Here is a 144,179-nt window from a genome sequence, read left to right on the forward strand (position 1 = left end):
TTATTAGCAGTTAATGGCCTTGCAGCTTCAATGCCTGGTTGCTTCCGGGGGGGGGGTGGGGGGTGAAACAGAGGAATTCCAAGCAGGAAACAATCGGGGCCAGGTAACACCTCCCAACAAAGGCTCTCCCAGGCAGGAAGCAACCAGGCACTGAAGCTGCTAGGCCATTAAATGCTAATAAAGGTAACCAACTGCAACATTCACACTTGCCTTGAGCAATGCTAATAAAGGTAACCAACTGCAACATTCACACTTGCCTCTGAGGATGTCTGCCATAGATATGGGTGAAACGTCAGGAGAAAATGCTTCTGTAACATGTCAATACAGCCCAGGAAAACTCACAGCAACCCAGTGATTCCAGCCATGAAAGCCTTAGACAATACATTTTTTGAAACTCCAGCTTTTGTGCCAACCAGACTCCTCGCCATCCAACCCCCACTGAGCCCAATGAGGAGGGTTTTCCCTCCATCCTGGTTTGAAATGGGATCTGCCATCTTCAATAGTAGTGAGTGATACATTTTTTTAAATGATTTTTATTAGAATATTAGAAAGTTACATCAAAAGAGGGGGAATATTTAAAAGAAGATAAAAAAGTAGGGAAAAAAGAAGTAAAAAAAAGAAAGAAAGAAAAGGGTTATCATCTACATCCCACCAACAGTTCAAAAAAAACAAAACACACACACAAGAAAAAACACAAGAAAAAAATAAAAATTGACTTCCATCTCATCCTCAGGTTTTTAGTCTCAATAAATTTTCCAGTTATTACAAAAACAAACATTTCCTCTTATTCTCTTCTTTCTTTCTCATATTCACCAAAGAGGGTCCAATCTGTCCTCTTTATTGATTTCCCGGTATTTTTCTTCAAGAAAAACGTTAGTTCGTCCATTTCTCTTATTTCTCTAATTTTCCCCAGCCATTCATCCATGGTTGGAGTATTGTCTTGTTTCCAAAATTTTGCTAAAGATATTCTCGCCACAGTCGTAAAATATGTAAATAACTTGTCCTCATTTTCATTTAGTTGTAATTCCAAATCTGTAAAACCTAATAAGTAATATTCTGGTTTCTTTTTAAACGCTCTCTTCAAAAAAAATTGTGTTTCCTCATGAACCATTGACCAATACTTCGATATTTCTTTACAGGTCCACCACATATGGTAAAAGGTACCAACCTGCTGACAACCTTTCCAACATTTATCGGAAGAATTTTTATACATAAGAGCCAATTTTTTAGGATTGGTATACCATCTGTGGAACATTTTTATCCAGTTTTCTTTTAAATCTGTCGCATAGACATATTTTAATTTTTTGTTCCACATCTGTTCCCACTCTCTAAATTGAATCAGTCTTCTTATATTCTCTGCCCATTTGATCATACATTATTTGACCTGTTCACATTCCGTTAGCAAAGTTAATAGTGTATTATAGATCATTGTAATTAATTTCTTTTTCATCTTCAGGATCTTATCCCATATTGTTTCTTTCCAGTCATAGAATCATAGAATCATAGAATCAAAGAGTTGGAAGAGACCTCATGGGCCATCCAGTCCAACCCCCTGCCAAGAAGCAGGAATATTGCATTCAAATCACCCCTGACAAATGGCCATCCAGCCTCTGCTTAAAAGCTTCCAAAGAAGGAGCCTCCACCACACTCCGGGGCAGAGAGTTCCACTGCTGAACGGCTCTCACAGTCAGGAAGTTCTTCCTAATGTTCAGATGGAATCTCCTCTCTTGTAGTTTGAAGCCATTGTTCCGCGTCCTAGTCTCCAAGGAAGCAGAAAACAAGCTTGCTCCCTCCTCCCTGTGGCTTCCTCTCACATATTTATACATGGCTATCATATCTCCTCTCAGCCTTCTCTTCTTCAGGCTAAACATGCCCAGTTCCCTAAGCCGCTCCTCATAGGGCTTGTTCTCCAGACCCTTGGTCATTTTAGTCGCCCTCCTCTGGACACATTCCAGCTTGTCAATATCTCTCTTGAATTGTGGTGCCCAGTCAAACCCTATTTTGTTATCTTGTTTATAATGCTCTTTCATCTGCAGATAATGTAACCATGTAATATTCGCATTTATTTCTTTTATTTGTTGGTAAGCCTTAATCTCAGTAGTGTTCCTTATTAAAATGTCTCTATATGTTGGCCACACTCTCCAGCCTAGTAATCTTCTTTGATGTGCCTCCACTGAGGATACATTTCTGAAACTCTTTCCAGCTTTTGTGCCAACCTGGCCCCTAGGGGACTTGCCCCTTCCTTACAGCTGTATAAAATCCCATATTATGGAGCACCTCAGCAACCGAGAGTCCAAAAGTGGCAGGCTAAAACTCAGAACCTCAATCAGTGGCTGAGACGAAATGAGAGACTCCCTCCTGGGCACACAGAAGACTGGGCGACTTGGAAGGCACTGAACAGGCTGCATTCTGGCACCATGAGATGCAGAGCCAACCTTACGAAATGGGGCTACAAAGTGGATTCCACGGCATGCGAGTGTGGAGAAGAGCAAACCACTGCCCACCTGCTGCAATGCACCCTGAGCCCTGCCAAATGCACCATGGAGGACCTTCTTGCAGCAACACCAGAGGCACTCCAAGTGGCCAGATACTGGTCAAAGGACATTTAGTCAATTACCAAACTCACAAATTTTGTATTTTGTCTGTTTGTTTGCTTTGTTTCATTAGAAATGTAATATAATCGACTGGTTGCCCTGACACGATAAATAAATAAATAGATAAACCCCGCTACCATCTCCTGAAGGACCCGGTGCGACTTACAAGAGGCCGAGCCCAAATACATTAGTAAAACACAACAATACAATAAAAAACTCATAAACGAAACAAAAACATTAACAATAACACTGCGGCACATTAAAACCTGTGGCAGGGCCAAATGTAATACTTAAAATCTTTAAAAGTGCTGGGCATGATCAGGTGAAATAGGATAGATATTTTAGGGATAGGTGGGGCGTGCAGGCAATTCTAGATCTCTAGTAAAGTGCATTTGGGACATATTGCTTGGAGTTTCCTTGTTCTGGGAAGACACACTGGAACAACCACGTTTTCAAGCTCCTTCTAAAGACTGCCAACGTTGGGGTATGTCCTTGGGGAGTGAGTTCCAGAGTCGAGGGGAACCATATTATGTGCCTTGATATTCTAAGTTATATGGCTGTGTGGCAGGGCTTCATAAGCAAGCATGCTGTGCATCACAGCCCTAAACTTGAGGAGCCTCGATTGCTTTTCAGGGTTGTGTAGAACAGAGAACTGTTAGGTGTTGTGTTACCAAGTTGAGACATGCCGCATTATCACGGGGTGCCTGTGCCCTACACCACTGGAGAAATTACACTGCTTAGCCGGTATTGCACCACCTGACATCCGCCGGGAAGTAGCAGCCAATAGTGAAAGGACCAAGGCAGAGACATCTCAAGCTCATCACCTGTTTGGGTATCAGCCAGCACGTCAACGACTTAAATCTAGACATAGTTTTCTAAGATCTACAGAGACACTCGCTGGAACACCTCAGCAAGTGAGAGTCCAAAAGTGGCAGCACCTCAACCAATAGCTGATACCAAATGAGAGACTCCCCCCTGGGCACACAGAAGACTGGGCAACTTGGAAGGCAACTTGGAATTCTAAGTTATATGGCTGCACGGCAGGGCTTCATAAGCAAACATGCAGTGCATCACAGCCCTAAGCTTGAGGAGGCTGTATTGCTTTTCAGGGTTGTGTAGAACAGAGAACTATTAGGAGTTGTGTTACCAAGTTGTGTCACAAACAAACTCAAGTGTGGACAGCACTGAACCCTCTTCAGCTTTCCATCCAGCAATCCTATATTTTCCTTTAATGGAAGTTATGGGCAAACTTGGGCCCTTCTTTCAGGTGTTTTGGACTTCAACTCCCACCATTCCTTTCCTTTTCCCCCTCACAATCTAAACTTTTCCTCCTTCGACATCCACACCTCCAAAATGTGCTCCCTTTGGCCCAGTTTTCCTCAGGCTTTCCAATTTCACCTATTTAATATTTCCTCCCCAAATGTATATTCCTCTCCCACCTCCACTGGCTGCCAATTATCTTCCGAGCACAATTCAAAGTGCTGGTGTTAACCTATAAAGCCCTGAACAACTCCGGCCCTGTTTACCTCTCCGAACGTATTCTCCCCTATGAACCATCAAGATTATTAAGATCGTCTGGAGAGGCCCTGCTCTCGGTCCTGCCGGCCTCACAAGCGCATCTGGTGGGGATGAGGGACAGGGCCTTCTCGGTGGTGGCCCCACGACTCTGGAACTCTCTCCCACCAGAGATCAGAACTGCCCCTTCTATCCTGATATTTAGGAATAGAATCATAGAATCAAAGAGTTGGAAGAGACCTCATGGGCCATCCAGTCCAACCCCATTCTGCCAAGAAGCAGGAATATTGCATTCAAATCACCCCTGACAGATGGCCATCCAGCCTCTGTTTAAAAGCCTCCAAAGAAGGAGCCTCCACCACACTCCGGGGCAGAGAGTTCCACTGCTGAACGGCTCTCACAGTCAGGAAGTTCTTCCTCATGTTCAGATGGAATGTCCTTTCTTGTAGTTTGAAGCCATTGCTCCGCATCCTAGTCTCCAAGGAAGCAGTAAACAAGCTTGCTCCTCCCTCCTCCCTGTGGCTTCCTCTCACATATTTATACATGGCTATCATATTTATTTATTCATTTATTTACGACATTTATATGCCGCCCTACTCACCCCGAAGGGGACTCAGAGCGGCTTACAAGGTATATATACATACAATATATTATTAACATAGTACAATATCAGTTTTAAATATTGCTATATTCCTCGTGTTCAGATGGAATCTCCTTTCTTGTAGTTTGAAGCCATTGTTCCATTGCGTCCTAGTCTCCAGGGAAGCAGAAAACAAGCTTGCTCCCTCCTCCCTGTGGCTTCCTCTCACATATTTATACATGGCTATCATATCTCCTCTCAGCCTTCTCTTCTTCAGGCTAAACATGCCCAGCTCCTTAAGCCGCTCCTCATAGGGCTTGTTCTCCAGACCCTTGATCATTTTAGTTTAGGAAACAGGCGAAGACGTGGTTATGGAGGCAGGCTTTCAATGAGTGAGACAACACCCTAAGATATGGATGGATGATGATGTGTAATCCATGTTAGTATGACGACTGACCACTGTAGTTTTGAATGTATTTGTTATTTTAATGTGTTATTGTAAAATGAACTATGATGTTTTACCGATTGTATGTGTTTTTATGGTTGGAAAGCGGTCTGAGTCCCTCAAAAGAGGTGAGAAGGTCGGTATAGAAAACTTTGAAATGAATAAATAAACACATTCAAGTTAGCCTCATTTTGCCTGGAGTTTGGTTCTTATTATTTACCTCACTTCCCCCACCTGCCTCCCTTCCCCCTCCCCCTCCCCCTCCGCGGCGGCGCGAGCGCCTTCCCCGCCCGCTGATTGGACGACGAAAGGCGCGCGCTTTTCTTGCCCTAACGGTCGTTTCGGGGCGCGTGCGTGGCTCCCCACTGCGCAGGCGCGCTCCTTATGGCTCGCTTGCGTTTGCTGCTTTCTCTCTCTCTTTTCAAAAGGCCTGTTTTCCCTTTGAAGTCTCCGCCGCTGGCGCGTGCGCAGAGCCCCCTACAGGCTCAGAGAGGAATAGCAGCGTTGGCAAAATATTTTGTTTTTAAAAAATCGAATACACGAATTAATAAAGGTTTTAAAAAGGCAGAGGAACGCTGGATAATGGAGAAAGGCAGGGACTTTCAGAAAAAAAATCTCTGTTTTTTTATTTTTGACCAACTCAATTTTCTTTTTTAAATTTTTTATCAATTTATTTTTTTTATTTAAGTAGACATACATTTGCAAGTGTTTGTTGCATGCAGTGCAATGCTTTCTATCTATTAAGGTTCTGTAATCATTTATCTGATAATATATTTCCATTAAGGGGTCACAGTCTGCTATCTAAATAATACATATAAAGATATCATAGAATCAAAGAGTTGGAAGAAACCTCCTGGGCCATCCAGTCCAACCCCATTCTGCCAAGAAGCAGGAATATTGCATTCAAATCACCCCTGACAGATGGCCATCCAGCCTCTGCTTAAAAGCCTCCAAAGAAGGAGCCTCCACCACACTCCGGGGCAGAGAGTTCCACTGCTGAACGGCTCTCACACTCAGGAAGTTCTTCCTCATGTTCAGGTAGAATCTCCTCTCTTGTAGTTTGAAGCCATTGTTCCGCGTCCCAGTCTCCAAGGAAGCAGAAAACAAGCTTGCTCCCTCCTCCTCCCTGTGGCTTCCTCTCACATATTTATACATGGCTATCATATCTCCTCTCAGCCTTCTCTTCTTCAGGCTAAACATGCCCAGCTCCTTAAGCCACTCCTCATAGGGCTTGTTCTCCAGACCCTTGATCATTTTAGTCGCCCTCCTCTGGACACATTCCAGCTTGTCAATATCTCTCTTGAATTGTGGTGCCCAGAAGTGGACACAATATTCCAGGGGTGGTCTAACCAAGGCAGAATACAGCATGGGGAGCATGACTTCCCTAGATCTAGACCAGTGTTTCTCAACCTGGGGGTCGGGACCCCTGGGGGGGGGGTCACAAGGGAGTGCCAGAGGGGTCACCAAAGACCATTAGAAAACATAGAATTTTCTCTTTGTCATGGGTGTTCTGTGTAGGAAGTTTGGTCCAATGCTATCATTGGTGGGGTTCAGAATGCTATTTCATTGTGGGTGAACTATGAATCCCAACCACCACAACTCCCAAATGGCAAGGTATTTTCTCCAAACTCTCCCAGTATTCACATTTGGGCATATTGAGTGAGCCAAATTTGATCCCGATCCATCACTGTTTGAGTCCACAGTGTTTTCTGGATTTAGGTGTACTACAACTCCAAAAGAAACATTAAGAAACATTAACAACCTCAGATATGCAGATGACACCACTCTGATGGCCGAAAGCGAGGAGGAGCTGAGGAGCCTTCTAATCAAGGTGAAAGAAGAAAGTGCAAAAGCCGGGTTGCAGCTAAACATCAAAAAAACCAAGATTATGGCAACAAGAATGACTGACAACTGGAAAATAGAGAGAGAAAATGTGGAGGCCGTGACAGACTTTGTATTTCTAGGCGCAAAGATGAGTGCAGATGCAGACTGTGGCCAGGAAATCAGAAGACGCTTCCTTCTTGGGAGGAGAGCAATGTCCAGTCTCGATAAAATAGTAAAGAGTAGAGACATCAGACTGGCAACCAAGATCCATTGCCTAGTCAAAGCCATGGTATTCCCTGTAGTCACCTATGGATGTGAGAGCTGGATCTTAGGGAAGGCTGAGCGAAGGAAGAGAGATGCTTTTGAGCTGTGGTGTTGGAGGAAAGTTCTGAGAGTGCCTTGGACTGCGAGAAGATCCAACCAGTCCATCCTCCAGGAAAGAAAGCCCGACTGCTCACTGGAGGGAAGGAGACTAGAGACAAAGTTGAAGTCCTTTGGCCACATCATGAGGAGACAGCAAAGCCTAGAGAAGACAATTATGCTGGGGAAAGTGGAAGGCAAAAGGAAGAGGGGCCGACCAAGGGCAAGATGGATGGATGGCATCCTTGAAGTGACTGGACTGACCTTGAAGGAGCTGGGGGTGGTGACGGCCGACAGGGAGCTCTGGCGTGGGCTGGTCCATGAGGTCACGAAGAGTCGGAGACAACTGAACGAATGAACAACAAACAACAACAACAACTCCAAAAACTCAAGGTCAGTGTCCACCTGACACTCCCAGTATTTCTCTTGGCCATGGGAATTCTGTGTGCCAAGTTTGATTCAATTTCATCATTGGTGGAGTTCAGAAGGCTCTTTGATTTTAGGTGAACTATAAATTCCAGCAACTACAACATTCCCAAATGACAAAATCAATCCCCCCCCCCAACCAGTTTTCAAATTTGGGCGTATTAGGTATTTGTCCCAAATTTGGTCCAGTGAATGAAAATACATCCTGCATATTAGATATTTATATTACTATTCATAACAGTAGCAAAATTTTAAAAAGTAGCAATGAAAATAACGTTATGGTTGGGGGTCACCACAATGTGAGGACCTGTACTAAGGGGTCACGGCATTAGGAAGGTTGAGAACCACTGGTCTAGAGGCATTCTCTCCTGAAGTTTCACCTGCATCTATGGCAAGCATCCTCAGAGGTAGTGAGGTCTGTTGGAACTAGGAAAAAGGGTTTATATATCTGTGGAATGACCAGGGTGGGACAAAGGACTCTTGTCTGCTGGAGTTAGGTGTGAATGTTTCAACTGACCACCTTGATTAGCATATAATGGGCTGACAGTGCCTGGATCAAACTTTTGTTCAGAGGTGATTAGATGCCCTTGTTTGTTTCCTCTCTGTTGTTTTGCTGTTGCAATTTTAGACTTTTTTAAATACTGGTAGCCAGATATTGTTCATTTTAATGGTTTCCTCCTTTCTGTTGAAATTGTTCACATGCTTGTGTATTTTAATGGCTTCTCTATGTAAATGAACAATCTGGCTACCAGTATTAAAAAAGTCTAAAATCACAACAGCACAACAACAGAGAGGAAACAAAGAAGGACATCCAATCACCTCTTAACAAAAGTTTGCTCCAGGCACTGTCAGCCCATTATATGCTAATCAAGGCGGTCAGTTGAAACATTCACACCTAGCTCCAGCAGACAAGAGTCCTTTGTCTCACCCTGGTCCTTCTACAGATATATAAACCCTTTTGCCTAGTTCAACAGACCTCACTACCTCTGAGGATGCTTGCCATAGATGCAGGCGAAACGTCAGGGGAGAATGCCTCTAGACCATGACCAAATAGCCCGGAAAAACCTACAACAACCCAGTGATTCTGGCCATGAAAGCAATTCGATACAATACAATACAAGCAATTCGACAATACATAGCAATAATAATTTAAAAATTTCGTACAGTGGCCATTATTTCTCATGCTAGTAAGGTCATGTTCAAGATCCTGCAAGGAAGACTCCAGCAAGACATGGAGAGAGAGTTGCCAGATGGACAAGCTGGGTTTAGAAAAGGCAGAGGAACGAGAAACCAAATTGCCAATACTTACTTACTTAGGCGATCCCTGAGTAGGATAATCTTCCAGTAGGTGACTGTGAAGCCCAATTCTTGATCTGCATCTTCTCCCGCAGTGAGGGCATTGGTTTCCAGGTGGAAGGTGGTCCCGGTCGGGGTTGGCTTGACGTGCCTTCCTCTTGGCACATTTCTTTTGCTCCCCATTCGTGCCTCTTCAAATTCTGCAGCACTGCTGGTCACAGCTGACCTCCAGCTGGAGCGCTCACGGGTCAGGGCTTCCCAGTTCTCAGTGTCCATGCCAGAGTTTTTAAGGTTGGCTTTGAGCCCATCTTTCAATCTCTTTTCCTGTCCACCAACATTCCGTTTTCCATTCTTGAGTTCAGAGTAGAGCAACTGCTTTGGGAGATGGTGGTCGGGCATCTGGACAACGTGGCCGGTCCAGTGGAGTTGATGGCGGAGGACCATTGCTTCAGTGCTGGTGGTCTTTGCTTCTTCCAGCACACTGACGTTTGTCCGCCTGTCTTCCCAAGAGATTTGCAGGATTTTCCGGAGGCAGCACTGATGGAATCGTTCCAGGAGTTGGATGTGATGCCTGTAGACAGTCCACGTTTCACAGGCATATAGCAGGGTTGGGAGGACAATAGCTTTATAGACAAGAACCTTGGTATCCCTACGGCTGTCCCAGTCCTCAAACACTCTCTGCTTCATTCGGAAAAATGCTGCACTCGCCGAGCTCAGGCGGTGTTGCATTTTGGTGTTTCCAGGTGGAAGGCGGTCCCGGTCGGGGTCAGCTTGATGCACATTCCTCTTGGCACATTTCTCTCTTTTGCCCTCCATTCGTGCCTCTTCAAATTCTGCAACACTGCTGGTCACAGCTGACCTCCAGCTGGAGTGCTCAAGGGCCAGGGCTTCCCAGTTCTCAGTGTCCATGCCAGAGTTTTTAAGGTTGGCTTTGAGCCCATCTTTCAATCTCTTTCAATCTCTTTTCCTGTCCACCAACATTCCGTTTTCCATTCTTGAGTTGGGAATAGAGCAACTGCTTTTGAGACGGTGGTCGGGCATCCGGATAACGTGGCCAGTCCAGCGGAGTTGATGGCAGAGGACCATTGCTTCAATGCTGGTGGTCTTTGCTTCTTCCAGCACGCTGACATTTGTCCGCTTGTCTTCCCAAGAGATTTGCAGGATTTTCCGGAGGTAGCGCTGATGGAATCGTTCCAGGAGTTCCATGTGACGTCTGTAGACAGTCCACGTTTCGCAGGCATACAGCAGGGTTGGGAGGACAATAGATTTATAAACAAGCACCTTGGTATCCCTACGGATGTCCCAGTCCTCAAACACACTCTGCTTCATTTGGGATGGATGGTATCCTTGAAGTGACTGGATTGCTCTTGAAGGAGCTGGAAGTGGTGATGGCCGACAGGGAGCTCTGGCCTGGGTTGGTCCAGGAGGTCACGAAGAGTTGGAAGGGACTGAACGAATAAACAACAACAACAAAAATACAGGAATGGGAAGAATTGAGCAAACCCTACCAGGATTAAGGAAATCACCTGCAACAGCAGGATCTTAATCTCTGCGATGGTTCATCAAGGGAGATGCGTTCGGACAGGTAAATTGGGCTGGGGCAGTTTAGTGCTTCATAGGCCAAAGCCGGCCCTTTGAATTGTGCTCAGTAGTTTTCGAGATACATAAGTGGATTGATCTATATTTTAAATGTTAAAATCATAGAATCACAGAGTTGGAAGAGACCACATGGGCCATCTAGTCCAACCCCCTGCCATGCAAAAAAACCCCAAAAACACACAATTGGTTGAAAAAAAAAACATTGTATACAAAATAGTTGACTTGATGTCTTTATTTATCTATTTCCTATGTTGCTTTCCATGGCTCCTGTGGCAACAAACAAATAAAAACAGTTAAAACAATGCAAAGATGGAAACACATTAAAATACTCTTTAAAAGCCGTCTAAAACAATCCTGAAGTACAATTCTTAAAGAGAGCAATTTGAAACATTAAAAGCGATGGGGAACAGATACAATATACCCACAACAGATACATACACCAGTTAGGTACAAAATACGTAAGCAAAATATAAACAAAATATATTTTGTTTAAGTACTTTGTTTACATTGGTGTATGTATCTATTTGGGTATTTTGTACTTGTTCCTCCAAGTTTTTAAATGTTTGAAATTATTCTGCTTATGAATATATCTGTTTCTGAGTTTGATATTTTATTTTATAACTAAAATGTGTGTTTATTTATATTGTGTATTCATAGAATCATAGAATCCTAGAGTTGGAAGAGACCTGGTGGGCCATCCAGTCCACACACACCCCGCCCCCCTCCAAGAAGCAGGAAAATCACATTCAAAGCACTCTCGACAGATGGCCATCCAGCCTCTGTTTCAAAGCCTCCGAAGGAGGAGCTTCCACCACATTCCGGGGCAGAGAGTTCCACTGCTGAACAGATCTCATAGTTAGGAAGTTCTTCCTAATGTTCACGTGGAATGTCCTTTCTTTGCTGTAGGTTGAAGCCATTGTTCCATTGCGTCCTAGTCTCCAGGACATCAGAAAGGAAGCCTGCTCCCTCCTCCCTATGACTTCCCCTCACATCTTGATACATGGCCCTCATCATGTCTCCTCTCAGCCTTCTCTTCTTCAAGACTTGTAGGGTCGCATCTTACAACAGGAAGGAGGGATCAAAAGACCACTTGTACATTACACTGTTTTAGCTTTGGTCTGAGAGCTCAAAAATCATTTGTGATCTTTTGAAAAGTATGCCTAGCAGTATCATTGCTTCCTATATGAATCAGCATGGAAGGTGGAGGGTGATGGGGCTTGAGAAGCTGGTGAGCCTCTGAGTGACATGGTGTATTTTTGCCCCCGGGAAGCATCATATTTCTCAAACTATCCCATTCAGTTTGGAAATGATTGCTTCCGGTCCTCTAAGGAGGGAGTCGCCTAGTACCAAGACCTGTTTCCTTTGAGGTTTGAGAGGGTCTCTTTTGTGCAAGGTAGTGTGTAGGTCCCCTGAAAAATGTCCCTGTTGAGGTGGATTGTGTAGGTGTAAACTGTTGGCCTCCTCCTCTTCGACATCCCTGGTGAATTCATCAAGGATAATCCATTGAGATGCATCCAAGAGCCTCTCATTCTCCTGCATGTGTTCCTGTTGTGCCTGATTTACAATCCCAGTAATGGTAAAAGGTTTTCCCCACACTCTTCCAACTCTATGATTATGGGATTCTATATGAAGTCACAAATGTGAAAACCCTTTCCCTGGGAAATACCTAATTGTTTTCCAAACACAGTTCCAGAATGTCATACATTTTACTCTCAACTAATCACAAAGAAAAGATATAGGGTGGCTAGAAGGAAATAGTTGTCCTTTCACATTTGCACATTCCATTTTTGTGGATTTGGTTATTCATAGATTTGAATAATATGCTCTCTCTGAGAATCTTTAGTTCTCCAATTGACCATTGCCTTGCACTCGAGGACATAGTGGTTCATAGAGAGAACACTTCTATAGGCATTTGTGGATCTATATCAGGCATGGGCCAACTTCATCCCTCCAGGTGTTTTGGACTTCAATTCCCACAATTCCTAACATCCTACCGGCTGTTAGGAATTGTGGGAGTTAAAGTCCAAAACATCTGGAGGGCTGAGGTTGGCTCATGCCTGATCTATATGGTCATCATCCAGTACAAAGTGAGCAGAATCATCCTAGAGGATTCTAGAGATTCCCTGAGATGTGTTCTATCAAATTAAAAACAATGTTTTTATTGTATTGTCGAAGGTTTTCATGGCCGGAATCACTGGGTTGTAGTTTTTTTCGGGCTGTATGGCCATGTCTAGAGGCATTCTCTCCTGACATTTTGCCTGCATCTATGGCAAGCATCCTCAGAGGTTGAGAGGTCTGTTGGAACTAGGAAAAGGGGTTTATATATCTGTGGAACAACCAGGGTGGGACAAAGGGCTCTTGTCTGCTGGATCTAGGTGTGAATGTTTCAACTGACCACCTTGATTCGCATACAATGGCCTGACAGTGCCTGGAGCAAACTTTTGTTGAGAGGAATTAGATGTCCATTAAAATACACAAGCATGTGGACAATTTCAACAGAAAGGAGGAAACCATGAAAATGGACAAAATCTGGCTACCAGTATTAAAAAAAAACTCTAAAATTGCAACAGCACAACAACAGAGAGGAAGCAGGCAGGGACATCTAATTACCTCTCAACAAAAGTTTGCTCCAGGCACAGTCAGCCCATTGTATGCTAATCAAGGTGGTCAGTTGAAACATTCACACCTAGCTCCAGCAGACAAGAGTCCTTTGTCTCACCCTGGTCATTCCACAGATATATAAACCCTTTTTCCTAGTTCCAACAGACCTCATTACCTCTGAGGATGCTTACCATAGATGCAGGCGAAACGTCAGGAGAGAATGCCTCTAGACCATGGCCATACAGCCCGAAAAACCTACAACAACCCAATGTTTTTATCACTTTTGCAGGGGTCCTGTACCCTAACACCAGCAAATATGGAAGGCTGACTATATTCCAGTTTGAAAAACAGATGTGCATCTATTGTAAAATATAAAGTTCTGCACTGTACCCTTATCCCTAGCAATCTTTTTTGCCCAAGCCACAGACTGAGCAGAATGATGTAGAGCACCAATCCCAAGAGAGAGCCTGTATTTACAACTTTTTGCTGCAATCACCAATAGTTAATTCACAGCAGCAAGGAGGAGTTACCTTTATCAGAGGGTTTTGGAGGTGCAGCCGAGATTTAATTTACCTTAGCTGGAAATGCAAAGCACCTTTAATTGGGTTTTTAATTACTATCAACAAAGAGTAAGGAACAAGGAAGAAAAAATCTGCGAGATAACTAGTTTTTAAGTTTTCAAGGTCAATAGAGAACGTAGTCAAGGCAAACCAGATGTTTTCTCCCACTCCTAACATATGCCAGAGCCAAGTTCCAACAACTCTTGTTGAAACTGAAACAAACTTAGAATTAAATAATTCTCCGCAGGAACGTGTTATGACTTCTAGAAGTCAGCCCAGTTCACCTCTTTCTACCTAACGACAGGGCTGGCCCTGGCACCTGATTTATTATCCATATCCTCCGTTTCAGAGATGCTGGAGCAACGTCAGTCTTTTTGGCATTTTCTCCATAGCATGCTTTTCCCTTAATGGGAGTAAGTCGGTGCAGATGTTACATTTCCTCATGTAGTTTCTTCATCCTGGCAGAGCCTCTCCTCTTCGACTCATTGATGGCCGGGACCCAAATAACATTGTCATTATTTCTGCCTGTGTGAAAGGAATTTGGACTCCTCTTTCTGGAGCAGAGTTTTCCATTCCATGGGGCCAGCTATTTTTGAAACCTGGGCAAGCTTTTTTTTAAAAAAGCAGATTGTAATTTAGCAGTGATGCTTGCTGTTTGAGAGAAATGAATGTTTATATGTAAACAATCTTCTTCCAAGTTAACAATAAATCTTTGGACTCTCTCAAAATAGCGCCTTGATTCTAAAGTAAAGGTTGCCAAAATAATGTGTTCAGTTAGGTTTTTCAAGATCAATTGACCCAATGGAAGACATCCTGTCCATATTTGTCAGAAAATACTTTACTTACTCAGGTGATCCCTCGTCCCAGTGTGATGGCCTTCCAAGTTGGTGGATACGTAGGTGACTGTGGAGCCCTATTCTCGACCCGTATGTTCTTCCACAGTGAGGGCATCAGTTTCCAGGTGTAAGGCAGTTCTAGTCAGGGTTTGCTTGACGTGCCATCCTCTTGACACATTTCTCCCTTTTGACCTCCATTCATGCCTCTTCAAATTCTGCAGCACTGCTGGACACAGCTGACCTCCAGTTAGAGTGCTCAAGGGCCAGGGCTATGCCATAGTTTTTAAGGTTGGCTTTAAGCCCATCTTTAAATATCTTTTCCTTTCTTCCAATATTCCATTTTCCATTCTTGAGTTGGAAGTATACTAACTGATCAGGCATTTGGGCAATGTGGCATTCAGTCCAGCGGAGTTGATGATGTAGGAGCATCGCTTCAGTGCTGGTGGTCTTTGCATCTTCCAGCACACTGACATTTCTCCGCTTGTCCTCCCAAGAGATTTGTGGAATTTTTCGAAGGTAATGTTGATGGTATCTTTCCAGGCGTTGCATGTGACGTCTGTAGACAGTCCACGTTTCACAGGCGTATAACAGGGTTGGGAGGACAATAGCTTTATTAACAAGTATTTTGGTCTCCCTACGGATGTCCTGATCCCCAAACACTCTCTGCTTCATTCGGGAAAATGCTGCGCTTGCAGAGCTCAGGCTGTGTTTTATTTCCATGTCAATGTTGACTTTTGTGGAAAGGTGGCTGCCAAGGCAGCAGAAAAGACCAACATTTTCTAATGTTACACCATTAAGCTGTATTCTTGTATTCTAGGGACCTCATCACACTAGAGAATGAATCCACTTTAAGTCCATTTGTTGCCTCCTGCAGAATTCTGGGGTTTGTAGTTTAGGGAGGAGATTTTAACAGTCTCACTAAACTACAAGCCCCAGAATTCTGCAGGAGACAGAAACCAGATTTAAATTGGATTCATTCTCTAGTGTGATGAAGTAGGAAGTGCTATAGGCTCTGTTTCAGAAGAGGGCACAGGCAAAACCAGCTCTGTGTTTTCCCTGCTTAAGAAAGCTCTATAAAATTTGTGAAGTCTCCATAAGTCAACAGGTGACTTAGAGGTACATTGAAGAACAGCACATAGATCAAACAATGAAACAGAAAGGTGAAACAAAAGGACAGAATGGCCCCACTAATCACTTCAAACAAGCATTCATGCCACTTCCCTTCCAATAGGGATAATGTTGTTTTAGATTGTTTTGAAATTGACTTTGCAGCTGTATGAAGGGTGTTCCTTAAAGATTTCCCCTGACCCCCTTCCTGTGGACTGAGAGCACTGGAACTTGCCACAGTTCTAAGTCCTTCTCTCCACTGGTGCCACCTAGGGACACACACTTCTCCCATATTTTAAAGCACCTCGCTTGTAGAACTCGACAGGTTGCCCCAAAAGCCACATTGTGACTTTGGAAATCAGAGTCTCATCATCTGAAAAATGCTTGTCCTTCAAAAATAACTTCATTGTTGGAAAGAGGTGGAAGTCCGATGGTGTGCGGTCGGGTGAATAGGGGAGATGAGGTGGAATTGCAAAGCCACAGGACATATTTCTTCCATTTGGGCAACATGTGAGTTGTGGAGTGGTGCATTGTCTTGCAGAAGGCAAATACCTTTGGTGAGCATGCAACATTGTCTCTTGGTTTGGATGGCCTCTCGCAATTACCACAGCAGTGAAACCTGGTCTGCCCCAGTGATCATGGTCCCCTTTGCTAGGAAATCCATCAATCCTACTTCATGCTGGTCCCAAAATACTGTGAGCATGACCTTGCTTGCCGAGAGTTGGGGTCGTGCCTTCTTTGGAGGTGATGAGTCATGATACTTCCATTGCATTGACTGGACTTTAATCTCAGGATCAGTGATAGACCCAGCTTTCACCCTGCATGATCAATCTGTTGAAAAGGTCCTCCTGGTTTCCATGGCACATCATTATCAAGAGAGCCTGAGAGCATTCAATTCCTGCTTCCGGAAAGGTGTGAGCAGCCATGGGACCCCGCGAGTGGATGCCTTATGCATGTGAAGATGGTCTTGGGTTATTTCTTTCTATGGAACCCACACTCATCTTGACATTTTGGGCTAGGTGGCGAATGGTCATGTGGCGATTTCCCAAAATGGCAACCTCCACTTGCTGGATGGTGTGTTGATCAATAACAGAGTGGGGTCGTCCTGGAACTGGAGCTGTTTGCACCAAAGTCCAACCACATTTGAACTGACAATGCCAGTTCTTGACTCCATCATATGATGGGGAATCATCACCATCAACCTCTTTCTTTCCCATCGTGGTCTCTGTGAATCGCACATATGGTAATTTCTGTGCCTGTGCAGACATCATTGGAACCTTCTAGAGATCTTATCAAACATTTCTGGTGGCTAGCCCCACACACTCTCCCCTTATGAGTATATATAGCCAGTGGGAGGAAACATCTCCTGTGAAGTGAGGACTGCTCTGTATTCCACTGGGCCCAATATCAAACCTCACACCACTTTAGCACCTGTACAATCAAGACCGTTATCAGTTTTGATTTGTAAATTGGCACGTAGTCTATAGAGACTTATATCATTACACATCTATAATTTCAGCAGCCTGTGATAAATAGAAGTGGGTTAGGGGAAATCTTTAATGAATGCCCCTCGTACCTTGATATATACCTTTTCAGGATTTTAAATGTTTCTGTTGCACTCTGCAGTGCCCCAGCAGCATAGGTTTATTCTCCCTTACTTATATTAGCTTGCCCATAAGAAAGTCCCATTGTTCTCTGTGGAGCTTACTCTCCATTAAACGTGTTTTAAGATTTCGGTCTAAATCACTCACCTGAGTCTTGGCTGGACGTCATTCCATTCTTTATTATATATATATATATTGAAATAAATAGAATTATGTATTTGTCATAAATGACTAATTAGTACTGACTCATGCAATTATTTTGAATAATGTGTCCATAGTTATAACTCCCCCCCCCCCTCTCTTAGCCAATCAGACTCCTGTGGCGAGGGCTATTGTGAAGTGGGCTGATTAGAAAGGCTTTGCATTTATAACAAATGTATCCCTTCTTATTCTCGTCAAGCTCTCCCACTTGCCGAACGAATTGCAAGGTTGTCAACTGTACCTGGAACTAGTTTTCCAAGCAGGAAAGCATTTTGCTTCAGTTGCTTATTTTAGCCATATAATTAGAACTGAGTCATTTGTCTTCTGTCCATTCTCTGGCTAATTTTACAACTGCAGGTGGTATTATTTCCCACTATCAATCTGTTCCCTTTGATGATGTTTTTTGAGAGCATTCAGAGGAGCTGAGTTCTGAACAACTATTAGGCATAAGGATGCTGAGCACTAAAATGCAAAAAATTAAAAAAAATGCAATAATAAAATATCAGCTGTTTTTTTTACCTGCAGAGTATAAATTTCTCTGATTCTCCAAATAAAATTAACTACGTGTCTATGCCCATTTTCTTTCATCTTTCTCTTAATGCTCTTGCCTTTAAAATGAGACAGATGGCAAATTGGGGCATGGAGAAGGTTGTGGTTTCCAAAGGCTTGGAAACATTGCATTTTTGGGCACTCCATCTCCTAGGTGGCCTCACAACTCCAGGGGTTCTTTGAGGAAACTGATTATCTGGATCTTGCGCAGTATGGCTTGAGACCAGGACATGGAACTAAAACAGTCTTGATCTCCTTCGTGGATGTTCTACGCAGGGAACTTGACAGGGAGGAGTGTGTCCTATTGATTCTCTAGACAGTGGTATCCTTCTGGGATGCCTTATGGGAATGGGAGTTGGAGGCACTGGTTTGCAGTGGCTCTGGTCCTTCCTGGAGGGTCACTCTCAGAAGGTGTTGTTGGTGGACACCTGCTTGGCCCTACAGCCAATGTCTTTCAGTGTCCCGCAGGGCTCAGTATTGTCCTTCAATTTGTTTAAGAAGCTGCTGGGAGAGATTATCCGGATTTTTGGAGTTCAATGCCATCTGTACACAGATGATGTTCAACTCTATCACTCCTTTCCATCTGCTACTAAGGAGGCAGTTCAGGTCCTGAACTGGTGCTTGGCAGCTGTGATGGTCTGGATGAGGGCAAATAAATTGAACTTGAATCCAGACAAGATGGAGGTACTCCTGGTCATTCAAAAGGCCCAACAGAATATAGGGTTACAGCCTATGTTGGATGGAGTTACATCTCCCCTGAAGACATTCCTGGAGTCCTGGAGTTCTTCAGGACTCATCACTGAGTCTGGAACCCTAGGTCTTGGTGGTGGCCAGGGGAGCTTTCTCACGATTATAACTTGTATGCCAGTTATTTCTGTATCTTGTGAAGTCAGACTTGGCCACGGTAGTCTACACTCTGGTTACATCCCAAATAGACAACTGCAATGTGCTCTACACGTTGTTTGGAAGCTTCAAGCGGTCCACAGGGTAGCAGCCAGATTCCTCACTGGGGAAGCATACAGGGAGCATACAACCCCCCTGTTACATCAGCTCCACTGGTTGCCAGTCTGCTACCAATCAAAATTCAAAGTGCTGGCTTTAGCCTATAAATCCCACCTTGGAGGATCAAATCATTGGAGGAGGCCCTGCTCTCAGTCCCACCTCATTCGCAGTTGTGATTGTTGGGAACGAGAGACAGGGCCTTCACAATGGTGGCACCTCAACTGTGGAACTCCTTCCCCAGTGAAATTAGATCAGCCTTTTCCCTCCTGACCTTCAAGGGGGGGGGGGGGGGGAAACACCCTAAAAAGTAACTATAGGACCAAGCCTTTGGTCAGTAACTTTTGGTACAGTGCAGGTAGTGATTTTAAAACAATACAATGATGAATGGAACAGCCATGGATTATGATTTGGATTGCGTGATTTTAATGATGTTTTAATGTTTGGTGTTTTAATTGCCTCGGTTTTTATGTATTTGTTTATTTTATTGATGTGTATTTGTGTGGCATCAAATTGTTGCCTTTTGTAAGGCTGCTCTGAGTCCCCTTTGGGGTGAGAAAGGCAGGGTATCAATGTGGTAAATAAATAAATTAATAGGGAGCATCTACAGCAGCATTTCTCAACCTGGCTGACGGGACACTGGGGGTTTGCAAAGGGGGTGTCAGAAGGTCACCAAAGACCATAAAAAAACACAGTATTTTCTGTTGGTCATGGGGGTTCTGTGTGGGAAGTTTGACCCAATTCTATTGTTGGTGGGGTTCAGAATTCTCTTTGATTGCAGATGAACTATAAATCCCAGCAACTACAACTCCCAAATGTCAAGGTCTCTCTTCCCCACCAGTGTTAACATTTGGGCATATAGAGTATGTCTGCTAAGTTTGGTCCAGATCCATCATTGCTGGATCTGGACCTGGCCCTGGATCTGGAATCCACAGTGCTCTTTGGGTGTAGGTGAACTATAATTCCAAAATGCAAGGTCAATGCCCACCAAATCCTTCCAGTATTTTCTGTCGGTCATGGGAGTTCTGTGTACCAAGTTCTATCGTTGGTGGAGTTCAGAATGCTCTTTGGTTGCAGGTTAACTATAAATTCCATCAACTACAACTCCCAAATGACAAAATAAATCCCCTCCCCCACGAGTATTTAAATGTGGGTGTATTGGGTATTTGTGCCAAATTTAGTCAAATGAATGGAAATACATCCTGCATATCAAATATTTCCGTTACAATTAATAACAGTAGCAAAATTATAGTTATGAAGTAGCACCAATACAAGGGGTCACGGCATTAGGAAGGTTGAGAACCACTGATCTACACTATAAAATTCATGCATTTTTACACCACTTCATCTATCATGGCTCAATGCTATGGAAAGCTGGCAGCTCTAGTTTTACAAGCTTTCTATGCAAAAGAGTGCTAGTACTTCCTAAAATGACAACTCCCGTGATCCATTGCCTTGAGTCATGGCAATTAATTAATTAATTAATTAATTATTATTATTAACTTTATTTGTACCCCGCTAACATCTCCCCGAAGGACTCAGTGCGGCTTACAAAGGCCAAGGCCCTCAATAAAACAACAGCATAACAAATACAACAATAAAAACTCAAAAAAGCAAAACAATAAACATTAAAGCAATAAACAGTAAACATCAACAATAATATCATGACACAGTTAAAAACAAGGGGCCGGGCCAAATGCAATGAATAAAATTAAAAAGTGCTGGACATGACAGGTGAAATCTAAGGATTTTAGAGTAGGTGCGATGTGCAGACAATCTTAAATCTCGAATAAAGTGCGTTTGGGACATGATGCTGGGAGTTTCCTATTCTGGAAAGGCAATTAAAGTGGTGTCAAACTGCAGTAATTCTACATCGTGGATGCACCCATAGAATACACAAGTCAGCATCTCCATTGGTCACATTTGCTTGATTCTGGGAGTTACACCTAAAAGAAAAGCTAATGTTTCCAAGTGTTATTCTTCCCAGGAATATTTTCTAGGCATTTGATATCTTTTTCAACACACCAAACGTTTTTTTTTAAATTTTCCAGGTTTTTTTTCAGTCCTAAAGATCTTTTGTCTTTGGGTTTAATTCTTCAAAAGGATGGCTGTTGTACTGTTGCAACATTACTGAATAGTTGCAAAATTATATGACTGTATGGGCTTTTAAGACATTCCAATGTTGATTTGAAAAGCCTGAAATATCTCAGCCAAAAAAACCCAAGGAGACTCATAGCTTTTGTAGACTGTAGAGCAGAGGTAGGTAAGGCATACAATAATAACAATAAAGAAGGTGAAGGTTGAGAATTGGGGAAGGGGGGAGACGAGGGAACAGCAGTACATTTTCTACTGTGTGTCAGGTTTGAAGATTCTTGGAGTCAGTTCCTGGATATAGCATTCATGTCAGCTTTGTAATACTGGAAGCCAATATCTTGGCACTTCTCTTATGAAACACCCTGTCCAGCGAGCTCTGCCAAGAAACATGTTTGATTATTTTCTGGTGACAGGTAAGAGCTCACCTTTCTTACAGGTTTCTCTCATTGCTGATTGATTTTAGTTTATGATGGTGCAGCTCTTCTGATTCGATTCCTTGCTTGTTTTCACTGGATGATTTCCCAAAGCCAAAATATTAGCTTCCCACTTCCAAGGAAGTTTTGGGTCTGTATTTCTGCAAAGAAAGGCCACACTAACTTTACAAAGTGGAGTACTGGGGTGGTTCCAAAGTAGTTTTCAGAGACACGTGATTTTTCCATTCTGTTTGTGCATGCCTGTGTTCCAATAAGGACAAGAATGTGCAAGAACAAGCTTCTGCAAATTTCTTTAACAGGAGGAATAAAAATGAGTGCTCTTTCAAAATTTTAAAATTCAAATGAGCAGGAAAGAAAAACTGACAAATTTGGATATCCAGCCCATGGGCAAATGGTAGCATCTTTGCAGGTTCAGCTCTTTAACAAATCTATTTAGATTCCAATTTATTTAATCATGTTGGGAGTCAGTATATGGTATTGGTTTGGGGATTAGAATACTACCAGGGATTAAGTCACTGTTCAGCTGTGGAAACTAGTGTTGTGCATGAAATTCATTTCTATCGTTTCTTTCATTTCTTCTGGTTTTTTGGGAGCACAAAAATCTGCTCGACACAAAAACCTGCTTTTGTCTGTAGCCAAACTTGCCTCCTTGCCTTGGAAACACAATGTGTGTGGAGCATGCAGGCAGCCCTGGAGCTCGGTTGCACGTGCACTCTGGGCCTGCCTGCACACCCTGCCACACATACACTCTCTGAGAGTGTGTGTATGGCACAGTGTAGGCAGGCCCAGAGCTTGGTTTCAGGCACCCCTTACTCTAGAGTAAGAGGCACTTGGCTGCAGGCACTGGCGGATGGTGCATGCTTTCTGGGCCTACCTGCACACCATGCCACACACACTATCTCGTGAAGGAGAGAGTGTGTGTGGCGTGGCATGCAGGCAGGCCTGGAAAGCACGCACGCCTGCCATTGCCTCTTACTCTAGAGTAGAAATAGCATGTGCCAGGTTGCCTCCTTAAAGCACACTCTGGGAAGGCAAGCCAGTTGGTGGGAAGGTCCCCCACCCCCATAATGGTCTGATTTTTGGGGCCCCAAAAAACAAAAAAACAAATTATTTACCCTCCTGATTTCAGGAGGCTTCAAAAAATGGATAGGATCCCCCAACGAAAGCTGGGACATGAAATAGGACAAGGTTTACCCTAAAAGCACAACCCTAGTGGAAACCCACTTGAGTAAATCACATTATCTGGGAGAAAGGCAATGGCAAACATCCTCTGAAAAATGCTGTGATGGGGACTTCTTAGGACCACCAAGAGTTAGAAATAACTCAAACAATGCCTTCCAGTATTTTAGGCATAATAATGCTAAACTTCTCTCTTTTAAAACGTTATCTTGAATTATTACAGGAATTATCTTCAGTTGTATTCTGGCATGATGGCTGGCTTTTCACCTTTATTGTAATTTTTCTATATAGTGCTTCATAGCCTTTGCCACAATCTGCTCCTGGTCTTGTTTTTGCAAAGATAACGGAGAGCCAAGAGGATTCATCAGGAGAGTCACTGTTAAACTGAGATAGTCAGAAGGTGTGCAGTTGTGTTTTTCATGTAAGACTACACGTATTTGCATTAATTTCCCTACATTAATTGTATTCTACATATAATTTAAATTTGATGCTATCATTGACAGAATTATTTTTAAAATTAAGCATAACCAGAGTTAAAAGCTCCTCGGAGTATGCCCAAACTGAAATGCTTCATTCAGTCTTGACGTATTTACAGACCTACCATATTGCATACTTCTTGAAAATGGATATTTCTGAGATCAGTGAGGCTTATTCCTAAGGAACGCATAGAAGCGTACAACCTTAAGTAGGTCTACATAAAAGTAAATCCATTTGAGCATAGTAAAAGTGCATGCACTTCAACTTATAATGAGGAGTTTTGTCATGTTAATGTGCTTTTGGTGTTGTTGCAACTTGGGTGGCGTATAAGCTTCCTGTATAAAGGCATAACTGTGATGATGATTTCGGAATTAATTAACATGAACGTTGCTTCCGCTATATCCAGAGCCTTAGTTCTGCTTCTTGAGTTCTCAAATTGAATCTTTGCAGTTTATCCCTCGAGTTAGCTTTCACTTAAGGCAACGGTGGAAATACGCATCCAGGACAAACAACAGCATACCTTAATCACATGCTTGTCCCAGAAGACTTGATGACTGCCTTTAACACACACTTCTTCCTCTCCTCGGAGACGGAGTTGTAGAAAAACAACTGCAATATGAGTAAGAAGTTTTGTGTGTTTTCAGAAAAGAGGATTGTTCTCTGGCTCTCCAAACCATCCCGAGTGCTTTTAGTAATCTGGAGGCGCTCGATGCTTTTTCAGAAGAGGGATGCTCCCAGGAGTCAAAGGCCAGATGGTATGCTTTTATAGTGTTCTACACCACTTATAGGGAAATGGAAAAGAATGGCCAAAAAAAAAAGGATAAAGATATTCCATTACATCGCTTGAAATCCTGCAAGAAGAATTAAAACAATGACCTCACCATTTTTTTGAAGGCTCTCCCCATGCATCTGCTAGGAACAACCCTGCAGAAGAAATCTAAGACTCTGGTGGGCTTAGAGCACGCCAATATGGTATCCATTAACTAGAATATTGACATATTTGGGGCTCTTTCTGTTTTATTAAGGGAAAAAAACATATTAAAGAGAGGCAATAAGCTGCAGTCCTGGGGGAGAGAGGAATACGATACTTTGATTGAAAGGTATTCAGGACTTGTAAGAGTCCCACTTTACAGTGAAATATGAACAACGCTGTAAAAAAAGAGGAAAAGACGCTATACAACTAAGGCACAGTGTTCAGATTGAAGGCAAAGAGGTGTGACTGAACCTTCTGCTCCATGTCTTTTATGGGTCTAAGACCTAGACTTGTAGAGCTTTTGACAAAGTCGTGTTTAATATAACACTGAAGTTAGATGAGTAGACCTGGATAGAGTCTGCCAGCTTCCCAAGTCATGACAAGTGAACTCTTTCCATTGTCACATCTCCTGTATTATCCCAGTGCTAATACATGCCCATCCCATTCCACTTTCAAGTGTAAATCTTCAATGACCTGGCCATATTGTCCTGCTGGGATTTAAGGAGCGAAGAGTAAGAGGGACTAACACAAAGGATCAAGACAACAGGTTCTGCCGTTTTTGAAATGTTTGACATTTGAAAATATTGTTAGCGGCTGCCGGTGGAAGATTCTACTCCAGATATATTTAGATAGTGAGTGAGGAAGTTCTGCCACTTTCAAAGACCAATATGTCTTGACATCAAGCAACAGGACCACACCGCTAGCTTTTCATGGTTCAGAAGCTTCTCCATGCACAGTTGACCTGATGGTGTTGCAGAATGACAGATATCATTTGTAGGGAGGAGAGATAAAGTGTATGGGCCAGCTACCTTCATCTCCTATTTCTTCTACCACAATAATCAAACCCTTTGACTGTGGGTCTTTGTACCTACATTGATCTCTGATCTCGGGAACATCTCTTCCTGATACTTCCAAGGTGTAGTCCAGCCCAAAGTCAACCACTTTTAAGCCCAAATGTACCCATAGGAGAGACTTAAATGTAGATATGACTATCTTATCAAAATTGTTGAGTTAATGTGATGAAAAACCTTGGTCACACCAACTCCTGACTCACACATGTGTAGTCAAAGTGCATCAACACTAATTATTATTTATTTATTTATTTATTTATTTATTTATTTATATTCTGCCCACAGCAAACATTCAATGTCATTTTTGGATAGACAGGACAGAGACAGACAGAATAGAAAGGAGGTATGTTGCGTTGACGTCCAGCTTTTTTGGTGCCTTGGAGGTTGTGCTCGAATCCAGCCACAGGGGGTGGTGTTGCATCATCCTCTATTAGGAAGAGCCATCAGGACTTCCTCCTTTCTTTTAGTCGCCTGGCATTTTCTGATTTTTTCCTTTATGGTGTCATAAAATGCCTCACCCACTTGTTTTAGTGGTACCTAATTTCTCTACTTACAGCTCAAGCTGTTTTCAAACTGCTCACGTCGACCTGGGGCTTCGAACTGGCAACCTTTTGGTTGGTAGATCTTATAATTGCTGGTGATTTACTATCTGTGCTAAAGCCCAGCTCACAAGGACCTTCCTTTATTGGGATTTACAGATCTTTAGCACTGGGACTTTAGCTCAATCTAGAAGGCTATCAGAGCACTCCTAATAGGACCTGGTATGAAACCCTAGAGAGTTGTTCTTAGTATCCATTCCGTCACTTCCACCTCTTTGTGGAAATGGCAGAATAGTTACGGCAGTGCTCCCTATCGGCTGTGCCACCCCCAGCTCCTTCAAGGTCAAGCCAGTCACTTCAAGATACCATCTACACATCTTGCCCTTGGTTGGCAACAAATAAATAATAACAAATAAAACAAAACAAAATAATAACAAATATATATATAATTAATTTGTAGTTCTTATACACCTTCTGCAAATAACAATATTGTAATAATTGTGTGCATTAAATAATGTTTGTGTACACTGAGCCATTAGAAAGCAAAACTGTCACAACTTAAGATTCTGAAGCATTTTGGAATTCCAGATAAGAGATGTTGTGATTTACAAAGAACTCTAAAGCTTAGAGGGTCCCCCCCCCCATAGACTATATTTCTACATTTTTTTAAAATGACCATCATCCAAGAAACCCAAATTGAACATATTTTGGAAAAGGAGTTTTGAATCCATTTGAGATGCTTCAATTAATTTAGGTGACAAATGCCCCGGAAAAAAGAAGCCATCGATTCCATTATTACCTAACTGCCTTCCACTGAATTGCTTGATGTGTTTATAATAGAATAACTCTTTTTTGAAAAAAAGAAACATGTTCACCTCAAGGTGATAAAGAAATAAGATAGAGGCGGGCGAAAACAATTACTACAAGGACTCAAACAATCACATTTTACTGAGGGAAGATAAAAACCAAGGGCCCCAGAACTATTATGACTCTAATTGTCTACAGTTTGCCTGCTCTTGTAAAATAAACAGATCATAAAATGAGAGAATAAGTTTCAAACACACATGGAAGGTGGTTAGAGCAATTACAATATAGCCTGCCTGATTTACCAGAACTGCAGAGTATTATTATTTTCTACCAAGAGTCTGAGAAAAGGTATTAATTAACCTCGATTTAGAGAGAGATGCAAATCCACTGGAAATTTCTGGAAGGCTGATTTTGGAAGAGAGCTTTATTACCTATAAATCACTACTTATACATCAATGATAGTCCACTGGATTACTAATATTTTGTGCATGCGCAGACTTGCTTCCCAAAACATTCTCCAGATCTACTGACAGCTCATGCTTAAGCATCAAGATGAGATCTCATAAGTCCAGATGGAGGAAAGAAAATAAATCCAGGAACACTTTGCCTGGGCAAGAAGCAAAGACAGAGGATGCCCACAGAGGAGGTGATGTGCTAATCACGGTCTTTTACAAGTTTTGAGGTTTCCACTTTTTTATTTTTAATGTTTTCTGTCCACTTTTGCTCCCTGGTCATTTGGCACAGCAAGGAGGCACCAAACGGTGGCTCTTCTTCTCTAAAAGGCAGCCCAAGTAATTTATTTGTCACTGCTGTTCTCCTTGGCTGCATCATCATGTATATCAACTTACCCCTTCTTTGCACTAGGTATTCTATAATTCAGCTGCCACCTTGCTGTTTTTCAGGATGAGCATTCTTGGCTGCTGTGACTTATCTCGTTGAATGCTGCTTTTTGTACTGGGGGCACTTGATGACACCATAAAGTATTGCGCTGATTTAGCTCTAGTGAAGGACTGGGAAACCATGGGAAGATGGAGTGAAGGGACCTTAATTCTTCAGAAGAACCTCTCCAACATTATCTATCAATCAATCTATCTACAGCAGTGTTTCCCAACCTGTTGTCCGTTGACCATCAGAGGTTTGCAAGAATGAAATTATGGTCAGTGGCCTCACCATTGCTATACTGTTGCAACAAGAGCGAATGGTCTCACTGTCATGTATTATGTTCTGCAGTTGATGGTGGTTGGTGATGGAAGGGTTAATGTAAGTCTTAGTTCTAAAAGGTTGAGTAATCTGTAAGTAAGAGTTCATGGGTGAAAGCAATTAAGAGTGGAGGTATTCAAGAGATGGGTTGTAGTTGGGTGTTTCTGGATATAAGGAGCTAGCCTTGGGAGCAATGTTTGGGAGAAAAGTATTTGTCTTATCTTGGTGGTAGATGCTGCTGGTTTCCCCCTAGGCTTGGATTTTCAGTGTCCTGACCTATCTCCTGAACCTTTGGAATCCTGGAACCTTGAATATTGGACTGGCTTTTCACTGTGGTATAGACTCTTGATCCCTGGACTTTGTTTATTGAACTCTTGGCGTTTGACCACTGGACTGGACCTTTTGACTACGGAGTTATCTTGAACCTGCAACAGTGTTTGCTGTTTTTGATTTATATTCTGTGGCTGAGTGCAATCTTTATGTTTTATATTTTTGACTATTAAAACAGCTAGAAAGTAAGTGCTGTTTAATTAAATTGTTTTATACAAACTGGGTTTTTGTTTGGTTCATCTCTGCCTCTGTAAAGGCAGATCCCTGGCATCGTGACACTTGCAAAGCCCTCTTATAGCCCTGAGCCTTATTAAATATGGTTTTCTGTAAGTGAGCAGATGGTGACTACTGGATGGCATATGTTCTGTATCAGAAAATAGAGCTGATGTGGTCTACCCAATGCAGTTTTCTGAATTAGCACACCAAATAACCAAATCAAATCTATAGCTGACCAAAAACTGATTTGTAACCCTTTTGGTCCTAATGTTGGAGAGTTGTCCCTAGTCAAAGTGGTCCCTGGTCAAGTCATCCCTGCTCAAAGCGCTCTGTGGTGAAAGTGGTCCCTGTTCAAAGTGGTCCCTGATCATGTGGTCTGTGATCAAAAAAAGGTTGGGAAGCACTGATCTCCAGGCAGTCCCCAAATTATGGAGAATATCGGTTCTGTAGGCTTGTTCTTAAGCTGAAGTTGAAGTCAGAACAATTACAATTTTAAGGGTAAGTCTAGCCATATATATAGAAGAGAGAGAGAGAGAGCGCTTCGGATAGCAGAGGCAAGAGTTCACCCCTGTGAAGTTTGTTTTCCTATCTGTGTTCAGAAGATTTCACTTTACTTTCTGTCCCCATGATAATTGGATTTAAAAAAAAGGCTTGTTATAGAAACAAGGATTCGTGATAAACATTCAGTGGAGACACTTTTTCCCCATGATGACTCTTTCAGGAGTGAGTTTCCCTTCTGAAGGCTAGCTTTCTCACACTTCCTATTTTCTAATCCCCGTTTGTAACTATGAGTTGTTTAGAAGTCAGATGTTTGTAACTTAGGAACTGCCTGTATCTATTATCTCCAAATGGCTTCAAATGCCATCTAGAGCAGAGTATCCTAAACCTTCCCACTGGGTCTCCTTTTGGCACAAGAAATGTTTACATGAGCCTGGGTATGTATGTATGTGTGTATGGACAGATGGATAGATAGACATACAGACAGACAGATAGATAGAAAAATCAAGCATTTACTGAAAACAAATCAGACGTTGCAGGGGTTGCTAACATTCAGAATTCTTTGGCTAAAATCCTTTTTTTCTGAGTGTACAGTTGTCTAGGATTTTTCCATGGTTTGTTACAATTTTGCATCATTATATGCAATATAAACTGGAATCTTCTCTTTCCCAATTTAAAAGACAGTAAGTAATTGTTGCTGCCGAGCTACAGCACCCCTGCCCTAAAAGTATATAGACAAAGAAGACTTCAAGCAAGGAATACTTTAAAATATTTTCTACAGTTTCAGTTTTGAAAGTGGAAGAGGAAACAATGGGATCAGCTATTCTGGATCTGATCTGCTGGGATCAGATCCAAGTTCTCAAAGAATGCTCCACGATTATTGCCAGTGGTTCTGAAATTACTTCTGCTAGTTCCCTTAATACTCTTGGATGTAGTTCTGGCTCTGGAGACTTGAATTCATTTAGAGTAGCCAGAATAGGCAACCAAACCCCTGGCTATTGGAGATTTTTCCCCTTTGTCTTATGGGTCTTTCACCTTTGTCTCAACAGAACTGGACATTTAAGTTAATCAAGGAATTATCTGCATACCCATGCCATCACTTCCTCCAGTTTTGTGCCTCCCAGGGGGCATCTATGCAACAGACTGAACCTTTGACCAACCAACAGCTGTCCTTCTTCTCACCATGGAGATCTCCTCCTTCTGTCAGTGACATCAGAGAAACCTCCAGCCAATCCATGTGTGGATCCTAAGTGGCACAGTTTCTCAGCCAATCAGGAGGAGGCATGGGAAGTCTGAATAGCTATCGGAACTCCATAAAATGTCTTTAATTTTTCTGTGAATTTGTACTTGTACATATTGAAGTGCTTTGCTAGTACTTGCACCCCTTTAGGCCAAACTGTAATAAACCTCTATAGTTTGCCTTCAACCTGGAGTGCTTGTTCTCTGTCCTGCCTGATCCGGCTTAGTGGAAGCCCACCGGGCACGGACCTCCTTATCCATGGTTCTAGCTGAAACCACTATATTGCCACAGATGAAATAAAACAAATTATTTTGTTCCACCCCATTGTAATTATTTTGTAACTTGCAGCTATGATTAAACAACACTTTACAATAAAATAATTACCCTTTGTTTCTTGTATTAACAAGTTTTATAAAATAGCAGCTAAGTATGTATGTGTGAATGAGATGGAGTAGAGTCGATCTTATTAAAAACTTGCCATTTTTCATGAGTTGTTGCTGAACTTCCAGTCTTTGAGGCACCTACCTTGCATTTCTTGGGTTCTGAAACAACTGCTTCTCAGAAATGGGTTCTAGAATTGTGGAAAAAAATTAAAGGCTGAGAAATGTTTTTGTCTCTTAAAGATCTTAAAGGGATTAATAGGATCTAACCAAATTGCCTCTCCCAGACAATCCAAAAGAAGAAAATATTTATGAAGCTGACCATTCAGAGATGAGCCTTTCCAAGCCATAACTTCCTTATTTTAATTTGCTTTTTCCTTTTGATATATTTTGGAATATTTTCCTCATAATTATGATATGTTGGTGATTGCAAGGTGATATCCGTTAGGATACAGTATAACTGAACCTGCATGGCAGGGTGGCTTATGTGCTCAGCCAATTTAAGCTGCATTATATGAATCTACATTGGCTATGGGCCCTGGGAGGCCAGGACTCAACTTGAATAGGAAGCTGTCCATGAATAGAAAGTAATACTTAAAAAAGACTGTCAAAACCATTCCCGAATATTCCTTGTTCCATAAAACCCTATAAAATTAATGGGACGGGACATCCATAGGTCAACAAAAGGCTCCTTCTTTGGTGACTTTTAAGCAAAGGCTGGATGGTCATCTGTAGGGGGTGCTTTGAATGCAATTTCCCTGCTTCTTGGCAGAATATATGTAATTTCTTTATGCTTGTGGGTAAACAGTATTTCTTGCTGTTTCTTTGTCAGTCTTGATGTGGAGAGTGTCTGGTTTGCCCCCCCCCCCCCCCCCGCCCCCACGGCCTGGAACATACAACATATCATTGTGCTTCTTTAAGGGTCCCTTTCAAATCTATGATACTATATCTGTCTGTGTGTGACATTTTCTTGCCCTGATGAAGGGAGTTGGACTGGATGGCCTTAAGTATTTTCTGTTGGTCATGGGGGTTCTGTGTGGGAAGTTTGCCCCAATTCTGTCATTGGTAGGGTTCAGAATGCTCTTTGATTGTAGGTGAACTGTGAATCCCAGTGATTACAACTCCCAAATGTCAAGGTCTATTTTCCCCAAACTCCATCTGTGTTCATATTTGGGCATATTGAGTGCTTGTGCCAAGTTTAGTCCAGATCCATCATTGTTTGAATCCACAGTGTTCTCTGGATATAGGTGAACTACAACTCCCCAACTCAAGGTCAGTGCCCACCAAACCCTTCCAGTATTTTCTGTTGGCCATGGGAGTTCTGTGTGCCAAATTTGGTTCGATTCCATCGTTTGTGGAGTTCAGTAGGTGAACTATAAATTCCAGCAACTACAACTCTCAAATGACAAAATCACAAATTTTTTGAGTGATGGTCACTCCTTGTGTTGTGAGACATTTTGTTGCCAAATTTGGTGTGATTTCATTCATTGGTTCTGTTCTGTCACTGCTGGGTCTGTAATTAGTTGACTTTAAAAATAGGATGTGTAACCTTTGCCCAGCGGGAAGCCAGGGGCCTAAGGAGAAGTTCTCAGAGGTTTCCACTACAAAGAATCTTCAGATGGCTTGAGAAGTACAACAAAGTCTTTTATTAATGAACAATCAAACAGGAACTTCTCTTATCTTCAGCAAAGTTATGCAAATAATTCCAAGCTTTTAGGGAACTGGTGAATTCCTAAACTTGCCCACGAAGGACAGGCAACTATCTTCAATAACTTCTTCTTTATAGGAAAACCCCCTTTTCAACTTCTCCCAGGCTGACTGAAATCCAACCCTCACTGGTCTGGGCTCCGCTACCGGGCCGAACTGCTTCTCGGACGCCGAGTGGACCTACCAGCAAGGCAGTGGATGTTCTCCAGCTGGAGTTCTTTAGTCTTTAGGGCTGTTTCCTGGAAATTCCCAAAGCTGAGGAAATGCTTCCCTGAAGTTCCCTAGGAGTCTCTTAAAGCTGTTCTCCCCTGGATTGCTTAAAGGTTGAAGCTTTTGTACAGGGGAAGTTACACACATCCTATACATAAGCTAACCTGGCAGAGACTAACTAACAAAATGGCTCACTTCCCTTCCAAAGCCCAAAAAGGGGGCGGGACTAGGGAACCTAATGATAATTGACAAGCAATTGACCCAATAACTGCAAAGCAAGGAAAGCCATCTAACTGCAAAGGCATAGAACTTTAAAATACACGCAGTAATCAACAAATAGCAAGATAAGCTGGAGCTCCTGGTGCGGCTGTACCAGAACAGGTTCTTTAGTTTTTAAGGTACCGAAGTAATGAACGTGGAGGCATTACTTTTCATTCAACCCTCGTATGTATGCAGAGCTTGCAAAAACCCTAAAAATGACAGAAAGGCAGTAGGCCTTGGATATGTTCCATAGCTGCATAGGAAGAGAGCCATTTTGCAAATTTAGCTGTCACTTGACGTGTCTCTCTCCTCATGATTGTGGAAGGTACAGGAAGGGGCATCAGCCTTGGCTGCTTTAGTTCATCCTCAAAAGCAACCGTGACACCATTAAAAATACTGAGCATTTTAAAGCCCAGTAATAGCACTTCTGGACTATTGTGCCATTAGCAAAGGTTGAGCAGGCACCACATGCACTATTTAGAATAAGGAAAGAGTTAGAATTCAAGGTCAGCTGCCGGAGTAGCACATTCTACCTTGTTCCTGTTTCTGTGGTTAATATGCAACTCCTGCTTGGATTCACCAATTATTCGTATATATTCTTCCTGTAATAAAAAAGTGTTATAAGCAAACTCTCCAACTTCTCGCAGTGCTTGTGGAATCACCAGGGTCATCAAAATTATGCAATATTTAAGACAAGGTTAGACTTCCAATATTAAGCTTGCTATCTTTTTCTGAAGAAGCCAACAGCCATGCTGCCTATAAAAGTCCATCAAGGTGAACGGGAGGAATACAACAGAAGCTACTTTTCCGGGGAAGTCAAGTGAAGCAATGATAGTCTTTCCAGGCTTCATTGACTGCTGATGGCTGGTTGCTACTTTCTGCAGGGAATATTTACAGGTAACTTTTATTTGCGTGTTTGTTTTGTCTATAGAGCATTTGTACGCAACCCTTCAGCAAACAATATCATGGCTTAGTTTCCAACTGATGGCAAAGGTGACCTGTTGTGGCATTTTCTTTGCAAATTTTGTTCAGAGGAGGTTTGTGTGCTGGTACGGCTGTACCAGGAGCTCCAACTTTATTTTCTTTCTGTTATCTGTTTTGCAGTGATAGGACAGGGCTCTTGTCCATCTTAATTAAGCTTTGGTTCAGCCCCTTGTCCAGGCTTCTGGGAGGGAAAGGAGCCATTTTTTGGGCAGTCTAAGCTAAGCTATAGGACGTAGACCAGCTCGTCTCATAGAAAAGCTTCCTTTCTTAAGATCTTCCAGGGAAACTGAAGTCCAAGAAATTCTTAAGAGCTTCCAGGGAAAAAAGGAGCATCCAGGGGAAAAGGAATATCCAGGGAAACTGAAATTTACTGAACTCATTTTTTCCCATTTCCAGCAGACCTCACCTCTGAGAATGCTTGCCATAGATGCAGGTGAAACGTCAGGAGAAATGCCTCTAGAACATGGCCATGTAGCCCGAAAAAACCCACAAGAACTGAGTGATTCCAGCCATGAAAGCCTTCGACAATTACTGAACTCAGCTGAAATATCTTCAAGCCTCAGCTGGTAAGGTCTGCTCGATACCCAGACGCACTTGGATTCGGTAGTAACACCCACACCGATGAGGCATAGATAAAAGGCAGCCTGGGAGAGGTTAAAAGGGGTTTTTTCCTACAGAAAAGGTTCAGTTGATCAAAGTCAGGTGCCAGTCCATTGATGACTAGTCTAAGAAAGCCTTAAAGTGTTGTTTGAACCTTTGAAGATTTGTTGTTTGTTCCATAATAAAGACTTTGTTGTATCATTAAAGACTCTAAAGACTATCACTTCAGAAAAATCCCTGAGAACCTCTCTTTGAGGCCCCCTGGCTTCCCGTTGGGCTTAAAGTATATGTCCTATAGAAAAGACAGCTATTACAGGCCCAGCGTGCGACAGAACAGTTTGTCATTGCCTTCCTTTGAGGCTCAGAGAATCTGCCTTGCCCAAAGACATGAAGGGTGCACGTATAATGTCAAATTAATGCAGTTTGGCCCCAGTTTAAATGACATGTTTCAATGCTACGGACTCCTGGGATTTGTAATTGGGGGAAGCACCTGTATTTTTTGGCAGAGAATGCTAAAGATTTTGTCAGACTACAACTCCCATGATTCCATGGCATTGCACAAAGACAAAGTGAGGTCAAACTACATTAATTATGCAGTGCAGATGCACCCCAGTGCATTTCCATGGGCAAGTAAGTATCCGAATCCTCGATTTCAGTGTTATAGCCCATTGCTCAAGCCATTGCACCATACCGGCTCGCATAGCAGATTCTGGCCGCAGTTATGAGATAATTGGAGAGTTTTTCTTTATTAGTTTCCAAATCTATCTCTGATATTCCTAATAGGAAATATTCGGGCTTGAACTCAATCTTTGTTTCTGGTATCTTTTCAATTTTTTCATGGATTTTTCTCCAGTAAGATTTTGCAATTCCACGTGACCACCACATGTGGACGAAAGAGCCAGATTGTTTGTCACATTTCCAGCACAATCCACTTATGCTTGTATAGAATCTGGCCAGTTTTTGAGGTGTGATGTACCACCTGTACATCATCTTCATCCAGTTTTCTCTTAGGTCCATTGCATAGGTGTATCTTATTGTCTGTTCCAGTTTTTTCCCCAATTTTCAAGATTGATTGGGTGGCCTATATTCTCAGCCCACTTAATTATACAATCTTTAATCAATTCAGTCTCGGCGATGAAGCATTTTTAACCAGTTTTCTTTTAAGTCTGTAGCGTATGTGTAATTAAGTCTTTTTGACCAAATCATTAAAGCATTAAAGATTTTTAGTGTGGAGGGGACATATTGTCCTTCTTTGGTGTAAGCCAGTCACTTCAAGGATTGACATATCTCTGGTTGTTGTGATCCATTTAGTTTTCATGGCAAGAATACTATTGTTGGTTGCCATTACCTGGCGGCAGCCAGGTTGTTAACCGGGGCTCCTTACAGGGAGCGGTCAACCCTCCTGTTCAAGGAGCTCTACTGGCTGCCATTCATTTTCCGGACCCAATTCAAGGTGCAGGTTCTCACCTACAAAGCCCTGAATGGTTTGGGACCTGCCTACCTGCGTGACCGCATTTCCGTATACGAACCCACACAATCTCTTCGATCATCTGGAGAGGCCCTGCTCGTGCTCCCACCTGTATCACGAGCGCAATTGGTGGGGACGAGAGAGAGGGCCTTTTCTGTGGTGGCCCCTCGACTCTGGAACTCACTTCCTAAGGACATCAGGCTTGCCCCCACCTCTGGCAGTCTTTAGGAGGAGCTTGAAGACGTGGTTGTTCCAGTGTGCCTTCCCAGATTAATGATCCCATAGCACTCTGTCCTCCAAAGCACTTTATATTGTTTTAGGTCTGCTTGTATGTTTCCATCACTTTTTCGCCCATATCAAGAATTATTTTTTTAATTTTTTAATTACATTCAGCCTACCCATAGATTTTTTTTTTAAATAAATCTTTATTGAATTTTCACCATATACATGATTTAAAAGCCAGGGTTGAAACAGGGGAGAAAGGACAGATGGGGAAAGTTTGAAGGGAGGGGGTCTATGTAATGTGTGTGGGGGGGGGGAGGGTAATAGTGAGGGGAGTAGTAATAGTAAAGTGTAAGATTAAAAGAAGAGAAATACAGTCTGTAAAGAGATAAAAGAAATATGTCAAGGTAACTTCCAAGAATCTTCGAGGATGGTCTTCTCCTTTTCTTTCTTTATTGCAATTCTTTTCATTTCTTTAATTATTTCTCCTTATGGAGAACCTGTTTTGGCCTGTTTTGTTTGTCTTAGTCTTCTGCTGTCACGTTGTCAAGTCCGTTTATATCTTGGTGGTATGTTTTTGTAATTCTTTATAGGATTTCTTAAGCTAGCTTATATCCTTATTTGCTTCTCTCTTTATTTTATTATTTTAAATATTCAGCAAAATTTGACCAGTCGGTCTCTATCTCATCTATCCCTTTACTCCTTTGTAACAGGTGGCTTAGTCTGTCCATATTTCTTACTTCTAGGAGCTTTTTTTTCCAGTCTTCTGTCGTAGGCGTCTCTTTCCTTCTCCATAGCTTTGCATAGCAGATTCTCGCTGCAGTAGTGGCAAGAAATAACAATTTATCCTTGTTTCTTTCTAGTTTTCTTGTGGTGATTCCTAACAAGAATGTTTCCGGTTTTAATGAAATTTGAATCTTTAAGACTTTTTGTAATGTAAGATGTATTTCCTTCCAAAATTCCTTTGCTTTCTTGCACTGCCACCACATATGGTACAGTGTACCGTCCACTGTCTCGCACTTCCAACATTTCGGGTTCATGTTTTTATAGTATTTACTTAATTTGTATGGTGTCCTATACCATCTGTTAAATAACTTTATCCAATTTTCCTGCATGTCGTATGCTCTTAAATATTTTTTTCTTCCAGATTTCTTCCCATTCTTCCATGCCAATCGTTCTTCCAAAGTTTCTTGCCCAGTTCACCATACATCCTTTCACCACCTCCTCTTCGTTGCTCCATTTCAATAGTTCTCTGTATATCTTAGAGATTTTTTTCCTTTGAGTTTCCCAAATTCTGTCCCAGGTATTTTCTTTTGTTTCGAATCCTGTTTTTTTATCGTTCCTGAAATAGTCTTGAATCTGCTTATATTGAAGCCATGTTAAGTTTCTGTATGTTATTTTTAGGTCTGTTAGAGGTATCAAATTTATTTCTTTGTTTGTCTCGTTTATCAGTTCTTTATAATTTGGCCAATTAATCCATCCAATTTCTTTTCTTTGACATGACTCTAGGGGAGACACCCATTTTGGTGTCTTGTTATACATTCTTTTCTTATATTTGTTCCATACTTTTATGATGGCAGCTCTTAAAAATGATTGCCAATTTTTTTTTCTAATTTGGTTTTCTCGTACCATATGTACGCATGCCAACCCCTGCGTAAATCAAAGCTCTCTAAATTCAATATTTTTTCTTTTTTTAACTGTATCCAATCTGAGATCCAGGCAAGAGCACATGCTTCTGCATATATTGCCAAATTTGGCAGTGATAAACCCCCTCTTTCCTTATCATCTGTTAAATTTTTGAAGCTTATTCTAGATTTCTTCCCTTGCCAAATAAAATTCTTTATGTCTTTATTCCATTTGTTTATTTCTTTTTGGCTCCTGATTATTGGGAGGTTTTGAAATAAAAATAACATGCGGGGCAAGACATTCATTTTTATACAGGATATCCTTCCCAGGAGTGAAATCTTTAGGTGTTTCCAGTTGTCTAAATCTTGTTTTATTTCCTTCCATGTTTTCATATAGTTATTTTCTAATAATTTTGAATTTTTGGGTGCTATGGTGATTCCTAAATACTTTATTTTGGGCACTATTTTGATTTTCCATAGTTCCTTTATTTGCTCAATTTTCTTTTTAGTTAAATTTTTTGTTATTGCCTCAGTCTTTTCTAGATTTAGCTTGAATCCTGCTACCCTTCCAAATTCGTTAATCGTGTCCATCCATTTGTTTAGCGTTTTATTTGGTTCTTCAATAAAGCATATGATATCGTCTGCAAATGCGCGGAGCTTATACGAGTGACCACTTATCCTTGCTCCCTTTAGCTCTGGATCATCTCTAATGCTATTTAAAAGAATTTCCATACTTAAAATGAAAATTAGCGGGGACAGTGGGCACCCTTGTCTTGTGCCTTTTCTAATATCAATTTTTTGGGATTCTTGCCCATTCACTATAATTTTTGCATTCTGTGTTTTATATATTGCCTCGATCGAATTCCTAAAATAATATCCCATGTCCATCTCATTGATCAATAATTTGAAAAAATTCCAATTAATTCTGTCAAACGCTTTTTCCGCGTCGATAGCCAGAAACATTACTTCATTTTGTATTTTTTTGTCATAGTATTCGATTAAGTCTACCACTGTTCTGACATTTTCGCACTGATTTCTACCAGGTAGAAAACCTGTTTGTTCTTCTTTTATCCAATTTATCATACATTTTTTAAGCCTTTCTGCCAATATGTCACTGAATAATTTGTAGTCCAGGTTTAATAGGGATATCGGCCTATAATTTTCTATTTTCTCTTGATTTTTGTTTTGTTTCGGGATTACACATATGTTGGCATCTTTCCAGGTTGACGGGATTTCTTGTCTTTCTCGAATTTCATTCATAACTCTTTTTAAGTATGGCTTCAATTCTGTTTGTAGCTTCTTGTAAAAGATTGCCGTGTATCCGTCAGGTCCGGGGGCTTTGTTCATTTTCAATTTTTTTATTGCTATTTGCTTACAGATATCAATTCTGGTGCAAGAGATCCAAATGGCAACAGCAATGAAATTGAAAAGCGGGAAGGAGATTGTGGCACAATCACCTAAAAGTGGAAGAGATCTCAAAGAACTTAAAGAACCTAAGGATATAAAGGAAGCTAATAAAGACAAAGACAAAGACAAAGACAAGGACAAGGAAAAAGAAAACACCAACGGTACGAACATCAGAAAGGCATCTATAGGAGAAGACCCGAGATTGACAGAACTTCTGAAGGAAATAAAGGCCATAGGGAAAGAGTTAACGGAGATGAACGAAAAACAAGACGCCTATCAGAAGATAGCACAAGTACAAATGGCCGAACTGAAAAAGGAAATAAAGGAGGAACTGGGCGCGATGAGGAGAGACGCAGAGACAATGAAAGAAGAAATAAAGCAATTACAGACAAAGAATAAAGAAGAAGACGAAAGACACACCTTGACCCAGTCGAGATTGAAGTCACTAGAGAGGTTAAATCAAAAATTGACGACAAGACAAGACTTCTTGGAGACCCGGGAAACAGAGTACCAACTACGACTAAGAAACATAAAGGAAGAAGAGAACGAGGACATACGAGAGAAAACGACGGAGATTTTGGCAGAATTGCTGCAATGCACAACCCAATACATAGAGGAACAAACGGATAGAGTTTTTAGGGTGAACACCAACTTTGCAAGAAAAAACAAGACAGACCGAGACGTGATAGCTCAATTTACAAGAAAAGTGACCCGAGATGAAATTTTGAAAACAAGTAGTAAAAGAATAATATGCTACAAAGACAAACGAGTGGTGGTACTTAAAGAATACCCAGGCTCGGTCATCAATAACAGACGAAAATACTCCTTCCTGACGGAAGAGTTGAAAAAACGAGAAATCAGATTCCGATGGGAAAAAGACGAAGGCCTGATGGTGACGCACGAAGGACAAAGACATTGGGTAAAGACAGTGGAAAGGGCTAGGAGACTTTACAAAGAAATAACGAAAGGAGGTGAAGAGGAGCAGGAAGAAAATAGAGGACAGAAGAGAAAAGAAATAATAAGACAGAACACCATACTGATCAGAAGAGACACCCCTGACTTTGACCACCAAGATCAAGAAAGAAGGAACTCAAAAAGAGTGTCAGAACCCAGACTAGAGACGGACTCAGCAGACAAAGAAGAAGGAGAAGTTGAAGAAGATATACAAGGGATAAGAGAGTAACAAATAAAGAAGAAAGAAATCTTTTGTGTTTTTGGTATCCCCTAACCGACAAATGGACTTAAAAATTTACTGTAATAATATTAACGGTTTAAATTCGCCTAATAAAAGAAATAAAGTTTTTACCAATTTAATAAAAAGAAAGTGTCACGTAGTTGCTCTGCAAGAGACACATATTAATCACAAACATACTCCTCATTTAATAAACAAAAATTTAGGGAAAACCTATTATGCGTCCGCCAATGAAAAGAAAAGAGGGGTGGTTACATACATAAAAGAAAATATAGAGTCAGAACTGGCCTTTAAAGATTCTGATGGTCGAATATTAGGGGTCAAGATAATCTGGCAAAATTCTAAAATTTTAATCTGTAACGTGTACGCACCGAACGAAACAAAAGCAACATTCACAAAAACATTAAAAGAATACATATCAAAACAAGAATTCGACAAAATAATAATTCTAGGTGACTTCAACAGCGTTCTGGATGACAGGAAAGATAGATCGCTGGGTGATAAGCATACAAAAAATGGGGAAAAGAAAAAGGTAGGATTGATGCCAAAATCACTAAAGAACTTACTGAATGAAATGAACACAGAAGATGTCTGGAGGCAAAGAAATGAGGATGTCCAGGACTATACATACTTCTCGGCCAGGCATAAATCCTGGTCGAGGATAGATATGATATGGGCCTCATTATCTATCGTATCCAAAGTGAAGAAGATAATTATCCTTCCGAGGACAGACTCCGACCATTGCCCATTAGAAATGGTAATAAAAGGGGGGAATAAACAATGGCGATGGAAATTAGACGATTACCTACTTCTAAAAGAAGAAGATGTTGAAAGAAACAGAAGACTTATGAAAGAATATTTCGAAAATAACGACACAGAAGACATAAAAATCTTCACCTTATGGGAGGCAGGCAAAGCAGTTATGCGGGGCCACCTAATCCAACAAAAAGCATGGAGGAAAAAAGAAAAGATGCAAAAAATGAAGACAATACGAGAGAAAATCGAAAAAGAAGAGACGAACCTTAAAAGCGATCCAAAAAACAGAGAAACAATAAATAAATTAGCAAAATTACAAAAAGAAAGAGAACTGTTGGAACTAGAAGAGAAAGCAAAACAACTAAACTTTATAAAAGCAGAATATTTCCAAAGTGCAAACAAACCTGGGGCCTGGCTTGCAAGAAAACTGAGAAAGAAGAAGGAAAAAAGCTTCATAACAAAGATTAGAACGGAGGAAAAGATATATACAGACGAGACAGGAATAAAAAATCAATTTGAAAAATACTATAGAAGATTATACCGAGACGAACAAGTTAAAAATGAAGACATTATGAAGTATTTAGAGAAGAGAAAAATCCAGAAAATATCAGAAGAGGAGAGAGAAATATTAAATAAAGAAATATCAGAAAAAGAGATCAGCCTACCCATAGATTTTAAAGTGTGTTGTCCTACTGTTAATGCTTATGTTATTGTTTTATTGTTTTGTTTGATTTTAATTGCTTGCATTGTTGTTGTTATTGCTTGTATTGTTGTATTATGGGCTCGGCCTCATGTAAGCCGCACCAAGTCCCTTGGGAAGATGGTAGCGGGGTATAAATAAAGTTGATTGATTGATTGATTACCTTCCCCTGGGATCATATATAGTCTGACCTCTCTGCCATGACCTTCCTGTCTTGGGTGTCCCTTCAACGTCATCATCGAGGCGCTCAAGCTCCAGCACTGTGACAAGGCAACTATCTTTTGCAGGATCCTTTCCAAAGACATACCTGGATTATATCCTCTCACCGGGGACAGGTTAGGGAGAACACAGGGCATGTCCTGTCCCCCAAAGGACTCTCATTTTCCACGACTAAGTAGCTATTTCCTAGTCATTGCGAGCCATTTACCTATAATTTCCTTAACCAAAGAGGTACTTGTCTGGCTATTAAGGTAATTTCCCATCAGTCCTATTGGTTCCATCAGCTCCCTCCAATCCAAACTCCAACCTTCCTGCTTCATGCTTAGCAATCGACAGATATTAGGAACGCAGTTTCCATTTCCTCCCTCGAAAACTGACCCGTAAAAAGCTGTCCCTTTGGAATTGGTTTCATTCAGCCCCGGAAAGGCATAAGTGCAAAAGAGAACATTGGGAATGAGTGCAGAATCACATTTTCAATATGTTGGCATCTCAATACTATTTGGTGCGCATATTATTTGGAAGCAGCAGAATATCATTTTATCTCCTTTATGATAATAGAAAAATCTATAGGCAGAGGGTTTAAAAATGAAATGGCCCGTTTATGAGTTTCCTTCATTCCTGCTCCTCCTTTCACTATCAGATAATATTCCAGCTGGAAACAGAATTTATACCTTCTGAGAAACTCCGTTGGGAATAATTATTAATCACTGTGATTTCCTAATGTGCCATTTATATCTAGCTGCAATTTGTCCTTGGAGTTATCCAACAGAGCATGTTCCAGATTTCTTTGAATCCAGGGAATTATAAAATAAACAAAGGAAGATGTATTCATTCTAAATGCCTATAGCAAAATGCAGGAGGAACCCATACATATTTATGCTTGCTTTTTCTTTTATACACACGCAAACATAGGCACCAAATTATGAGGATGCATGTGTGTGCTTGTGGAGCCAATAAAGTCTGAAAGAAGACATTTGAATAGAAACCTTATGAAACATTAGGTTCTTGTGGGTTTTTTCGGGCTATAGAGCCATGTTCTAGAGGCATTTCTCCTGACGTTTCGCCTGCATCTATGGCAAGCATCCTCAGAGGTAGTGAGGTCTGTTGGAATTAGGACAATGGGTTTATATATCTGTGGAATGGCTGGGGTGGGGCAAAGAGCTCTTCCCTGCTGCAGTTAGGTGTGGATGTTTCAGCTGATCACCTTCATTAGCATTTGGAAGGTTGAGAACCACTGATCTAGAGAATGTTATGAAACATTCTCTAGATCAGTGGTTCTCAACCTTCCTAATGCTGCGACCCCTTAGTAAAGGTCCTCTCGTTTTGGTGACCCCCAACCATAACGTTATTTTCGTTGCTATTTCTTTAATTTTGCTACTGTTATGAATCGTAATATAAGGATCTGATATGCAGGATGCATTTTCATTCACTGGACCAAATTTGGCACAAATACCCAATACGCCCAAATTTGAATACTGGTGGGTTTGGGGAGGAAAGATTGATTTTGTCATTTGGGAGTTGTAGTTGCTGGGATTTATGGTTCACCTACAATCAAAGAGCATTCTGAACTCCACCAACGATGCAATTGGCCCACAGAACTCCCATGACCAACAGAAAATACTGGAAGGGCTTGGTCGGCATTGACCTTGATTTTTGGAGTTGTAGTTCACCTACATCCAGAGAGCACAGTGGACTCAAACAATGAAGCCCTAAACGGTTTTGGCTCAACTTACCTATCTGAACAAATAATAATAATAATAATAATAATAATAATAATAATAATATTCGCTGGAACTTATGTCACAAATACCACCTACCAGCAATAAAGAATTGGTGGGATCAAAAACCCACAATGGTCGTGGAAAATGAACATGCAAAAAATACTGTGGGACTTTTGAATCCAGACTGACAAAGTTTTGGAACGCAATACACCAGACATCACGAAAAAGTCTGGATTATTGATGTCACCATTCCAGGTGACAGTCGCATTGAGGAAAAACAACAGGAAAAACTCAACCGCTATCAAGACCTCAAAATCGAACTGCAAAGGCTCTGGCATAAACCAGTACAGGTGGTCCCAGCTATTTACATTACAATGCATAGCAGCAGCAAAATTACAGTTATGAAGTAGCAATGAAAATAATGTCATGGTTGGGGGTCACCACAACATGAGGAACTGTATGAAGGGGTCACGGCATTAAGATGGTTGAGAAACACTGAACTAGATCATCACAAATGAGATGGCAATGTCCAGTCTTCCCTTCAGCTCAGGCAAATGGCAATGGCAGCTGAATGTTTCTTCCTTGCTGTCTTTCAAGATCAGTGACACACGCCTGCATATTTTATTTTCGAATTTCAAAAGGCCCCATATTTCATTTCTCTGAAGGAAAGAGACTTACAGAATGCCTTGGACATCTTACAAGCCGATATCAATAAAAAATAAATGGCACCTGAATGCTGGTGAAATTCAAAACCATATGCTCAGGGATTTGCCCTGTTCGCTCATAATTAATTTTTTACAAATTGATTGCCTATTCTTTTTTTTTAATCCTCCAGTGCATTTGTGGTGTTTTTATTTCTTCAGCCCAAGTAAATAGCTTCAAGAATGTTGGCATTTGTGTGAGTTTTTTGAAATTAATTTCACGTAATGGAAAGGTATACTTTTACATATTATACCTCAATCTTCATAGAATCAGAGACTTGGAAGGTTCCCCAAGTGCCACCCAATCTAACCTAATTTCGCCATGCAGGAAGACACAATGAAAGCAGTCCTGACAGATGGCCACCTGATTAAAAACCTCCCATCTTTAATTGGCCTGTTTTGAACATATGTTTATGCATCTGTGTATTGTGTGGGAAAGGCAGGGAGAGGGAGTGAAAGTTCCCAAAGCATTTTATATATATGTTCCCATTTTATATCAGGAATCCCATTCCCTATCCCACTATATATAATGGGTCTTCAATAGCCACAGATTTTGATATCTAGAGGAGGGGTGGTTCCTAGATCTAAACCCTAGCACAGGCATGGGCAAACCTGAGCCCTCCAGGTGCTTTGGACTTCTACAATTCCTTCATTACGAGGACAACATCCATCAGTACGTGGATGACATACTCATAACACAGGCATGGGTAAACTTGGGCCCTCCAGGTGCTTTGGACGTCTACAATTCCTTCAATATGAAGACAACATCCATCAGTACATGGATGACATACTCATTTATTTATTTATTATTTATTTACAGCTTTTATATTCTCACCCCGCAGGGGACTCAGGGCGGATTACAGTGTACACATATATGGCAAACATTCAATGCCAATTTTTGACATACAAACATATACAGACATACACAGAGGCTATTTAACTTTTTTTCTGGCCTCCAGGGGAGCTGTCGCTTTCATCGTCCATCTGCGACGCTGATGAAGCACTTCTGCATTCCCCGCATGCTTCCCCGCTGGAATGCTTTGCTGGAGTCTTCTTTATGGCCTCATAAATCAGTTAATTTAGCCTCCCCACACTTTAAGGTGGTACCTAATTTTCCTACTTGACAGATGCAACTGTCTTTCGGGTTGCAAAGGTCGGCAACAGGCTACACACAATTGGTTGGAAACCCACTCCAACCCGGGCTGGCTTCGAACTCATGACCTTTTGGTCAGAGTGATCTTAATGCAGCTGACACTCAGCTGGCTGTGCCACAATCCCGGTGCTAGCACTCATAGCACAGGCATGGGCAAACTTGGGCCCTCCATGTGCTTTGGACTTTTACAATTCCTTCAGTATGAGGACAACATCATTCAGTACGTGGACGACATACTCATAACATAGGCATGAGCAAAATTGGGCCCTCCAGGTGCTTTGGACTCCAACTCCTACAATTCCTAACAGTCTCAGGCCCTTTCCTTTTCCCCCTCAGCTACTTAAGCGTGTGTTGTTTATTTTAACATGTATTACAGATTTTTTTTTCATGTCAGGAGCGAGTTGAGAAACTGCAAGTCACTTTTGGTGTGAAAGAATTGGCCACAGCTGAGGAGCCATCACTGAGAAGGCCCTGTATCTCGTCCCAACCAGTCACGCCTGCGAAAAAGTTGGGACCGAGAGTAGATGATCTTAAATGGTTTGAATAAGGGAAAATGGTTTCAGTGAGGGATTCAAGACACTAGGAGGCCAGGGTTGGAATCCTCACTTGGGCATGGAAACATGCTGAGGTTTTGTTTTTTGTGTCTGGAGCAACTTAAGAAATTGCAAGTCACTTCTGGTGTGAAAGAATTGGCCGTCTGCAAGTACGTTGTCCAAGGGACACCCGAATGTTTTGATGTTTTACCATCCTTGTGGGAGGCTTTTCTCATGTCCCTGCATGGGGAGCTGGAGCTGACAGAGGGAACTCATCCGCGCTTTCTCCAGATTCGAACCTCTCACCTATCGGTCTTCAGTCCTGTGGCACAAGGGTTTAACCCTATGTATTCCAGATGAAAATGTCTCACACTGTTAATACATGATATCCATGCACAGTTTGTTATGGATAGTCATACATTTTCCTATGAGAAAGGTAGCATTCAGCAGAGAAACTGAACTGTATTGGTCAGGCAGAGATTGCGTACGTTTGCGTGCAAGCATCTGCCTGGAGAAGAATTTGTGAAACCTCATCGCTTCCCTTTCTTTCTGCACATTCAAGCTCACTCCTTTTCTGCATTGTTAAGTATGTTTAATGCATTTGTACTGAAGGGTTTATAAGAGCAAATATACAAATAACTTTTATTCCTTGAATATTATTATGAGGCATGCATGCACTTGCGGGATAACGTAAAAGTGGATTTACAGTGCTTCCTTCTGCTTTTGAGATCTTTACACACATTGCTGGGATAATATGAAGAGACATTTCCCAAAAATGCAGCAAAAAAGCAAGGTTGGAATCTGGAAGGCAAAATTTTACCGCTAGTAACATTTGCCATTGTGATTGCCAATAGAAAAGTCAGAGCAGCTTATGACTCAACGTAGGACGTGACTACCATGGGAGCAGGGGCATAGATTTTGTTCTGTCATGCGCTGGGCCTGTAAATAATTGTCTTTAAAACAGGACGTGCAACCTTTGCCCAACGGGAAGCCAGGGGCCCCAAAGAGAAGTTCTCAGAGGTTTCCACTACAAAGAGTCTTCAGATGGCTTGAGAAGTACAACAAAGTCTTTTATTAATGAACAATCAAACAGAAACTTCTCTTGTCTTCAGTAAAGATAAACAAATGATTCCAGGCTTTAATGCAACTGGTGAATTCCTAATCTTGCCCACGAAGGACAGGCAACTGTCTTCAATAACTTCTTCTATAAAGGAAAATCCCCCTTTGTAACTTCTCCCAGGCTGACAGTAATCTAACCCTTACTGATGAGGGCTCTGCTACCTGGTCGAACTGCGTCTCGAATGCCGAGTGGACCTACCAGCAAGGTAGTAGATGTTCTCCAGCTGGAGTTCTTTAGTCTTTAGGGATGTTTTCCTGGAAATTCTTAAAAGTTGAAGCTTTTGTACAGGGGAAGTTTACACATGTCCTGTACATAGCTTTCCTTGCTGAGACTAACTAAAAATGGCTCCCTTCCCTTCCCAATTGCCCTGAGCAAGGGGCGGGACCAAAACTTAACGATGATGGACAGGTGACTTGCCCTATGACTGCAACCAAAGGAAGCCACCTATCTGCAGAATCCCTGAAACCCAGGGCTGCAAGCAAACATTAAATAAAAAGCAATAAAATTGGAGCTCCTGGTACAGCTGTACCAGAACAGATTCCATATTTGATATAACTGCGATATGAAACATGCATCAAAAGACAAAAGGCAGGATCCTCCCACCCTCCACTGCAAAACTACACAGTACAACTGACTGATTAGAATGTGGACTGTTCTGTTTATTGGCTTATCTGGCCTTTCTCTGGAAGCATCAGTTTGAAGTGCTGCAGGACAGATATCGAGTTTCTAAAAATGATCTTGTCTTGTGCTTCAAAACAAAATGAATTTGGAGGCCTTGTGGAAATGCATGCCAGCACAGTAATGCAAGAGCAGAACCAGAATTCTCCGTTTCTCTGGACCCATCTACACAATTTAGTTCAATGTGGGAATGGATCATTAGCCATCCAGTCCAACCCCCTGCCAAGAAGCAGGAATATTGCATTCAAAGCATCCCCAACAGATGGCCATCCAGCCTCTGTTTAAAAGCCTCCATAGAAGGAGCGTCCACCACACTCTGGGGCAGAGAGTTCCACTGCTGAACAGCTCTCACAGTCAGGAAGTTCTTTCTAATGTTCAGGTGGCACCTCCTTTCTTGTTTAGCACAGCTGGTATGTTTATTTATTTATTTAGGTAAAGGTTGTCCCCTGACATTAAGTCCAGTCATGTCTGACTCTGGGGTGTGATGCTCATCTCCATTTCTAAGCCGAAGAGCCGGCATTGTCCATAGACACCTCCAAGGTCATGTGGCCGGCATGACTGCATGGAGCGCCGTTATTTATTTATTTATTTATTTATTTATTTACAGTATTTGTATACTGCCCCTCTCAGCCTTCCGGCAACTCGAGGTGGTTTACAAGGCAAAATTCAATGCCACCAAAAACACAGTTACAATATAAAAACTTTAACACCAATAAAATCATAACAGCTGTTATTTATTTTATTTATCGTGTCAGTATCAACCAGACAATTGTATTACATTTTTAACAATTTTTAAACAAACAGACAAAACAGAGTTTGCAAGCTTGGTAGTTGATTAGATGACCTTTGACCAGTATCTGGCCACTTGGAGTGCCTCTGGTGTTGCTGCAAGAAGGTCCTCCATTGTGCATGTGGCAGGGCTCAGGTTGCATTGCAGCAGGTGGTCTGTGGTTTGCTCTTTTCCACACTCGTATGTTGTGGATTCCACTTTGTGGCCCCATTTCTGAAGGTTGGCTCTGCATCTCGTGGTGCCAGAGCGCAGTCTGTTCAGCGCCTTCCAAGTCACCCAGTCTTCTGTGTGCCCAGGGGGGAGTCTCTCATTTGTTATCAGCCACTGATTGAGGTTCTGGGTTTGAGCCTGCCACTTTTGGACTCTCGCTTGCTGGGGTGTTCCAGCAAGTGTCTCTTATAGCTGTAATAAAACATAATTCAATAAATACTCATAAATCAGCAACCAAAAGGGATGGGGCGAGGGCAAGGAAGGTGAAACAGGGTGCAGGGCGATGGTTCCCTACAACCCCTGCTGGACCAACTAGATTCACCACAATATGTGGCGAATCCAGTAGCTAATGTGATGAGTTTCTCAGAAACCACACAGCATCATGCAACAGAAATACAGGATGTTTGTAAATGCAAGGTTGGCACCTGGAGGCAATAGCATTCTGCATCTGCAGAGGTTGGTTGTCCAGGATACGCCAACCCCTTTGAGTTTGCTGTTGTTCATTGTTGACTGTAAACCCTCTCCGTTAAAAACGTGCTAAAAAGCAGTAACTTCCATGTGTTTCATCCTCATTTCTAGGAAGTGACATGGGGGCAAGTGACTAGGGAAGTCACAACTGTGAGAAGGAGAAGAGGAGGCTACTGAAAAAATGAAATGCAAAGATACAGAATGGGGGACAATGCCTGGCTTGAGAGCAGGACGTGTGAAAAAGATCTTGGAGTCCTCGTGGACAACAAGTTAAACATGAGCAAGGAATGTGATGTGGTGGCAAAAAAAGCCAATGTGATTTTGGCCTGCATCAATAGGAGCCTAGTGTCTAGATCCAGGGAAGTCATGCTACCCCTCTATTCTGCTTTGGTTAGACCACACCTGGAATATTGTGTCCAATTCTGGGCACCACAATTCAAGAGAGATATTGACAAGCTGTGTCCAGAGGAGGGTGACTAAAATGATCAGGGGTGTGGAGAACAAGCCCTATGAGGAGCGGCTTAAGGAGCTGGGCATGTTTAGCCTGAAGAAGAGAAGGCTGAGAGGAGACATGATGATAGCCATGTATAAATATGTGAGAAGAAGCCACAGGGAGGAGGGAGCAAGCATGTTTTCTGCTTCCTTGGAGACTAGGACACAATGGAACAATGGATTCAAACTACAAGAAAGAAGATTCCATCTGAACACGAGGAAGAACTTCCTGACTGTGAGAGCCATTCAGCAGTGGAACTCTCTGCCCCGGAGCGTGGTGGAGGCTCCTTCTTTGGAAGCTTTTAAACAGAGGCTGGATGGCCATCTGTGAGGGGTGATTTGAATGCAATATTCTTGCTTCTTGGCAGGGGGTTGGACTGGATGGCCCATGAGGTCTCTTCCAACTCTTTGATTCTATGATTCTATGATTCTAAGAGGAGGCCACTGAGGGCCTCTTTTGAACAGTCAATCCACATATCCTGCACGGGTTTGTGGGATTGGCTGCCACAGCATCACAGCATCCTTAACTCTGGTACGGCAGTGTGTGTTCTGGTGGGAAACCTTTGAAGTTCATCAATGCCATACCATTGCAAAGCCGCGTGACTACCCTTCATTTAGATCAGGGATAATAAAGTGTTGTTAGTCTTTTCAAGGTCAAACCACACTTCTTGCTACGAAAATATAAGAGAGAAGCACATTACTTTGTCAAGTTAATACAGTGTGATAGACTTTCTCAGGCAGCCCATCCAGAAAGACTGTAAACGTCTAATAGATTTAGGGAAACGGTTCCTCGGGGAACGTATTAGGAAGAAGCCATCAATGGATCAAATTGCTCACTGAGTATTACTTATTGGGGAACAGCATGGTTTTAAATGATTGCTCTCTTATCAAAAGCCTGGAGACAAATTGCATGCCTTGGATTAAACTTTACAAGAATGGGTCAATACTTTCTATTGGCGAATGTGTGATGCTTTCGGTGAGGTTGGGTTCCCGGCTCTCCTCCCTCCCCAAACAGCCGTGCGAGCGAGTCGTGTAATTTCAAATGCTGTAATTATGTCCCCGGGAACGTTTTTGCCAAATTATTTTCGAATTACTTAATATGCTGTTTATCCCCTGTCATTCTTTAGAGATGAAATTGGTCATATCTGCAAAGTCCCACTGCCGATTCCCTTTAACGACAAAGCCACTTTAATTGTAAAGCGTGTTTATGGGAGGCCTGGATTAATCAAACAACGCCAACCAAGTGTAAAGCATTTGTTCACATGTTTGCAGACCTATAAAATGCTTGTCTTTTATCGGTCTGCAAACATGTGCGCAAGTTTGTTTTTCTCCCACGAGTTGACTGATTAAATATATTTTGGACCTCATTCTCCATTTGCCGCTCGTCTAGACAGAGCAAGCGTAGCATCGTGGTTAAAAGGTTAAGGCAAAGTTCATGAAATTCCTGCTCCAGATCTCATCTCGTTATTGTCATGTCACTGTAAGGCTGAGTCTACAGAAGAGATGTGAACTCAATGTATACAATAGTTTTGAGAAAAGGAATCTCTAAATTGAAAGGACCTGCTAGCTTGAAATTCCAGAAAGAAAAGTCAGAGAATCGGGGCTTTCAGAGTTTGGTGATTCAGTACCTTGGACAGATCCCAGAAGCCACCATTTCTTAAGATAATAATAATATAATAAACCTTGTATTGTCGAAGGCTTTCATGGCTGGAATCACTAGGTTCTTGTGGGTTTTTTCGGGCTATAGAGCCATGTTCTAGAGGCATTTCTCCTGACGTTTCGCCTGCATCTATGGCAAGCATCCTCAGAGGTAGTGAGGTCTGTTGGAAATAGGAAAATGGGTTTATATATCTGTGGAATGGCTGGGGTGGGGTAAGGAGCCCTTCTCTGCTGGAGCTAGGTGTGAATGTTTCAACTGATCACCTTCATTAGCATTTGAAGGCCTGCCTGAGCCTGGGAAAATCTCTTGCTGGGAGGTGTTAATCTGTGCCTGGTTGTTTCCTCTCTGTTGTTTTGCTGTTGTATAGGGACCACCAAACGCAGCGCCCAGACATGCATCAAGGAACATGAAAGGCACTGCAGACTACTTCAACCAGAGAAGTCAGCCATAGCAGAGCACCTGATGAATCAGCCTGGACACAGCATATTATTTGAGAACACAGAAATGCTGGACCACACCAACAACCACCATGTCAGACTACACAGAGAAGCCATTGAAATCCACAAGCATGTGGACAATTTCAACAGAAAGGAGGAGACCATGAAAATGAACAAAATCTGGCTACCAGTATTAAAAAACTCTAAAATTATAACAGCAAAACAACAGAGAGGAAACAACCAGGTACAGATTAACACCTCCCAGCAAGAGATTTTCCCAGGCTCAGCCAGGCCTTCAAATGCTAATAAAGGTGGTCAGTTGAATCATTCACACCTAGCTCCAGCAGAGAAGAGCTCTTTGCCCCACCCCAGCCATTCCACAGATATATAAACCCATTGTCCTAATTCCAACAGACCTCACTACCTCTGAGGATGCTTGCCATAGATGCAGGCGAAACGTCAGGAGAAATGCCTCTAGAACATGGCTCTATAGCCCAAAAAAACCCACAAGAACCTAATAATAAACCTTTATTTATACCGCACTACCATCTCCCAAAGGACTCGGTGCGGCTTACAATAGGCCGAGACCCAATACAACAATAAAATACAACAACAATACAGCAGTAAATAAAAATCAAACAGTAAACATTAACAATAAACACGACACAATTAAAACCAATGTCAGGGCCAGATGTAAAGGTTAAAAATTTTAAAAACATGGGCATGACCGGGTAAAATGAATAGGTATTTTGGCGAATAGGCAGGGCATGCAGACAGACCTAGATCTCTAGTAAAGTGCATTTGGGACAAAGTGCTTGTGGTTTCCTATTCTGGGAAGGCACACTGAAACAGCCACATTTTCAGCTCCTCCTAAAGACTGCCAACGTCGGGGCCTGCCTGATATCCCTGGGGAGTGAGTTCCAGAGTCGAGGGGCCACCACAGAAAAGGCCCTGTCCCTTGTCCCTACCAATCGTGCTTGTGATGCAGGTGGGATCACGAGCAGGGCCTCCCCGGAAGATCGAAGAGATCATGTGGGTTCGTACACCGAAATGCGGTCACGTAGGTAGGCGGGTCCCAAACCATTTAGGGCTTTGTAGGTAAGCACCTGCACCTTGTATTGGGACCGGAAAATGAACGGCAGCCAATGGAGCTCCTTAAACAGGAGGGTTGACCTCTCCCTGTAAGGAGCACCAGTTAACAGTCTGGCCACCGCCCACTGAACCAGTTGGAATTTCCGGGCCGTTTTCAAGGGCAGCCCCACGTAGAGTGCATTACAGTAGTCTAACTGTAATTTACAATAGTTTCGTCCAACTGCTGGTAGTTCCTTGTAGGCTTGGGCCTGAATCACTGTTAATGAAAATATGTGTAGTTTTCGGTGGGCTTTTTTCGATAATATTCAAAAACACAGAAATTCTTTTTTCGTATCAGGAGTGATTTGAGAAATTGCAAGTCGCTTCTTGTGTGAGAGAATTGGCCGACTGCAAGGACGCTGTCCAGGGAACATCCGGATGTTTGATGTTTTACCATCCTTGTGGGAAGCTTCTCTCATGACCCCACATAGGGAGCTGGAGCTGGCAGAAGGAGCTCAACCTGCTCTCTCCAGAGTCCAACCACTGGCCTGTTGGTCAGAAATCCTGCCCACACAAGGGTTTAACCCATTGCGCCACTAAATGGGGAGGAGGGAGACAAAAGGCCCAGCAAAATGAATTCAGAGAGACTGACTTTTTCAGTTCTGAGAGGAAAGAGTCAAGTCCACAATATACCCGAGGCAGAGAATCTGTTGTTTCTTTTTCTCTCCTCGTGGAAGCAACCTCCATCCATTTTTTCTTGGAAAGTTCCCTTCTCCTCCAGAGAGGGCCCTGGGAACTCGCTTTCCCAGCAAACCTTGCATTGTTGTTGTTTATTTGGGCAACAGGTGAGTTGTGGAATGGTGCATTGTCTTGCAGAAGGCAGATACCTTTGGTGAGCATGCCACATTGTCTCTTGGTTTGGATGGCCTCCCGCAATTGCCACAGCAGTGAAGCCTAGTATGTCCCTGTGATCATGGTCCCCTTTGCTAGGAAATCCATCAATTCTACTCCGTTGTTGTTGCTGTTTATTCATTCAGTCGCTTCTGATTCTTCGTGACCTCATGGACCAGCCCACGCCAGAGCTCCCTGTCATCTGTCACCACCCCCAGCTCCTTCAAGGTCAAGCCAGTCACTTCAAGGATGCCATCCATCTTGCCCTTCGTCAGCCCCTCTTCCTTTTTCCTTCCATTTCCCCCAGCATCACTGTCTTCTCCAAGCTTTCCTGTCTTCTCCTGATGTGGCCAAAATACTTCATCTTTGCCTCTAATATCCATCCCTCCAGTGAGCAGTCGGGCTTTATTTCCTGAAGTATGGACTGGTTTGATCTTTTTGCAGTCCAAGGCACTCTCAGAATTTTCCTCCAACACCACAGTTCAAAAGCATTTCTCTTCCTTCGCTCAGTCTTCCTTATGGTCCAGCTCTCACATCCGTAGGTTACTACGGGGATTAACGTTAGTTTAACTATGTCGATCTCCATTGCCCTTGCATAGGGTGTCCATTGAAAAGTTTCTCTTGGAACATGATGAGAGTTGAATTTTTTCTTGTTAGGCAAGTGGGATTATTAACAAAAGACCCTCCACAAAAATGTACAGCAGAGTAATATATTAGCAGCAGTGTGACTCAGCATCAGCAGCCCAAAGTGATAAAAACTACAAAAACACAGAGACCAACGTTATCTCTTCCTTTGCTTTGTAGTAAAATAATATGGTTGGGCTATTTACAAGAACAAGGTGTTCCATAACACAAATAAAGTCCTTTATACTTCTTCTTTGATGCATTCTTGAAGGCTTTCATGGCCGGAATCACTGGGTTTTTGTAGGTTTTTCAAGCTGTATGGCCATGTTTTAGAAGTCCTCTGTAGACTTGTCCATAGCTGCATGGTATATAGTCGACTCCTGTAGAGGTGAGAGGATCCCTCTTGTCCTTTACTGAACGTAGCATTTGTTGGATTTTCTTACTGGGTCTGTAGATAGTTTGTAGGTTGTGTTTCCTCATCAGCTTCACAAAAGGCAGTGCCCAAACACAAATCAAGGAACATGAGAGGAGATTCCATCTGAACATTAGGAAGAACTTCCTGACTGTGAGAGCCGTTCAGCAGTGGAACTCTCTGCCCCGGAGTGTGGTGGAGGCTCCTTCTTTGGAAGCTTTTAAGCAGAGGCTGGATGGCCATTTGTCAGGGGTGATTTGAATGCAATATTCCTGCTTCTTGGCAGAATGGGGTTGGACTGGATGGCCCATGAGGTCTCTTCCAACTCTTTGATTCTATGATTCTATGATTCTATGAAAGGCACTGCAGATTCAGTCAACCAGAGAAGTCAGCCATAGCAGAGCACCTGATGAACCAACCTGGACACAGCATATTATCTGATTCGCAAAAGCGAATTAAGAGCTTAGTAGAGTCTACGTTAGAATCATGGAATCAAAGAGTTGGAAGAGACCTCATGGGCCATCCAGTCCAACCCCATTCTGCCAAGAAGCAGGAATATTGCATTCAAATCACCCCTGACAGATGGCCATCCAGCCTCTGTTTAAAAGCTTCCAAAGAAGGAGCCTCCACCACACTCCGGGCAGAGAGTTCCACTGCTGAACGGCTCTCACAGTCAGGAAGTTCTTCCTCATGTTCAGATGGAATCTCCTCTCTTGTAGTTTGAAGCCATTGTTCCATTGCGTCCTAGTCTCCAGGGAAGCAGAAAGGAAGCTTGCTCCCTCCTCCCTGTGGCTTCCTCTCACATATTTATACATGGCTATCATATCCCCTCTCAGCCTTCTCTTCTTCAGGCTAAACATGCCCAGCTCGTTAAGCCACTCCTCATAGGGCTTGTTATCATTTTAGTCGCTCTCCTCTGGACACATTCCAGCTTGTCTAAGGAGCCTAGCCCCCAGTGGCATAGCGGGTTGAACCGCTGAGCGGCAAACCTTGTTGACTGAAAGGTTGCAGGTTCAAATCCGGGGAGCGGCGTGAATTTCCGCTGTCAGCCCCAGATTCTGCCAACCTAGCAGTTTGAAAATATGCAAATATGAGTAGATCAATAGTTACCGCTCTGGTGGGAAGGTAATGGCACTCTATGCAGTCATGCTGGCCACATGACCTTGGAGAGGTCTATGGACAATGCTGGCTCTTCAGCTTAGAAATGGAGATGAGCACCAACCCCCAGAGTTGGACACAACTGGACTTAATGTCAGGCGAAAACCTACTAGAGTCTAAGTATTTGGTATTTCAGTATTTAATATTTGAGCCATAGCCTCTCACCTACAAGGTGAAAGTAATAAAAACAGAGCCACTCACCTTTTTACATAAACGTAGCCATAGCAGGCCTTAAAATCAACCTCTGTACATGGCATTCATTGACCTTGCAAAGGCATTCGACACAGTGAATCGCAGCGCTCTCTGGACCATCCTCCAAAAAATCGGGTGCCCAAACAAATTTGTGAACATCCTGCGGCTCCTCCATGATGACATGATGGCAACAGTCTTGGATAGCAATGGCTCCCAAAGTGACCCATTTAAGGTGGAATCAGGCATCAAACAGGGATGTGTTATTGCCCCAACTTTATTCTCCATCTTCATCACTATGATACTTCACCTTGTTGATGGGAAGCTTCCCGCCTGAGTGGAAATCCTCTATCGGACAGACGGCAAGCTATTTAACATCAACTGAAAGCCAAAACCAAGGTTACAACAATATCTGTTATAGACCTCCAGTATGCTGATGACAACGTGGTCTGTGCGCATTCAGAAGAAGATCTACAAGCCACTCTAAACACCTTCGCAGAAGCATACGAGAAGCTCGACCTGTCACTGAACATCGAGAAACCCAAAGTGCTGTTCCAGCAGTCATCACCCAACCCCTCTCCAATGTCAGCGATACAGCTTAATGACGTAACATTAGAAAATGTTGATCATTTTCGCTACCTTGGCAGCCACCTCTCCACCAAAGTCAACATCGACACTGAAATTCAACACTCCCTGAGCTCAGCGAGTGCAGCATTTTCCCGAATGAAGCAGAGAGTGTTTGAGGACCGGGACATCCATAGGGATACCAAGGTGCTTGTCTATAAAGCTATTGTCCTCCCAACCTTGCTATATGTTTGCAAAACGTGGACTGTCTACAGACGTCACATGCAACTCCTGGAACGATTCCATCAGTGCTGCCTCTGGAAAATCCTGCAAATCTTTTGGGAAGACAGGCGGACAAACATCAGCGTGCTAGAAGAAGCAAAGACCACCAGCACTGAAGCGATGGTCTTCCGCCATCAACTCCGCTGGACTGGCCACGTTGTCTGGATGCCCGACCACCGTCTCGCAAAGCAGTTGCTCTACTCCGAACTCAAGAATGGAAAACGGAATGTTGGTGGACAGGAAAAGAGATTTAAAAATGGGCTCAAAGTCAACCTTAAAAACTGTGGCATAGACACTGAGAACTGGGAAGCCCTGGCGTTTGAGCGCTCTAGCTGGAGGTCAGCTGTGACCAGCGGTGCTGCAGAATTTGAAGAGGCACGAATGGAGGGCAAAAGAGAGAAATGTGCCAAGAGGAAGGTGCATCAAGCAATCAGGACCACCTTCCACCTGGAAATCGATGCCCTCATTGCGGGAGAAGATGCAGGTCAAGAATAGGGCTCCACAGCCACCTACGAACCCACACCCAGGACACTGAACTTGGAGGACCATCATCCTCGGACTATGAGGGATCTCCTAAGTAAAAGTAAAGTAACTGCTTTTGAAATTTGTTGTTGTTGTTCATTTTCATCTTTATGCATGCCTCAGCTAAAAGGGTATTGTGTATTGTACTTTGTTAATCCCAAGCCATCCAAAATCTTCAACAACTCCAATGAACAAAGGCAGTGAGTGGAAAGGAAGCTTAATGCTGAAAAGACGGGTGAAGGCATTAGGTAAACAAACAGAGCATTGCACACTGTTGTCGTGTGTGTAAGGTGTGAACCGCGATCTACGGATCTCATTTGTCAGTAAATGGTTTCTGTATCAAATAAGCCGTTCCTTCTTATCTTTTGCTGGATGCTCATTTGCAAGACGTCTAGACAATTCCAGCACGGAGTAGACCTCTATAAGATATGCCAGCTTGATATTCTTTTTTGACCAGAAGATTGCAAAGACGCATCTCACAAATCAGATTGCAGTGCCACAAGGCCAATTCGTCATCACTAGAAGAAGCAGAGTGAATAGAAGCAGCCTTGCACTGAATCAGCGCATTGATTTATCCGCTCCAGCACTGTCCACTTTCAATGGCTGCAATTACCTTGTTCCCTTTAACTAGGAATTGATATTGATGATGATGATGATGATGAAGCAACAGCCGCAAAAAAATCAGTGTATATCTTTCTCGCAACACAAATATAAAATAATATGCAATAAAATCAGCACAGACAATAGTAGAAAACAAATCATGCAGTTGTTTATTCTCCGCAAGCTTATAAAAATGGGCATGTTTCAGTGTTGAATCAATTGGATCTCCCGTGAAAAAATGCCCGAGCGCAGTCTGTTCAGCACCTTCCAAGTCACCCAGTTTTCTGTGTGCCCAGGAGGGGAGTCTCTCATTTGGTATCAGCCATTGGTTGAGGTTCTGGGTTTGAGCCTGCCACTTTTGGACTCTCGCTTGCTGGGGTGTTCCAGCGAGTGTCTCTGTAGATCTTAGAAAACTATTTCTTGATTTAAGACAAGAAATACCACCTCACCCGCCTCATAGGAAACCTGCTACAAAACAGGAGCTTTTTTGTTGAGTTCCAGGGCCAGAGAAGCAGATGGCGGAAACAGAAGAAGGGCCTGCCTCAGGGAAACGTGCTTGCCCCATCCATGTTCAACATCTACACAAATGACCAGCCACTGCCAGAAGGGACAGAGCTTCATCTATGGTGATGATCGTGCCATTACTGCTCAAGCAGGGAGCTTTGAGATGGTTGAACAGAAGCTCTCCAAAGCTCTAGGTGCTCCTCCTGCCTATTACAGGGAAAACCAGCTGATCCCCAATCCATCTAAAACACAGACATGTGCCTTTCACCTTAAGAACAGACAAGCATCCCGAGCTCTGAGAAGGAATCCCACCAGAGCATTGCAGCGCACCCAAATACCTGGGAGTCACTTTGGTCTGTGCTCTTACCTACAAGAAGCACTGCCTGAATATCAAGCAAAAGGTGGGTGCTAGAAACAACATCATACGAAAGTTGACTGGCACAACCTGGGGATCACAACCAGACACAGTGAAGACATCTGCCCTTGCGCTATGCTACTCTGCTGCTGAGTATGCATGCCCACTGTGGAACACATCTCACCACACTAAAACAGTGGACGTGGCTCTTAATGAGACATGCCGCATTATCACGGGGTGTCTGCGCCCTACACCACTGGAGAAATTACACTGTTTAGCTGGTATTGCACCACCTGACATCCGCCGGGAAGTAGCAGCCAATAGTGAAAGGACCAAGGCAGTGACATCTCCAGCCCATTCCTTGTTTGGGTATCAGCCAGCACGCCAACGACTTAAATCAAGAAATAGTTTTCTTAGATCTACAGAGACACTCGCTGGAACACCTCAGCAAGTGAGAGTCCAAAAGTGGCAGGCTCAAACCCAGAACCTCAACCATCTTCCTGATGGATGTCAAGTGGTGATATACTGGCTAGAATTTAATTTCTTCAGTGGTGTGGGGCGTAAGCATCCTGTGATAATGTGCCATGTCTCATTAAAGTAGTGTTAAACTGTATTAATGCTGTGGTGTAGATGCACCCTTGGAGAGAGCAGCAGAGACAGAGTGAATGACCCGAAATCTACTTATTCCTTCTATTTCTTCAATGCTGGAAGGGGTTTTTAAGCCCCGTGAGGGTCTGAAGGTGTGCTGAAAATAGCAGTAAAGCAGCAGTAAAGAACGATATTGAATGAATGCATTGGCATGGAGCGGAGTTATTATTTGGAAGGGGTGTCTGTGATGAGAAAGAATGGGCTTGATCATGAAGGAAATTCACAGGTAGCAATTTTCAAGTAGGGATAAAATTAGCAGACGGAATCACTGGAAGCCTGCCATTAGTCGTGCCAGCGGTTTCTTTATTATTATTTTTAAGAAGAAGAAAAAACACTTTTCCTCCTTTTCCCCCCTTTTCATCACCATCACAGGCATCTCGCTAATACTAAACAGCAAGCATAGTTCTCCGAGTCCAGTTGGAACTCCTCCAAGCATTAAAATATTCCGTACCGCAAATGAATCAAGATTTTACTCACTCTCTCTCTCTCTCTCTCTTTCTCTCTCCACCCTTCCTTTACCCCTTTAAATCAGTAAATTATACGATTTGGACATAGTCTACATGAGCTGATTAATGAGTGGAATATATTTTGTTATTTTAAAAAAAGAAGTGGAATATTTGAACTGAGGTGAATGAAGAATTACAATATTTCTCTACGATTGCTTAGATCAAAAATACATAAGGTGTCATAAAGATTTTTTTTTTGCTTTGAAGCTTCTTCTGCATTCTTCTGCTTTATTTTTTTTCCTTCAGTGCTGCTCACTGAAAACATTTCTCATTTGTAACTCCTACCTGTTGGAAGCAGGTAGGAGTGATCAATTCAAATAGACCAGTGTTTCTCAACCTTCCTAATGCCTTGACCCCTTACTTTACTTACTTACTAACTTACTTACTTAGGCGACTCCTCGTTGTCCAAGTAAGATTGTCCTCCAAGTTCGATGTCCTGGCGGTGAGTCCGTAGGTGATTGTGGAGCCCTATTCTTGACCCGCATCTTCTGCCGCAGTGAGGGCATCGGTTTCCAGGTGGAAGGCGGTCCCGGTCAGAGTTGGCTTGATGTGTCTTCCTCTTGGCATATTTCTCTCTTTCGCCCTCCATTTGTGCCTCTTCAAATTCTACAGCACTGCTGGTCGCAGCTGGCCTCCAGCTGGAGAGCTCAAGGGTCAGGGCTTCCCAATGCCAGAGTTTTGTGTACAATTTACTTACTTACTTACTTACTTACTTAGGCAATCCCTTGTTGTCCAAGTAGGATAGTCTTCCAAGTTCGGTGTACTGGCGGTGGGTCCGTAGGTGACTGTGGAGCCCTACTCTTGACCGGCATGTTCTCCCACAGTGAGGGCATTGGTTTCCAGGTGGAAGGTGGTCCCGGTCGGGCTTCGCTTGACACGCCTTCCTCTTGGCACATTTCTCTCTTTCGCCTTCCATTCGTGCCTCTTCAAATTCTACAGCACTGCTGGTCATAGCTGACCTCCAGCTGGAGCGCTCAAGGGCCAAGGCTTCCCAGTTCTCAGTGTCTATGTCAGAGTATTTAAGGCTGGCTTTGAGCCCATCTTTAAATTTGTTTTCCTGCCCACCAACATTCAGTTTTCCGTTCCTGAGTTTAGAATAGAGCAACTGCTTTGACCCCTTAATACTGTTCCTCATGTTGTGGTGACCTCCAAACATAAAATTATTTTTGTTGCTACTTCATAACTGCCATTTTGCTACTGTTATGAATGATCTTGTAAATATCTGATATGAAGGATGTATTTCCATTCACTGGACTAAATTTGGCACAAATACCCAATATGCCCAAATTTGAATACTGGTGGGGTTGGGGGGGATGGAGTTTGTCATTCGAGAGCTGTAGTTGCTGAGTATTAATAGTTCTCCTACAATCATTCTGATCTCCACCCACGATGGAATTGAACCAAACTTGGCACACAGTACTTCCATGACCAACAGAAATTACTGGAAGGGTTTGTTGGGCATTGACCTTGAGTTTTGGAGTTGTGGTTCACCTATATCCAGAGAGCACTGTGGACTCAAAAACAATTATGGATCTTGACTAAACTTGGTACAAATAATATGCCCACATGTGAAGTTTGGGGAAAATAGACTTATACTAATTGTATTGTTTATTTTGCTTATTGCTTGTTGTTTTTACTATTGTTTGTTGTTTTATTATGTGTTGTTGGGCTTGGCCTCATATAAGCCACTCCGAGTCCCTTGGGGAGATGGTGGTGGGATATAAATAAAGTATTATTATTATTATTATTATTATTATTATTATTATTATTGACTTGATATTTGGGAGTTGTAGTTGCTGGGATTTATAGTTCACCTACAATCAAAGAATATTCTGAACCCCACCAATGATAGAATTGGGCTAAATTTCCCACACAGAACCCCCATGACCAACAGAAAATACTGTGTTTTCTGATGGTCTTTGGTAACCCCTCTGACACCCCCTCACAACCCCCCAGGGGTCCCAACCCCCAGGTTATGAAACTCTGCTCCAAGATAATCCGTTGTGTGATGAAACTTACTGTTTAATTTCTGTAGCTGGTCTTCCCAATAACAGGCACCTAATGTGCACCATTTGGGTGGGCATCCCCTTTGTAATATGTCTGCTGAGTTCCAAATCATAATTGCTTGGCAAAACCCATAATTCCTTGGACAAAATCCAGCCACAGATCAGTGTTTCTGATAGCCAAATGAGATGTAGTGCTAATTGTATTATTGCAATTAACTGTGGGGTTTTGAACACTGAAATTATAACAGAGGGTAGTGTGTGTGGTATGGATCAGGAATGTAAACACAGGGAGTTCAAGATGAGTTTTCTGCTGCTCAAGACACAGAACAATGGATTCAAATGGCACAAAGAGATTCCACTTAAATATTAGGAAGAACTTTCTAACAATCTGATCCTGAATGCATAAGCTTAACATCTTATATGGGAAGAGGCTCCTGGGAATGGAGGACGAGAGTATAACAAAGCAATGCATGATGGAGCAGTATAAGCAGGGAGGATGGGCACAATACTGGCAAGCCTTGCTCCTTCAGTACTTTGATGGGTCAACAAATACCCTAATGCATCTGGACAAGAAGGCGATTAGACACAAAATCTTTGAGAGGGACGCAGCTGACAACTTGCAGATTAGCAAACTGCAAGGTTTCTCTACCTGGTATCCTCGGCTAAAAAGTGACCAATATCGTCAACAATATCTTCAAGACCTAACGTCAGCGGTCCGGAAGAAAGCATTTACAGCCCTGCAATTCCAAACAATGTCATCAAACTGGCTAGAGGGAAGATACAGAGGGATCCCCCATGCCCAACGACTTTGCATTTGTGGCACAGGGGAAACAGAAGACCTAACACACTATTTGCTACGTTGCCCCTTGTACAATGACCCTAGGAAAAATCTCCTAGGATCACTCTTGGAAGAAAGGGCATCATGGCAACAATCTGCGGTGATCTGCGACTTGCTAGCAGATCATTCTAAAAATCTAACACTAAAGGTTGCCACATTCGCAATCGCAGCCCAAAAGATCAGAGCCAAAGTAGCAAAATCCATACTGGGGGTCAGAAATGGAAACGGTTTGGAATGACACAAAGCAGACACTGTCATTGTCATGTTTCTGCTTTCATAATTTTAAAGAACTTGTTTTAGTTTTAATTCTTGTTACATTTTAAGGTTTATATTGGAAAGTGTTTATAAAGTTAGTGTATTACTGATGTCATGGCCTATGGCTAGTACAATAAACCATTCATTCACAATCTGATCCTGGAATACACTACCTCAGAGCTTGGTGGGGTTTTATTCTCTGTATGTTTTTAAACAGAGGGTGGATGGTCATAGAATCAAAGAGTTGGAAGAGACCTCATGGGCCATCCAGTCCAACCCCATTCTACCAAGAAGCAGGAAAATAGTACTCAAAACACCCCTGACAGATGGTCATTCCACCCTATGCTTAAAGGCCTCCAAAGAGGGAGCCTCCATCACACTCCGGGCCAGAGAGTTCCACTGCTGAACAGCTCTCACAGTTAGGAAGTTCTTCCTAATGTTCAAGTGGAATCTCCTTTCTTTTCTGTAGTTTGAAGCCATTGTTCTGAGTCCTAGTCTCCAAGGCAGCAGAAAACAAGTTTGCTCCCTCCTCCCTATGACTTCCACGCACATATTTATACACGGCCTTCATCATGTCTCCTCTCAGTCTTCTCTTCTGCAGGCTAAACATGCTCAGCTCTTTCAGCTGCTCCTCATAGGGCTTGTTTTCCAGACCCTTGATCCTCTGAGTTGCCCTCCTCTAGACACATTCAAGGTTAGAGTCAACATCTCCTCTCAAATTATGGTTCCCAGAATTGGACACAGTGTGATTCCAGGTGTGGTCAGACCAAGGCAGAACAGAGGGGTGGCATGACTTCCCTGGATTTCGATGCTAGACTTCTCATCATAGGGCTTGTTCTCCAGACCCTTGATCCTTTGAGTTGCCTTTCTCTGGACACATTCCAGCTTGTTGACATCTCCCTTAAACTGCTGTACCCAGAATTGGAGACCACAATTGTGTGATTCTAAGTGTGGATTCCAAGTATTCTGACCAAGGCAGAATGGAGAGGTAGCATGACTTCCTTGGATCTAGACACTAGACTCCTATGTATGCAGGCCAAAATCCCATTGGCTTTGATTGTGATTTTAACTGCTAGCCTTCCGGTCAGCAAGTTCTGCAGTTTAGTGGTTTAACCCGCTGTGCTACCGCAACATGTCTACACTTTGCAAAATTCCTCATCAGCTGAAACAATCACTAGGTTCTTAGATTCTGAAGCTATAGATTCTCCTATAACTTCTCTGCATCTGATTCCTCTGATTCTGTGTTCTGATGAAAATAGCGCACCTCTCTTCAGAGATCTTCAGAGAAGGGAAACCTCCATCCCACAGAGAATATCTTCTCAATTTTGCTAAAAGCACACACCCTCCAAGTGTCCTGATTTGCCCCATTTTTGGACTGCTTTTAAAACTTTCCAGTTCTCTCTCCCACTTTCCTCTTTTGTCCTCAGCCTTCTTCAGTTTCTGGAAACTAAGCCTGATTCGCACTCAACAAGAAGAGGTCATTTCCCAGCGTCCTTAAGCAAAAACCAGCTCTTGCAGCTCCAATGTCATCTGCATTCTTCAGGCTTTGCAATTAAATAATCTATGGAGGATTGCCTTTGTTTTGCCGCTGTAATTTATCTATACTCTGTTTTGACTATCTATGACAAACAAAAAACGATTACTCTGTCAGATTACACTATATAACATGGTTTTTGTTCCTGAGTTATAAATGGCATTTCCTAATTGGTTCCATCATAATGTTTTTGGGGGACATCCTGCAGTATATTTTGGTATAGTTTTTCAACGAATATCTCCCTAAAGCAGAAATGGGTAAACCCAGAACCGGAGGCCAGATGTGGCCCCTTGGCCTCTTTTCTCAGGCCCTCCTCTCTCACACCAACCTATCCTTCCTTCCATCTCTCTTTCCTTCCTCCTTCCCTCACTGACTTCTTTCCTTGCCTCCCTCTTTTTCCCTCCCTCCCTCCCTCCTTCCCTTCCACCCTTTAATTCTTTCTTCCCCTTTTCCTCCCTCCTCCCCTCACTCTCTTCTTTCTTCCTTCCTTCCTCCCTCCCTCCCTCCCTCCCTCCCTCACTCTCTTTCTTCTTCCTTCCTTCCTTCCCTCCCTCCCTCCCTTTTGAGCTTCCTTCCTTTTCCCTTTTCCCATCTCTCCATTCCCTTACACTCTTCCTTCCATCCTTTCTTTATTTCCTTCCTTCCTCCCTTCCCCCCTCCTTCCCTCACTCTCTTTCTTCTTCCTTCCTCCCTTCCTTCCTTCCCTCCCTTTTGAGCTTCCTTCCTTTTTCCTTCCCCATCTCTCCATTCCCTTACACTCTTCCTTTCATCCTTTCCTTCTTTCCTTCCTTTTCCCTTCCCTCCATCCTCTCATTCTCTTCCACTCTTCCTTCCCTCCCTCCCTTCCTACCATTCCCTTTTGTGCTTCTTTCATTTTCCCTTCCCTCCATCCTTCCATTTCCTTCCACTCATCCTTCCTTCCACCCTTTCCTTTTGTGCTTCCTTCCTTTTCCCTTCCCTTCATCCTTCCATTTCTTTCCACTCTTCCTTCCATTTTTTCTTTCCATCCTTTCCTTGCTTCCTTGCTTCCTTCCTTCCTTTTGTGCTTCCTTCATTTTTCCTTCCCTCCATCCTTCCATTCCCTTCCACTCTTCCTTCCATCCTTTCATTCCACCCCTTCCTTCCTTCCCTTTTGTGCTTCCTTCCTTTTCCCTTCCCTTCATCCTTCCATTTCTTTCCACTCTTCCATTTTTTTCTTTCCATCCTTTCTTTCCTTCCTTCTCTTTTTCCTTTCTCCTTTCCTCCTGGGATATGTTTAGCTGGAAGAAGAGCCAATTGAGAGGGAACATGAGAACCACATTTCCAGATTTCAAAGGGTCTCCCATTGAGGAGGAGAAGGAGGGGGAAAACTGACTTTCTGCTGCTCTGGAGACCAGGGCACAAGGGAGCAATGGGTTCAAATGGCAGGGAAAGAGATTTGACTGACAATATTAGGAAGAACTTCCTGGAGAGAAGGCTTAGGCTGCCTGGGAGTGTAGTGGAGTCTCCTTCTCTGGAGGCTTTTCCATGGAGGCTGTCTATCGGGAGTGCTTTGGTTGTGCCTTCTTGCATGGATGGGGGGTTGGACTGGATGGCCCTTGGGGGTCTCTTACAGCTCAAGGATTCTATATCAGGAGTAGACAATACAGGGACTCACAACCTCTGACCTCAGACCTCACAACCTCTGAGGATGCTTGCCATAGATGCAGGCGAAACGTCAGGAGAAATGCCTCTAGACCATGGCTCTATAGCCCGAAATACCCACAAGAACCTAATACAGGGACTAATGGATAGACTTTTTCTCCCCCCTCCACCATCTCATCTTGACCAAGGCCAACCCTTTTGGGATCCAAATGTTTCCCATCTTTCTTCCTCCAGAAGAGAAGAGGAAGGGGAGGAAAGGGCAGGGAGGGGACTTGGGGGAGAACCTCCTCTCTCCTGGCCTGTCCACCCCACTCCAGCCCACCATGCAGCCACCAAGTTAGAAAGTTTGCCCATGCCTGAACCAGACCCTCAACCAATTCAACATAGTTTGTGGCTGCCACAAAAACAAAGTTTATGGAGTATGAGACCTACTTTCAAAGTAAGTACTGCACAATTGAACATGAAATAATACTTTCAAACCAAAAGCAGAAGATTTTTCAAATTTTGTTACACAGTGTTATTGAAACTCCAGAAGGATCGAAACATGGCCGTAGATGGTACATGGAACAGGTAGACATGGAAGCACATCTTTTGGTCTGGGCAGAAGACAAACATTGAGGAAAAAATGACAATTGGTAACTGTTGGAAGAAGACAATCCCTCTCCAATGCCAGAAATACAGCTTAATGGTGTAACATTAGAAAATGTTGACCATTTCTGCTACCTTGGCAGCCACCTCTCCAACAAAGTCAACATTGACACCGAAATACAACACTGCCTGAGCTCTGCGAGTGCAGCGTTTTTCCAAATGAAGCAGAGAGTGTTTGAGGATTGGGACATCCATAGGGAGAACAAGGTGCTTGTTTATAAAGCTATTGTCCTCTCAACTCTGCTATACCTCTGTGAGACGTGGACTGTCTACAGATGTCACAAGCAACTTCTGGAACGATTCCATCAGCGCAGCCTCCGGAAAATCCTGCAAATCTCTTGGGAAGACAAGTGGACAAACGTCAGCGTGTTAGAAGAAGCAAAGACCACCAGCATTGAAGCGATGGTCCTCCAACATCAACTCCGCTGGACCGGCCACGTTGTCCAGATGCCCGACCACCGTCTCCCAAAGCAGTTGCTCTACTTCGAACTTAAGAACAGAAAATGAAATGTTGGTGGACAGGAAAAGAGATTGAAAGATGGGCTCAAAGCCAACCTTAAAAACTCTGGCATTGACACTGAGAACTGGGAAGCCCTGGCCTTGAGCGTTCCAGCTGGAGATCAGCTGTGACAAGCAGTGCTGTAGAATTTGAAGAGGCACGAATGGAGGCTGAAAGAGAGAAACGTGACAAGAGAAAGGCACATCAAGCCAACCCCAACCAGGACCGCCTTCCACCTGGAAACCAATGCCCTCACTGCGGGAGAAGATGCAGGTCAAGAATAGGGCTCAACAGTCACCTACGGACCCACTGCACACTGACCCTGGAGGACCATCTTACTCGAACAATGAGGGATCGCCTAAGCAAGTAGTAAGTAAGTAAGGAAGCAGACACTTCAGAGTTTCTTGAGCATCAGCATAAGCTGGCGCGCCAAGCCACAGAGAGGAAGGGTTGGGCACATGGGTTTGCTTATCCTTCTAGTAACGAACATCACCTCCTCCAAATGTATTAAAGCAAGTTTCAGCAGCAGTGATCCTTTAAAAAAAATCTCACAGCCGCAACACAGACTGTGAAAAATCACATATCGCCATGTTTGTAAGTAATCACAATCCTTCATTTATTTACTGCGGGGGTTTTCTCTTGCACTCGCTTGCTTGGCTAGCATATATGCGTGTGTGTGTGCGTGTGCGAAATGTGACAGCTTGATTGTGATAGGGTTATGCCCTAGGGCTGATGTTGGGATGCTTCATATGAGACGGAGAGTGTGCGCACCCACACATCGTAAAACAAAACCCCAAACCAAACAAATGTAATTGCTAGAATCAAAACAGACTGTTTATCATGCTGTCTGTGTTTACTACTTCAAGAACACAATCCAACAGATTTGCAAAACGGCATAGAGTATGCTTGGAATGTTGTGACTGGAAAGGGATTTTTTTTTGGGAAGGGGAGTGAGAGGAAGGGATGGGTGGGAAGCATTGTACTTTTGAACAGATGGAGACAAGTCTTTGTTCAGCAGGGAGGGAACCATCTTGCCTTGAGCATTACGATCATTCTACCTACTCATATGTTTTAAATACAAATTCCCATTTAGAAAAGATGCCACAACGTACGTAGATATCAGTCCCAAGCCTATGTATCAACCTGCTTGATGACTTCTAGTGATTACATGAATTCCATAGGATTGTTCTGTGGGGTCCTGCAGGGTTCAAAGAGCTGACTTTCGCCTATAAAACCATAAATGGTTCTGGTCCAACTTACCTGTCCAAACATATAACCCTCTATGAACCAGTTCGTAGATTAAGATCTTCCAGGGAGGTCCTGTTCTCGACCCCACCAGCCTCACAAGTGCGGCTGGTGGGAACAAGGGGCAGGGCTTTCTCAGTGGTGGCTCCACAGCTGTGGAACTCCCTTCTGAGTGAGATCAGGTCAGTCCCCTCTCTCCTTACCTTTAGGAGACAGCTCAGGACCTGGCTGTGGAGCCAAGCATTCAGCCTATCATACGAATATTTAAAGTGAAAGTGAAAGTTGAAAGTGCAATGACCCTCGACTGTTTACCGACAATGGCTGTCTTTATGTGATATGAGATGTTGTTTTATGTGATGTGTTCAATAATGTTTAATGTTTTATAGGGGGAGGGGGAGTCAAATTTGATGTTTAATACTTTTTTTTTATCAATGGCATTGAATTGCTGCCAACACTGTGAACTGTCCTGAGTCCCTTTCGGGGTTATATAATAATAATAATAATAATAATAATAATAATAATAATAATAAAGAGTCCAACATGTGATCCAATACAACAGCCAGCAGAGTGATTTTCTCTGCTGTGGACTCATCTTGTTGTGTTTCAAATAATAATAATAATAATAATAATAATAATAATAATAATATATAGCCATGTATAAATATGTGAGAGGAAGCCACAGGGAGGAGAGAGCAAGCTTGTTTTCTGCTTCCTTGGAGACTAGGACACGGAACAATGGCTTCAAACTACAAGAGAGGAGATTCCATCTGAACATTAGGAAGAACTTCCTGACTGTGAGAGCCGTTCAGCAGTGGAACTCTCTGCCCTGGAGTGTGGTGGAGGCTCCTTCTTTGGAAGCTTTTAAGCAGAGGCTGGATGGCCATTTGTCAGGGGTGATTTGAATGCAATATTCCTGCTTCTTGGCAGAATGGGGTTGGACTGGATGGCCCATGAGGTCTCTTCCAACTCTTTGATTCTATGATTCTTTTTTTTAGGTGAGGAATACTTAAATGTGGTTCTGACAGTTCTTTATCCTGAAATACAACCTACAATACTAACTATTCATTGTCAGTCTCCCTTCCAAGTAGAAACCATGGTTGCCCTTCTTTAGCTTCTAACTTCGGACAGGATCTCATATAGGTTGGTGGACATTCATCAAAGAAGAAACCAGGGCTGACTCTGTTTATTTAAAGAAAAATGTGTGTAATGGTTAATCTTTGATGAATATTTCTAATTTATTTATTGCATGTATATACCATATTTCTCTCAGTGGGAAACTCAAGGTGACCAAGATTTGGAATGGCTATTGAGAAAAGTCATGGAAGCAAGTGAAAAAACTAGGTCACAGTTGAACATTAAGAAAAGAAAAATCATGACCACCGAGAATTTGCATCCTTGTAAAGTAAATGATGAAGGTATCAAAGGAGTTAAAAGTTTTTCTAGATCTTGGTGCAATCATAAATCAAAATGGAGGTGGCAGTCAGAAAATGATGACTTGAAAAAGTAGCTAAGAAATAACTAGATATGGTCCTCAAGTGTAAAGATATATAATTGAATATTGTCTATTGCATAATATTACTTTTTTGTAATATTATGGTTGTGAGAGTTTGGCAATGAAGAAAGCTATTTGGAAGAAAATCAGCCCATTGAAATACAGTAGTGGAAAATAGTTCTGGGGATAGAATGGACTTAGAGCAAATCCAGCCTGAACTCTCCATAGAAGTCAACATAACTAAACTGATTCTTGTAGTTTGGGCATATTATGAGAATGCACAACTCATTCAAAAAGTCTGTGACACTTGGTAAAGTGGAAGGCAGTAAGAAAAAAGGAAGACCGCATTACAGATGGACAGACTTAGGACTTCATCAGACGGGCCAGGGGAAAGAAGAGGGAGCCATCCTCCTTCATTCCCTACTGTTTTTCCCTGTCTTTTGGGATGGTGGCTTTCCATCCCATGTCATTTCCCATTCTTTCCCTGCATCCTCCTTATGTTTTCCAGTTGGGTGTTACCCAACTCCTCAAAAGGCACTCTGAATGCGAGACCGCCAGTTCACCCTGTCATCAGTAGGGCGATGTTCAAGTCTGGCAGACTCAAGGCTGTAGTTTCATTGACCAACAACCTCATCAAACACAATCTTCTCTGCATCTTCTCCCTGTTTCTCTACACTGCTGAAATGGAGCCCCATGGAGTCCCACCAGAAGCTGCCTTGCATCAAAACAAATGTGATGGGCTTCATGGGACTCATTTCGGCAATGTAAAGAAACAGGGGGAAGATGCAGAGAAGATTGCATTTGATGAGGTCGTTGGTCAATGAAACTACAGCCCTCAGTCTGCAAGATCTGAACACAACCCTACTGATGACAGGGTGATTTGGAGGTCTCTCATTCATGAAGTCACCATAAGTTGAAGTCAATAGTTACCAAATAATAATAATAACAACAACAACTGGAAAAGCTGACACAATATGAGGATTTAAAGATTGAACTGCAAAGACTCTGGCACAAACCAGTCAAGGTGGTCCCAGTGGTGATCGGCACACTGGGTGCAGTGCCTCAAGACCTTGGCCTGCACTTAAACACAATCAGCGCTGACAAAATTACCATCTGCCAGCTGCAGAAGGCTACCTTCCTTGAATCTGCACACATCATTTGCCAATACATCCTAGTCCTAGACACTTGGGAAGAGTCCGACGTGTGATCCCGTACAACAACCAGCAGAGTGTCTGCTGTAGACTCATCTTGTTGTGTTTCAAATAACAACAACAACAACAACAATAATAATAGCTTCAAGTGCAAAAGACAAAGAGGGAATACCGTAAAATACAATGCAGAGCAGAAGAGAAAACTGGCAAAAGAAGGCTCTCCATGGACAGTTCCTGGGAAAGATTGAGAGCAAAACAGACAAAGAAAAAACATGAATGTGGCTCACAAATAGAACTTTGAAAAAGGAGACAAAGGAGGGCCTGATTCTGGCAGCCCAAGAACAAGCCATTAGAACAAATGCCATCAAAGCCAGAATTGAAAAGTTGACGACAGATCCCAAATGTACACTCTACAAGGAAGCAGATGAAACAATAGATCACATCCTTAGCTGCTGCAAGAAGATTGAGCAGACAGACTACAAGCAGAGGCATAATACCGTTGCTCAGATGATTCATTGGAACTTGTGCCACAAATACCATCTGTCTGCGACAAAGAACTGATGGGATCACAAACCTGAAAAGCTTACAGAAAATAAACATGTTAAACTACTCTGGGATTTCCGGATTCAGACAGACAGAGTTTTGGAGCACAATACTCATGACCTCAGGATCATGTAAAAACAAAGTATGGATCGTCGATGTCACAATCCCAGGTGACAGCAGGATTGCAGAGAAACAACTGGAAAAGCTGACACAATATGAGGATTTAGAGATTGAACTACAAAGACTCTGGCACAAACCAGTCAAGGTGGTCCAGTGGTGATCGGCACACTGGGTGCAGTGCCTAAAGACCTTGGCCTGCACTTAAACGCAATCGGTGCTGACAAAATTACAATTTGTCAGCTGCAAAAGGAATCTGTACGCATTATTTGCCAATACATCACACAGTCCTAGACACTTGGGAAGTGTCCAACGTGTGATCCAATACAACGGCCAGCAGAGTGTCTGCTGTGGACTCATCTTGTGGTCTTTCAAATAATAATAATAATAATAATAATAATAATAATAATAATAATAGGATCACATGTCAGACACTTCCCATGTCTCTAGGACTGTGTAAAGTATCGGCGAATAATGCATGCGATCCAATACAACAGCCAGCAGAGTGATCTTGTCTGCTGTGGACTCATCTTGTTGTGTTGGAAATAATAATAATAATAATAATAATAATAATAATAATAATAGGATCACACGTCGGACACTTCCCATGTCTCTAGGACTGTGTGATGTATCGGCAAATAATGCATGTAATCCAATACAGCAGCCAGCAGAGTGATCTTGTCTGCTGTGGACCCATCTTGTTGTGTTTCAAATAATAATAATAATAATGAATCCCACTGGAGCATTGCAGCACACCCAAATACCTGGGAGTCACTCTGGACTGTGCTCTTACCTACAAGAAGCACTGCCTGAAAATCAAGCAAAAAGTGGGTGCTAGAAACAATATCATACGAAAGCTGACTGGCACAACCTGGGGATCACAACCAGGCACAGTGAAGACATCTGCCCTGGCGCTATGCTACTCTGCTGCTGAGTACGCATGCCCAGTGTGGAACACATCTCACCACGCTAAAACAGTGGATGTGGCTCTTAATGAGACATGCCGCATTATCACGGGGTGTCTACGCCCTACACCATGGGAGAAATTACACTGTCTAGCCTGTATCACACCACCTGACATCCGCTGGGGAGTAGCAGCCAATAGTGAAAGGATCAAGGCAGTGACATCTCCAGCCCATCCCTTGTTTGGGTATCAGCCAGCACACCAATGACTTAAATCAAGAAATAGTTTTCTAAGATCTACAGAGACACTTGCTGGAACACCTCAGCAAGCGAGAGTCCAAAAGTGGCAGGCTCAAACCCAGAACATGAGAGACTCCCCCCTGGGCACACAGAGGACAGGGTGACTTGGAAGGCACTGAACAGACTGCACTCTGTCACCACGAGATGCAGAGCCAACCTCAATAAATGAGGCCACAAAGTGGAATCCACAACATGTGAGTGTGGAGAAGAGCAAACTACAGACCACCTGCTGCAATGCACAATGGAGGAACTCCTTGCGGCAACACCAGAGGCACTCCAAGTGGCCAGATACTGGTCAAAGGACATTTAATCAACTACCAAGCTTGCAAATTTTGTGTTTTGTCTGTTTGTTTGTTTGTTTTTGTTAAAAATGTAATACAAATGTCTGGTTGCTGATGACACGATAAATAATAATAATAATAATAATAATAATCATCATCATCATCATCTGATCTCTCAGACAATTGAGAATGATAGGGTTTCTCTTCCCTGGAAAAAGGCAAGATATTAAATATATAAATAAATATGTGCACAAACTCGCCCGGAGGAGGTATCGTGAATTCTATGTGCGTGTTGCAAGCATCGCAACCTGGCCACCGTTCTGTCCTCTGTCCTTCTGATCAGGGTGTTGATGGGTAAAGAGAGAGAGAAGCCATGCCATATTGCCTGGTGGTCTTGGAGAAACGTACCAGTGGAAAGAAATCGCAATGACAGTTTTATTGATGACCTAAATGTCTACAGAAGTGAAAAGAGAAGGGTGGCTGTTCATCCTGCTCATGAGTCACGGGCAAAACACAGGCATCGCTTGCATTTGTGTTAACATGAACATCTGGTTGGAAAACTCTCTGGTCTGAACATCAGGCGTCCCACTTTATTTAGGACCAGATGACTTCATAACTAGGAGGGTGTGAAATGTGGGGGAGGGATGGGGGAGGAGGGCACGGGGAGGTGGTGTTAAGTAAGTCTGGGACTTGCGGAGCACTTCTTAAGTCCTGCCAACTTGAGAAGTTCATCAAAGAGCCTGAGTGAGGTAACAGTGACAGTGCACCTGCCTCTTTTAGCTGACACGGGAATAATTAATTTGCTGGAAAATGACTTCTATCACAAGTTAATTTATTTTGGCTGACAGTCACATACATTAGCAGCCATGCTAATGCCGCAGTCAAGATGAGATTTATTTGGATGAGTTTATTTATATCTTTGGGTGATATCACTACAAAAGAGATAGATGGTGAAGTGCCAGATGAGCACTTCCTGTCTGCTCCAGGTACGTATTTATTTAGGGGTGACGGTCTGTCTTTAATGGACCTTTAATGTGCCTTTCTCACAAAGTTTATATCTTGCAATAAATAGTTGAGTCAAAGGTGACCTTCGGCTCATGAGAGTTGTCTTGGGCTCAGAAAAGAGCTCTGGCTTATGGAAGGACAAACCCATGAGAGGGCATCGTCTGTTACAGTATGTGAAAATCATTTGGTGAGTGTGTTAACTGAAAAAATACGAAACATGAAGCTGATTGGTTGGGCAACGCCCAAGAGACTAGCTGAGCCTGGGAGTTTTGGCAACAGTTACATATTTAGGCTGTTAGCTGTGTAGGAGCTTATAGAGAGGGTTTTAGCTCCTGGGCTGCTGGAAGAGAGCCTTCCACGTGAACTCCTAAAGCAGTGTTTCTCAACTTGGGGGTCGGGACCCCTGGAGGGGTCACGAGGGGGTGTCAGAGGGGTCGCCAAACACCATCAGAAAACACAGTATTTTATTTATTTTATTTACTGTATTTGTATATCACCTTTCTCAGCCTTTCGGTCATGGGGTTTCTGTGTGGGAAGTTTGGCCCAATTCTATTGCTGGTGGGTTCAGAATGCTCTTTGATTGTAGATGAACTATAAATCCCAGGAATGACAGCTCCCAAATGACAAGGTCTATTTTCCCCAAACTACGCCAGTATTCACATTTGGACATATTGAGTATCTATGCCAAGTTTGGTCCTGATCCATCATTGTTTGAGTCCACAGTGCTCTCTGGATGTAGGTGAACTACAACTCCAAAACTCAAGGTCAATGTCCACCAAATCCTTACAGGGTTTTTTTTTTCTGTTGGTCATTGAAGTTCTGAGTGCTAAGTTTGGTTCAATTCCATTGTTGATGGAGTTCAGAATGTTCTTTGATTGTAAGTGAACTATAAATCCCAGCAATTATACCTCCCAAATGACAAAATCAACCCCCCCCCCCAACCCCACTAGTATTCAAACTCGAGTGTATTGGGTATTTGTGCCAAATTTGGTTCAGTCAATGAAAATACACCAGATATTTACATTACAATTGATAACAGTAACAAAACATAGTTATGAACTAGCAACGAAAATAATTTTATGTTTGGGGGGTCACCACAACATAAGGAACTGTATTAAGGGGTCGTGGCATTAGGAAAGTTGAGAAACACTGTCCTAAAGACCATTTGAATCTCTCTCAAAATGATATTCTGTGAGTCAATGCAACTGTTCACATGACTATATATATGTTGCTTTGCATTTTAAAGAGTGAACTTTCTGTTGGGTTGTTGTAGGTTTTTCAGGCTATATGGCCATGTTCTAGAAGCATTCTCTCCTGACATTTCACCTGCATCTATGGCAGGCATCAGAGGTTGTGAGGTCTGATCCGTAGGGATACTAAGGTGCTTGTTTATAAAGCTATTGTCCTCCCAACTCTGCTATATGCCTGCGAAATGTGGATTGTCTACAGATGTCACATGCAACTCCTGGAATGATACCATCAGCGCTGCCTCCGGAAAATCCTGCAAATCTCTTGGGAGGACAAGCAGACAAATGTCAGTGTGTTGGAAGAAGCAAAGACCACCAGCATTGAAGTGATGGTCCTCTGCTATCAACTCCGCTGGACCGGCCACATTGTCCGGATGCCTGACCATCATCTCCCAAAGCAGTTGCTCTACTCTGAACTCAAGAACAGAAAACGTAATGTTTGTGGGCAGGAAAAGAGATTTAAAGATCATCTGGAGAGGCCCTGCTCTCTATCCCGCCTTCATCACAAGTACGGTTGGCGGGGACAAGAGACAGGGCCTTCTCTGTGGTGGCCCCTCAGCTATGGAACGCCCTTCCTCAGGATATTAGATCAGCCCCTTCCCTTTTAACATTTCGAAAGCAGGTCAAGACGTGGCTCTTAGAGCAAGCATTTGCAGACACAATATAACAGACATGGAGAAAAAGGGAACGACTCGACGATGTTATTGCATAATGCTTTTAACTAGGAGACTCAAATTGATATATGTTTTTATTAATATTGATTGTTTTACTTGACTTTATACTCAAATTGATTGTTTTTAAATTGTATTTTATGTCTTTGATATTGACTGTAAACCGCTCCAAGTCGCCTGTGACACAGAGAACTGGGAAATCCTGGCCCTTGAGTGCTCCAGTTGGAGGTCAGCTGTGACCAGCAGTGCTGTAGAATTTGAAGAGGCACGAATGGAGGGTGAAAGAGAGAAACTTGCCAGGAGGAAGGCACGTCAAGCCAACCCCGACCAGGACCGCCTTCCACCTGGAAACCGATGCCCTCACTGCAGGAGAAGATGCAGGTCAAGAATAGGTCTCCACAGTCACCTACGGACCCAAGACTATCCTACTTGGACAACGAGGGATCGCCCAAGGAAGTAAGAAGTAAGTAATAACATAGAACTGAGGGCCTTGTAGGAGTATATGTGAATGATGTTGGCGGACTGAAATGCCAGTCATTCCTTGCTAGTTCAAGGTAATGGTGAGGAATATTGGGAGTTGCAGCCCAACAACACCTAGAGTAGTGGTTCTCAACCTGGAGTCTGGAAGACTCATTTTGCTGTGACAGAAGTGGGAAACATGCAGTCCATCTAGTGGTTCTCAACCTGGGGTCCCCAGATGTTATTGGCCTACAACTCCCAGAAATCCCAGCCAGTTTACCAGCCGTTAGGATTTCTGGGAGTTGAAGGCCAGAAACATCTGGGGACCCCAGGTTGAGAACCACTAGGGGAACTGCATGTGTCCCACTTCTGTCACAGCAAAATGAGTCTTCCAAACCAAGTCTCCAAATTCTCCATAAAGTCTAGCTAAGCTCTGAATCTTCCCAGGTGTTTTGGACTGCATCTCCATTAGTCCATTAAGACGGCACACTCATCTGGGTTGCCAACCCTTGTAAATGGACACATTGTTAGCAGACAAACCCCAGGAGATTTTTTTGTTTTTGAAGAAAAAAGGTTGGAAGGCTGCATGTTATCTACTGGTAAACAAAGCATCTTTTCCCTCTGTTGCGTAAATGGCTCAGGTTGATGTTTTCCATAACTCTCTGCAAGTGCCCTGTGTGTCCTTTCGGAGCATTTCTTCTGTCTCTGACTCTGCAGAGAGCTTCTGTTTGCTTTCATTCGTGCGCCTCCAGAGATTTGGATTCAGTATAAGTGAATTATGAAGTCAAGAGAAACAAACAAAAGGAAAAGGGGGGGGGGGGGGAGCACTTTCCAACTTCTTCTAAAGGCGGATTCTTGATTTACTGCAAGACATCATTGGTGTGGTTTGAAATGGGCATTCCCCCCACCCTCATCCCAAAACAAACAAAACCAGTCCACAGGCCACACTTTAACCTATGCTGGTTTATAAGAAGAGCTCGCCCCAGTCGAAGGAAATCAAGTCACTGCCACTGATCTAATCTAGTTTCTTCATGCGACGAAGGAGCCCTTCAACCGCCTGGCATCCTTCCCAGAGTCGGAAGCCTCAGGTCCTCTAATTAGGCCTGGATACATCACAGAAAGGGGAAACAACGACACACTGGCATATAAGTGATATATATATATATATATGTGGCATCTCATCCTTCACTTTCTCTTTACTGTCACTGGCATCCATCTTGACTTTGGGATGGATAATTATCCTGTGCTGTGGCATTCAAGTACAAGGCAAGGATTGCTCATTTCTTCATCCATATCCCAAACTTTTGACACTTGAAGCATTTGGTATCCTTGCTTGTCCTGGAATAAAATGAGAAGCAACACAAGGCAGAAGTCTTCCTCTCCTCCTCTTCCTCCTCTTCCTTTTCTTCTTCCTCACTACTTCCAGGGGTGTTTTGAAATTTTGCTCAATTATAATGAAACACAACAATGGAGTAAAGGTGGGGTGATTTCAGTTTCCAAAATACAAAGGATGTGGGGTTTTTACCTTCCCACTTAAAAAAAAATAATCCAGAGAGAAACTCTGAGCTTGAGATCCCCAAAAATCTGAGTAGATGACACTGAATTAACAAGACAAAGAAGGGGACTGATTATGAGGCAAGTACAGGCTGAGTTTCTGTGCTGGTAGGGCTGTACCAGGAGCTCCAATTTTATTTGCTTTGTATTAAATGTTTGCTTGCAGTCCAAGGTTTCAGGGACTCTGCAGATAGGTGGCTTCCTTTGGTTGCAGTCATAGGGCAAGTCTTCTGTCCATCATCATTAAGTTTTGGTCCCGCCTCTTGCTCAGGGCAATTGGGAAGGGAAGGGAGCCATTTGTAGTTAGTCTCAGTAAGGAAAGCTAATGTACAGGACGTGTGCAAGCTTCTCATGTACAAAAGCTTCAACCCTTAAGACTTTCCGGGGGGAAACAGTTTTAAGAGCATCCAAGACTTTCCGGGGGAGAACAGTCTTAAGAGCCTCCAAAGGTTCCAAAGATTTCCAGGGAAACAGCCCTAAAGACCAAAGAACTCCAGCTGGAGAACATCTAGCCTTTACTGGTAGGTCCACATGGTGTTCGAGAAGCAGTTCAACCTGGTAGCGGAGCCCACATCAGTAAGGGTTAGATTACAGTCAGCCTGGGAGAAGTTAAAAAGGGGACTTTCCTTTAAAGTAAAGAAGTAGTTATTGAAGACAGTTGCCTGTCCTTCGTGGGCAAGTTTAGGAAGCTACCAGTTTGCAGAATTATTATTATTATCATTATTATTATTATTATTATTATTACTTTATTTGTACCCCGCTAGCATCTCCCGAAGGACTCGATGCGGCTTACATAGGCCGGAGCCTCAAAACACAATACAACAATACAATACCTAAAGCAAATTAAAAACAGTTAAGCAGAATAAACAATAACAGTAACAATACATCGAGACACTATTAAAATTGGGCCGGCCAGAGTAGTGGGTACAGGATTAAAAGTGCTGATGTGGCAGGAGGAATATAGGATTATAAAATAAGTGCAGTGTGCGGTGTGCAGTGATCGTAGTTCTACTAAAGTGCTTTTGGGACTTGGTATTGAAGGTTCCTAATCTGAAAAGGCACATCGGAACAGCCAGGTTTTCAAATTTTTTTCTGAAGACTGCCAATGTAGGGGCCTGTCTAAGATCTTTTGGGAGGGCGTTCCAAAGTCGGGGGGCCACCACAGAAAAGGCCCTGTCTCACGTCCCCACCAAGTGTGCTTGCGATGCGGGCAGGATCACGAGCAGGGCCTCTCCAGATGACCGAAGTGAGCATGTGGGTTCGTAGACAGAGATGCGGTCACGCAGGTAGGGTGGTCCCAAACTGTTCAGGGCTTTGTAGGTAAGCACCTGCAACTTAAATTGGGCTCGGAAAATAAACGGCAGCCAGTGGAGCTCCAGAAAAGCCTGGAATCATTTGTTTATCTTTACTGAAGAAAAGAGAAGTTTCTGTTGGATTGTTCATTAATAAAATACTTTGTTATACTTCACAAGCCATCTAAAGATCATTTGTGGTGGAAAACCTCTGAGAACTTCTCTTTGGGGTCCCTGGTTTCCCGCTGGGCAAAGGTTGCACGTCCTGTTCTAAAAGAAATTCTTTACAGGCCCAGCGCACGACAGAACACATAGGTAAAGGTAAAGGTTGTCCCCTGACATTAAGTCCAGTCGTGTCTGACTCTGGGGGGGGGGGGGTGCTGTTCATCTCCATTTCTAAGCTGAAGAGTTGGCATTGTCCATATACACCTCCAAGGTCATGTGGCCGGCATGACTGCATGGAGCACCGTTATCTTCCCGTCGGAGTGGTACCTATTGATCTAATCACATTTGCATGGAATACTGTGTCCAATTTTGGGCACCACAATTAAAGGGAGATGTTGACAAGCTGGAATGTGTCCAGAGGAAGCCGGCTAAAATGATCAAGAGTCTGGAGAACAATCCCTATGAGGAGCGGCTAAAAGAGCTGGGCATGTTTAGCCTGAAGAAGAGAAGGCTGAGAGGAGACATGATGAGGGCCATGTATGAATATGTGAGAGGAAGTCATAGGGAGGAGGGAACAAGCTTGTTTTCTGCTGTCCTGGAGACTACCATGCAGAACCATGGCTTCAAACTACAGGAAAGAAAGGAGATTCTATCTGAAGATTAGGAAGAACTTCCTGACTGTGAGAACTGTTCAGCAGTGGAACTCTCTGCCCTGGCATGTGGTGGAGTCTCCTTCTTTGGAGGTTTTTCTTTGGAGGTTTTGGCCATCTGTTGGGGGTGCTTTGAACGTAATTGTCCTGCTTCTTGAAAGAATGGGGTTGGACTGGATGGCCCATGAGGTCTCTTCCAACTCTAGGATTCTATGACTCTACTACCCTGGTCTCTGGACCAGCAAAATGTCACTTTTCCTCCTCCTCCTCCTCCACTCCTTGAAGAGAGATATTGACAAGCTGGAATGAGTCCAGAGGAGGGCGACTAAAATGATCAAGAATCTGGAGAACTAGCCCTATGAGGAGTGGCTTAAAGAGCTGGGCATGTTTAGCCTGCAGAAGAGAAGGCTGAGAGGAGACATGTATGAATAAGTGAGAGGAAATAATAGGGAGGAGGGAGCAAGCTTGTTTTCTGCTGCCCTGGAGACTAGGACGCAGAACAATGGCTTCAAAGTACAAGAAAGGAGATTCCATCTGAAGATTGGGAAGAACCTCCTGACTGTGAGAGCTGTTCAACAGTGGAACTCTCTGCCCTGGAGTGTGGTGGAGGCTCCTTCTTTGGGGGTTTTTAAACAGAGGCTGGATGGTCATCTGTCGGGAGTACTTTGAATGCACCGGGATTGTGGCGCAGCTGGCTGAGTATCAGCTGCATTAAGATCACTCTGACCAAAAGGTCATGAGTTCGAAGCCAGCCGGGGCTGGAGTGGGCTTCCAACCAATTCTGTAGCCTGTTGTCGACCTTTACAACCCGAAAGACAGTTGCTTCTGTCAAGTAGGAAAATTAGGTACCACCTTGTGTGGGGAGGCTAAATTAACTAATGTATGAGGTCATAAAATAAGACTCAAGCAAAGCACTCCAGCAAAGCTTGCGGGGAATGCGGAAGTACTTCATCAGTCTCGCAGATGGATGATGAAAGCGACAGCTCCCCTGGCAGCCAGAAAAAGTTAAATAGCCTCTGTGTATGTCTGTATATGTTTGTATGTCAAAATTTGGCATTGAATGTTTGCCATATATATGTGTACACTGTAATCCACCCTGAGTCCCCTCAGAGAAGGGCGGAATATAAATGCTGTAAATAAATAAATAATAAATAAATAAATGCAGTTTTCTTGCTTCTTGGCAGAAAGGGGTTGGACTAGATGACCCAAGAGGTCTCTTCCAACTCAATGATTCTATGACTCTTTATGGCATCCACCTGAACTTTTTTGGATGGTTCCTTATTCTGTGTATCTGACATACTCCGTTTTGACATAACACTTCTATAGTCACTCTTTCATGAGATTTTGAAATGCGCATGAAAGTCAAAGTTTCCTTAGCTGAAGAATGTGATGCATTATGTGGCCACGCATGCCTGTTTCCAAAGGTGCCTTAACTGGAGTCGTCTCTTGATCGTGTTCAGATTTGCCCCTTCCCTTTGTTTACACCTTGTCTTTTGATTAGAGAGATTACAATGACATGGCTTTCCTCGTTCCCTGCTGTTATGCCCATTGTGTAAATAAACCAAGTGCTTTATGAAGGCCAACGGAAAGAGGATCTTGACTCCCAAATATGGCAAAATATAGAAGGTGTTGAAACTACCCCTTGAGCTACCCCTTGAGCCCTTAAGAGATCGTATTATTTCTGAAGAGCTAAATAAGTCTAATGACCGTGGGATGCTAGCCGTGTGTGAGCAACGGAGGGGACGAAAGAGGAATAAGGACGCTCCACTCTTTCTCCGAAGCTCCATTTTGTAAAACACACCTATGCATACACCACAACAACACCCTATTTCCCACAAGGGCTCTCTAAGTAGCAGCTGTCAGTGTCAAGGATGTTGTTTGTATCATGCAAATAGAAATAGTAATAATATCCATAATAAGGCTGGGGAATTTCCAGGCCGAGAGCTTTGGTGGGGAGCCTTCCGGACGGATCTAAATTAGCATCGCGCGGGCTTATTGCTCACTTCCAACAGAACAGCGAGTGATTTCTCAATGGCCTCCCTGAGATGGGATTGGTTTATTGGCAAGAATACGCAAATTCCCTGCGAGTCCCGGAAAATATATTGCGGTGTGTCAGGCAGGCCCTGGGCCTTTGTGTGTAGCAAGGGACCGAAAGGATTTTTTCCAAGCTCAAAATGATTAGAGCTTTATTAGTGCTCACAATCTGGCACACAATCCACAGCCTTATTCTTATTGTCATTTATCTCCTCTAATTTTCAGTGTCTAGATTTCTTTTCCTTTCTTTCTTGGTCCTTTTTTTTTTTAACCCTTGTTGACCTAATTCTTTTTCATTGGCTCTTTTAAAGCTTTTGCTAAGCTTGCAAGCTTATTTCCATCGCTCCCTTTCCTCCCCTTCTTCATTTTTGCCAACTCTGATTCTTTGAAAACAATGATACATAAGAAAAATATATGCATATAAAATGTGTGTGTGTGTGTGTGTGTGTGTGTGTGCTCACCAGAGGGTGATTCTCCCCAATGCTTCCTCTTCATCTTGGAAAGAAGTAACGAGCGGAGTGCCGCAAGGTTCTGTCCTGGGCCCAGTTCTCTTCAACATCATATTTATGGTTCTTGTGGGTTTTTTCGGGCTATAGAGCCATGTTCCAGAGGCATTTCTCCTGACGTTTCGCCTGCATCTATGGCAAGCATCCTCAGAGGTTGTGAGGTCTGACCTCACAACCTCTGAGGATGCTTGCCATAGATGCAGGCGAAACGTCAGGAGAAATGCCTCTAGAACATGGCTCTATAGCCCGAAAAAACCCACAAGAACCTAGTGATTCCAGCCATGAAAGCCTTCGACAATATTTATGACTTAGATGAAGGGTTAGAAGGCAGGATCATCAAGTTTGCAGACGACACCTTCCTAACGCCGCGACCCCTTCATATAGTTCCTCATGTTGTGATGACCACCGACCCTAAAATTATTTTCGTTGCTACTTCATAACTGGAATTTTGCTACTGTTATGAATCGTCATGTAAATATCTGATAGGCAGGATGTATTTTCATTCTCTGGACCTTGGGAGTTGTAGTTGCTGGGATTTATAGTTCACCTACAATCAAAGAACATTCTGAACTACACCAGAAATGGAATTGACCCAAACTTGGGTCAATTGACCAGCAAAAAATAATGAAAGGGTTAGGTGAGCATTGGCCTTGAGTTTGGGAGTTGTAGTTCACCTACATCCAGAGAACACTGTGGACTCAAACAATGATGGATCAGGACCAAACTTGGCATGGATACTCAATATGTCCAAATGTGAATACTGGCGTAGTTTGGGGAAAATAGACCTTGTCATTTGGGAGCTGTCATTCCTGGGATTTATAGTTCATCTACAATCAAAGAGCATTCTGAACCCACCAACAATAGAATTGGGCCAAACTTCCCACACAGAAACCCCGTCGGTGCAACTCAAGGAGAACGCCAATAGTCTTTCTGAGTGTCAAAGTAGTTTACTAAATTATCACCCCTTTTGTGGCAATTTTCAGGAAATTATCTTATATGCATGCCTCAGCCCCATGACCGAAAGGCTGAGAAAGGTGATATACAAATACAGTAAATATAATAAATAAAAAAGCACTGTGGACTCAAACAATGATGGATCTGGACTAAACTTGGCACAAATACTCAATATGCCGAAATGTGAACTCTGTTGGGAGTTTTCGGGAAAATAGACCTTGACATTTGGGAGTTGTAATTGCTGGGATTTATAGTTCACCTACAATCATTCTGAACCCCACCAACGATAGAATTGGGCCAGACTTCCCACACAGAACTCCCATGACCAGCAGAAAATACTGTGTATCCTGATGGTCTTTGGTGACCCCTCCAACACCCCATCGCGACCCCCTCAGGGGTCCCGACCCCCAGGTTGAGAAACACTGAATTAGATGAAGGGTTAGAAGGCATGAGCATCAAGTTTGCAGACGACACCAAATTGGGAGGGAGAGCCAATACTCCAGAGGACAGGAGCAGGATTCAAAACGATCTCAACAGATTAGAGAGATGAATGGCCAAAACTAACAAAATGAAGTTCAACAGGGACAAATGCAAGATACTCCACTTAGGCAGAAAAAACGAAATGCAAAGATACAGAATGGGGGACAATGCCTGGCTCGATAGTAGGACGTGTGAAAAAGATCTTGGAGTCCTCGTGGACAACAAGTTAAACATGAGCCAACAATGTGATATGGCGGCAAAATAAGCCAATGGGATTTTGGCCTGCATCAAGAGGAGCCTAGTATCTAGATCTAGGAAAGTAATGCTACCCCTCTATTCTACCTCTATTCCACCTTGGTTAGATCACACCTGGAATATTGTGTCCAATTCTGGGCACCACAATTGGAGAGAGATGTTGACAAGCTGGAATGTGTCCAGAGCAGGGCGACTAAAATGAACAAGGGTCTGGAGACCAAGCCCTATGAGGAGCGGCTTAAAGAGCTGGGCATGTTTAGCCTGAAGAAGAGAAGACTGAAAGGAGATATGATAGCCATGTATAAATATGTGAGAGGAGGTCACAGGGAGGAGGGAGCAAGCTTGTTTTCTGCTTCCCTGGAGATTAGGACGCAATTGAATAATGGCTTCAAACTACAAGAAAGGAGATTCCATCTGAACATGAGGAAGAACTTCCTGACTGTGAGAGCCATTCAGCAGTGGAACTCTCTGCCCAGGAGTGTGGGGGAGGCTCCTTCTTTGGAGGTTTTTAAACAGAGGCTGGATGGCCATCTGTCAGGGGTGATTTGAATGCAATATTCCTGCTTCTTGGCAGAATGGGGTTGGAATGAATGGCCCATGAGGCCTCTTCCAACTCTATGATTCTATGTTGTATCAGGAGCAAACCAAGGGTACAACTGTATTAAAAAAAACACAAAGTTTAGAAACTTGGCATTATATTAAATGTCCATTGATTAGTAGCCCTAAATGTTTCCAGCCCAGGTTACCTATTCAAATACATCTCTCTCTATGAACCTTCTAGGAATTTAACATCATCTGGGGAGGACCTGCTCTTGATCCCACCTGCCTCACAGGCATGTATGGCAGGGATGAGGGACAGGGCCTTCTCAGTGGTGTCCCCTTGGCTGTGGAACTCCCTTCCCAGGGATATTAGATTGGCCCCCTCCCTCCTGACCTTTTGGAAAAGAGTGAAAACCTGGCTCTTTGAGCAAGCGTTTGGAGCTTCAGCGTGATCAGTTAAACACAAGATTGTGAATATGAATAAAGAACAGCTCAGACAATGTAAACGGATGAGGAATTGGACTGGAAGACATTGTTATTTTATAGATTTTTTATAGTTTTTGATAGCTTCTATGTTTTTATATGGATTTTATGATGTGACTTAATTGCTTTAAACTGATATATGTATGTATGTGTGGCATCTAATTGTTGCCAGTCTGTTCGCCACCCTAAGTTGTCTTCGGGATGAAAAGGGCAGGATAAAAGTGATGTAAATAAATAAATAATAAATAATTGCTGGCCACTTGGAGTGCCTCTGGTGTTGCTATAAGAAGGTCCTCCATTGTGCATGTGGCAGAACTCAGGCTGCATTGTAACAGGTGGTCTGTGGTTTGCTCTTCTTCACACTCGCATGTTGTGGGCACCACTTTGTGGCTCAGTTTCTTAAGGATGGCTCTGCATCTCGTGGTGCAGAGCCAACCTTAAGAAGGTGCAGTCTGTTCAACACCTTTCAAGTCCCCCAATCTCTTTGTGTGCCAAGGAGGAAGTTTCTCATCCAGTCTCAGCCACTGATTGAGGTTCCGGTTTTCAGCCTGCCACTTTTGGACTCTGGCTTGCTGAGGTGTTCCTGCAAGTAACACCTCAGCAAGATCTCAGACAACTATTTCTTGATTTAAGGCATTGGTGTGCTGGCTGATATCCAAACAAGGGATGAGCCGGAGGTGTCACTGCCTTAGTCTTTTCATTATTGGCTGCTACTTCTTGGTGGATGTCAGGTGGTGCAATATCAGCTAAACAATGTAATTTCTCCAGTGGTATAGGGCGTAGCATCCTATGATAATGCGGCATGTATCATTAAGAGCCACATGCTCTGTTTTACCGTGGTGAGATGTGTTCCACACTGGGCATGTGTACTCAGCAGCAGAGTAGCATAGCGCAAGGGCAGATGTGTGTGTGTGTGTGTGTGTGTATCTATATAAATAAAAATGTTTGTTTATGGGATTAATATAACTCAAAAATCACTGGATGAATTGACTCCAAATTTGGACACAATACACCTCTCAGGCCAACAAGAGAACATCAATCATAAAAAACACTGAAAAACACAGCAGAATCATAGAATCAACTCATAGAATCAAAGAGTTGGAAGAGACCTCATGGGTCATCCAGTCCAACCCCCTGCCAAGAAGCAGGAATATTGCATTCAAATCACTCCTGACAGATGGCCATCCAGCCTCTGTTTAAAAGCTTCCAAAGTAGGAGCATCCACCACACTCTGGGGCAGAGAGTTCCACTGTTGAACGGCTCTCACAGTCAGGAAGTTCTTCCTCATGTTCAGGTGGAATCTCCTCTCTTGTAGTTTGAAGCCATTGTTCCGCGTCCTAGTCTCCAGGGGAGCAGAAAACAAGCTTGCTCCCTCCTCCCTGTGGCTTCCTCTCACATATTTATACATGGCTATCATATCTCCTCTCAGCCTTCTCTTCTTCAGGCTAAATTTGCACAGCTCCTTAAGCCGCTCCTCATAGGGCTTGTTCTCCAGACCCTTGATCATTTTAGTCACCCTCCTCTGGGTGAGACAAAGTGAAACTTAAAAAGCCAAAAAACAAAAACAAAAATTAAATTACAACACATGTGCAAAACCACAAATATATATGCAAACACACATATACACAAATATATACACATAGAAAACATATATACACAGACTTGGCCACAACAACTGGACCACAGCAACGCTTGGTAGGGGACAGCTTAGATATATATATATATGAATAAGAATACACAGCACACAAACACAAAATATACTTCCTCCAGGAAAGCTGGCTGATATTTCAAGCAGCATGTAGTAGCAACTAAGCACTTCATTGAGAAGGCATTATATCTGCTAATAGAAACACGCACCATGAATGAAAGGTGCCCTTTGATCTCCCGTGTGCATTGTCTGGTTTCTATTATGGATTTTCCTTTTTTGCAAAAGGCAGATCTACCTTTTACTTCCTTTCCCTAAAAATACCCTAGTCTTCTGTGAATAACACCAGTAATTCTCACTAGAAAGGAAACATCCCCCTTTGGGTTAATGCATGTGTAGGTACAGTTTGTCATCCTTTTGTATGTTTAGGATAATACCTGGTTTATATGGCTGAATACCCATCTTTTAAAGGAAGGTGCAACACTGATGTCATCTAAGCCGGAGCGCTTCCTAAATGGCCACAGTACACCGTGATTAATTTGCAGCCAGGGTATTATCTGAACACAATGACAACTGCACTGCTTAATTTGCAACAAATACACAATAGTGGGCAAAGTCCAGAAAACACTGGCAATCTACATTGTGGGTGGGAAAGTGTGGAGACCAAAAATCAAGCCAGGTGCATGCAAATACATGTCTGAGACAGCAAAGTAATCTCAGTGGCATTGTGGTTGTAGCTGTGAAGCCTTTGACACTAATTGGCTGAGCTGGAGAAGTGGCTCAGAATATGCAGTTGCTTAGGGAACTGAGCAAGTTGTAATCCAGTTCCTGAAAGGGAACTGGATTACAATCTGTGTTTGCAGAATCACATACCTACCAACATTTCATAAAGGAAAACCAGGACATGTGTGACCAAGCGACATTAGAATAAGGTCAAGATGGCAAGGATTATTACTAAGGAAGAACACACATGCGAGGATAAGGTCAAATTTAGACTAGGACTGTGGATGCAGAGGGTCCGTGCCCGGTGAGCATTTACACAAAGCCCGAACTTCCTGATTGAAGAAGACACTCACCAGTTGAAGACACCCACAGAGGTTTATTAGCAATCTGACCAGATAGGATGCAAGTATGGCTGATGCCAAAAATAAACAAGCATAACATGCATAATGTATTGTCGAAATACATTATGGACAAGAGGGATCCTCTCACCTCTGCAGGAGTCTACCGTATACCATGCAGCTGTGGACAAGTCTACATAGGGACCACCAAACGCAGCATTGCCCAGACACGAATGAAGGAACATGAAAGGCACTGTAGACTCCTTCAACCAGAGAAGTCAGCCATAGCAGAGCACCTGATGAACCAGCCTGGACACAGCATATTATTTGAGAACACAGAAATGCTGGACCACACCAACAACCACCATGTCAGACTACACAGAGAAGCCATTGAAATCCACAAGCATGTGGACAATTTCAACAGAAAGGAAGAGACCATGAAAATGAACAAAATCTGACTACCAGTATTAAAAAACTCTAAAATTACAACAGCAAAACAGCAGAGAGGAAACAACCAGGCACATCTTAACACCTCTCAACAAAAGATTCCCCCCAGGCACTTCCAAGCCATTGAATGCTAATCAAGGTGATCAGCTGAAACATTCACACCTAGCTCCAGCTGACAAGAGTTCTTTGTCCCAACCTGGTCATTCCACAGATATATAAACCCATTTTTCTTACTTCCAACAGACCTCACAACCTCTGAGGATGCTTGCCATAGATGCAGGCGAAACGTCAGGAGAAATGCCTCTAGAACATGGCTCTATAGCCCGAAAAAACCCACAAGAACCTAATAACATGCATAGCATGAGGTTTTATACAGTTGACAGCTATTCAAACTTCCTGCTCCATCCACTCCATTTCCTGATTGGTCAGTAGACAGACCAGCTGGAACTAGAGCTGGTACTCCAGTGACTTGCCACTTCCAGGCAGGGATTCCCTGACAGATGGGAAGTTATGATGGGGAAGTTGGCTATCAGCTGTTGGGGGGGGGGGGGGTGGCCCTCCTGGGAGGAGATGTACCCCAGAAAAGTTCAGGAAATGTAAATGAGTCCTCTATCTTTTATCGAGTTAAGTGAAAACTGTTTTTAAAATCTGAATCTGATTTGCACTGAAACAAGCTGAAAATGAAGAGGGAAAACAGGAGGAAGAGAAACTGGGACATTTTAAAAGTAGAGGATAAACTGGGACTGTTCCAGTGAAACCGGGACACTTGTTACATATGCAGGACAGGAAAGACTTTTGGGGATATAGGGGAAATATGGGCTGCATCTATACTGTAGAATGAATGCAGTTTGATAGTCCCATGGCTGAATGCTGTTGAAGAGAGATGTTGACAAGCTGGAATGTGTCCAGAGGGGGGTGACTAAAATGATCAAGAGTCTGGAGAACAAGCCCTATGAGGAGCGGCTTAAAGTGCTGGGCATATTATCCTGCAGCAGAGAAACATGATAGCACATATTTATACATGGCTATCACGTTTCCTCTCAGAGAAGACTGAGAGGAAACATGATAGCTAGCTGTGCCGTCGCGCCTGGGGGCTCAATAAAGGAGGGGTGGATATGGCATCTTTCCCCCAGGGGATTGCTTCTTGCCCTCCTTTAGGAAACTGGAACTCCCAAAAACCCAAAACGCTGTAAATAGCTCAAAATAAGTTTTATTTATCACAAAGTCATTTCTTCAAAGCAATGAGCTGGAAAACTTTAGAGGGGTGAAGGAAAACATACATTACAGTCTCAATTAGTCCTAGGTCCAAGGGATTTGAAGCTGAGAAGCCTCACCAAGTTTCCTCTTTCCTCAATGGCTGTGAATGCCGGAGCAAACCACAACCCCAGTTCAGATGGCCTATGTCTTGAAGATTCAGAATCTTCCTTTGGTTTTTTCTTTTATCTCTGAAGCGTATGTGTATTTTAGTTTTTTTCTCCAGATTCCCTCCCATTCCGACATTGTTATTGTGCGTCCTATCATCCTCGCCCATTTAACCATGACCTCCTTCACTTGTTCTTCTTCCGATGCCCATGATAGTAGTTGCTGGTATAATCCTTTAATCACTTTTCTATCTTTATTTAGCATCTTGTCCCATACTTTCTCTTTCGTTTCAAAACCTATTTTGTTGTCTTCCTTAAATTTCTCATTTACCTGCCAATATTGGAACCAGGTGAAGTTCGGTTCTGTTTGCCTTATTTCCTCTAGTGTTTTTAGTTTTGGCTCCTGGTTTGCAGCCTTCAGGAGTTGTTTGTATGTTAACCATTTGCCTCCTGCCGTTTCCCTTCTTTGGTCAGCCTCGTTCGGGGAGATCCATGTTGGTGTTTTCATATACCATCTCCCCTTGTATTTGTTCCATGTTCTTATTAAAGACGCCCTGATGGGGTGGTTGGAGAAGTTCTTTTCTTTTGTGGCTTTCTCTCCCCATAAATAGTTATGCCATCCTTTATTTAAATCCTCTCCTTCCAGTGTTAACATTTTGTCGTCTTTTAGTGTTGCCCACTCCCTCACCCATGCTAGCGCTGCTGCATCGTAATAAAGTTGGAGGTCTGGTAATCCCAGCCCTCCCCTTTTCGGGTCGTCGCACATATTCCTAAATTTTATTCTAGCCCGCTTGTTCTGCCATATAAATTTATTTAATTCTTTCTGCCATTTTGTTATTATGCTTTTTGTTTTTATTACAGGGATCATGCGGAATAGATATAAGATCTCCGCTAGGATATTCATTTTTGTTAGTGCGATTCTCCCCAGGAGGGAAAGTTCCAGCCTTTGCCATCTGCCCATCTTTTCCTTAATTTGTTTCCATCAAAATGTTCTATCTCTGGTACCAGACACCAGAAAAAATAGCGAAATACAGTAAAGGAAGATCTGACAAAAAGTGCTGGCGATGTGGAAAGAAATTGGGAACTTTTCTACACATGTGGTGGGACTGTAAGATCATAAGAAAATTCTGGAAGGAAGTACACCACAAGATAAAAGATATACTACAAATCAACTTGGAATTTAAACCGGAACACTTTTTGCTGAGCTTGAATGACCCAACCATGAACAAAAACGATGAAAAATTTTTGTTTTACCTCACCACGGCAGCGCGAATTAGTGTGGCCCGCCTATGGAAGAACAAAGAGACAGCAGACTTCAGTCAATGGATAAGCAAATCCATGGATATTAGGAACATGGACTTACTAACTCAGAAATTAAGGAAAAATGAACAGACAAGAGAATACACTGACTGGAGCAAACTCACAACCTTCTTAGAGAAACATAATGAGAAAAGGGAATAGAATACGAAAGAAGGAGAAAACCCAGAGAATAGTAATCGAACAAAAGAGTACCCGACCAACATAAAACCAAAAAGATCCACAAAGATAAAAGGAACGATACGCTTACACACCCTGGAAGTCAAAAGATCTATGTAACTGTTATATATATGTTTGTAAGTTTGTCATGTGTCAGTATACTTGTCTGGCAGGGATGTAGTATAATAGATTAGAGGGGGGAGGGTGGGAGGGGGGGGAGGGCCAAGAAAGAACTGCCCCCTACTATAAGACATACGAAGAGAGGGTAGAAGAAAGAAACTAACCAGACTTATGATTAGAGGGGAGCATGAGTGAAAGATCTATCAACAATGGCCTGCATAATAAGAGGGTAACCGTCTATATGTTACATGTACTGCACTGTTACAATGTATATGTTCGTATGTTACTATGTAGGAGCAACACTGCCCCATCCTTTTTTTTTAAGCTATAAACTAATAAAAACTATTTTTTTTAAAAAAAAAGAATCTTCCTTTGGTGCCAAAAGAACCGGCTTGAAGGCGCCTGGGTCTCCTCAATAATTGTCCAGGACGATCTGGACATAAAGCATGAGTCCCAGGGGTAAAAAACCTCAGAACTGGAGTTAAGAGGTAACTTAAATCAGGGTCCTTTAGAGTCAGGTCTCTTACTCACGTCCATATGGCAGGACCTCTGATGGCAGAATGAAGAAGGAAACCACTCCCCCCCTCCAGGAAGAGGTGGAGCCAAACAGTACTGATTGACAGCTACAAGCAACCAATCCATACAACTGTACATAAACATGGTAAAAGGGGCAGGATTAAGCATAATACAACAGTTTAAATCTTGCAACTAACAGTTCTATACATAGGTGGCGCCACTCGCGCCGTCACAATAGCCATGTATAAATATGTGAGGGGAAGTCACAGGGAGGAGGGAGCTAGCTTGTTTTTGCTGGCCAGGAGACTAGGACGCAGAGCAATGGCTTCAAACTACAATAAAGGAGATTCCACCTGAACACGAGGAAGAACGTTCTCACTGTGAGAGCTGTTCAGCAATGGAACTCTCTACGTTGGAGTGTGGTGTAGGTTCCTTCTATGCAGGCTTTTAAACAGAGGCTGGATGGCCATCTGTTTGGGGTGCTTTGAATGCATTTTTCCTGCTTCTTGGCAGAATGGGGTTGGACTGGATGGCCCACGAGGTCTCTTCCAACTCTATAATTCTATGATTCTATGAATCCTAGGAAAGAGAAGGTTAAAAAACTACAACTCCCAAGATTCCATATCATTGAACCATGTTACAGTGGTGTCAAACTGAATTAATTTTATGGTGTAGATGTATCATTAGTCTAGAGGCAAAGAAGCTGAAGAAAAAGAGGAGAGTTAAAGAAGGCACTGAAGGATAGACAAATTGCTAGGGAATTGCTTGGGAAATGATCAGGAAAAAATCCTAATTGGCAATGTTGGCATTTATTTGTTCTCCAAAAATAAATTTGCGGAGTTCTACTTTTAGGAACTGATCGGTAGGTTATGTATTGTGACACAGAAAGCCTGGCCATTGTGTTAGCTCTGATTGGCGACCCTAACTGAGCGAACATTAAGAATTTGTCTTGCACTGAACCTGGATCCATTCAGCTCAGCCTTGTTTACACCGAGCGACAACAGTTCTTCAGCACTCCAGACAAGTGATCTACCCAGGAACTATAGCCTTTCCCTTGTCAACAAACACCAAAGTCACACCAGGGTCAGATATTTTGAACAGTGACCCATTTCTTCGGCCGCAAGCATCGAGCGATAACGTGAAACCCACAGATATGAAATTATTCAATGCTCCTTTTCAAGGGATGCGCAGGCAATCTGGCATTGCTCAGGGAGGGCGCCAGAAGCTTCAGCAGTTGAACCGTATCACTTGCCATCTGACCGTTGCCTTTTATTGCAGCTGTGTGACAGGAGCAGCTTTGATCGATCGCTTGGGTCCCCGTCCCTCATTCATCTTGCAAGAGCCATCTTTCCAGAGAGGACGGCTTGGCCTGAAGCTAGATGGCACCAAATGCAATGATTTCTCTTGTGTAGACCACTTTCCTCTCATTCTGATCTTGTATGAACCCCCCCCCCCCTCAAAGTATTTGCATTTCCTGACAGTTAAACTAGTCTGCACATATGTATTGTCGAAGGCTTTCATGGCTAGAATCACTAGGATCTTGTGGGTTTTTTTGGGCTATAGGACCATGTTCTAGAGGCATTTCTCCTGACGTTTCGCCTGCATCTATGGCAAGCATCCTCAGAGGTAGTGAAGTCTGTTGGAAATAGGAAAATGGGTTTATATATCTCTGGAATGACTGGGGTGGGGCACAGAGCTCTTCTCTGCTGGAGCTAGGTGTTAATGTTTCAACTGACCACCTTCATTAGCATTTGAAGGCCTGCCTGAGCCTGGGAAAATCTCTTGCTGAGAGGTGTTAAGATGTGCCTGGTTGTTTCCTCTCTGTTGTTTTGCTGTTGTAATTTTAGAGTTTTTTTTAATACTGGTAGCCAGATTTTGTTCATTTTCATGGTCTCTTCCTTTCTGTTGAAATTGTCCACATGCTTGTGGATTTCAATGGCTTCTCTATGTAGTCTGACATGGTGGTTGTGAGAGTGGTCCACCATTTCTGTGTTCTCAAATAATATGCTGTGTCCAGGCTGATTCATCAGGTGCTCTGCACATACTTGCAGAGCATTGCTATGTGTAGTGTTGGCGGGGACTTTGCATGAAACCATTTGAACTTGCTCAGGTACAAACAGGCAGAAGGGTATCTATGGGGTGCGTAAGTCTCCAAAAAAAAAATTCTGCCCACTCAGGACATCTATTTATTTATTTGTTTATTTATTTACCACACTTTTATCCCGCCCCCTTTCAGCCCAAAGGCGACTCAGGACAGCGTACGGACGGGCAACAATTGGATGCCAAACACATATAAATATATCATTTAAAACAGGTTAAATCACACAATAAAATTCATATAAAAACAATTTCAAACTATAATGGCAAACAAGTTGAATTGTGTCCAAAGGAGGGCAACTAAAATGATCAAAAATCTGGAGAACAAGCCCTATGAGGAGCGGCTTAAAGAGCTGGTCATGTTTAGCCTGAAGAAGAGAAGGCTGAGAGGAGACATGATAGCCACGAATAAATATGTGAGAGGAAGTCATAGGGAAGAGGGAGCAAGCTTGTTTTCTGCTTCCCTGGAGACTAGGACGCGGAACAATGGCTTCAAACTACAAGAAAGGAGATTCCATCTAAATATTAGATAGAACTTCCTGACTGTGAGAGCTGTTCAGCAGTGGAACTCTCTGCGCCAGAGTGTAGTAGAGTCTCCTTTTTTGGAAGCTTTTAAACAGAGGCTGGATGGCCATCTGTCAGGGGTGCTTTGAATGCGATTTTCCTGCTTCTTGGCAGGGGGTTGGACTGGATGGCCCATGAGATCTCTTCCAACTCTATGACTCTATAAAAAAAATCAGTGACTTCTGGCTTTTAAATCCATGTCCATTTGCATTGTTAAGCCATTCCATATTCGTTCACAATGTTTATCTGGTTACAACGAGGTTCCAAAAGCTTGATGGATTTCCTGTACCTTGCTATTATGGACATAAAGGTAAAGGTAAAGATTGTCCCCTGACATTAAGTCCAGTCGTGTCCGACTCTGGGGTGTGGTGCTCATCTCCATTTCTAAGCCGAAGAGGTGGCATTGTCCATAGACACCTCCAAGGTCATGTGGCCCGCATGCCTGCACGGAGAGCCGTTTGTATATATAGACTACTGCTATTTCATAGCACTTTTTCTACTGCATTTTGGGAAATGCCATTTTCCTCCTTTCATACAGGCTTTGTAAATAAACTGCTGTAGTTAGTAACTGAACTCTGTGTGTTGTTGGGTGAAAAGGTGTCTATTCTGTCGCCGCTGGGCCTGTAGTTAGTTGACCTTTAAAAATAGGATGTGTAAACTTTGCCCAGCGGAAAGCCAGGGTCCTAAGGAGAAGTTCTCAGAGGTTTCCACTACAAAAGAATCTTCAGATGGCTATAGAAGTACAACAAAGTCTTTTATTAATGAAATCAAACAGGAACTTCAAGGCTTTCTTGATAAAGTACTGGTTCTCTCAATCTTGTCCACAGGGGACAGGCACTATCTTCAATAACATTTTCTTTAAAGGAAAATTCCCCTTTTTAACTTCTCCCAGGCTGACTGAAATCCAACCCCCTCTGATGTGTGCTCTGCTACCGGGCCAAACTGCTTCTCGGATGCCGAGTGGACCTACCAGCAAGGCAGTGGATATTCTCCAGCTGGAGTTCTTTAGTCTTTAAGGCTGTTTTCCTGGAAATTCCCAAATCTGTGGGAATGCTTCCCTGGTGTTCTTAGGAGACTCTTAAAGCTGTTCTCCTCTGGATTTCTTTCCTTTCTGGAATTTCTGTAACCCTGGAAATTCTTAAAGCTTGAAGCCTTTGTACAGGGGAAGTTACCCACATCCTATACACAGGTTAACCTGGCTGAGACTGACTAACAAAATGGCTCACTTCCCTTCCCAATTACTCTGAGCAAGGGGCAGGACCAAAACTTAACGATGATGGACAGGTGGCTTGCCCTATAACTGCAACCAAAACAAGCCACCTATCTGCAGAGTCTCTGAAACTCAGGACTGCAAACAAACATTTAATGCAAAGCAAACAAAATTGGAGCTCCTGGTACAGCTGTACCTGCACAGTGTCCCAAGCCTAAAGTGCAACAGTTTGCCTTAAGACTCATCATTAGATTAGAGATCTCTCAGAAGACCATATCTTCATAATTCATAAACGGTCAGGATTTGGAATAGAGAGAGGTAGCATTCAGCCCCATTGATTGCTCCTGTCCTTAATAGTTTTGATTAGAACCCACCATAGATGTATTAACATAGGACAAATCAGCCACCCATGATGTTAATTTTAAGTATTGGCATCTTCTTGAGATCTAGCAACATCTCCATCTCGCTTCTTCTCAGTGGAGATCGCTTGGATCCTGGTTTTCGCCAATTTCAAAGGCATACTGGATATTTGTCTTTCATCCAGAGCGCCAGAAGAAAACAAGAATCTCAGCGATGCCACAAGATATCAAAGCAACTATTTTTGTTACCTTACCCTACCTCGTTCCTTTCCCAGCAATACATAATTCATGAGAATTAATTAGTGAATGTTTGTACAGCTCTTCAGGAAAGAAGGCCTTTATCGGAGTGGTAAATGCTCACAATATTAAACAGCGTGATTCAGCCTTGCGAGATTTTGTAGATCGGTGTCTATCTTGGTGTGAGCCTCTCTCTTTCTTTGTTTCTCTCTCAGTCTTATAATACGGTGCATTTCTAATATATTGCACAAGGATTGTTTCCATTTCTTATAAGAATAAATCAAGTCTACATCTTCTCCTTTTCTTTCTCTCTCTCTCCTTTTGCAAGAACTGTCACACTGCTGTCGACAATAACCCAGCTATAAGGAAGAATAATGCTAAAGCATTGCCAGTGTTGACAGAGGTGGGATACCAACCCGTCACCATTTGCCGCCTGTAAACCGTGGCAGACTGCCTATTCCTCGTAGCCTCAGGATTTCTTCTCTCACGTTTGACCCAGTACCTAATTTTCAATCCAAAATGCATTAACATTTGTTCATGGCGGAGTGGGGGGAAGCTGTGATGTGGTATTATGTATCTTAGGAGAGCAGCATGCTTTAACATGATCCATTTTGACATGGTATATATTGCGACCCAATCTTTCTGGAGCAAAGGCAAAGCAGAGAAAGGAGAGATTTTTCTCCAAACAGCAACTTCTGGAACCTCTTCTCTGTCTCTTTCGAAACTGAATATAAGAAATGGTTTTGATGGATCTGATCAAAAGTTAATGTCGTACCCTCCAACATATCATAGATGAAAAATGGGACTTCCAACATCAGAGTGGGATCACAATCTATATAAATAAAAATGTAATGTTAGTTTGTGGGATTAATGTAACTCATAAACCACTGGGTGAATTGACATCAAATTTGGCCACAAGACACCTACTAACCCAAGGAGTGACCATCACTCAAAAATATGAGTTTGTCATTTGGGAGTTGTAGTTGCTGGGATTTATAGTTCACCTACAATCAAAGAACATTCTGAACTCTAGCAACGATGGAAATGAACCATATGTGGCACACAGGACTCCCAAGTCCAACAGAAAACACTATAAGGGTTTGGTGGGCATTGACCTTGAGTTTGGGAGTTGTAGTTCACCTACAACCAGAGAGCACTGTGGACTGAAACAATGATGGATCTGGACCAAACTTGGCGTTGATATTCCTATAACTAGCTTACTAAGCTCATCTTCTAAGGCAGTGTTTCTCAACCTAAGCAATTTGAAAGATAACTTGTTTGCTTTCCTTCCCTTCCCTTCCCTCCCTTTTCTTTTCAATTGAGACAGATGGGATCAAGGCAGCAGGTGGGTTTCATGCCAGTCAGTCTGCTTTGGATTTTAGTCTGAACTTTAAAGGAGCCCTCCAAAGAGTCGAAGCAGTTGTGGTTGGTAGGATTCAGGACCTTGGATAGTTCTTTTTAATGCTTTTACTCTGTCTTCCCAGTTTTCAGTATCCATGCCAGAGTTTTTGAGGTTGGCTTTGAGCCCATCTTTAAATCTCTTTTCTTGTCCTCCAATATTCTGTTTTCCATTCTTGAGTTCAGAGTAGAGCAACTGCTTTGGGAGATGGTGGTCGGGCATCCAGACAACGTGGCCGATCCAGTGGAGTTGATGGTGGAGGAACGCTTCAGTGCTGGTGCTCTTTGCTTCTACCAGCATGCTGACATTTGTCCACTTGTCTTCCCAAGAGATTTGCAGGATTTTTAGGAGGCAACACTGATGGAATCGTTCTAGGAGTTGCATGTGACATTTGTAGATAGTCCACATCTCGCAGGCGTACAGCAGGGTTGGGAGGACAATAGCTTTATAAACAAGCACCTTGGTATCCTTACGGATGTCCCGATACTCAGACACTCTCTGCAACCAGTGTAGCGCTACCAGCACTGGGTCCCAGATACTTTCATAATTAATAGAATCATAGAATCATAGAATCAAAGAGTTGGAAGAGACCTCATGGGCCATCCAGTCCAACCCCATTCTGCCAAGAAGCAGGAATATTGCATTCAAATCACCCCGGACAGATGGCCATCCAGCCTCTGTTTAAAAGCTTCCAGAGAAGGAGCCTTCACCACACTCTGGGGCAGAGAGTTCCACTGCTGAACGGCTCTCACAGTCAGGAAGTTCTTCCTAATGTTCAGATGGAATCTCCTTCCTTGTAGTTTGAAGCCATTGTTCCATGTCCTAATCTCCAGGGAAGCAGAAAACAAGCTTGCTCCCTCCTCCCTGTGGCTTCCTCTCACATATTTATACATGGCTATCATATCTCCTCTCAGCCTTCTCTTTTTCAGACTAAACATGCCCAGCTCCTTAAGCCGCTCCTCATAGGGCTTGTTCTCCAGACCCTTTATCATTTTAGTCGCCCTCCTCTGGACACATTCCAGCTTGTCAATATCTCTCTTGAATTGTGGTGCCCAGAATTGGACACAATATTTCAAGTGTGGTCTAACCAAAGCAGAATAGAACATGGGAAGCATGACTTCCCTAGATCTCGACACTATGCTCCTATTGATGCAGGCCAAAATCCCATTGGCTTTTTTTGCCACCACATCACATTGTTGGCTCATGTTTAACTTGCTGTTCACAAGGACTCCAAGATCTTTTTTACCCATACTGCTCTCGAGCCAGGCATCATGGTCCCCCATTCTGTATCTTTGCATTTCGTTTCGTAATATGCCCACTTGCTGTTGCCTCTACAGATATAATTTCTCCTTATATCAATACAACACAAGAAAAGGTGAAGTCGCTTAGGTAGAGTTGCCCTGACTTGCCCATCGCTTCCTCTAGACTTGTTTGGCTATGATCTCAAAGCTCTTTGGTTCAGTTCCAAAGTACGAGCGAGAGTTGCTTTGCCGTTGTCCCTCTTTGCAGTCAGATAATGCAGTAGTGGATGTTTACCGGAGGGAAAAGAAAGAGATGGGCAGAGAAGATTTCTCTCTTTCTCCGGAGACCTTTAAAAGAGGCTGTCCTGCCGTCTGACCTTTCTTTGGGATCAAACAAAAGCTTAAACTCAGCCGAGCTGCTGATGGATTTCTGGTCCTTTTGTCCAGCGTTCACCTTTGAGCTCGAAATCATATTGCTTTTTCGCTTTGCTCTCACCCCGCTTCCCCTTTATCTATGGCCCCCAGATCTTTTGCCATGGAAGCACAACTTGACCGTTGCAAGGCTGGTTTCCTCCACACTCCATCCCTGAACACCAAGGGAAGGAATATGAGTTTAGCACAGTGTTTCTCAATCTTCCTAATGCTGCGACCCCTTAACACAGTTCCTCATGTTGTGGTGACACCCAAACATAACATTATTTTTGTTGCTACTTCATAACTGTCATTTTACTAATGTTCTGAATTGTCATGTAAATATCTGATATGCAGGATGTATTTTCAGTCTCTGGACCAATGATGGCACAAATATCCAATACACCGAAATCTGAATACCGATGGGGTTAAGGGAGATTGATTTTGTCATTTGGGATTTACAGTTGCTGGGATTTATAGTTCACCTACAATCAAAGAACATTCTGAACTCCACCAACAACGCAATTGAGCCAAACTTGGCCCACAGAACTCCCATGATCAACAGAAAATACTGGAAGTGTTTGATGGGGCATGGACCTTGAGTTTTGGAGTTGTAGTTCACCTGCATTCAGAGAGCGCTGTGGACTCAAAAAATGATGGATCTGGACCAAACTTGGCACGAATACTCAATATGACCACATGTGAATACCGGTGGAGCCTGGAGAAAATAGACTTTGACATTTGGGAGTTGTAGTTGCTAGGATTTATAGTTCACCTACAATCAAAGAGCATTCTGAACTCCACCAACAATGGAATGGAACCAAACTTGGCCCACATAACTCCCACGACCAACAGAAAATACAGGAAGGGTTTGGTGGGGCATGGACCTTAGGTTTAGAAGTTGTAGTTCACCTACATCCAGAGAGCACTGTGGACTCAAACAATGATGGATCTGAACCAAACTTGGCCCGGATACTCAATATGCCCAAATGTGAACACTGGTGAAGTCTGGAGAAAATAGACTTTGACATTTGACCACATTTTTGGACTGATTTGGAGCAAGTTTTGAACTGTTTTTAAATGTATATTTATTATCGTTTTATGTAATTGCGTATTTCATTGGTGTTTTTATATTGTTGGTAGCCACCCTGAGTCCCTCTACAGAGGTCGAGAATAGGACGGGATACAAATGTTCTAAATAAATAAATAAATTTGGGAGTTGTAGTTTCTGGGATTTATAGTTCACCTACAATCGATGAGCAAAGATGAAGTACTTTGGCCACATCATGGGAAGAAAGGAAAACTTAGAGAAGACAATTATGCTGGGAAAATGGAAGGTAAAAGGAAGAGGGGCCGAACAAGGGCAAGATGGATGGATGGGATCCTTGAAGTCACTGGATTGACCTTGAAGGAGCTGGGGGTGGTGACGGCCGACAGGGAGCTCTGGCATGGGCTAGTCCATGAGGTCACGAAGAGTCGGAAACGACTGAATGAAAGAACAACAATAACAACAACACAATCGAAGAGCATTCTGAATCCCACCAATGAGAGAGAATTGGGCCAAAATTCCCACACAGAACCTCCATAATCAACAGAAAATACTGTGTTTTCCTCTGGTCTTTGGTGACCCTTCTAATACCTCCCTGCAACCATCCCAGGGGTCCCACCCCCCAGGTTGAGAAATGCTGGTTTAGCGCAAAATGCATAAATTTGCTTGCGATAAACCCCTCCCTCCTGACTGCACAGCCTTCTTTCCCTTTGCATTCACTCCAGCTGAGCCCCAGTTCCAAAAGTGACCTTGGCTGGGAGCAAAAACAAATGGAGAAGAAGAAATACGTAGGGGGTTCAAAGGTGGATTCAATTCACTTCATCTGTCTGCCTCTATTTGCTTTTAAGGCATCAGCCTCCCTTTTTTCGACTGGGACGGATCAAAGTTTAAATAGACAGGTCTTCTAGGATGTCACCTAATTTGGCCCCAATTGTTGCCAAACTGCAAACGGGAGAGAGAGGCAAGATACTCCCTTGTAAGTTCCTGGTCAGGTTTGAACCAAGGGTGATGGAGTTCACCATTCACAAGCTCTTGTATCATTATGCACTGCACTAGTGTCGCAAGATGCGGTTGTCTTTACCTGTTAGAAAAGATGGCTGAGGTATAATGAAGCAAAACAAGGGAAGCACAGCAGCTGCTGTTATCAGCATGTGTTTGGGCTTTATTTAATTTCAGATGTCTTCACATTGAGCAGATGAGGATATCATCTTCCTGTCTTATTTCTTTACCACGTGTCTTTCTAAAACAGTGGTTCTCAAACTTCCTAATCCTGCGAACCCTTAATACAGTTCTTCATATTGTGGTGACCCCCAACCATATTTATTTACAGCTTTTATATTCTGCCCTTCTCACCCCGCAGGGGACTCAGGGTGGATTACAGTGTACACATATATGGCAAACATTCAATGCCAATTTTTGACATACAAACATATACAGACATACACAGAGGCTATTTAACTTTTTCTGGCCGCCAGGGGAGCTGTCGCTTTCATAGTCCATCTGCGACGCTAATGAAGCACTTCCGCATTCCCCGCATGCTTCCCCGCTTGAATGCTTTGCTGGAGTCTTCTTTATGGCCTCATAAATCAGTTAATTTAGCCTCCTCACACTTTAAGGTGGTACCTAATTTTCCTACTTGACAGATGCAACTGTCTTTCGGGTTGCAAAGGTCGACAACAGGCTACTGTTGGAAACCCACTGCAACCCGGGCTGGCTTCGAACTCATGACCTTTTTGGTCAGAGTGATCTTAATGCAGCTGACACTCAGCCAGCTGCGCCACAAAACCGTAACATTATTTTTGTTGCTACTTCATAACTGTAATTTTGCTACTGGTATGAATCGTCATGATGTAAATATCTGATATGCCGGATATATTTTCATTCCCTTGACCAAATTGGCACAAATACCCAAAACAAACTTGACACACTGAACTCCTGTAGCAGCATGATAGGAGAGATAATACCAAAAGAGATCCTTTCTGGAGAAAGAAAAGTACGGCTTTATTTCCAGCTGGGACTCTGGAGTGGAGCTGTATCCAAAAGCAACCAGAGTGCGAGATAAAGGCATTGACTGTGCCTTTTATACCCTTACAAATGTAGGCAAACAAAGGAACATGCTTCTACATACATTGACATCACTCACTGCATCACTTTAGCATCATAGAAATATCAAATTCTATCTTCCAACATGCAAGAGGCATGTCTCTCTATATTTTTTTCTGAGAGCAACATATAGCTTACATCCATCAATCAAGGGGCCTACTTTGACCTGTCAGGAGGGAGGGGGATAGGCTCCTTACTTAGAAGGAAGACGCTGGGCTATGTTGTACCAGTCTCTCTGGAATGTATAGATAACAGGTCCCCCTTCTCTTCCCCCTTTCAACATTCCTTCTTTGTCCTGATGGCTTTCTTACACAGAGAGAACCTGATTTTTCTATACATTTTAGTGCTGGTAAAGTACATACAATATATGCATAAATAAATATCTATTTTTCCAATATCTCCCCATCGCTCCCATGACCAGCAGAAAATACTGGAAGGGTGTGGTGGGCATTGATGTTGAGTTTTGGAGTTGTAGTTCACCTACATCTAAAGAGCACTATGGACTCCAACAATGATGAATATGGACCAAACTTGACACGAATCTTCAATAAGCCCAAATGTGAATACTAGTGGAGTTCGGGAAAATAGACCTTGACATTTTGGAGTTGTAGTTGCTGGGATTTATAGTTCACCTACAATCAAAGAGCATTCTGAACTCCACTAACGATGGAATTGAACCAAACTTGGTGCACACAACTCTCATCACCAACAGAATATACTAGGTTTGGTGGGCATTGACCTTGAGTTTTGGAGTTGGAGTTCACCTATATCCAAAGAGCACTATGGACTCCAACAATGATGGATATGGACCAAACTTGACATGAATCTTTAATATGCCCAAATGTGAACACTAGTGGAGTTCGGGGAAAATAGACCTTGACATTTTGGAGTTGTAGTTGCTGGGATTTATAGTTCATCTACAATCAAAGAGCATTCTGACTTCACCAACAATGGAACTGAACCAAACTTGGCATGCAGAACTTCCATGACCAACAGAAAATAATACTGGAAGGGCTTGGTGGGCATTGGTCTTGGGCTTTGGAGTTGTAGTTCACCTACATTCAGAGAGCACTGTGAAGTCAAACAATGATAGATTTCCACCAAACTTGGCACAAATACTCAATATGCCCAAATGTGAATACTGGTGGAGTTTGGGGAAAATAGAGCTTGTCATTTGGGAGATGTGGTTGTTGGGATTTATACTTCACCTACAATCAAAGAGCATTCTGAACCCCACCAATGATGGAATTGGGCCAAACTTCCCACACAGAGACCTCCCCATGACCAACAGAAAATAGACCTTGACATTTGGGAGTTATGGCCGCTGGGATTTATAGTTCAGCAAACTTCCCACACAGAACCCCCATGATCACCAGAAAATACTGTGTTTTCTTATGGTCTTCAGCAACTCTTCTGGCATCCCCTTGTGACCCCCCAGGGGTCTTGACCTCAAGGTTGAGAGACACTGCTATATGATCTTTTACTTAATGTAACTTGATGTTTGTGTGTGCACCTTCAAGTTGCCTGTTGACTTATGTCAACATCCTACAAACAACCCTACTGATGACAGGGTGATCCATGAACTTCATAGGGTGTCTTAGGCAAGAAAGACTCAGAGATGGTTTTACCAGTTCTTCCTCTGAAGCATAATCTACAGCACTTGGTATTCATTGGCAGCCATGGCAATTAAAGTGGTGACACACTGCATTAATTCTACAGTGTAGATGGATCCAAGATGAAAATTCAGCAGACCACAATGTTCTAGACATTTCCTTTATCAGATTGACGATACTCAAAGTGGACGATCTTATTCATTGAAGCATTTCATCCCATTGTTTCAGGCAAAGCGCCCAGAGAATGCCTTGTGTACAACCAAGGAAATGACCAGTCATAAACTTCATGATGAATCTGCTCCATAGGTCAGTGCAAGTTGTAAATAGATTCTATTCGGTGCCAAAAAATATGTGGAGAATAGATTTCAGCACCTTGGACAACTCCTTTACAGTTCTGGCTAAAATCCAGAGCCTATTTACCAAGTGAATACTGCATAAACCAGCCGCTTTGAGTCTCCTTATGGAGAGAAAAAGTATGGTATACATAAACATAATAATAATAACAAGCCAGTGGTGCCAGTGGTGATCGGCACACTGGGTGCAGTGCCTAAAGACCTTGGTCTGCACTTGAACACAATCAGCGCTGACAAGTCAATAGTTACCAAATAACAACAACAACTGGAAAAGCTGACACGATATGAAGATTTAAAGATCGAACTGCAAAGACTCTGGCACAAGCCAGTCAAGATGGTCCCAGTGGTGATCAGCACACTGGGTGCAGCGCCTAAAGACCTTGGCCTGCACTTAAACACAATTGGCGCTGACAAAACTACAGCCCTGAGTCTGTAAGATCTGAACACAACTCTACTGATGACAGGGTGATTTGGAGGTCTCTCATTCATGAAGTCACCATAAGTTAAAGTCAATAGTTACCGAATAACAACAACAACACGAACAACAACTGGAAAAGCTGTCATATGAGGATTTAAAGATCGAACTGCAAAACTCTGGCACAAGCCAGTCAAGGTGGTCCCAGTGGTGATCGCCACACTGGGTGCAGTGCCTAAAGACCTTGGTCTGCACTTGAACACAATCGGCGCTGACAAGTCAATAGTTACTAAATAACAACAACAACTGGAAAAGCCGACTCGATATGAAGATTTAAAGATTGAACTGCAAAGACTCTGGCACAAGCCAATCAAGATGGTCCCAGTGGTGATCAGCACACTGGGTTCAGTGCCTAAAGACCTTGGCCTGCACTTAAACACAATCGGCGCTGACAAAACTACAGCCCTGAGTCTGTAAGATATGAACACAACCCTACTGATGACAGGGTGATTTGGAGGTGTCTCATTCATGAAGTCACCATAAGTTAAAGTCAATAGTTACCAAACAACAACAACAACTGGAAAAGCTGACACGATATGAGGATTTAAAGATCGAACTGCAAAGACTGGCACAAGCCAGTCAAGGTGGTCCCAGTGGTGATCAGCACACTGGGTGCAGTGCCTAAAGACCTTGGCCTGCACTTGAACACAATCTGCGCTGACAAAACTACAGCCCTGAGTCTGTAAGATCTGAACACAACCCTACTGATGACAGGGTGATTTGGAGGTCTCCCATTCATGAAGTCACCATAAGTTAAAGTCAATAGTTACCAAATAACAACAACAACAACAACAACTGGAAAAGCTGACACGATATGAGGATTTAAAGATAGAACTGCAAAGACTCTGGCACAAGCCAGTCAAGGGGGTCCCAGTGCTGATCAGCACACTGTGTGCAGTGCCTAAAGACCTTGGCCTGCACTTAAACACAATTGGAGGTGACAAAATTACCATCTGCCAGCTGCAAAAGGCCACCTTACTGGGATCTACATGCATTATTCGCTGATACGTCACATAGTCCTAGATATTTGGGAAGTGTCCGACATGTGATCCAATACAACACCCAGCAGAGTGATCTTGTTTGCTGTGCACTAATTTTGTTGTGTGTCAAATAATAATAATAATAACTACAAGAACAACAATATTCTCTTCAGAGTAGCTCCCCGGTAGCACAATGGGTTAAACCCTTGTGCTGGTAGGACTGCTGAATCAGAGGAGAACGTGGATGAGCTCCCTCTGTCACCTCCAGCTCCCCATGCGGGGACATGAGAGAAGCCTCCCACAAGCATGGTAAAACATCAAAACATCTGGGTGTCCCCTTGGCAACTTCCTTGCAGATGGTCAATTCTCTCATACCCGAAGCGATTTGCAGTTTCTCAAGTCACTCATGACAAGAAAAGAAAAAAAGAATCCGGGGAGAGCATGGATGAGCTCCCTCTGTCAGCTCCAGCTCCCCATGCGGGGATGTGAGAGAAGCCTCCCACAAGGATGGTAAAACATCAAAACATCCAGGCGTCCCCTGGGCAACTTCCTTGCAGATGGCCAATTCTTTCACATCAGAAGCGACTTGCAGTTTTTCAAGTCACTCCTGACACGAGAAAAAAAAATCTGGATAATATGGCAGTGTAGAAGGGGCCCAAATAAGAGATGTGGTTATGTGTTTCCGCTCTCATTTTTTACCTTCGAAGGTATAGCCTTTCCCATTATCACTAGTTACTCAACCACAGTTGGATGCCATGCACTTCATTATAACTTAATTACTAGCGGGATAAAATTATCATCATGTTAGGTTGTCAGGCAGCATGTTAATTTAATTTAGATTTTTTTAAAAAAATTTCACTCCCGATAATTTCACATGAACCACCTCTAGTTCTTGACAAATTGTCAGCTCAAGCTTTCCTCTGGAAAGAGGGAACAAGCTGCAACCAGCAGGATGGGTGAATGGCATTCCCTGGGAGGAGAGGGAGCTATAATTTGCTAATTGATATTTACAGGCTCAATAAAAAAAACCCTTAAGCCGATATTCCTATCCTGTGGTAATTTTACAACAGCGTTTCTCAACCTGGGGGTTGGGACCCCTGGGGAGGTATGAGAGGTGTCAGAGGGGTCAACAAAGATCATAGGAAAACACATTATTTTCTGTTGGTTGTGGGGGTTTGTGTGGAAAGTTTGGTCCAATTCTATCATTGGTGGGTATCGGAATGCTCTTTGATTGTAGGTGAACTATAAATCCCAGCAACCACAACTCCCAAATGTCAAGCTCTATTTTCCCCAAACTCCACCAGTATTCACATTTGGGCATATTGAGTATTGGTGCCAAGTTTGGTCCAGATCCATTATTGTTTGAGTCCACAGCGCTCTCTGGATGTAGGTGAACTACAACTCCAAAGACCAAGGTCAATGCCCACCAAACCCTTCAAGTATTTTCTGTTGGTCATGGAATCTGCGTGTCAACCATCGTTGGTGGAGTTCAGAATGCTCTCTGATTGTAGATGAATTATAAATCCCAGCAACTACAACTCCAAAATCTCAAGGTCTATTTTCCCTAAACTCCACCAGTGTTCACATTTGGCATATTGAAGATTCATGCCAAGTTTGGTCCAGATCCATCATTGTTGGAATCCATAGTGCTCTCTGGATGTAGGTAAACTACAACTCCAAAACTCAAGGTCAGTGCCCACCAAACCCAGTATATCCTGTTCGTGATGAGAGTACTTGTGTGCCAAGTTTGGTTCAGTTCCTTCGTTGGTGGAGTTCAGAATGCTCTTTGATTGTAGGTGAACTATAAATCCAAGCAACTACAACTCCAAAATGTCAAGGTCTATTTTCCCCAAACTCCACCAGTGTTCATTCACATTTGGGCATATTGAAGATTTGTGTCAAGTGTGGTCCATATCCATCACTGTTGGAGTCCATAGTGCTCTTTGGATGTAGGTGAACTCCAACTCCAAAACTTAAGGTCAATGCCCACCAAACCCAGTATATTCTGTTGGTGATGAGAGTTCTGTGTGCCAAGTTTGGTTCAAATACATTGTTAGTGGAGTTCAGAATGCTCTTTGATTGTAGGTGAACGACAACTCCAAAACTCAAGGTCAGTGCCCACCAAATCCAGTATATTCTGTTGGTGATGACAGTTCTGTGCGCCAAGTTTGGTTCAATTCCATCGTTAGTGGAGTTCAGAATGCTCTTTGATTGTAGGTGAACTATAAATCCCAACGTCTAGAACTCCCAAATGACAAAATCAATCCTCCCTCCAAACCCCACCAGTATTCAAATTTGGGCATATCGGGTATTTGTGCCAAAATTGGTCCAGTGAATGAAAATACATCCTGCATATCAGATATTTGCATGACAATTCAGAACAGTGGGGTGTTGTAGGGTTTTCTAGAACATGGCCATATAGCCCGTAAAAGCTTCCACACCCCAGTGATTCTGTCCATGAAAGCCTTTGACAATACATTGATTCAAAACAGTAACAACATTATAGTTTTGTCGAAAGCTTTCATGGCTGGAATCACTAGGATCTTGTGGGTTTTTTCGGGCTATAGGGCCATGTTGTAGAGGCATTTCTCCTGACGTTTCGCCTGCATCTATGGCAAGCATCCTCTGAGGTAGTGAGGTCTGTTGGAAATAGGACAATGGGTTTGTATATCTGTGGAATGGCTGGGGTGGGGCACAGAGCTCTTCTCTGCTGGAGCTAGGTGTGAATGTTTCAACTGACCACCTTCATTAGCATTTGAAGGCCAGGCACATCTTAACACCTCTCAACAAAACATTTTCCCAGGCTCAGCCAGGCCTTCAAATGCTAATGAAGGTGGTCAGCTGAAACATTCACACCTGGCTCCAGCAGAGAAGAGCTCTTTGCCCCACCCCAGCCATTCCACAGATATATAAACCCATTGTCCTATTTCCAACAGACCTCACTACCTCTGAGGATGCTTGCCATAGATGCAGGCGAAACGTCAGGAGAAATGCCTCTAGAACATGGCCCTATAGCCCGAAAAAACCCACAAGAACCTAACATTATAGTTATGAAGTAGTAACAAAAATAATATTTGAGGGTCACCAACTACATGTGGAACTGCATTAAGGGGCCGCGGCATTAGGAAGGTTGAGAACCACTGCCATATAGGAATATTTGGAGGATATTTTTAGTAATATTGCCGCATCTCTTGAATTTTCTCCCCAGGCAATTCTTAGGCACACCTTTAGTCAACAAATTAAAAATCTTCCCACTTAACAAGGCTTTTGAATGATTGCTGTTTTATTGTTTTAGTGGCTTTGATTAGATTGCCGCTGTTCTTCTGTTCCTATTTCATAATCCGAGCCTTTCATTTTATTGACGTTTAAATTTTAATGTCTGCGTATCAGATAAATGGATGGAATCGCAATGCAAATGCCAGGAATAAAATAAATTAAAAGGAGGCCCACCCAACTGCGGCCACTTTGTATCCGATTTCTCCACCGCCATATGGTACCTTCAAAACAGCTTACACACACTTATTCCAAAAATGCGAGATCAAAAATGAAGATCAAAGCCGCAAAGAGAAAGCCAGCAAATTAATGGAGCAGTTAAAATGAATAAAGGGATCTTAAATTCCATTAAGAGCATAAGAGGCTGGGAAGGACTTTCACTGCAAGCGTAAAAGATAATAGACATGCCACCAGATTGATATGTTTTATAATTTGGGGTGTCGCAACAGGAAACATATGGAGAAGTGCCTTGTGACCCTCGTCCCACCCCAGCTTTCATCACTGGTCTCATCAATCTCACTACTAAGCTATAATTGATTAAGAAGGATTTAGCGGGTTGGCTCCTCTTATTTCCTTCAACCACAGGCTACTCTGCTACAAAATAAAATGCAACAATCAAAGGACATACAGTTATGTGCTTTAAATATGTCTGCTCAAAGATTGAGATCTGTTGGAGGGGGCGTCCTTTGTGACCCATCGTCGGAGACAATATGGTGAAGGAGGACACTTATTTATTTATTTATTTATTGATTGATTTCATTTATTTATACCCCGCCCTTCTCACCCCGGGGGGGACTCAGGGCGGCTTACAGTGGGGGGCACAATTAGATGCCCAAGACAATTCACAGCAATACAAATACAACAATTAATTAAAAACATCAATACATAATAAAATCATAAAACAGTCTCATGCTCAGGGTTCAGAGTCCATATATCCATTCCATTCCATTTGTCCTTGTCTATCATCAGATCCTTCAGTTAGCTTTCAGAATGACCAAAGGCTTGATCCCAGATCCAGGTCTTCAGTCTTTTCCTAAACACCAAGAGGGAAGATGCCGATCTGATCTCCCCGGGGAGTGAGTTCCACAGGTGGGGGGCCACCACTGAGAAGGCCCTGCTCCTCATCCCCACCAGCCTCACTTGTGACAGTGGCGGGGTCGAGAGCAGGGCCTCCCCAGAAGATCTTAAGCTTCGAGGTGGGACGTAGAGGGAGATCCGTTCGGACAAATACACTGGGCCGGAACCGTATAGGGTTTTGTAGGTCAAAACCAGCACTTTGAATTGTGCTCGGAATTGGATTGGCAGCCAGTGGAGCTGGCGCAACAGGGGGGTTGTATGCTCCCTGTATGTCGCCCCGGTGAGCAATCTGGCTGCTTCTCGCTGGACTAGTTGTAGTTTCCGAGCAGTCTTCAAAGGCAACCCCACGTAGAGTGTGTTGCAGTAATCCAACCGGGATGTGACAAGAGCGTGGACCACCGTGGCCAGATCTGGCTTCTCAAGGTACGGGCGCAGCTGGCGCACAAGTTTTAATTGTGCGAAAGCTCTCTCGGCCACCGCTGAGACCTGGGGTTCCAGGCTCAGCGATGAGTCCAGGATCACTCCCAAGCTGCGAACCTGCGTCTTCAGGGGGAGTGTAACCCCGTCTAACACAGGCTGTAACCCTATACCCTGTTCGGCCTTACGACTGACCAGTAGGACCTCTGTCTTGTCTGGATTCAATTTCAATTTGTTAGCTCTCATCCAGTCCGATACAGCAGCTAAACACCGGTTCAAGGTCTGGACAGCCTCCTTGGTGACTCTCCCATTGGATCCCAGTGTTGTTGTGTAGCAAGTGTCAGAGGACTTTTCTAATGATTCAGAGGATGCGGGGATAATGGGTTTCAAAGTAAGGAGCCTGTGAGTGATCGAAGAGACTTGCATGCAGATGAGGCCGATGTTTTGGAGTCTTGTGCTCATTCCCAGGCAACAGGGAAAAGTGAAAGTTCCAGTTTGGGCTGGGCTTTAGCACAGCTGGTAAATCACCAGCAGCTATAAGATCTACAAACTGAAAGGTTGCCAGTTCAAAGCCCTGGGTCAGTGTGAGCACCCAACTGTCAGCCAAGCTCACTGTTTACCTAAGCAGTTCGAAAACATCTTAGATCTGTAAGTAGAGAAAATGGGTAGTGATAAAAAATGGAGGAGGTATTTTATGACACCATAAAAAAAATCAGAAAATGCCCGGCGACCAAAAGGAAGAGGGAAGTCCTGACAGCTCTTTGTCATAGATGATGGAGCAACAGCACCCCCTTTGGCTGGATTCGAGCACAACATTCAAGGAGCCAAAAAGCTGGACGTCGACACAACATACCTCCTTTCTGTCTGTTTCTGTCCTGTCTGCCCAAAATGGCATTGAATGTTTGTCGTGTATGTGTACTGTGATCTGCCCTGAGTCCACTTGGGGAGATAGGGCAGAATATAAATAAAGTATTATTATTGTTATTCCCTTGAGAAAAGGCCTTGAGCAGATTGGGAGTTCTCCTGGGAAACTAGATTAGACCTGAGAATTGAAGGTGTGAAAAACAGGCAAACTAGATATTCCCAGAGGCTCAGATATAAGACGTGGAAGTCCAGATGTGTCAGACATGATATCATGGGTGTCTTAGAGGGCTTAAATTAAGTGGTTTGGTTTCAGGCCTCTGAGAGGAGACAACATTGCTATAGGAGATGTACTCCTGTCTCTGCTCTCAAGTTCGTGGTTCAAGCATTCTCAGGTTTCCTGTTCTTGTTCATGCCTTTGCTTCCTTGGAAAGTTGACATTGGATGAGTTCTTGTTTTCATGTTCATGGATTTATGTTTGGAGTACTGCTGTGGATTTAGGTTTCCTTGGCTTTATGTTCCTTGTCATTTTTAGATTACTGCTAATTTGTATTTTCTATTCTACTGACCAATTTGGAATTGCCCTTTCCCCCTTTTTATCTACCTTCAATAAACATTTTAGATATTACTGGACTCTGGTGTGGTGTTGGGTGAAAAGGTGTTTCCGTGCTAGATGCAAGACCCAGCACAAGGTCAAGACATTGTTCTTAGTTAAAGCTTCTCGGCAATAATTTGCTTGTATGTATGTTGTTCGTTGTTATTGTTGTGTGCCTTCAAGACATTTCCAACTTATGGTCATTTTGAACTCATGAAACTTTATGAGGCTGAGAGAGCATGAATTGCCCAAGATCATCCATTGGGTTTCCATATCCGAGTAGAGAATCAAATTCTGATCTTCATTGTCCAACACTCAAACTACTACCTCACACTGGTTCTACACTACACTGGCTTTCCTCTTATGTGTTGCAATTTTTGATAGACTTTTATCCTTTTATTAATAACAATAATACCCAGATTTTGTGTCTTAATCAAGACTCAAAGCAGCTCACAATATTTTTTAAAAAATGCAGTTTAAAATCTACAACATATAAATAGAATTAAACCTAAAAGTCAGCAAAAAACACTTAAAACACACAAAAAAGCTGTTGAAATAATTGAAACACTATCCAGCACTCCGTGGCTCATTCTTTAAAACTTTCTTTAAAAAGAGTTTAATTTGTAATTGCTCAAATTGTTTAATCTGCTTGCCACCTGAGATCTCATTAAAAAAGCAACATACTTAAATAAATAAATACCACGATTCTGTGACAGCTTGCTAGAACTTGAAATTCTCTTTTAAAAAGTGAGAAAGAAGGGGGGTGGGGATGCGGGGGGTCATGGGACAACAAGAGGGAAAAGAAACAACAACCAAGCAAACTTTACAGAAGGTGGCTGTTGAAAGATCTGCTTTAAACTGGAAAAGGACTTGGTGTTGACGTGCGTGATGAATAGAACAATAAGGGTTTGATTTATTGCAATGCAGCCACTCTTGCAAGGATGAGACTTCCTGGTAAACACCTGGATCCAGCGTGAAATCAGATTCTTTCTGTGAGGTGGGGATGCTCCGGTGCCCTGAAGGCATTGCTTTCCAACTTCTGCTGGTTGCAGAGCATGCCATTGTAGCTACTAGGTGTGTGCAAAAGTATTGTTAATCTTCGTATTTCATATCAAATTTGTTAAATTCATGCATACGGATCGTATGAAACATGCAGAAAAGGTGTGGGGTTGGGGAGTTAAGAATCAAAATACTGTATTGTCGAAGGCTTTCATGGCTGGAATCACTAGGTTCTTGTGGGTTTTTTTGGGCTATAGGGCCATGTTCTAGAGGCATTTCTTCTGACGTTTCGCCTGCATCTATGGCAAGCATCCTCAGAGGTGGTGAGGTCTGTTGGAAATAGGAAAATGGGTTTATATATCAGTGGAATGGCTGGGGTGGGGCTCTTCTCTGCTAGAGCTAGGTGTGAATGTTTCAACTGACCACCTTCATTAGCATTTGAAGGCCTGGCTGAGCCTGGGAAAATGTTTTGTTGAGAGGTGTTTAAGATGTGTCTGTGGATCAGACTGTAGACAGGACATAAATTCTGTGTGCCCAACGGGACGCCGGGGCTGACTCAGATTAAAGGCCTTTGGATTTCTTTAAAATACAGTCTCTAGAATGCTTAAAGGTTCAACAAAGTTCTTTATTAATGAAAGCAAACAGGTACTTTAAGGCTTTCTTAACAGTCTATTGGCTCTTTCAATCTTGTCCACAGGGAACAGGCACTATCTTCATAAATTGTATTTTAGCTAATAGGGAAATCCTTAACTTCTAATCTGGGCAGTCTGTCTTTTCCTCTGTTGGCGTGGAGCCCCTGCACCCGGTACCAACTGTGTCTGGCTTCCACGAGTGACCCTTACCAAGCAGAGCTTTTGCACAATTAAAACTTGTGCTCCAGCTGCGCCCGTACCTTGGGAAGTCGGATCTGGCCACGGTGGTCCACGCTCTTGTTACATCCCGATTAGATTACTGCAATGCACTCTACGTGGGGTTGCCTTTGAAGACTGCTCGGAAACTCCAACTAGTCCAGCGGGAGGCAGCCAAACTGCTCACCGGGGCGTCATACAGGGAGCATACCACCCCCCTGTTGTGTCAGCTCCACTGGCTGCCGATCCAATTCCGAGCACAATTCAAAGTGCTGGTTTTGACCTACAAAACCCTATACGGTTCCGGCCCAGTGTATCTGTCTGAACGGACCTCCCTCTATGTCCCACTCCGGAACTTAAGATCCTCTGGGGAGGCCCTGCTCTCGACCCCGCCTCTATCACAAGTGAGATTGGCAGGGACGAGGAGCAGGGCCTTCTCGGTGGTGGCCCCCCACCTGTGGAATTCACTCCCCGGAGAAATTAGATCTGCAACATCGCTCCTTTCCTTCAGGAAAAAACTAAAAACATGGATTTGGGACCAGGCATTCGGACAATGGGGCAGATAAAGAAGAACTTTGACGATGACTAGGAAATGATTAATGGATTAGATCTATGGAACTCTGGAAAACGAAACGCTGATCATGAGAATGGTTTTATATGATGTTTTATATGATGTGTTATGTACTGGTTGTTTGATTGTTTTAACTGTGATAACTGCTTTTAACTACGTTTTTGTATATTATGTGTAATTTGTATAGGCATCGAATTGTGCCTTTTTTGTAAGCCGCCCTGAGTCCTCCTTCGGGGGTTGAGAAGGGCGGGGTAAAAGTATCAGAAATAAATAGACCTCCAGGGAAAAAGGAGTTCAGGTTTTCGTGATGGCTGACTGAAGTCCCTCCGCAAAGGAACTGTAAGGTTGTATGATCCTCAGCCAAGCTGTGGGCTGTATAACCCCGGCCAAGCTGTGGGCTGTATATCTCCCCGGCCAAGCCGTAGAAGACGAAGCTTTCTACAGGAGCTCTTGGTATTATGTCCTGCATGAAAGGCTTCTCTGTGTGGACTGAACCCAAATTGGCTCCTATTCCCTCCAAAACCCAAAAAAGGGGGCGGGACCAGGGAACCTAACTATAATTGACAGGTGGCTTGCCCTATGATTGCAGCCAAAAGAAACCACCTATCTGCAGAGTCCCTGCAACTTAGGACTACAACAAACATTCAATGCAAAGCAAACAAAATTGGAGCTCCTGGTACAGCTGTACCTGCACAGTAACATTCGGATGCCTCCCAAGGTCAATTTAATTTTCAGTATAAGCATTAAGCAACTTTGGTAAACCCAAGAGAACATAAAGTGTTTTAAAAACCAATGCTGTTTTTCTTTGGCCCGACCATTGCCATAAGCAATGCTATAAGCAAAAACCGCTTCTTTCCATAGGAAGGAGTAATCATGCATTTCTAGAAACAGGGATGACAGCTCTCTGCTAAGCGCAATATTATAATTGGAACACACCAGCACCGGAAAACTGCCTGTTCTCTGTTCTACAAGGCCTCCATTACACTATATCTGTCACTAATAATTTTTTAAGAGAAGAAATTTGCGAAGGGAAGGAGTTAGTATGCACTTCTGTAAAGAGGGATGGCAGTTTGCGGCTAAGGGCCACCCATCGGAACACCCCTTTTTCACCATAGCAAGCTCCGAAGACTGACACGGGCCCCATCACATGTTGTTTTGAACCAAAATAATGAATTCTTAGCACTATTTTGTCTAATTTCTCCCCATTATTAGAGATGTGCCCAATTTCATAATGGCTCTGTAGTTCTGTGATGTGGGGGGGGGGGGGGGGGGTGGACCAATGACTGGAAGTCATTTGATAGCAGCCATGACTCCCAGTAAATTTACCCCCGTAAAGTGGGTGTTGGTGGTGGAGAGAGACTCTAATTATATGAGCCTATTTATTGGGACAGGATCCAGTGCATCAAAGAATATTGTGTCCAATTTTGGCCACCACAATTGAAGAGAGATATTGACAAGCTGGGATGTGTCCAGAGGTGGGCGACTCAAATGATCAAGGGTCTGGAGAACAAGCCCAATGAGGAGCGGCTTAAAGAGCTGAGGGGGAAAGAGACTCTAAGAGTCTCTATTTTTTGGGACAGGATCCAGTGCATCGAAGAATATTGTGTCCAATTCTGGGCACCACAACTGAAGAGAGATATTGACAAGCTGGAATGTGTCCAGAGGAGGGCCACTAAAATGAACAAGGGTCTGGAAAACAAGCCCGATGAGGAGCGGCTTAAAGAGCTGGGCATGTTTAGCCTGAAGAAGAGGCGGCTGAGAGGAGACATGATAGCCATGTATAAATGTGTGAAAAGTAGTCATAGGAAGTAGGGAGCAAGCTTGTTTTCTGCTGCCCTGGAGACTAGAACGCATTGAAGCAATGGCTTCAAACTACAAGAAAGGAGATTCCGTTTGAACATTAGGAAGAACTTCCTGATTGTGAGAGCTGTTCAGCAGTGGAACTCTCTGCTCCAGAGTGTGGTAGAGGCTCCTTCTTTGGAAGCTTTTAAACAGAGGCTGGATGGCCATCTGTCTGGGGTGCTTTTAATGAAATTTTCCGGCTTCTTGACAGAATGGGGTTGGACTGGATGGCCCATGAGGTCTCTTCCAACTCTATGAAGAGCTCATTTAATGCCTGGATTTTTTTTTCCATGTCAGGAGCAACTTCAGAAAATGCAAGTCGCTTCTGGTGTGAGAGAATTGGCCATCTGCAAGGATGTTGCCCAAGGGATGCTTGGATGTTTTACCACCCTGTGGAAGGCTTCTCTCATGTCCCCGCATGGGAAGCTGGAGTTGACAGATGGGAGCTCACCCCACTCCCCAGTTTTGAATCACTGACCTTTCGGTCAGCAGTCCTGCTGGCACAATGGTTTAACGCATTACACCACTGGAGGTTCCGTATATCTGGAATGACCCAGACCTAATGGATTGTGCACCTAACATTGTGCTCATGATAAAGTTAGGAAACCCGATGGCAAGGTGGGATTACGGGGCTCACACAGGCCTTGTAAGTGGGGGAGCAATGTCTGCACCATTCCAATGATACCATTGGGGAAGCAATCCCCTTTGATTCCATTTGCCAGTTGAGCGGCAATTTGCTTCCATTCAAGTTCAATATGGAATTAACATTTAATTATGGATGAAAAACAAGCTCTGCAGAGTATTCCTCTTCAAAGTGCAAAATAGCACAGTTTACCAAGCTAAATTATGGTTGGAATGGAAATGGTGGAAGTGAAGTTCACTCAGTGGCAAGCATTGGGTCAGCAATTCTGATTTTACTTCCAATATGTTTTATGTTGCCGTTTTGGCCCAGGATTTGAAAACAGTTGAACATCGGAAGTCATGACCTGCAGTCATGCCCTTTCTCTGGAGATTCATGAGGTCCTCTCGAGTTCCCTTTTTTAATCTTAGTACAATATGTATATCTTTTTTAACCTTATATAGAGAAAAATCAGAAGTCCTCTTTTAAGCCCCAGGATACTTCTTATATCAGTGGTTCTCAACCTTTCTAATGCCTTGACCCCTTAATACAGTTCCTCATGTTGTGGTGACCCCCAACCATAAATTATTTTCGTTGCTAAAAAGGTAAAGGTAAGTCCCCTGACATTAAGTCCAGTCATGTCTGACTCTGGGGTGTGGTGCTCATTTCCATTTCTAAGCCGAAGAGCCAGCGTTGTTCGTAGACACCTCCAAGGTCATGTGGCCGGCATGACTGCATGGAGCGCCGTTACTACTTCATAACGAATTTCGCTACTGTTAGGAATTGTAATGTAAATATCTGATATGCAGGGTGTGTTTTCATTTACTAGACCAAATTTGGCACCAATACACAATACTCCCACATTTGAATACTGGTAGGGTTGGGGGGGGGGGGGGTTGATTTTGTCATCTGGGAGTTGTAGTTTCTGGGATTGATAGTTCCACTACAATCAGAGAACATTCTGAATTCCACCAACGATGAAATCGAACCAAACTTGGAACACAGAACTCCAATGATGAACAGAAAATACTGAAAGGGTTTGGTGGGCATTGATCTTGAGTTCGGGAGTTGTAGTTCACCTACATCCAAAAAGCACTGTGGACTCAAACAATGATGGATCTGGACCAAACATGGCAATAATACTCAATATGCCCAAATGTGATTAACAGAACTCCACTGGACGAATTGACACCAAATTTGGACATAATACACCTATCAGGCCAACGAAACTCAACAACTGAAAGGGTTAACAGAACTTAGAAGTGTTTAAATGCTGAAATGCAAACCTAAAGAGAGACTTGTTCCTCTCCTCTGGCCTGCAGAAGACCAAAAGCTAAGAGGAGATAATGTATCTAGAAGACACAAGATGCTCTATTGTCAAGTACGTCCAGGGAGTACCCAGGGTGGGTTAACACCTAAAATGCTTGTGTCTGTAACAATAATGTGTGTGTTTACGTAGTTTGCAGAAGGTTATCAGTTAGAGACACTGAAGTACCAAAATATGAGAAAAACATGTTTTTGAATGGTTGATCCAATAAGAGAGGTGTGTGCCCATGACACAGCGAAAAGACATGTATATAAGGTGACTGAAAGATCCAAATGTCAGAGACAGCCTTCTTTAAAGACACTGGTCTTAGCTGTTTCTCCCTTGAATAAAGATTTTGCTTCACCTACGGAGACTGCTTGCTTTCTGTTACCAGCCTTGGGGTGCCTAACTAAAAGGGGTACCCTTCACAACTACTGGACGAATTAACACCAAATTTGGACACAATACACCAATCAGGTCAACAAGTGACCATCACTCGTAAAAACAATGGAAAACACAGCAAAAGAGACTTAAAAGGCCAAAAAATAAAATTAAAAAATACATTACAACGCATGCGTAAAACCACATATATACACACATACACATACATACACACACAAAACTCATACAGAGATTTGGTCACAGCAACACATGGCAGGGGATGGCTAGTAAATAAATAAAAGCACTTTTAAAGTTCAAACTAAAACCCAGAGTGGATATATAGATCGGTATAGACATCACCATATTCTCCTTCGACCATGCTCCCAATCCGCACCCTGCATATTCAGTTAAGTCTTGTGTACCACATTTACCTAACAGCAATTATTGCTTTTTTCTAAATGGAACTAAATACTTATAAATGCCATTTCCAAAAGACACGTTGCCAATAAGGCATTTGAACCGCGATTATTAGCAATCCGGCGAAACCTTCAGAGAGAAAATTCCCAGCTGCAATCTATTTAGAAAAGTAAACAAGGTTTACTCAATAGGCTATAATGCTTGCCTCTAGATGGGAGAGAAGTTTATTATTATCCATTATCTTTTCTCCCCTTGCTTTTAGTCCCTGCCTCACAGGCCCCCTCCCACAGAGAGTGGATTTTCCAGCTGGGTAGGTGGGGAGAGAGAAGGCAACTTTACACCAGGCCTTTGTTTTGCTCAAGTTCGGCTCCTGTTTCGCTTGGCGGGTGAACAAAGGCACAGGAGAGATCTGCTAATTGGACACTTTTTGAACCAAGCTTGGCTTTCCGCTGCTCCCCCTCTAGCTGTACGACAAATGGGGCCCTCCTCCGATGTGTACTCCAAGCTGCTCTCTGCACCTTTCCGTTTGCAAGAGCGCATTAATAGCTAATGAGGGCCTTTCACTTGTGGTCCTAGGAGGCTTCTTAGGGGCTATTTGAAAAACCTCCAGCCAGACAAACATTGGTAATATGAAGCTGGGGTTTGCCTCTTGCAGCGGCTCTGCCGCAAAATAAGCTACTTAAAGTGCCGCCTCCAGGCATCAGAGCCCATCTGTTCTTGGATGGTAGCCAGGGTCAGGCCTGGTTAGTATTTGGATGGGAGACCACCAACAAATACCAAGTGCTGTAGCTTTTATTCCAGAGGAAGGAATTGGGGAAACCTGCTAGGGCATGTAAGAAATCTCTTGGTGAGTGTGTTAACTGGAAAATACAAGGCACAAAGCTGACTGGTTGGGCCATACCCGAGGAGCTAGCTGAGCCTGGGAGTTTTGGAAACAGTTACATTTTTAGGCTTGAGCTTTGCAGGAGCTCACAGGGACAGGCAGTCTGTGCTTCACAAGCTATTGGAAGGAGATTTTTTTTTCCATATGGACACCAACAGACCATTTATGCTGTCGCACCTGGGGGCTATAACTCTTAGTGAAGGAGACATAGCACCGGGATTGTGACACAGCTGGCTGAGTGTCAGCTGCATTAATATCACTCTGACCAAAAGGTCATGAGTTCGAAGCCAGCCCGGGTTGGAGTGGGTTTCCAACCAATTATGTGTAGCCCGTTGTTGACCTTTGCAACCCAAAAGACAGTTGCATCTGTCAAGTAGGAAAATAAGGTACCACCTTAAAAGTGTGGGGAGGCTAAAATTAACTAATTTATGAGGCCATAAAGAAGAACTCCAGCGGGGAAGCATGCGAGGAATGCGGAAGGTACTTCATCAGTGTCGCAGATGGACGATGAAAGCGACAGCTCCCCTGGCGGCCAGAAAAAGTTAAATAGCCTCTGTTTATGTCTTGTATATGTTGTACGTCAAAATTGGCATTGAATGCTTGCCATATATGTGTACACTGTGATCCGCCCTGAGTCCCCTGCGGGGTGAGAAGGGCGGAATATAAAAAGCTGTAAATAAATAAATAAATAAATAGACGTGACATCTTTCCCCCAGGGGATTGCTTCTTGCCTTCCTTTAGAGAACTGGAACTCCCAAGGACCAAAACACTGTAGATAACTCAAAATAGGTTTTATTGTCCACAAAGAGTTATCCCTTTAAGGCAATAAGCTGGAAGTTTCAAAGAGGTAAAGGAAATATACATTACAGTCTCTGGTTATCTTGAGTCCAAGGAGATTTCGCAACTGAGAAGCTTTTCAAGGTTCCCCCTTTCTCAATGGCTGCAAATGCCTGAACGTTCACAGCCCCAACCCAAATGGCCTATATTTGAAGACACGAAGCCTTCCTCTGGTGCCACAGGAGTGGTTTGAAGGTACTTGGGCCTCCTCAACGTTGTCCAGGGTGATCTGGGCATGAAGTATGAGTCCCAAGAGTAAAAACCTTAGAATTGGTGATGAGAGGTCACTTAATTAAGTGCTTTAGAGCCAAATCTCTTTCTCACATCTATCTAGATAGAAAGTTTGATGGTAGAATGGAAAAGGAAAAGCTCTCCAGGAAGAGGTGGAGCCAAGCAATTGAGCTGAGGAAGCAATATAACTGGTGCATTGGGTCAGATGTGGGTGAAACGGCAGGAGAAAATGCTTCTGGAACATGTCCAAACAGCCTGGAAAACTCACAGCAATCCAGTCATTCTGGCCACGAGAGCCTTTGACAACACATTGAATCCTAAGTAATTCAAACAGTTACCATAAACTGACAAGTGACTTTGAAGGCCACCACTTTCTACTTGACTAAGATGGCCCCTGGACATAACTAGAAAGAATTACTCTTCACACCAGGCATGGGCAAACTTTGGCCTTCCAGGTATTTTGGACTTCAACTCCCACCATTCCTAACAGCCTTGGGCCCTTTCCTTTTCACCCTCAGCCGCTTAAAAGGAAGGACCCTGAGGCTGTTAGGAATGGTGGGAGTTGAAGTCCAAAACACCTAAAGGCCAAAGTTTGCCCATGCCTGCTTTACACCATTAAATAACCATTTGTGCTAATTATATAAAGTTTGAAGTGTAACTTTGCAACATTTCATTGTGCATTTCATTTTTAGACATTACTGCTGCTCATGACATCCCATTTTCAAGTTTTAGCCCATTGTTTTCCAAGGTATTGTAAAGAGCCAATTGGTTGACAATCCATGGAGAGCTTCCAGGAAAGTAAGGCACATGTATAGCCAATGGGCCAAATATAATCCCAGTCCTTGGGTTTAAAAAAATTGCAGGTTCTCCATATCGAATAGCTTAAGAAACATTGACCTCTTGTAAAGAGAAAGGTTGAAAAAGTGGTAGAATATCCCTATGCGAAGGGTCATCCAAAAGTTTCTCCAAATGTATGTCTGACCATATTCCAGCAACGATCCATTTCTCCTGCCAATCTGAGCAAATGGGAATAGTGCAGCAGCTGATGAAAAACAGCCAGCCATGGAATTAAGTCCAAGTTTTCAAGCTTTTGCACAGCAGTAGCGACGTTGGGCATCACTGGATTTGTGGAGGCTAAAGGGTCAGGAATGCACTTCGGGCTGTCCGTTTCTGGCTGCGTAAGTAGATTTTCCAGGCGAAGTTCACACCAGGGAGCTTGGCGTCGTCCAAATTGAATTAAGAGGCAGAAGAAAGAGTCATTCCAGTGCTTTCTGGGAGGAAATGAAAACCCTATAGAAGTGGTCTGCAAGCAGTGATATCTTCCAGCTAGGACTTTGGGACACAAGTCTAAGGTTCCATTCAGCAGAAGAACAACCATGGGTCCCAACATAACAAAGGACAGAACCACATGTGGAAAGTAATTGCAAGAGAAAATACACCCCATAGGACCACTCAAAGGAAGTCAATGAATAAACATGGTCATTTTAATACCCCCTTGAGAACATTAAAGCCTTAAGTGCCTAAAAACATACCCATTCTCCATCTCTCTAAAGAGCTCCCCCAACCTGTCCTCCTCCTCCTCAAAGGTGAATCTTTATTTTTCCTCTGAAGGGATGGTCAAGACATGTCATGTATCATGTTCTGCAGTTGGTGGTGGTTGGTGGTGGTAGGCCTAGCAGCTGGTGATGGAAGGTTTAATGTAAGTCTTAGTTCTAAAGGGTTGAGTAATCTGTAAGCGAAAGCTGGGGTGAAAATTGCTGGAAGAAACATTAACAACCTCAGATATGCAGATGACACCACTCTGATGGCCGAAAGCGAGGAGGAGCTGAAGAGCCTTCTAATCAAGGTGAAAGAAGAAAGCGCAAAAGCCGGGTTGCAGCTAAACATCAAAAAACCCAAGATTATGGTAACAAGAATGATTGACAACTGGAAAATAGAGGGAGAAAATGTGGAGGCCGTGACAGACTTTGTATTTCTAGGTGCAAAGATGACTGCAGATGCAGACTGTGGCCAGGAAATCAGAAGACGCTTCCTTCTTGGGAGGAGAGCAATGTCCAGTCTCGACAAAATCGTAAAGAGTAGAGACATCAGACTGGCAACCAAGATCCATTGCCTAGTCAAAGCCATGGTATTCCCTGTAGTCACCTACGGATGTGAGAGCTGGACCTTAGGGAAGGCTGAGCGAAGGAAGATCGATGCTTTTGAGCTGTGGTGTTGGAGGAAAGTGCTGAGAGTGCCTTGGACTGCGAGAAGATCCAACCAGTCCATCCTCCAGGAAATAAAGCCTGACTGCTCACTGGAGGGAAGGAGACTAGAGACAAAGTTGAAGTACTTTGGCCACATCATGAGGAGACAGGAAAGCCTAGAGAAGACAATGACGCTGGGGAAAGTGGAAGGCAAAAGGAAGAGGGGCCGACCAAGGGCAAGCTGGATGGATGGCATCCTTGAAGTGACTGGACTGACCTTGAAGGAGCTGGGGGTGGTGACGGCCGACAGGGAGCTCTGGCGTGGACTGGTCCATGAGGTCACGAAGAGTCGGAGACGACTGAACGAATGAACAACAACAATCTGTAAGTAAGAGTTCATGAGTGAAAGCAATTAAGGCTGAAGGTATGCGAGGGATAGATTGCAGCTTGGTGTTTCTCGATATAAGGAGCTAGCCTTGGGACTGATCTTCGGGAGAAAAGTATTTGCTTTATCTTTGTGATAGATGCTGCTGGTTTTCCCCCAGGTTTGTGGATTTTCGGTATTCTGACCTGTCTCCTGAACCCTTGGAATCCTGAAACCTTGAATCTCTGGACGGACTTCTGACTACGATATAGACCAGAGGTCCCCAAACTTTTTGAACAGAGGGCCGGGTCACAGTCCTGCAAACTGTTGGAGGGCCGGATTATAATTTGAAAAAAAAATGAATGAATTCCTATGCACTCTGCACATATATTATTTGCAGTGCAACCCCTCCCCCAAATCAAAAAACAAAAACCCACACTTCTATATAAATAAAAATGTAATGTTCGTTTGTGGGATTAACAGAACTCAAAAACTACTGGACGAATTGACACCAATTTTGGACACAAGACACCTCACAACTCAATGTATGTCCTTCACACACACAAAAAATGATTTTTTTCATTTGGGAGTTGTAGTTGCTGGGATTTATAGTTCAACTACAATCACAGAGCATTTTGAACCCCACCAACGATGGAATTGAACCAAACTTGGCACACATTTCTCCCATGACCAACTGAAAATACTGGAAGGGTTTGGTGGGCAGTGTCCTTTGGTTTTGGAGTTGTAGTTCACCTACATTCAGAGATCATCGTGGACTCAAACAATGATGGATCGGGATCAAACTTGGCACAAATACTCAATATGCCCAAATTTGAACTCTGATGGAGTTTGGGGAAAATCGAATTTTGACATTTGGGAGTAGTAGTTGCTGGGATTTATAGTTCACCTACAATCAAAGAGCATTCTGAACCCCATCAACGATGGAATTGAACCAAACTTGGCACACAGTTCTCCCATGACCAACAGAAAATACTGGAAGGGTTTGGTGGGCAGTGTCCTTTGGTTTTGGAGTTGTAGTTCACCTGCCTCCATAAAGCACTGTGGACTCAATGATAGATCTGGACCAAACTTGGCACTGATACTCAATATGTCCAAATGTGAACACTGGTGGCGTTTGGGGGTTGTATTTGCTGGGATTTATAGTTCAATCAAAGAGCATTCTGAACTCCACCAATGATGGAATTGAACCAGTCTTGGTACACAGAACTCCCATGAACAACAGAAAATACTGGGTTTAGTGGGCATTGACCTTGAGTTTTGGAGTTGTAGTTCACCTGCCTTCACCACGCCGGCGTCAATTGTGGACACCCTCTGCTCCAGCCTCTCTGCTCTGCAGAGGACCCACCTGGGAGGCTTCTCCCTCCCACACAAGCAGAGCAGCCGGAGCAGAGGGTGTCCGCAATTGGCGGAGCGGCGCCAGGTGGGCATGGACAGGCCAGGCCAGGCCGCGCGGGCCAGAGAAATGCCCTCGGCGGGCCACATACGGCCCACGGGCCGTAGTTTGGGGACCCCTGATATAGACTCTTGATCCCTGGACTTGCTCATTGAACTCTTGGCGTTTCACTGGACTGGACCTTTTGAACCTGCAACAGTGTTTGCTGACAGTTTTGTTTTATATTCTGTGGCTGAGTGCTACCTTTATGTTTTGGACTATTAAAACAGCCAGAAAGTAAGTGCTGTTTTAATTAAATTGTTTAACACAAACTGGGAGTTTGGTTCATCTCTGCCTAAATATTGGCAGAGCCCTGGCAATGTGACAGGACACACTCCCACTGTCTTGGACAAGCTCAACAAGGATTTCAGGAAGTTGGTTGGCTGTTATGTTATCAGGTCCGCTGGCTAGTTGGGTTATTTTTTGCAGTGTCCTCTAAAGCAGTGGTTCTCAACCTTCCTAATTTCCTCGACCACTTAATACAGTTCCTCGAGTTGTGGTGATCTCCAACAATACAATTATTTTTGTTGCTACTTCATAACTCTAGTTTTGCTACTGTTATGAATTGTAATGGAAATATTTAGTATGCAGAATGTATTTTCATTCACTGGACCAAATTTGGCACAAATACCTGATACGTCCACTGGTGGAGTTTGGGGAAAATAGACCTTGACATTTGGGAGTTGTAGTGGCTGATATTTATAGTTCACCTATAATTTCACCAATGATGGAATTGAATCAAACTTGGTGCACAGAACTTCCATGACCAACAGAAAATACTCGAAGGGTTTGGTGGGCATTGACCTTGAGTTTTGGAATTGTAGCTCACCTAGATTCAGAGAGCACTGTGGACTCAAACAATGATGGCTCAGGACCAAACTTGACACGAATCTTCAATAAGCCCAAATGTGAATACTAGTGGAGTTTGGGAAAATAGACCTTGACATTTTGGAGTTGTAGTTGCTGGGATTTATAGTTCATCTACAATCAAAGAGCATTCTGAAGCCCACCAATAGAATTGGACGAAACTTCCCACATAGAATCCCCATGACCAACCGAAAATACTGTGTTTTCTGAAGGTCTTTGGCAACCCCTCTAATACCCCTTTGTGACCCCCCACAGGGGCCCCGACCCCCAGATTGAGAAATGCTACTCTAAAGAATGGTTCTCCAACTTTGGTTCTCTAGTTCGATTGCAGAAGCCTCCATCAGTTTCATGCATAATCAAGAGATTCTTGGAGCTGAGGTCCCAAATGCTTCAAAGACCAAAATGTGAGAAGCACCACTCTAAAAAATTCAGAGTGAGAGGAATATATCAACTCCCTGGTGAGTTGAGAAGAGTTTGCTCAGTTGCACATTTTCCAGCACTGTACTGTGTTCCAATTTCTGGGATTCCTGGAGAGTGTTGGCTTGTCCTGTCTTGCTCAGCTACATGTTCTGCCCAATCTGTTGGTTCTTCTTATCTGTGGACCAAAGACAACACTGTAAAGTTGATTTGATTAAGAAGATCTGCATGTTGACCTCTGGCTTGGTTTTCTGGAATGTTTTGTGTGTGATGATAATGTTGTTTTTGTTGTTGTTTTGGGGACTGGACCTAGCCTGCAGCTCTTGGGAAGACACCCACCACTTTCTCCTTGACCCAGATGTCCACTTCCTTGCGTATTTGCAGGTATTCTGGAGTAAGGTGTATTTCCACAAGGCCTCCAGTCTTTGGAACGAGCCCTAAATCTTGACAAGTCTTCTGAAATGCTGGAGGCTGCATTCCTGTTGTTTGTCTTAAGAGTGGATTTGACTTGCTCAGCCTTCAGATGAAAGGAAACAATGCCAGAGGAGAGCAGACAAGAAAGGGAAGGAAGGAGGTAGGGAACCTGGGCTGACATTCTGATTGCCTCAACTTAAAAGGCAATGACATGTCGCTCCTTTGAAAGAGCACATCCGGGAGGTCACCTAAAGGACAAAGTGACCTTTTAAAGGCCTTTTCAACTCTTTGCTTATGAAATTTCTCCATAAAACGTAGGAAGGAAGAAAGCGAAAAATTTGTGTTTTCGTTTGGACAATTCCAAAGGTTGCACTGTATCAGAGATAAGTGGATAAGGCATTCCGTGGGAGGAATCCTAACGATCCTCGCTTTATAGCCGCAGAGACGAGCCAAAATATTGCAATTTCAGATTTGGACATCGAACCAAAGGCTTAATTTTAAGGGCCTGCAAAGAGTAATTGCACTGATTTGATCAATTAAAGGATCCATTTGTTGCAGATTGAAAATGGATTTTTAATTGGCTGTTAATGAGGGCTGTCCCTGGTGCAATAGATTAAGTGCCAATGGCTCTGTCATAATCGCTAACACTCCTGCACAGCTACACCCAAGCCTCATTTGGGGGACTATTTTTTGAGGTGTTCAGTCATACTCTCTAATGGATAATTAATACACTCCACACTTAGCTGAGAGTTGAGCCTAAAGCCTAAACATCCTGAAGGCCCCAGAACCCACCTGATCTCAGAAGTCAAGCAGGATCAGGCTTGCTTAATCCTTGGATGTGGGACTTCCATGGAATACCAGGTGCGCTAATATTCAGAGGAAAGAGTTGTCAAAACCACCTCTTCCAAAGAAAACTCTGTGACATTCATGGAACTGCCAAAAGTTGAGAGGCAACCAAAAGGTGCTTAGACATATGCACAGTCCTTGCATCTATATAAATAAAAATGTAATGCTCGTATGTGGGATTAACATAACTCAAAAACCACTGGACGAATTGCCACCAAATTTGGTCACAAGACATCTACAAACCCAAGGACTGACCATCACTCAAAAATTGATTTTGTCATTTGGGAGTTGCAGTTGCTGGGATTTATAGTTAACCTACAATCAAAGAGCATTATGAACTCCACCAATGATGGAATTGAACCAAACGTGGCACACAGGACTCCCATGACCAACAGAAAACACTAGAAGGGTTTGGTAGGCATTGACCTTGAGTTTGGGAGTTGTAGTTCACCTACATCCAGAGAGCACTGTGGACTCAAACAATGATGGATCTGGACCAAACTTGGCATGAATACGCCATATGTCCAAATATGGAGACAGATGGAGTTTGGGGAAAATAGACCTTGACATTTGGGAGTTTTAGTGACTGGGATTTATAGTTCACCTACAATCAAAGAGAATTCTGAACCCCCCCCCCCCACAACAGAATTGGGGCAAACTTCCCACACAGAACCACCATGACTAACACAAAATACTTAAGGCTATCCAGTCCAACTCCCTTCACAGGGCAAGAAAACATAATCAATGCCCTCAAAGAGCCATTAAGCCAAAGATATAGATATATCTACTGTGCTGTCGCACGCTGGGCCTATACAAAACACTGTAGACAGGACATAAATTCTGTGTGCCCAATGGGATGCTGGGGCTGCCTCAGATTAAAGGCCTTTGGATTTCCTTAAACAGAGTCTTTAGATTGCTTAAAGGTTCAGCATAGTTCTTTATTATTGAAATCAAACAGGTACTTGAAGGCTTTCTTAATAGTCTATTGGCTCTCTCAATCTTGTCCACAGGGGACAGGCACTGTCTTCATAACTGTATTTTACTAATGGGGAAATCCTTAACCTCTTATCTGGGCAGTCTGTCTTTGCCTCTGTTGGCGTGGAGCCCCTACACCCGGTACCAACTGCTTCTGGCTGCCGTGAGTGGCCCTTACCAAGCAAAGTCCTTTGTAGACTTCCAGGGGAAAAGAAGATGTTCAGGTTTCAGTGATGGCTAGCTGAAGTGCTGTGAGACCGGATTCCCTCAGCAAAGGAGCTGTAAGGCTGTAAAATCCTCAGCAAAAGAGCTGTGTTGAGACTGTATCTCTCTGGCCAAGCTATGGGGCTGTATATCTCCCTGGCCAAGCTGTAGAAGACGAAGCTTTCTACAGGAGCTCCTGGTTTTATGTCCCGTATGAAAGACTTCTTTGTGTGGACTGACCCAAAATGGCTCCTATTTCCTCCGAAACCCCAAAAGGGGGCGGGACCAGGGAACCAAATGATAATTGACAGGTCATAGATCCAATAAATGCAAATTAAGGAAAGCAATCTAACTGCAAAGGCATAGAACTTTAAAATACATGCAGTAATCAACAAATAGCAAGATAAGCTGGAGCTCCTGGTGCGGCTGTACCAGAACACCTACACATACACACAGATATAGTATCATAGATTTGAAAGAGACCCCTAAAGAAGGATAATTATATGTTGCATGTTCCAGAGTAGGCAAACCAGACAATCTCCTCATCAACACTGACAAAGAAACAGCAAGAAATACTGTTTACCCACAAGCAGAAAGACATTACATATATTAGAAACCAACACTTTCTCATTACTTTATTTTCCAGATCACCAGACTGGGCCACAGCAACGTGTGGCAGGAAACCACTAGTCAGTAATATTGATAATTTTATTTATTTATCATGTCAGAAGCAACTTTAGGGTACAGTTAAAATGCATTTAAAAACACAAACAAAATTTTGGAAGACTTGGCATGATGCTAAATGTCCTTTGACCAGAAGTGGCCACTTGGAGTGTCTCTGGTGTTGCTGTTAGAAGGTCCTCCATTGTGGATGTGTCAAAGCTCAGGTTGTATTGTAGTAGGTGGTCTGTGGTTTGCTCTTCTCTGCCCTCGCATGTTTTGGACTCCAGTTTGTGGCCCCATTTCTTAAGGTTGGCTTTGCATCTCGTGGTGACAGAGTGCAGCCTGTTCAGTGCCTTCCAAGTTGCCCAGTCTTCTGTGTGCCCAGGAGGGAGTTTCTCATCCACTCTCAGCCACTGATTGAGGTTCTGGGTTTCAGCCTGCCACTTTTGGACTCTTGCTTGCTGAGGTGTTCTTGCAAGTATCTCTGTAGATCTTAAGAAGCTATTTCTTGATTTAAGGCATTGTCATGCTGGCTGATATCTGAACAAAGGATGGATCAGAGATGCCACTGCCTTGGACTGGAACTACCTAGAAGAATCCTCCACCTTTCATTGCTGGCTGCTACTTCATGGCATATGTCAGGTGGTACAATACCAACTAAACAGTGTAATTTCTCCAGTGGTGTGGGGCTTAGACATCCTGTGATAATGCGGCATGTCTCATTAAGAGCCACATCCACTGTATTGTTGAAGGCTTTCATGGTTGTTGTGATTCCGGGCTGTATGACCATGTTCCAGAAGCATTGTCTCCTGACATTTCACCTGCATCTATGGCAGGCATCCTCAGAGGTTGTGAGACCTCACAACCTCTGAGGATGCCTGCCATAGATGCAGGTGAAACGTCAGGAGATAATGCTTCTGGAACATGGCCATACAGCCCGAAAAACAGACAACAACTCACCACATTCAGTGTTTTAACATGGTGAGATGTGTTCTATATCTGGGTATCCCCCGGGCAACGTCTTTGTATACAAATCTCTCACACCAGAAGTGACTTGCAGCATGCAATATTGATGGTGAATGTTCATAATAAAATCACAATTTTTGTATTTACTTTATATATTGCATTACTACCTTTCCGTTCCCTCCAAACCAGAACTCAAGCCGGCTCACCGTAAGATTTTAAAGCACTAGGTACGGAGAAAAACACAAAAGGCTGTAAAATTTAAACACGAGTAAACAGATTATAATATTAAAAGACACACTAATTAAAACCAGGCAATGAATCATTTTATTTATACCTCGCCTTTCCCCCAAGACTAGGACTCAGAGTGGCTTAACGGTAAGAATTTAAATGCATATCAATGTTAAAAAAAAAGGACCATGGCCTTTCCTGGATTGCCAGTCTGCCGCCAAAAGCCAATTAGAAGCTTCTCTCTCAGTAGGCAATCAAATGCCAAAGCAGACCTGATTGAAAAGGCCATTGGAAAAGCAATGCCACATTTTCCTAATAAAAATGTTTGGAAATAAGATTTCAAAATATACAACACAGCTCCCCAAATTAATTATATAAAATACTAAAACAGAAGTTGAGAACTAACAATTCAAAACCAAACTGGTGATGGCTGAGTCTGGCATTAAACACGGCAATCATTCTGGAACTTCATTATTTGTTTCCCCTAAACCCAATCATAGAATCAAAGAGTTGGAAGAGACCTCATGGGCCATCCAGTCCAACCCCATTCTGCCAAGAAGCAGGAATATTGCATTCAAAGCACCCCTGACAGATGGCCATCCAGCCTCTGTTTAAAAGCTTCCAAAGAAGGAGCCTCCACCACACTCCGGGGCAGAGAGTTCCACTGCTGAACGGCTCACACAGTCAGGAAGTTCTTCCTCATGTTCAGATGGAATCTCCTCTCTTGTAGTCTGAAGCCATTGTTCCATTGCGTCCTAGTCTCCAAGGAAGCAGAAAACAAGCTTGCTCCCTCCTCCCTGTGGCTTCCTCTCCCATATTTATACATGGCTATTAGGCCTGGGTAACAACGGAAAAATTTGTTTCTAAAATCAATTTGTATTTGGGGGTTTTTTTTGTTTTGATATTTAAAATAATTACAAAATTTTCCTTTTAAAAAGTTCAATATTTACGAAATTTCGTAAATGGTAAAAAATTAACGAATCGATGTCCGAAACAATAACGAATCGATTCGTTAATGGCGGACGCAACTGCGAAATACGCTAAAAAACCTCCAAAAACTTCTGAAGCTTCCCTCTCCCTCTGTTCTTGACTGTTGATGTGATATTATAATTTTTTTTCACTAATTAAACCATAAAACTGGCCCAGACATGCGGAAATAATAACGAAACGACCTCAGAACAATAACGAAACGAATACAATAACGAAATACGAAGCATTTACAAAAGGTGTTTAAAAATTCGTTTTTTTAAATAATTGCTCCAGAATGGTTCGTTATCGTTTTGTAATTGGAAAAATTAACGAATTATTAACGAATTACGAATTAACGAAACGAAACCGCCCAGGCCTAATGGCTATCATATCTTCTCTCAGCCTTCTCTTCTTCAGGCTAAACATGCCCAGTTCCCTAAGCCGCTCCTCATAGGGCTTGTTCTCCAGACCCTTGATCATTTGAGTCGCCCTCCTCTGGACACATTCCAGCTTGTCAATATCTCTCTTGAATTGTGGTGCCCAGAATTGGACACAATATTCCAGGTGTGGTCTAACCAAAGCAGAATAGAGGAGTAGCATGACTTCCCTAGATCTAAACACTATGCTCCTCTTGATGCAGGCCAATATCCCACTGGCTTTTTTTGCCGCCACATCACATTGTTGGCTCATGTTTAACTTGTTGTCCACAAGGACTCCAAGATCTTTTTCACACGTACTGCTCCCAACTTGGGAACCAGGCAGCCATACCAACCAAGGTGGTTCCAAAGTGCTGGTGAAGACGGCATCGAACAGTAGGGATCCCTGTAGAGTCTGCTCACAGATTCATGGCAGGAGGGTGCAGAATACATTGTCATTCAACACCTTCCTCTGCAGTTTGGAGTGCGTCAGAAGTCCTTCTATTGGTATGGCTGCCTGGCTTCTAGGACCTCATCACATGGATGTCCTTAAGACGGAGACAGGGGGGGTATTCATTGCAGAGCATGGTGAATCTGTGGGGCAGCAGAGCAAGGCATCATCAGCACTGTGCATCGCCCCCTTATCATCCCACACTGAAATCTGTCTGGATCCACTTTGATTCCGTGCTGTCCCCATGTGCTGTCGCACCTGGGGTCTATAGATCTTAGTGAAAGAAACATGGACATGATATCTCTCCCCAGGGGATTGCTACTTGCTCTCCTTTAGGGAACTGGAACTCCCAAGGATCAAGACACAACAGATAACTTGAAATGGTCTTTATTGTTCACAATGAGTTGTCTTTCTTGGGCATAAACTGGATGTTTTAACAGGGATAAAGAAAACATACGTTACAGTCTCTGAAGTCTTTGGGTCCAAGGAGTTTTGCAGCTGAGAAGCTTTCCAAGTTCCCCCTTTCTCAATGGCTGTGAATGCCTGAATATCCACAAACCCAATCCAAATGGCCTATATTTGAAGGCACAAAGTCTTCCTCTGGTGCCAGAGGACTGGTTTGAAGGCGCTTGAGACTCCTCAACGTCGTCCAGGATGATCTGGGCATGAAGTGTGAGACTCAAGGGTACAAACCTGAGAATTGGTGATGAGAGATAGCTTAAAACAAGGGCTTTAGAGCCAAGTCTTTCTCCTGTCCATCTATAAAGCTGTCTGATGGTAGAATGAAGAAGGAAACACTGCCTTGCTCTCTAGGAAGAGGTAGGGCCAAACAATTGAGCTGAGGGAGCAATTCAACTGGTGCAAACAACATTGATTGACAGCTATAAATAACCAATCAATCCAACTATACATTTACAGAGAAAACAGACAAATTGGGGCATGTTACACAGTTTAAACCTTTGCAAATTAAAGTTCTACATATAGGTGGCGCCACTCGCGCCGTCACATCCAAGCTTAGCAAAGAGCTACCCATGTTCTCAGGACTGTTGCTTAGCGCACTGCTGAGATGAAGCCTGTGTCCAGTTTTATGCCAGATATAAAGGCAGGATATAAATAGAGTAAATAAATTATTGTTGTTGTTATTAGAATCATAGAATCAAAGAGTTGGAAGAGACCTCATGGGCCATCCAGTCCAACCCCATTCTGCCAAGAAGCAGGAATGTTGCATTCAAATCACCCCTGACAGATGGCCATCCAGCCTCTGTTTAAAAGCTTCCAAAGAAGGAGCCTCCACCACACTCCGGGGCAGAGAGTTCCACTGCTGAACGGCTCTCACAGTCAGGAAGTTCTTCCTCGTGTTGTCATCATCATCATCATCATCATCATCATCAGGACCTCAAAATCGAACTACAAAGACTCTGGCATAAACCAGTACAAGTGGGTCCAGTGGTCATCGGCCAAAAGATCTCAGCCGGCATTTGGAAATCACGATCTGTCAACTGTAAAAGGCCAGTTTATTTAGATCTGTGCGTATCATTCGAAAATACATCACACAGTCCTAGACGCTTGGGAAGTGTTTGACTTGTGATTTTGTGATACGAAACCCAGCCTATAGATCTTGTTTGCTGTGACATACTGTGTTTTTGTGTCAGTAAAATATTAATAATAATACATCACACAGTCCTAAATGCTTGGGAAGGGTTCAACTTGTGATTTTGTGATACGAAATCCAGCATACGTATCTCATTGGCTATGTCATAATGTGTTTTTGTAAAGTAAAATAATAATTATTTATTTATTTACTCTATTTATATACTGCCTTTATATCCTGCCTATTTACTGTATATACTCAAGTATAAGTCTAGTTTTTTCAGTCCTTTTTTAGGCTAAAAAAGTCTCCCTTGGCTGATATTCGAGTAAAAGTTTTTTTTATTACTTTACTCTATTATTATTATTATTATTATTATTATTATTATTACGTTAATCATTTTACTCTATTATTATTACATTTATTATTTTATTATTTATTATTGTTATTACATTTATTATTTTACTCTATAATTATTGGAAGGATATGTAAACACATTTACACTGAAGAAAGTTAGAATAATGCTTTAATCAGAGGTCAGTCTTATCTTAACTTACAGTTTTATTCATAAACCTTTAACCTACCGATGTCTCAGTTAATGCAATTTTATTGGTATCTATTTTTATTTTGGAATTTACCAGTAGCTGCTGCATTTCCCACCCTTGGCTTATACTCGAGTCAATCCGTTTTCCCAGTTTTTTTGTGTGGTAAAATTAGGTGCCTCAGCTTATAGTCGGGTTGGCTTATACTCAAGTATATACGGTATATCTCCAAGCCTTTGGAGATTAACTATAGTGCAATAAAAGCCTCAAAATATGTACAATGGATCTTTGGAATGGCCTCAGATTGCAAGTGAGGATGGCGTGATTTTAATAGTGAATGCAATATTTTATATGTTTTAATGTGTATTTAATTTTAATTTTAATTTCAATTTTAACTTAAGTGTATTCTAATAGTTTACATATGGCAACTATTCAAAGGCATTGAATAGTTGCCATATGTAAAACTGCCTTGAATCCCCTTTGGGATAGAAAAAGGTGGGATATAAATAGAGTCAAGAAGAAGGAGAAGGAGAAGGAGAAGGAGAAGAGGAGGAGGAGAAGGAAGAAGAAGAAGACGAAGAAGAAGAAGAAGAGGAGGAGGAGGAGGAAGAAGAAGAAGAAGAAGAAGAAGAAGAAGAAGAAGAAGAAGAAGAAGAAGAAGAAGATCGAACTGCAAAGCCAGTAAAGGCTGTCCCAGTGGTGATCGGCACACTGGGTGCAGTGCCCAAAGACCTTGGTCTGCACTTAAACACAATCGGCGCTGACAAAATTACCATGTGCCAGCTGCAGAAGGCCACCTCACTTGGATCTGCACACATCATTCGCCGATACATCACACAGTCCTAGACACTTGGGAAGTATCTGACGTGTGATCCAATACAACAGCCAGCAGTGTCTCTGTGCTGTCACGCGCTGGCCCTATAGCAGTTGGCTTTTGAACTGCTCTTTGTTATTGCTCTTTGTGCCCAGCGGGAAACTGGGGTGCCTCGACTGAGAGGCCCTAAGGATTTTCCTATAAAGAGTCTTTAGACTCTTGAAAGTTTAACAAAGTCCTTTATTATTGCTTAAGTCTTCAACAATCAAATACTTCTTAGATCTTCAACTAATTAAACAAATGCTTCAAGGCTTTGAACCAACTGGTGAGCACCTTGCTTGGAGAACTATTTCTTTCTTTAACAAGGAAAACCCTTTTTGACCCCTCCCGGGCAATCTGTTTTCTAGGCTCTGCTGGTGTGGGCCCGACTCCCGGCTCCAATTGCTTCTGGTTACCCGAGTAGACCTACCAGCCAAGACCTTGTAGATTTTCCAACTGGAGTCCTTTTGGATTTTCTCCACGAATGATGTGGATCTGTATCTTTAACCCCAACAAGGGTTGTGCTGTAAAACTGTTTTCCTTAGAAGCTTTAGGTCTGTTTCCCCCGGATGTTGTGAGAAACGAATCTTCTCTACAGGTGGGGAAAGCTCACGTCCTGTAACTGGGCTTCCAAAACTGAAAGACTGCCTGAAGTCTTTCTTTTCACTCCCAGAACCCTGGGGAAAGGGGTGGAACTAAAGAACATAATGATGATTGATGGGTCATTGGCCCTATAATTGCAGAGCAAAGGAAACCACCTTATTGCAAAATGCATGGAACCTTGGAATACATGCAAACACTCAATAGAAAGAAAATGAAGTATGTTCTGGTACAGCCGCACCAGGAGCTCCAGCTTATCTTGCTATTTGTTGATTACTGCATGTATTTTAAAGTTCTATGCCTTTGTAGTTAGATGGCTTTCCTTAATTTGCATTTATTGGATCTATGACCTGTCAATTATCATTAGGTTCACTGGTCCTGCCCCCTTTTTGGGTTTTGGAGGGAATAGGAGCCATTTTGGGTCAGTCCACACAGATAAATCTTTCATACAGGACATAAAACCAGGAGTTCCTGTAAAAAGCTTTGTCTTTTACAGCTTGGCTGGGGAGATATACAGCCCCATAGCTTGGCCAGATATTTGCATTTGCATTTCAATATTTGCAATATTTGCATTTCAAATATTCTCTCTCACACATAAGCAAAATCACACACACATATTTACATGTAGTGCCTTAAAGGGGGTGCAAATTGAGGAACATGTGATTTCTTTAAAGATTGTTGATGCAATCATTCTCTATTGTATCCTACATATTAACCATTATGAAATTGCACTTGGCGATTGTCTTTACACATCTTTGCACTTGGTGATTGTCTTTGCACTTGGTGATTGTCTTTACACTGAGATACAGTCTCAGCACAGCTCTTTTGCTAAGGATTTTACAGCCTTACAGCTCCTTTGCTGAGGGCATCCAGTCCCATAGCGCTTCAGCCAGCCATCACTGAAACCTGAACACCTTCTTTTCCCCTGGAAGCCTACAAAGGACTCTGTTTGGTAAGGGCCACTCGCGGCAGCCAGAAGCAGTTGGTACCGGTTGTAGGGGCTTCACGCCAACAGAGGCAAAGACAGACTGCCCAGATAAGAGGTTAAGGATTTCCCCAATAGTCAAAATACAGTTATGAAGATAGTGCCTGTTCCCTGTGGACAAGATTGAGAGAGCCAATAGACTATTAAGAAAGCCTTGAAGTACCTGTTTGATTTCAATAATAAAGAACTTTGTTGAACCTTTAAGTAATCTAAAGACTCTGTTTAAGGAAATCCAAAGGCCTTTAATCTGAGGCAGCCCCGGCGTCCCGTTGGGCACACAGAAAGCACGTCCTGTAAACAGACATTGTACAGGCCCAGCGTGCGACAGCACAAAGTAGGAGTTCCTGGTACAGCCATATTCAGCACAGTCTCTGCTGTGGAGTCATCTTGTTGTGTTTCAAATAATAATAATAATAATGGCCTATTTAAACAGGAAAGTTTTTGCCTACTAGCAAAAGCACAGCAGAGAGGGGGCAAATTAAATTGGAGGGCAATCCAAAACTCAGGAGCAAACCCTGAGAAGTCAAAGAATCTCCAGGTTAACGTTCAATGCCTTGGCACAGCATCACCAGGTTGGTTTCATTATGCTCGACCAATATTCCATAGGCACTGTGAAATCTTCAGCACAGGGAATGAGAGACGGTAACCCTTTTCTGAACTTTCAGCTTCCTGAGAAATTGGGTTGATTCCTCCCCCGGCCCCCAAACCTTCTTCTGTAGCAATATTTGTTATCACCTCTCCTCTCTCGAGTGCACTTGGCATCCAAAATGACAGAGACAATGAAACTCTCTGATAATGAGAAGCACACCAACGTGCTTTATATCTCTAGCTGTTAGGATACACGTGCAGTATTTATGACAAAATGTCCCTCCCTTGCAGGCACGCGTGCAGACGGCTTTGTGTGGAAGGTTGTTGATTTAGTGGTGAGCTTTGTACAAGCCGCTCTGAAAATACATTTGATCCAGAATTCCTTTAAAATTTGAGGGTTTTTAAAGTTGATCCTCCTTTCTCTTAATTATGTACACAATCTTTTCTGTTTGTATAGGCCACATTGCCAAAGAGGGTCTTTTGTAGCCAGTACTGTATTGCAAATCCTTCAGAAAAGGACTAATTTTTTCTGGCAATACCCAACTTGACCCAATATCTTTGCCAAATAATATTATGTCAAGAAAGAGACTTCCCAAACATCTATTATCTTTTGTCCTTTGCATTAGATCCTGAGGTCATGAGAACATCAATCATTGTAGGAACCTTCAAGGACCCCACAACCCTCACTTCTTTAGCTTCATAAAACCATAAGAGTTGGAAGAGACCACATGAGCCTTCTACGAGGGTTGAATGAAAAGTAATGCCTCCACCTTCGTTACTTGGGTTTGGATGGGAATATTTTAATAAACCAAACGCAGAAATAATCCTTAGAATGTGCTCTTTTTCTACCACTATCCACTTTACCACGTAATCACCAGACAATTGGATACATTTCTGCCAATGATGAACAAGTTTTCTGAAGCCGTCACAGAAGAAGTCGAGACTCTGTTTTCGCAACCAGCGTCTCACAGTTCTCTCAACGTACCCATTGTGCACAGATCTTCTGATAGCCAAGCAAAGCAATAATGTGATCCACACATTCTTGTGAAATGCCGATTGTGCTTGAAATTTTTCTTCAAGTGATATGATGATCATCCTGAATCAATCTGTCAACGTTTTGCTTGTGAAACTCGGTGGTTGCTGTCACAGGACGTCCAACTCTTTGTTTGTCATGCAAGTCAGATGTTCCCAGCTCAACATCTTTAAAATTACTTGCCCAACGACGCACAGTACTCATATCAACACAATCACCATAAAACAGCTTGCATTCTCTGATTAATCTCCTTTGGGGTGACACCTTCTGCTGTCAACAATTCAATGACTGGACGTTGCTTAAGTTGCATCAACAACCGTTTGTGCAGGATTCTATATTTTGCACTTTAACAACACAACTGTTCAATGCTAAGGCTTCCTGATAATGGTACTGTAGAGGAGAGTCTACTGAACAAGCCAGTACCTGCCGCATAGCAGTACTGCCATCTGATGAGGAGTTACACAGGTGGAGGCATTACTTTTCATTCAACCCTTGTAGTCCATCCCCTGCTATGCAGGAAAAGGACAATCAAAGCACCCCTGACAGATGACTATCCCGACCCCCAGGTTGAGAACCACTGCTCTAGACCTTCATCCAAGTCATTAATAAAGATGTTGAACAGAACTGGGCCCATGATCGAACCCTGCAGCACTCCACTAGTCACTACTTTCCAGGATAAAGAAGAACCATTGGTGAGCATCCTTTGGGTTTGGTCACTTAACGAATTACAGACCAAACTAATAATAGCATTGCCTATCCCCATTTGACTAGTTTGCTTGCTTCAGATCCTTTAGAACATATGCTGACTCTCTCATGGAGTTTTCTTGACAAGATTCATTTTGAGGGGGTTTGCTTTTGCTGTCCTCTGAGGCTGAGAGAGTTTGACTTGCTCAAGGTCACCAAATGGTTTTCCATGCCTGAGCAGGGATTCACACCTTGGTCTCCAGAGTTGTAACCCAACACCCAAACCACTCACCATGCTGGCTTTTATAGGGTTAGGACTACTATTTATACAAATTGGATTTGGACCAGAAAATCTTTCAAGGACAGGAGTCTCGAGGATCAATGTCATGAGGGGAGTCACAATCCAACTAAGAGTGTAGATCAGTGGTTCTCAACCTGGGGGTCGGGACCCCTGGAGGGGTCATGAGGGAGTGTCAGAGGGGTCACTAAGGACCACCAGAAAACACAGTATTTTCTGTTGATCATGGAGGTTCTATGTGGAAAGGTTGGCCTAATTCTGTCTTTGGTGGGGTTCAGAATGCTCTTTGATTGTAGGTGAACTACATATCCCAGCAACTACAACTCCCAAAATGTCAAGGACTATTTCAACCCAAACTCCACCAGTGTTCACATTTGGGCATATTGAGTATTCGTGCCAAGTTTGGTCCAGATCCATCATCGTTTGAGTCCACAGTGCTCTCTGGATGTAGGCGAACTACAACTCCAAAACACAAGGTCAATGCCCACCAAATCTTTCCAGTATTTTCTGTTGGCCATGGGAGTTCTTTGTGCCAAGTTTGGTTCAATTTCATCATTGGCAGAGTTCAGAATGCTCTTTGATTGCAAATGAACTACAAATCCCAGCAACCACAACTCCCAAATGACAAAATCAAGCCACCTCCCTGCCCCCCAACCACACGAGTATTCAAATTTGGGCGTATCGAGTATTTGTGCCAAATTTGGTCCAGTGAATGAAAATACATCCTGCATATCAGATATTTACATTACAATAGCAAACAGTAGCAAAATGACAGTTATGAAATAGGAAGGAAAATAATTTTATGGTTGGTGGTCACCACAACATGCGGAACTGTATTAAGAGGTCGCAGCATGAGGAAGGTTGAGAACCCCTGGTGTAGATGATGTGGATGAGGACATCCAGAAGAAGAGATCCCACCACCTCGCAGGTATTGGGTCCATTGTTTAACCACTCTTATATCAAGAGTTCCTTCTAATGTTGAACTGAAATAATACTATTAGACCTGGTCTTACCATCTGGAGAGAACAGACCTGTCACCTTCTCTTTAGTGGTAGCCCTTGAAGAGTTCACTCATGTCACCCTTTGTCTTCTCTTCAACAGGTCCATCTCTCTCAAGATTTCCTTGAGTCTTTTGTTCTTTGTACTCCTTATGATCCATGTTACCCTTCTCCGAACCTGCTCCAACCCGAGAGGTGTCTCATACTGAATGCAGTGTCCAGATGAGTCCTGACCGGTACAGAAATATGTCAAGACTTTAGCAGGCTTCAGAAGTCCACACCCGAGTCTTGAATTGTACCTACAGTTCTTAAAATCCTTTATTTCTTCCCCATTGCCTTTGCTTCTGTGAAAGTAAAGTGTGAATTTGATCTATTCCATGGCAACCCAGCCACAAAATACAAAGCTATTTCATTTGAGCTCTGACACAACATGGATGAAGGATAAACAATTATTGCACAATTGCAGAAGAAACGGTGCCATTGTTGTTTGGGAGCATGACTTGCTGAGTGGAGTTTTTTTCTCTCTTGGGATATTTATATCCTTCTTTAGATGTATGCCAGTGACCTATGTCATACGTCCCCTTAAGTTAAGCAGCCCAGGCTCAGAATGATAGACAGTCTTACAAGGCTCTTCGGTCTTTGGCAGGTCAGCATGACCAGAGATAATTTTCCCTTCAGGGGCTGCCTTGAAAAGAATCCGGCTCTCTATGATGTCCCATATTTCCGGAGATAGTTCAAAGGCAGTAAAGAAAGAGGAAGACTATATTGCAAGTGGGTGAACTGAGTCAAGGAAGCCACTGTTGTTAATGACAACGTGTCTTGGAGATCTTTCCATGGGGTCAACAAAAGTCAAGCTGGAGGGAATAAGCAGCCACAACAAAAACCTAAAAATATACTGGGATGGATATCCAGGTAGCCATACTGCATACTCTCCAACATTTCTCAAATGAAACATGGGATGTGTGTGAACATACAGAACATATGCCATCCAGTAGTCACCATCTGCTCACCTACAGAAAACCATCTTTAATAAGCCTCAGCACTATAAGAGGGTTTTGCAAGACCAGTCGCTTTCATTGCAATAGTGTAGTAATGGTGAGGCTGTGGACCATATTTTAGTTCTTGTGGATCACTGGTGGTCCAGGGACTATAGGTTAGGAACCACTGGTTTAGAGGTACAACATGTTTAACTGTCTCTAGATCAGTGGTTCTCTACGTTCCTCATGCTGTGACCCCTTCATACAATTCTGCATGTTGTGATGACCCCCAACCATAAAATTATTTTCGTTACTACTTCATAACTGTCATTTTGCTACTGTTATGGATCATAATGTAAATATCTGATATGCAGGATGTATTTTCATTCACTGGACCAAATTTGGCACAAATACCTGTGTAAAGAAGTATTAATGCCACCGAATGCCACCAAAAATTGTAAAGAAGTTCCGAGAATGCTAAATTAAACCTGCCACCAAATGTATAGAGACGCTGGTATTATAGTCTCTGTTTGTGTTGTGAGGTAACTTTGGTAGAGTGGGTGCACCGAACGTAAAATCAATGGAGATGAGGCAGTTTTAAAATAACAAAGAGAACAAGTTTATTGTTAAACAAAGCGTATTGTTGCAATATGAAGATGTTGAGCTTGGCATATGCTTGATGGTTACAATATGGCTTGGTTGAGATACAATTCAGGCTTTTGATGTTACAACTTATAAACTCTTTCTGTAGTGAAGCGCTTTATTATTTCAGTGTTCCCTGTTGTGAATATTCTCACTGTTTGACCTATACTGGATCAAACCACTGATCTCCAGTCTTCCACTACTGGCGATCCTAAAACGCCTCTGTTAGATTCTTTTAACTCAAGCAATCTAACAGAGTTTTTCCCTTCAGCTCCCTTGCTGAAGAAATATTCACAAACACTAAAAACTAACTGACTCTACACTGCTTCACTCCTCAGAGTCCCTATCTGACTCTGCTACCCTCTCAGAGTCCCTAACTGACTCTGCACTCTCTCAGGGTCTCTTCCTCCTGACTGAAACTTAACTGTCACTTTCAAACCTTTTTCTCTCTAAGCTCCTCCCACCTCCTCTTCTGCCTTGTCTCCATGGCAACCTATCTCTCACAGCTAGGCCATAGGCAACAAATGTAAAACACAAATACAGTTTTAAACACATTATAATAACCACTTCTGTACACCTGATATGCCCAAATACTGGTGGGGTTGGAGGTAGGTTGATTTTGTCATTTGAGAACTGTGGTTGCTGGGATTTATAGTTCACCTGCAATCACAGAGCATTCTGAACTCCACCAGCAATGGAATTGGGCTAAACTTGGCCCACAGAACTCCCATGACTAACAGAAAATACTGGAGGGGTTTGGTGGGCATTGACCTTGAGTTTTGGAGTTGTAGTTCGCCTACATCCAGAGACCACTGTGGACTGAAACAATGATGGATCTAGACTAAACTTGGCACGAATACTCAATATGACCAAATGTGAACACTGGTGGAGTCTGGGGAAAATAGTCCTTGACATTTTGGGAGTTGTAGTTGCTGGAATTTATAGTTCACCTACAATCAAAGAGCATTCTGAACGCCACCAATGATAGAATTGGGCCAAACATCCCACACAGAACCCCCATGACCAACAGAAAATACTGTGTTTTCTGATGGTCCTTTGTGACCCCTCTGACACTCCCTTGTGACCCCTCCAGGGGTCCCGACCCCCAGGTTGAGAACCACTGCTCTAGATGTTCCTCCATTTTATATTTTGTATCCCATTAATTCAACGAAATAAAATTATTAAAAAATAATAAAACTTTAAATTTAAAAAAGTTTGAATTTCCCAATTTGAATTTAGTTTGCAGCAACTGACGTAATAGGAGGACATAGCGAAAAACTGAGAGGGGAAGAGGAAAACGGGGGTATTTTAAAAGCAGCTGAAAAAGGGAGGTGAGAAAGAATCCATTGGGATCCTCCATGCCAAATTGAGAAAGTCGAGAGTCTGCCACTGGAATCAATGAGACTTAGCAAATG

The sequence above is a fragment of the Anolis sagrei genome, chromosome X (genome assembly GCF_037176765.1).
Source record: "Anolis sagrei isolate rAnoSag1 chromosome X, rAnoSag1.mat, whole genome shotgun sequence".
Classification (NCBI taxonomy): Eukaryota; Metazoa; Chordata; class Lepidosauria; order Squamata; family Dactyloidae; genus Anolis; species Anolis sagrei.